The sequence below is a fragment of the Mesoplodon mirus genome, assembly GCF_964341445.2.
Source record: "Mesoplodon mirus genome assembly, chromosome: 6".
NCBI lineage: Eukaryota > Metazoa > Chordata > Mammalia > Artiodactyla > Ziphiidae > Mesoplodon > Mesoplodon mirus.
The window spans coordinates 14,717,770-14,853,645 of NC_138982.1; the positions used below are offsets into that span (position 1 = coordinate 14,717,770).

At 39.9% G+C, this 135,876-nt stretch overlaps 2 protein-coding genes across 6 annotated transcripts; one reads left to right on the forward strand and one right to left on the reverse strand.

The window, feature by feature from the left end:
- Nucleotides 1–19,584: 19,584 nt before the first annotated feature.
- On the forward strand, nt 19,585–59,118 carry HPS3 (HPS3 biogenesis of lysosomal organelles complex 2 subunit 1). 3 transcript variants are annotated; one of them, XR_014294320.1, is made up of 17 exons: nt 19,585–19,932; nt 29,826–30,317; nt 30,884–31,055; nt 31,159–31,244; nt 31,663–31,855; nt 36,551–36,632; nt 39,201–39,355; nt 40,810–40,918; nt 43,486–43,667; nt 44,706–44,886; nt 45,816–46,049; nt 47,041–47,226; nt 47,569–47,757; nt 48,810–48,917; nt 52,733–52,939; nt 53,537–53,631; nt 57,281–57,406. XR_014294320.1 is itself a non-coding variant. In XM_082624202.1 (17 exons), exons 1-17 carry the CDS (start codon nt 19,716–19,718, stop codon nt 57,441–57,443), a joined length of 3,078 nt encoding a protein of 1,025 aa, XP_082480328.1. In that variant the 5' UTR covers nt 19,585–19,715; the 3' UTR covers nt 57,444–59,118. The 3 variants fall into 3 exon arrangements, 2 of the variants coding, with proteins under 2 accessions (XP_082480328.1, XP_082480327.1); XM_082624202.1 differs by having other exon boundaries at nt 53,541–53,631; nt 57,250–59,118; XM_082624201.1 differs by having other exon boundaries at nt 53,541–53,631; nt 57,281–59,118.
- On the reverse strand, nt 47,621–113,946 carry CP (ceruloplasmin). Of its 3 annotated transcripts, XM_082624198.1 has the most exons (20): nt 113,721–113,946; nt 104,992–105,239; nt 102,979–103,191; nt 102,443–102,616; nt 100,582–100,836; nt 99,120–99,291; nt 95,050–95,189; nt 93,750–93,887; nt 92,500–92,714; nt 76,569–76,719; nt 74,428–74,640; nt 73,391–73,598; nt 71,756–71,895; nt 70,309–70,437; nt 67,693–67,799; nt 66,011–66,227; nt 65,451–65,590; nt 63,734–63,896; nt 51,620–51,724; nt 47,621–47,754 (listed from the first exon to the last, which is right to left on the reverse strand). In XM_082624198.1, exons 1-19 carry the CDS (start codon nt 113,864–113,866, stop codon nt 51,621–51,623), a joined length of 3,273 nt encoding a protein of 1,090 aa, XP_082480324.1. In that variant the 5' UTR covers nt 113,867–113,946; the 3' UTR covers nt 47,621–47,754; nt 51,620. The 3 variants fall into 3 exon arrangements, with proteins under 3 accessions (XP_082480324.1, XP_082480326.1, XP_082480325.1); XM_082624199.1 differs by lacking the exons at nt 47,621–47,754; nt 51,620–51,724 and adding an exon at nt 58,371–59,138 and having other exon boundaries at nt 113,721–113,944; XM_082624200.1 differs by lacking the exons at nt 73,391–73,598; nt 74,428–74,640 and having other exon boundaries at nt 71,756–71,875.
- Nucleotides 113,947–135,876: the final 21,930 nt, after the last annotated feature.

Here is a 135,876-nt window from a genome sequence, read left to right on the forward strand (position 1 = left end):
CCCGTGTCCCCTACATTGGCAGGTGGATTCTTAACCACTGCACCACCAGGGAAGCCCTATTTTAGTTATTTTACTTTCTTCTGGAAGTATTATGAGGCAAATGGCAGTATAGCTCAATTTTGAATGTGCCAGATCTAAATAAGTTCTTGAAAAATATGCCAGAAAATGCTCTAATTGAAAATGTTTTGTGTGTAAAGTTAATAAAGAAGTTATGCTCGTCAGACTGAAAGATAAATTTCAAATCCGGCAATACCTATCAGGTAAACCTGACCCTTTCAAGACTTGAAACCTATGAATAATGACTATCCCATGGTTAAAGAATGTGGATTGAATGAAGTAAAAATTTGTTATTTAAAGTCAACATTTTTGTCCATATTGTCACTATTTTACATCTCAGATCTAGCAGCTGAACTTAAACTTGAATACTTTCATTTAATTGTTCTTTATTATTTTTAGTTTTAAAAAAGAAGTGCAGTTTGTACTAGTTTGATTAAAATGTCACAACACTTACGAATTCAGATGAGAAAATGTTTTCTGAAAAATAAACATTTGTAACTGGAAAAAAGAGAATGGGAACTGTACAGTGGCTTCTGTGTTGGACTGATGTGTAAGGAGAGTGTCACAAAGAGGATAGTGAGGAAGATAAGGGCCAGATTACATAGAAATTTATGGTCTGTGGTAGAGTTTGTATTTTATGTTCAATGCAATAGAAATCCATTAAATGCTTTAAGCAGGAGAATGACAATCTAGATTAAGCTTTAAAAAATTCACTCTGTCAGCTCTGTGAGAATGGATTATAGGGAACAAGAACAGAAATGGAGAAACTGGTTAGTTGATAATTAGAAAATGATTGTGTCCAGGTAAGACATGATGATAGCTTGGAACGGGGAGGTGATGAAGCTAAGACGACCAAAAGGGTTTACTGATGGATTTGGATATGGGAGCTGAGGGAGGGGAAGGAATAAAAAATTCCTCCAGCCAGCCACCCAACTACTAGTCATAAGCATGCTTTCTCATCCTCTACCCCCCTTTATGCAAATTAAACATGTCATTCCCGTTTGATGCTGTGAGCATGCAATCAAAAGAACGGCATGAGGACTTCCCTGGCAGTCCAGTGGTTAAGACTCCATGCTTCCACTGCAGGGGGCACATGTTCAATCCCTGGTCGGGGAACTAAGATTCCACATGCCTTGCAGCATGGCCAAAAAAATAAAAGATAATAAAATTAAATTTAAAAATTTAAAAAACACAAAAGAATGGCATGTATGGCTTTTTATAATGTCTCCTACTTCCCACTCCTGTCACTTCCCAACCCACCCTGCCTATAATGGCCTTCACATACATAACCATAAGGCCATTCTCACACCCAACAAAATTAATAATCAATCCTTGATGTCATCTAATAACTAGTTCATAGTCCAATTTTCACAATTGTCTCAAAAAATGTTCTTTAATAGTTTGTTAACAAAAATAGAATTTTGAAGCCCTTGGCAAAGAAAATAACTTAAGAGTCTGAATTTCCAAAAGTCTGGCTTCAATACAAAAACTTCCAAGTTTTATTAGTTATGTCATAACTAATAGATTTCTAGAAGAATATATGATGTTGTAAGAACTTGCTATTTTATCAATTCATTCACCCAAAAGGAGATAGAGACAACGTTCAATGGAAGAGGAGAATTTTGGGGAATGACATAGGAGAGTTCAGAGAAAATCTCTAAGTGAATCTTAGGGAAAGGGCCTGGAATGCCTGGGCCAAGTGCCACAGAATGAGGGATGGTAGCCTAGCAAAGTTCCTGGAGATCCTATGAGAAAAGGAAACTGTGACTCATTTTCCAGAGAGTAGCCTCAAGATTCTGCAGATCTTTTTTTTTTTTTAACATCTTTATTGGAGTGTAATTGCTTTACAGTGGTGTGTTAGTTTCTGCTTTATTACAAAGTGAATCAGTTATACATATACATATGTTCCCATATCTCTTCCCTCTTGCATCTCCCTCACTCCCACCCTCCCTATCCCACCCCTCTAGGTGGTCACAAACCACCGAGCTGATATCCCTGTGCTATGTGGCTGCTTCCCACTAGCTATCTGTTTTACATTTGGTAGTGTATATATGTCCATGCCGCTCTCTCAGTTTGTCACAGCTTACCCTTCCCCCTCCCCATATCCTCAAGTCCATGCTCTAGTAGGTCTGTGTCTTTATTCCCGTCTTACCCCTAGGTACTTCATGACCTTTTTTTTCTTAGATTCCATATATATGTGTTAGCATACGGTATTTGTTACAAATAGAACTACCATACGACCCAGCAATCCCACTACTGGGCATATACCATGAGGAAACCATAATTCAAAAAGAGTCATGCAGCACAATGTTCATTGCAGCTCTATTTACAATAACCAGGACATGGAAGCAACCTAAGTGTCCATCGACAGATGAATGGATAAAGAAGATGTGGGCACATGTATACAATGGAATATTACTCAGCCATAAAAAGAAACGAAATTGAGTTATTTGTAGTGAGGTGGATGGACCTAGAGTCTGTCATACAGAGTGAAGTAAGTCAGAAAGAGAAGATTCTGCAGATCTTAGAGAAAGCCTCAGAGATCAGAAGTGTGCCAGGGCAGAGAAGGAATAAAGGCTAATGAGATTGTTCTGTTAAGGGGCCCAAAGGCCGTCCTGTAAATCCTACTGGAGTCTCTGGTGGGTCTCCAGGATCACGGTTCTAGCAAGCAGAAGCAGAAGGCTGGTGCCTAAAGATGAGGTGGGATGAGTTATACCAGCAGTGGGTGGCCACAGAAGATGAATGAAGTCCAAACATAAGCCCCCTAGAGGGTTAGAGAAAGGAGACTGAATTTGAAACCTGAATTTAATTGACTTTAAGTCCTAAAATGACTTAACTACCTGGAAGTGACTAAATTAAGTTACCTCCCTTTAGGCAAACTGAAGGTTTAAGACAAATTAAGTTCAATAAAAAATTATCGTTTTGTCCTTGCAAACAGTAATTAATACATGCTATACATCCATATACACACACATCTCAATGAATTTACATCTAGATATTTATAGCAGATACCTCTAGCTGGTTGATAAGGGGATTTACATTTTCTTCTTTTTGCTTATATGAATGTAAAATATTCTCTGTATTTAACATGTATTGCTTTTTTGCTGTAAGAAAATAATAAAAGATACAAACTAAATGTCGTAAAGAAATTATAGTTTTTCAACTTTCTGTCTTAATTCATTTTAGACTTATAGAAAGGTTGCAAAATTAGTACAAAAAGTTACCTCATATTTCTTACCCCATTAATTTTAGCATACATAATCACAGTACAATGATCAAAATCAGGAAATTAACATTGGTACAATAATATTTCTGAACCATTTTTGTAAATAAGACAAGGCAGAGGAAATGATAGAAAATAAAATCTTTTGTGACTTCGTTATTTACAACTGAATGTTCTTACACTTAATCAGGACTGCTACAGATTTGGGGGCAGATTCACGGGTAGAACAACAGCTGATGGGATAGAGGAAGTAATGTAAAATGAATGCCAAGTAAATTATTAATCAAAGAATGGAATGAATATCTAGTGCCTGCCTTGAAGTAAGCATTCAATGAATGCTCTTATTATTATTACTATTACTGTTGTAATAGAGTTATTATCTAATGAGTCTTCCAGCACTTAACAAGGAATACAGTTGATTGTGGCTGATTTCCCAGTGCTCATCAGCAAGTTGTTCCTAAATACCAGAATAACACTGTTTCCAGAAGCCAGTCATTTTCCCAGGTGCAAGTCCTTGAAACAGACTGAAATGTTTCATCAAGAACCAGAAGACCCTCTGATTCCCAACTCCCACTCTGAGAAATCTGTGGTGTTCCAGATAACAGAGGCCTTTCCCAGGAGATAATTGTTTCCTCCTCCTTTAGGGCCTTGGCTCACTTTGTGCTCCTACGTGGCTGAAGACCAGAGTTGCCGAAGAATTAGCCCTGCCTGGGATCTGTTCCCTCTTTTGCCTCGTGCCCAGGATCTTTGTCTCAGCTTCAGGAAAGCACCACTCTGGTCTGTTAAAAAGAAAAACGTAGTCCAAAAATGGTGTCACTCATGCTAAAAGTCCATGATACCAAACCTAGTTTTCATACCTGATCTAATTGCAGTTTCAACCTCTCCCAGAAATGTCATCTTAATCCACCCATCTGGAATTTTCTGGTCAAGCACCAGTAAAATAATCTGTTACTTGGGCCCTCTTAATCCCCCAGAGGAAGAAGAGGCAATCTGCATGATAAAACCCTTGCTGTTCCCTACCCTACCCTACCCACCCTACCCCACCCCACCCCAAAAAAGATGTCCTGGCCTAAAAATAATCTTTTCTTTTCCTACTAGCTCCCTTGCCACCTCACCCTTCTTCCACCCCGCACATTAAACACCATGCAAACAAAAAAATAAAAGTCCACATCAGACTAAAAATCTTACTGTAATACAACTGCATAACTAGGATATTGTTATCCTAGTAGGATTACATAATATATAAATAGCTACCTATTTACGAATATCCCCATTCATAGAGGAAGGGAAGCATTACACATATTACTGTTTTAGATTTCTATCCTTGAGGTGGTTAGAAGTCCCAAAACAAACAAACAAAATTACACATTTTTCTTCATCATCACTGAGGATTCATTATCCCCAAAGGGCTATAATCTAAATCCTCATTTCCTGATTCCCAGACTAGCGTAATGTTTTCCCCCAGATTATACAATTTAATCTAATAATTGAAAATATACACAAAGAGATTAAAAGCACACAAAAATTAAGTTTTTTAAAAATGCCAAAAAAGGGCTTCCCTGGTGGCGCAGGGGTTGAGAGTCCGCCTGCCGATGCAGGGGACACGGGTTCGTGCCCCGGTCTGGGAAGATCCCACATGCTGTGGAGCTGCTGGGCCCGTGGGCCATGACCGCTGAGCCTGTGCATCCGGAGCCTGTGCTCCGCAACGGGAGAGACCACAACAGTGAGAGGCCCACATACCGCAAAAAAAAAAAAAAAAGAGAGAGAAAAAAAGGAATTAATAAGTGGCATCACACTACAGACTAAACTTAGTAAAGACACATAATTGTTTTTCTTAAACTACAGGTATTTGAGAAAGTACTTGTGAAATTAACAGTTTATAAAAATAAGGTAAACATTTCAGGTGGGAGTAGAGACTGTTCTTAGGCTGAATCATACATGAGGTAAATTTTCAAGCCGTTTCACTTTGCTTTTTTCCTCATGCTGGCTTCAAAGTTATCCCTGGGGCACAAAATTATTCTCAGTTAAGAACCACTGCCACCTACACATGGCTTTAAATTCTACCTGTATGCTGATCACTCCCAAATGTGTATCTCTAACCCCAGCTTCTTTATGAGCTCCAGACTCATATGTAACAGACATCTTAAATTGACAAAGCTGGACTTACCAACAGGACTCTATTTTTTTTTTTTTTTTTTGCCGCAACAGGCGGCTTGTGGGATCTCAGCTCCCCAACCAGGGATTGAACCCAGGCCTTCAGCAGTGAGAGCACAGAGCCCTAACCACTAGTCCGCCAGGGAATTCCCTATAACAGGACTATTAATTCCACCTCTCCCCCTCCTCAACGTGCTTATTCTTCTAGTTTCCCCCATTTCAGTAAACAGCATGTAAAAGAACTTGTAGTCATCCTTGAATCTTCTCTTGCTCTCACACCACACATTTTATCCCTCCTATGAGATCTCCAAAATATAACACAAACGTACCTAATTCTCTATTATCACCCTGTCCAAACCACTGTTTTCTCACCTGAACTGCAATATTGCAATGGTCTGAATGAACTCCTTCCTACCTTCTGTCTTCCTCACCTAACCCTGCTCTTAGTTCCATTCTTCATTCAGCAGCCAGAGAGATCTTTTTATATTGTAAACGATATCATATCATCGCCCTGCTAAAAATGGTCCAATAAATTATCTTTGCCTTAAAATGAAATCCAAATTCTTCCACAGTACATTAGTATCTAGCCCTGCCTCTCTCTTTTTTATCTCATTTCATTCCACATTCCCCTGGGCTCCCGATGTTCTAGGAATACCGGCCCTCTTTCTGTTTTTATGGCATAGGTACCTCCAAGCTTGTTCAGGCCTCCAAGATTGTTCAGGCCTCCAGGCTTCTGAAATTCCTATTCCCTTTGTGTGGACCCCCAGACCTTTCCATGCTGGGCTCTTCCTCACGTTTCAGGTCTCAGCTCCAAAGCCACCTCCTCAGAAAGGCCTTCCTTGACTAAATGAGTACTTGACTAAAATACTCATTGCTCACTCACCCTCTCTCCCAGGGGTTAGCAAACTTGTTCTGTAAAAGGCTAGCGAATAACTATGTTCAGCTTTGTCTACACAACTCTGCTGCAGTAACAGAAAAGCAACCATGGACAGTACTGAAATGAATGGGAGTGGCTGTGTCCCAATAAAACTTTATTTACAAAACAGACAGCAGGCCATAGTTTGCTTGCCCTTACTCTATCACATTATCCTGCTATATCATCTTCATAGAACTTACAACTAACTGGAATTACCCTGTTTGTTTTCTTGATTACTTCCTGTCTCCGTACCCTAGATAAGCTCCACCAAAAAAAGGACCTTATGTTGTTCACGGTTTATATCCTGCAGTACCTAGAGGACAGTCTAGGTGCTCAGTAATTTTGTTGATTGAATCCATGAAGTAAATTAACTTTCCCTGCACTTGATATAATTAATGAAATCACTTAAAAACCAGATTCGATTCTACATAAAAGATGCTTTCTCGGGCTTCCCTGGTGGTGCAGTGGCTGAGAGTCCGCCTGCCGATGTGGGGGACACGGGTTTGAGCCCTGGTCCGGGAGGATCCCACATGCCGCGGAGCGGCTGGGCCCATGAGCCATGGCCGCTGAGCCTGCGCGTCCGGAGCCTGTGCTCCGCAACGGGAGAGGCCCGCGTACCGCAAAAAAAAAAAAAAAAAAAAAAAAAAAAAAGATGCTTTCTCTTATAGATGCTTACATTAATACAATTGAAAGAAGATAATTGGTAACCCCAAAAAACTTCTCACAAACTTATCCAAAACTTTTCCTTAGATATCTCAGATAATTTATCCAAATCACTCCTGCTTCCAATCAGATCTTTTTCTCTACATTTATACAAAATACACCTATATTTTTACTTTTAAAGAAAATAGTCATACAAAGTTATATGTCTAGAGGACAGCAAGGGAGGTCTCCTTCACCAGAGAACCCGAGATAAATCACATCTCCTTCTCATCCCATAACCGATTAGTCTCCCAATTCATATCCTTCTTTCCTTGTCCTCCTTCCGCCATTCCTTAGGCTTTGGCACTTAGAATTTGTACATTTCTTGCATAGACCAACTACAGTCAGCTTTCTGCTCATTCTGTAGTTTTTACGGAGGTGCTACTGATGCTTTTAAGTTTCTTGGGGGCATTTTTAGTCCTCCTCAAAGTGTTCCTCAAAGCGGTCCATGTAACATGGAAATTTTGAATAGAAGATCCCTGCGTAATTAGCGGTTAGTGTTCAGACTTAAAAGTTTCACATTATCTTTTGGGTAGAAGAAGTTGTGAGGTGGTTTTTGGAATTTAGATCTAAAATTCACTCCACTTGTCTTCCAAATGAAAATGTATACAACTCTTAAGATAGGCATTGAATGTTACTGTATTTTTATCTCCTGAAGCTGGAGGTAGGAAAACCTGAGAATACATGCTATAAGAAATAAGGGCTACACTTAGCCTATTCAAAAAATATTAAGTCAGAGGCCTAATGGACGGCTAAAGTATGATTCTTCTAGGATTTGTCAAAATTAGAGAGGTCTCTTCTCTGCAGGTGAGAACATATCTTAATTTCCCCCTCAGGCCTCTCTATTTTATTGCATTAGCTAAGACAGCACTGAATACCGTTTGTATTCAGTTTTTCATTTAGTAATTTGAAAAATATTTATTGGTCACCTCCTATGTGACAGAGCCTTCTACTAGACACTGGAGGTGTTAAGTAGCTGACAATCTAGTTTATGTGTGGAGGTCATTGTACTGTCACACTGATTCAATTCCCATCTGCTTGTCACAGGAAAATAGACTGGGCTGCCCCATTGATCAGTCACTGGGAAGAACAGTTTAGAAGAATAAACTTCCTGGGGCCATAAGGGCCTCCCAAGTGTTAGCTATCTGGAAGGTTCTGCTGAATAACAAGCCCCTCTCCCTCCACTGCCCAATGCAGCCTCTATCTGTCTTTTCCCTGACACCGCGGATACTTGTAAGGAAGCAGCTTGGACCCCTGGGTAGGTCTGAGAAACAAACAGTAAGAAAGGCCGCCTCTATTTGGGAAGATTTCTCCAGGTGTGGAAATCCCTCAGGAACTTAAAAACCTCATACAATCCCCAGACAAAAACCATCCCTCTACCACCATCTCCTCCAAGCCAATAGGCTAAGATTTGCCCTACTATAGGTCCCCTTCAGTTACGTCACATCTGGGAACCAGTCCAGAGGGAGATGGAGACTTAGGGCTTCTTCTGAAATGGAAGTCCCCCGCTCTCTGCTCTACTTGAGGTCTCCTCTGTACTCTTCTCTACTTCTGATGGGAATAAAACCATTAGCCTAGTCTTCACTTCTCTGTCCCTGTGGGTAAACTGGATCCCTTCTATCTTCCTCCCGCCAAGGACCTGTGTTACAAGCCCTGTGGAGCCTCTCCTCAGCTTGGCCAATAAGAATCTGCCTAACAGGGACGGCCCTTCCTTACCTGCCCTGGCTCAGCCGGGCACTGTCTGTGGCCCCAGACTGCCTCTGGGAGAGCATGAGAAGAAAACAACTTTTTGGTTTCCCTGTCATTTCCCAGTTTGTCCCCCACCTCCACCCCAAATATGTATGCTGACAGTTCTGTGGTTAGATGGAAGCTGTGTTTGTTAACTTCTTCACCATAACCTCCATCTGGTTAAATCAACACAAATAAATCCTGATCTCCCGCATCCCCACCTCACCGCCATACTTGCATTTCCAAATTCTGAAAGATGTGTTATCTCAACCCTTCTTTCCACGTCTCCTTAAGCTGTCACACTGGGCTCCTCTCTTCTAAGGAGGCATCTCTTATCTCCAGGTGCCATCATCCATGGACAGACACACTAGAAATCCTTTCGTATTTAAGAGTCATGTTTAAAGTGTCACATCCTCCTTACAGAGTCACTCCCTAAGCAGTTGCCTTTTGGAAGCTAAGCCAAGAGAGGTTAAATGACTTGCTCAAGAGCACACGGTGAGGGACTTCCCTGGTGGTCCAGTGGTTAAGAATCCACCTTCCAATGCAGGGAACGTGGGTTCAATCCCTGTTTGGGGAACTAAGATCCCACATGCCTCAGGGCAACTAAGCCTGTGCGCCGCACCTACTGAGTCTGTGCGCTCTGGAGCCTGCGTGCCGCAACTGCTGAGCCTGCGTGCTCTGGAGCCTGCACAACTAGAGAGAAGCCCGTGCACTGCAGCAGAAGATCCCACGGGCCGCAACAAAGATCCTGAGTGCCGCAACTGAGACCCGATGCAGCCAAATAAATTTTTTTAAAAAAAGAGAGAGAGAGAGAAGCACGTGAGGCTAAAGCCAAGTTTCTTAAAAAACAGAAAAAACAAAAAACAGCACATGGTGAAAAGGAACAGACCCTGCTGTGTGTAAGGGGAGGGGTGAGGAGCTTAGATCCCAGAAAGGGACATAAGTTTGATGTTTTGTGTCCTCCCTGTTTAACACAACATGTGCATTTGTGTAAATGTTATGTCTGTTTATCAGGAAAATTGTGAGTCCACATGCACATGTTGTACAAGTGGCTAGGAATCTCCTTTAAGTTTACGTTTACAATGAGATTACTTATAAATAAGGACATCTTTGTATAAGAATGTTCGGGTACACGTGTGTGAACTTCCCTATCATGAAACTGGCACCTTGCTACCCCACGACGGCCCAAAGGAATCCATCATCCCCCATACATCAATAACCATTCTTTTTCTAGCACATCTCCTACATATATCTCATTGCCATAATATCATTTATCTATCTCCACTGCTCCTACTCTAGCCCAGACCATTATCATTTCTTCCCACGAATTCCTGACTCCAACTTCAACCCCTCCAACTGGCTTCACAGTGGTGCCCAGTTTTTCTAATATCCGATTCAGAGCAGGTAAGGTTTCTGCCTATAGCTCTAATGTCTCCACGCTGCCCTGGGGATAACAGTCACGTTGCTCAATTCCGCTTTAGGTGGTCCTTCTCCCCCGCGCCCCTCCCCTTACCTTCATCTCTCTCCCTACAAAGTGGTGACGTTCTGTTGATCACTTCCGCTTTGTTCTTTGGCCCTGTGGACGATTCCTCCACCAGGGACCTTGGCCCTGGCTGTAACGGAGCAGGACCCTATGCGGCTTTCCCGGGACAGGCCTTCCCCGTTCTCCTCCGCTGTGGCTCCTCTCTGAAAGGCCTAGATAATAGTATTTGATGCCCATTTCCCGAGTGGTTTTGCAGACATGAAACCCCACCACCGCCACCGAACGGAACAACTACTGGATGACCAAGAGCACAGATCCCCAGGCCTCCTGGAGCCTAAGGACTGATGACGTTAAGCCCTGTGACACCACCCTGCTGCCTCACCATCAGCCAATCAGAGAACTGCGCACAAGCTGATCACGTGCCCTGCGACCACCCACCCCTCTCCTGGCCTTTTTATTTATTTATTTTTTTTGCGGTACGCGGGCCTCTCACTGTTGTGGCCTCTCCCGTTGTGGAGCACAGGCTCCCAACGCGCAGGCTCCGCGGCATGTGGGATCTTCCCGGAGCGGGGCACAAATCCGTGTCCCCTGCATCGGCAAGCGGACTCTCAAGCACTGCGCCACCAGGGAAGCCCCCGTCTCCTGGCCTTTAAAATGCTTTGCCGAAACCCTTCGGGGAGGCTTTTCAGGGCCTGAGCCACCTGTCCTCCTTGCCTGGCCTTGCAATAAACCTTTCTCTGCTCCACACTACGACGTTTCAATTTGTTTGGCCTCACTGTGCGTGGGGCACACGAACTTGCGTTAACATGGCCACATGCCTTGCCGAGTTCTTGCCTATCGGGCCTTCAGGTTTCAGGTAGAACCTCAGTCGCTCACGGAAACCTTCCCCACCCACATGCTTCCGCCCAACGCAGCAATTAAAACGCGTGCTCTTTGAGTTACACGGTTTCGTCAGTTTGCCTGTTAGCTCTTTCCAGATTGTGAGCTTTGGAAGGACTAAATCCTATCCTGTAGGGAAGTCAGATACGGCCTCCATTAAGAGGCAGAGGGAGGAGCAAGAGCTGCGCATGCCCACCGGCTTGCCTTCAGGCTGCACCAATCCAAGCCTCAGGGGATGACCTCACCGCCTACCGCCAGCGAGATCAAGCACCAGGCTCCAAAGTGCAGTGACTCGCAGGAGTTGGGCCCTAAAACTACTATTCCCAGAATCCTCTGGGAGTGCATCTTCTTCATCCGGAGCTATATTTCCCAGACTTCCCCGCAGGGTTTTGCTCAGAGTTGAAAGTTCGTTAGGTCATGGTGTATTAGAAGGTCCGGGAAGCGGAGATGGGAGAGGGAGTACCAGAGGTGGGGATTGCCACAGCTGCGCCTGAAGCTGCCTAGTGCCTGGCGGAGGCATGGGTAGAAGACCTGGGGGTTTTCTCCAACTCACGCTGGCCTGCAAGGTTTTATTGGTTCCCAAGGGTCCCAGTGCCCTGGGTATCATGCCCTGGTGGCCACTGGGCATCTGTTGCAGAAGGAGAGGTAGAAGCAGTGGCGCTGCTGGCTGTTCTCAGTCTCCAAGGAAGCTACCTGAATGGGGCCCCAGATTCCCCTTCTCCCTTGCTCTTGCTCTTCAGTCACAAATTCCACTCCATTTCTGTTTCAGGGACTCAACTCTGCCAATGTGGGTGCAAGGATCCACCCTACCCCCAAGCTCCAGTCCCTAAATCTTCAACCTCTACTGATATACTAGCTTCTTCCTTCAGACGCTACGACCCCATACTTTGCCCTTGTACTTACCTCAGCATCACTCCATATGACCTCATAGTGAGAATGTCACACCTCTAGGGTCTCATTAGAGCTGGGGTTCTAATGAGAGATTAGATTAGCCAGGCGTTTTCAGAAGCCTGCCTGGAGAGGACAGTTCTGTACTTGGGCCTCAGTTTCCCCACCTGATATGAAGCCTCTTGGATTCAAGACAGAATGGGGTGTGTTGAGATGGATGGTCTAGGCAATACCTTATGTTGAGGCTTATTCTCTCCATTGGTAAAATGGTTACCCTTAACTAGAAGGCCCAGTCAGTCAGACTTCCCTTGCCAACAACCTTTGTCTCCTACCCCACAGGAGAAATCAAAACTGTAGGGCATAGAGGAGAGAGAGCATCACTCCTCTCCAGGCACTTCTGGCTCAGATCAGTTATGTGACTGTGTTTGGCATTTGCAGGAATCAAGGTCATGCTTAGGAGCTAGAAATAGAACTTGGAAACTATTGATGCACCCTGGTGGTGCTCATACTGGGAAGTTGTGAAGATGAGATGGCTCTGAGGGAGGATGCCCTTGAGAGGAAGGGGAAGTTGGTGGACCAGTCAAGTTTCATTTCCACAGCTATCAATGATTCTTGTGTGATCTTGGTCAACTTACTCTCTATTTCCCTTTCTGGATAATATGTGTATGTGGCAGAGGGGCATGGAGTAGTGGAGAGTGGTCATTGACACCTTTTTCCTGTGTTAACAGCATTCCCACAGGGACAAAATTAGATTTTTATTTCAGGTTCTCATCACACCACCAGAGGGCACTATTGACTATTTGTCTGCAAAGCAGTTACGCAGTTCACAATTTGAAGACAGCCCTGGTACTTTCAATAGTTTAATACACATTACTTAGAAAAATGAAACAATGTCCCAGGTAAAGGCTTTGATTTATACAGCACCCTAAACACAAAAGGAAAAGGAGTCTGTTAGGACAGTGGTTCCCAAACTCTGTTGCAGACGGAATCTTTAAAAGATACTGATGCCTGTGAAAAGATGCTCAACATCACTAATTGGAGAAAGGCAAATCAAAACTACAGTGAGGTCCACTTAATACCGGTCAGAATGGCCATCAACAAAAAGTCTACAAATCATAAATGCTGGAGAGGGTGTGGAGAAAAGGAAACCCTCCTACACTGTTGGTAGGAATGTAAACTGGTGCAGCCACTATGGAGAACAGTATGAAGATTCCTTAAAAATCTAAAAATAGATGTACCATATGATCCAGCAATCCCACACCTGGGCATATATCTGGAAAAGACAAAAACTCTAATTCAAAAGATACAGGCACCCCAATCTTCATAGCAGCACTATTTACAATAGCCAAGACATGGAAGCAAGCTAAATGTCCATCAACAGATGCATGGATAAAGAAAATGTGGTATATATATATATATATATATATATATATATATATATATATATACACACACACACACACACACACAATATAATGAAATATTACCCAGCCATAAAAAGAAATGAAATAATGCCATCTGCAGCAACATGGATGGACCTGGAGATTATCACACTAAGTGAAGTAAATCAGACAGTGAGAGACAAATATCATCTGATATCACTTATATGTAGAATCTAAAATATGATACAAATTAACTTATTTACAAAAGAGAAAGACTCACAGATATAGAAAACAAATTTATGGTTACCAAAGGAGAAAAGGGGGAGGGATAAGTTTGGAATTTGGAATTAACAGAGACTCACTACTATATATAAAATAAACAACAAGGATGTATTGTAGCACAGGGTTAATCAATGAATTGGGCATGGTGTGATTTTGAGAGAAACCCTCCATTTCTGTAGAAGTCATCAAACTGACCTAAGCACTAAAAGTAGTAAGATTTACTTGAGCAAGAGTTTAAGATTTTTGTGTCGCTTTATTGTCCAAGTGCCAGCCTCTGAATGCCCTAGCTTTGCACATTCTGGGGTCTAAGTGCTAGACCATCAGAGGAGATGAAGGGTGCCCAGTGAGTCCCTGGCAGTCTTCCAAGATCTCCACAGCTGGAACCCACTTCTGCTTGAGGCCTCTAAAATTCCTATTAATAACAAGGGTTCTATCAAGATAATATGTCTCTAGTTTCAGTTGTGATTATTGCTCGTGCTTTCAGCAAACCCATAAAGAAGAAAAGCGGGTGTGTATGGACTCCAGGCTGGCATCTGCTGAGATGTTTGTCTTCTCTGTTGATTGTCCATAGTCAGTCTTCTGCCTGTGACTGCAAGGCTTTTTTCACGTTGTTCCCTTCCTTACTTCCTTCCCCTCCAGTCTAGAACTGTGGGAACCCAAAGGGGCTGAGTATGGCCCTCCCCACCTCCCCACTATCCTTGGCTGCCCTGGCGTACACAGGGAGGCACGAGGCTGCTCAGACCCCATTGTCTGTCTATCCTCACCTCCATACTGCTTCTGCAGGGCATTTGGCATCTCTGCCTGCCAGGTCTTTATTTTGCTTTTGTTGTTGTTTTCTGGTCCTCACCTCTTGGATTCCTTAGAGTTTTTTAATTTCATCCTCCCCTGGGCCCCTCTTGTGTGATGGTGGGGAGGCTGAGTTTGGGCAGAGCCAGGACCCCTTCTCAGGGACACATACCTGCTTTTAACTCCTTTGCTTCCCTCAAACTCTCCCCCTCTCACCTCAATTTAGCACACTTTGAACAGTCAATGGTTTGGGAGGCAACTGGCCCCACCTGATGGCATAATTTCCCAAATCTTTTTGTCCTATAAATCCATCTAAACTTTTAAAACTTAAAAGACATGAATTAGATTCTCTGGTTCTGCTCTGTCATCCTTTCCCTGAGGGCCATGAGTATATAATTTCCTGGTTCCTACTGCCTAAATTGGGGGAAAGGGTCTTGGTCACAGAAATATTGTAGAAATAGCAGTTAAGATACCAACATATAAAAGAATAAAGGAATGTGTGAGCCACCTGCCATGTGCTGAGCACAGTGCTAAATGCTTTACATGAATTATCTCATTTAATCCTCTCAACAAATCTTTATGGTAGAAAATGAGGAAACTGAGGCAGTGAGAAATTAAATAACTATGAGACCACAAGGGTCCCATTCAACTGGGTCCAAGCTCATTCATTCACCAAATACTTATCAAGCACCTACTGTAGGTCAGGCAATATTCTAGGTGTTGGGAATATAGTTGTGAAGAAGACAAAGTCTCTACTCCCAATTTGCTTCTTTTCTAGTGGAGGAGAAAGATAAAAAGCAAACATGTATGTATAATACATACTATATATATGTATAATATGATGCTAGATAGTGATAAAAGGTAAATAAGAATGAGAAAAGTAAGATAGGGTGAGGTGATAATACCAGAAATCTGGGGTGGAGGGTATGTTACATGGACTGTCAGGGAAGTGATATTAGGAAGGACTTAAAAAGAAGCAAGGCAGTAAGTCATGGGAAGACCTGGGAAAGAGTTCTAGGCACAGTGAACAGTAAGTGCTAAGATCCTGAGGTGAGAATGAGCAGGGGATGTTCAGGGAACAGAGAGAGGGCGTCTGTGTGCAGGGGGCAGTGAAAGACAGTGGTAGGAAATGGGGTTGAAGAGAGATAATGGGGTTGGACCGATAATGTAGGGTCTTTCAGGCTGAGCTAAGAAATTTTAGTTTTAATCTGAATATCATGGGAAACCATTAAAATGCTTTGAGTATGAAGGTGATACTCTCTCTTTTTTTAAATTGAAGTACACTTGATGTACTATAAGTTACAGGTTTACAGTATAGTGATTCACAATTTTTAAAAGTTATACTCCATTTATAGTTATTATAAAATATTGGCTATATTCCCCCTGCTGTGCAGTATATCCTTGTAGTTTATTTTATACCTAGTAGTTTGTATCTCTTAATACCCTACCCCTATATTGCCCCATCATTCTTATTTTAAATGTTTGAAGAAATATTTATGAAGTACCTACTATGTAACTGAGGTTCATACAATGATCTTTACTTTGCCTCTAAGTAGCAGTATGATTTGGGGTAAGTCTCTTAGCCATTATATGTCTCGTGGTCTTTAAAAGAATTCCACATATTCAAAATATACAATCTGATAAGTTAGGACATATGTACACACCCATAAACCCACTACCAAAATCAAGATAATGAGCATATCCATCATTTCCAAAAGTTTACTTGTGCACCTTTGTAATCTCTCCCTCACATCCCTGCACCCCACTCAGACCCAGGCAACCACTGCTGTCTGTTACTATAGATTAGCTTGTGATTTCTGGAATTTCATATAAATAATCATTTATATAAATAATAGTAAGTGCTATTTTTGTCTGGCTTCTTTCACTCAGCATAATTATTTTGAGATCTATCCATGTTGCTGTATTTATCAAGAGTTCATTCCTTTTCATTGCTGAGTAGTATTTTCATTGTCTGGATAAAACAAAATTTGTTTATCCATTTACCTGTTCATGGATATTTGTTTTTTTTCCCAGTTTTTGACTGTTACACATAAGGCTGCTATGAAAATGTGTATGCAAGTCCTTTAAAGGGTACACACCTTCAGTTCTCTTGGGTAATCATCTAGGAGTAGAATGGTTGGATCATATGGTAGGTTATGTTTAACTTTTGTGTGTGTGTGTGTTATGCGGGCCTCTCACTGTTGCGGCCTCTCCCGTTGCGGAGCACAGGCTCCAGACGCGCAGGCTCAGCAGCCATGGCTCACGGGCCTAGCCGTTCCGCGGCATGTGGGATCTTCCCGGACCGGGGCACGAACCGGTGTCCCCTGCATCGGCAGGTGGACTCTCAACCACTGCGCCACCAGGGAAGCCCTATGTTTAACTTTTTAAGAGACTGCCAAACTGTTTCAAAAGTTGTTGTGCCATTTGACATTCACATTGTTGCTCCATATCTTCACCAAAACTTGTTATGATGGGTCTTTTAAATTTTAGTCATTATAATAAATGGTCTCCATTGGTGGTTTTGACTTGCATTTTTCTAATGACTAATGACGTTGAACACATACTGGAATTCTAATACCCAGTGTGATGGTGTCAAAAGGTGGAGCCTTGGGAGGTGATTAGGTCATGAGGGTGGAGCCCTCATGAATGAGATTAGTGTGTTTTTGTTTGTTTGTTTGTTTTGTTTTGTTTTTTGCCACAGGCTTGTGGGATTTTAGTTCCCCAACCAGGGATTGAACGCAGGCCCTTGGCAATGAGAGTGCAGAGTCCTAACCACTGGACCACTAGAGAATTCCTGAGATTAGTGCTTTTATAAAAGAGATCCCACAGACTCCCTTGCCCTTTCCAGCAAGTGAGTACAGAGCAAGAAGTAAGCAGTCTGCAAACCTGAAGAGGACCCTCACCCAGCTATTCTATGCACCTTGATCTCAGACTTTCCAGCCTCCAGACTGTGAGAAATTTCTGTTGTTATAAGCTGCCCAATTGGTGGTATTTTCTTATTGCAGCCCAAGTGGATTATACAGTGGTCATCTGCAAGGTAAGGAGAGAGACCTTAGGAGAAACCAGAACTGTAGACACCTTGATCTTGGACTTCAAGCCTCTAGAACTGCGAAAAAAATTTTTTGTTTTTTCAGCCATCTATTCTGTGGTATTCTGTTATGACTGCCCTAGCAGACTAACGTAGCCTCCCGTAAGGAAATGATGACATGCCCACTGCTGCCCCTGCATTTGTAACAGGAATAGACAGCTCCTGTTTACAGCTATGGACAAACACGGAAACCAGGCACATTCCCCACCTTCCCTTGGCTGGCATGTCTAGTCCCTAAGAATCTTAGATGAGCCAGGTGCAGGTGTAAGGGAGAAGTGGCTATCTCTAGAAGGGATTGGAGTTCAAGGCTTTGAGCAAATCTCACTTCTTCCTCCAAAATAGACATGTTTAATGTAGGTGAAATTACAATAAAATTTTAGTCTTGAAATTTTAATTTAGTACTGAAATTGTCATTTTCAGGCTTGAAGCAGAAAATTAATCAAAAGAGGGTCATAAGGCAGGTGTTTGTGGAGACGGGGGTATTCATGAGTGTTGTATCTGAAAGAATGAGTTGTGGGCTGTGTTAGGCTGGTTGTTTTCTACAGGAGCCTTCTGTGAGTTTTTGGCCCCAGCTGGGGCTGACAAGAGCAACCTCCTTGTCCCCTTCTTGGCTTCACTGACTTTGGTGAACTGTTGTCTCCCAGAGTCCCTATCGGTTGGGTGAAGGAGAGGATATTACTGAGGGCAACTTTATTCATCTAGAGCAGCGGTCCCTAACTTTTTTGGCACCAGGGACCGGTTCTGTGGAAGACAATTTTTCCACGGACCAGGTTAGGGGGAAATGGTTCAGGCGGTAATGGGAGCGATGGGGGGCGGCAGATGAAGCTTCGCTGGCTTGCCCGCCTCTCACCTCCTGCTGTGCGGCCCGGTTCCTAACAGGTCAGGGACCGGTACCGGTCTGCAGCCTGGGGGTTGGGGACCCCTGATCTAGAGGGTTTAGGAAATGGAGGTAGAGTTTAATTGACTTCAATCCAATTGCACCTAACCTGCAAATTCTTAGAAGAGCTCATGAGGGTGACGAAAGGAAATTTTGCTTCTTCTTTTCAGTTCTCTCCCTGCATGCCAAAAGTAAGACAGCATCCCTCAATCCATACTGTACTTACATTTTTTTCTGGATGAATTGGAAAGAGTAGCTCCAATACCTGCTTCATCTAAATCTGTTTTGTTTTTTTTTAATTGGAATTTGCAACCAGGAGCTCCACATTGAGATGTCAGGACTAGGTACAGAATACAGATTAGAGGATAGTTTTAGGAGCACTGGAGTGAGAACCAGTGGATTTCACCCCTAGTGCATCTATCCTCTGGGGCTCGGACTAATCTTCTCAAATATTTGGAGTTCATTAGATGACATCCACAATTCTTCAGCAATTTTTTTTTTTTTTTTTTTTTTTGCCAAGCATGTTCAAGGCGCTGCTTTCCAACTAAACAATTCTGAAATTTTCAGTACTTTTGAGCAACTCTTCAGTGTGTTTAGCCGGGAGTTGAGCTGTGTGCACTCACTTCAGTTTTTTTTCTTTTTAATATTTATTTATGTACGGTGCATTGGGTCTTAGTTGTGGCATGCATGCGGGATCTAGTTCCCGACCAGGGGTGGAACCCGGGCCCCCTGCATTAGGAGCACGGAGTCTTACCCTCTGGATCACCGGGGAAGTCCCTCCACTTCGGTTTTTGCAGCCCTGTTCTCCAGAAGCTCACAGGCTGAAGCAAGTATAAAATGGTACAAGAAACTGATGATCAAGCCTTTAAATGTACTCAAGGGTCTAAACATCTCCCCTGGCCCAAATCAGTAACGTGAAAAGACGAAGGGAAGGACACAGTAACCCCTGTGCCCACCAACTCCTGGGCGCGGAGGCGTAGTCAGCCCTGAGTGGCCTGGTCCAAGGCCAAAGTACTAAGGGCCCGTAGGGCGCGGGGGCGGCCGGGCGGGGCGGGCGCGACCTTTCCTCCGGCTCCACCCTCGCCCGGTAGCGGCCTCTTTAAGAATCCGAGCCGCTAGCGGGCCTGCTGGCACTCACGTGACTCCGCTCAGCTCAATCGCTCGCGGAAGTGGTCCAGCTTCCGCCTCCCGCGAGGGGGTCTCCGGGTGCCCCCGCGGGGCGGGCTGGCCGGAGCGGGCACCGTCGGGCGGCCCGCAGCAGGTTGCTGTGATGGTGCAATTGTACAACCTGCACCCGTTCGGGTCGCAGCAGGTGGTGCCCTGCAAGTTGGAGCCTGAGCGCTTCTGCGGCGGGGGACGCGATGCGCTGTTCGTGGCGGCCGGTTGCAAGGTGGAGGCGTTCGCAGTCGCCGGCCAGGGGCAGTGCCAGCCAAGGTGTGCCTTTTCCACGCTGGGCAGGGTGCTGCGCCTGGCCTACAGTGAGGCCGGTGAGTAGCGGTGGGGTCGGGGGGCTCCTGGGCCCCGGATTGGGGCCTCCTTCCTAGAGGACCGAGCGACGCTTATAGCTCTGGATGGGGAAGTACTTCGTGCTTGCCGGACGGTCTTGCCAGGTCTGGCGGCTGATGGAAGGTGTGCGCTGTGCGGTTGTCCTGGCAACCACAGGTTAGAGCCTGCCTTTGGTGGGCGGGGGACGCTGATTGTTCCTGCTTCTCTGGCGTCCTCGCCGGGAAGTCCCTTGGTTGGGTGGCTGGATTCCACTCAACCCAGACACTTCACACCAAATAAACTTCTTTTAGTATAGAAAACAAGTACACACAAAAGTAGGGAGAATAGTATCCTGAACCCCAGTTACTCCCATCTTCAACAGTTATGCCAACTCATGGCCAGTCCTTTATCTACTTCTTGTCGATTTTTGAAAGCTCACATTAAATGCTGATTTTTAAATCTGTATAAATAGAACTCAGGTCTTAGACCCCTTTTTCCCCAAACAGGGTAACAGCATCCACTACTCTTTTTCCACCAGAAACGTGAAGCAGTGCCAAGGGGTTACTGTGTGGGTGTATCCCTATTTTAGAAAAATCCAACATTTAAAAATAGGTACTTCAGATTACAGAAAAATTCACCATAGGATTCTTTTAACTGCCTGATAACACACTTAAAATTTGAATCCTGCTTTTCAAGAGGGGTAAAGGTGTAAATTGCAGTATTTAGGGTGGAAAAGACTTTGGCTGAGGTACTTTACTAATAAAGTGGAGAGCATGAACCTGGAGGACTGGAGATCTCTGCCTAATCGCTACTCTGTCCGCAACTGATTAGGTGTGAGTTTATAGAAACTTCTGGGTCTCAGTTTCTGTTTAAAAAAAAAAAAAAGAAGTAATTTGAATGCTAGATCAGTGATTTCCAGACATTGGAATTTTGTGGATCAGCAAAGAATTGTGGGGCTACCATACACAGTATCTGACTGTTCATTTTGTCAAGATATATATTAAAAAAAATGAAAAGCCCTACTGTTTACCGTCATCGCTATTTATACTGATAATAGGAGAAACACTTACCTCCAAACATTGGATGTCTTTCTTTATGGGCAACTTACTATACTGTTATTATTTTTTCTTTTTGATTAGTGAAGGCATCAATAGGGGCCTGCAGGCCCACAGACCAGTTTGAAAACCACTTATTAGATCTGTAAGTTCTCTTTCAGCAGAAGATTCTGATTTTGATATTTTTATGATATTATTCTCCTAATCATTTCACAATATTAGTAGTTTTCCCCATCCCACCTCCTTTTTAGACCTAGGAGTTCTCACCTTCAAGAGCTCTGCTGAGTGGCAAACTCACCAGTTTCAACATTAGTATGTGTGTGTCTGCTGGTGAGGGAGAGACAGACAGACACTGTTTACATGATTTGTACCATTTGTCTTCCAAATGGACATTTAATCTAGAATTGGATGTGGCAGGCATTATGTAAACCTCTAGCTTTCTTGCCTGTCAGTAGTGGTGATTCTGGGGAATCCTTTGATGCCACAACTTGTGTATAAGAATCACCTGGGGGAGCTTTAAAAAACCCAATTCCTGAACCACAACCTTAGAGAAACAGTGTGTTTCCTGGGGTGTGGCCCAGCATTGGGTGAGTCTGGTGTTTAGTCAGGATTGAGAATCACTGACCTAGAGCCTTACTGGCTGCTGTAGGCAGTGAGTAGTATGGTACTGAAGCCTTGAAAAACAAAGATATTTTTGTAATTCAGTTGGCTGTCTTAAGAAACTTCAGGAGTCCTGTGGTATGGCATTAGCATGAGTCAGATAGCTCAAGGGTAACTTTCAGCTTGAACTTAATGCCTGGGTATAGCTTCTATCAATCCACAGGTAGTGGACAGCTAGCTATGCTGATATCCAGGTAACTCGTCTTACACTTTTCAGCTTTTTCTTTTTCGTCTCTGTCCTTCCACTCATAGTAACATGGACATGGGGATTCTTGCTCTAAGCCCAGGGTCTCCTCCACCCGCTACCCTGTCAAAAACAAAGTGAATCTTAGATCAGGGATTTATATTTACTGTAAATGCTTTGCAGGTCTCTTATCCAAACGGAAAACATTTTCAAATTTTTTTTCCATTTCTAATTAGCAGGATGCCAGTCTCCTTTCATAAAGTTTGGGGGTATTAGAATGTAGGTCGAAATTTTGAAGGATGGGCCCTAAATATCATCATCAGTAATGGAAATTTAATATAGATTTTGTGTGCGAAGGGAGGAAGAGGAGATGCGAGAACTCGCTTTCGAGGGAGAAAGACCTGGTGGCCAGGGTTGAGTGCTGTGTGGGGAGCTCTGGTGCTGGACACTTGCTTATGGGGTGTCTGGAGGTGGTGAGGCAGAGGGGACAAGACCTTGTGGCCCTCAATGCCTGTCCTTTAGCACAAGTACATTAAAGAGCCCTAGAATGTCTATTATCTCCCCCCCAAGCCCTACTCTCCCTCAACTTTTTTAAAATCATAAAACATATTTTCATACGTTGTATGTTATTTCTGCCTTCTGATATCCATTTTGTCATAGGAGTGCAGCCTTTTCCTTAATCTGGTATTAGTGGTAACCAGGTTTATGATCTTGCTGCATAAAAGGAAAAGTTTACTTATTTTTTTAAAAAATCAATGACTCTCAGCTTAAGGATAAATATAAGAATGATTTTTTAATTTACTTAATGAAGACAGCCTGTTGTAAAATAAGTAAAATAAAGCCCTGGGTACATAATACCTTAAAAAGTTTAATTCCTTTCTCTTATAAAGGGCTATAACCTCCACAGAATCCTCTAGACTTATATCTCCTTTGGAACATTTTGAGAGACAGCGTGAAATGAACATTGGCTTTTGAGTTAACCAGATTGAGGTTTAACCCCAGTGCCGTCTGTTTGTTGGCTGTGTTGCCTTAGGCAGGTTACTCGGCTTATCTGAGTCTCAGATTCCTCATCTATAAAATGGAGAAGGGGATAATGTCTTGAAGAGTTGTGAGGATTAACTGAGAGAACTCTAAAGCTCTGTTCAAAAGGCTTACCAGGTAGACACAACAAGTTCTAGTTCACCATTTGTAAGACAAGTTATTAATTTGAAAACATATTAATATAAGACAGCATAGGCACTATCTATAGTTTTCGAATTATATATGAAACAGTTGGTTCCCTCTGTGCCCACTTTCTGGAGAGTTTTTGTCATAAATGGGTGCTGAATTTTGTCTAAAGCTTTTTCTGCATCTATTGAGATGATCATATGGTTTTTCTCCTTCAATTTGTTAATATGGTATATCACATTGATTGATTTGTGTATACTGAAGAATCCTTGCATTCCTGGGATAAACCCTACTTGATCATGGTGTATGATCCTTTTAATGTGTTGTTGGATTCTGTTTGCTAGTATTTTGTTGAGGATTTTTGCATCTATGTTCATCAGTGATATTGGCCTGTAGTTTCCTTTCTTTGTGACATCCTTGTCTGGTTTTGGTATCAGGGTGATGGTGGCCTTGTAGAATGAGTTTGGGAGTGTTCCTCCCTCTGCTATATTTTGCAAGAGTTTGAGAAGGATAGGTGTTAGCTCTTCTCTAAATGTTTGATAGAATTTGCCTGTGAAGCCATCTGGTCATGGGCTTTTGTGTGTTGGAAGATTTTTAATCACAGTTTCAATTTCGGTGCTTGTGATTGGTCTGTTTATATTTTCTGTTTCTTCCTGGTTCAGTCTCAGAAGGTTGTACTTTTCCAAGAATTTGTCCATTTCTTCCAGGTTGTCCATTTTATTGGTATATAGTTGCTTGTAGTAATCTCTCATGATCCTTTGTATTTCTGCAGTGTCAGTTGTTACTTCTCCTTTTTCATTTGTAATTTTGTTGATTTGAGTCTTCTCCCTTTTTTTCTTGATGAGTCTGGCTAATGGTTTATCAATTTTGTTTATCTTCCCAAAGAACCAACTTTTAGTTTTATTGATTTTTGCTATTGCTGTCTTCATTTCTTTTTCATGTATTTCTGATCTGATCTTTATGATTTCTTTCCTTCTGCTACCTTCGGGGTTTTTTTGTTCTTCTTTCTCTAATTGCTTTAGGTGTAAGGTTAGGTTGTTGATTTAAGATTTTTCTTGATTCTTGAGGTAGGATTGTGTTACTATAAACTTCCCTCTTAGAACTGCTTTTGCTGCATCCCATTGGTTTTGGGTCATCGTGTTTTCATTGTTATTTGTTTCTCGGTATTTTTTGATTTCCTCTTTGATTTCTTCAGTGATTTCTTGGTTATTTAGTAGCGTATTGTTCAGCCTCCACGTATTTGTATTTTTTACAGATTTTTTTCCTGTAATTGATATCTAGTCTCTTAGCGTTGTGGTCGGAAAAGATACTTGATACGATTTCAATTTTCTTAAATTTACCAAGGCTTCATTTGTGACCCACAATATGGTCTGTACTGGAGAATTTTCCATGAACCCTTGAGAAGAAAGTGTATTCTGTTGTTTTTGGATGGATATTCTATAAATATCAGTTAAGTCCATCTTCTTTAATGTATCACTTAAAGCTTGTGTTTCCTTATTTATTTTCATTTTGGATGATCTGTCCATTGGTGAAAGTGGGGTGTTAAAGTCCCATACTATTATTGTGTTACTGTTGATTTCCCCTCTTATGGCTGTTAACATTTGCCTTATGTATTGAGGTGCTTCTATTGTGTGTGCATAAATATTTACCATTGTTATATCTTCTTCTTGGATTGATCCCTTGATCATTATATAGTGTCCTTCTTTGTCTCTTATAATTTATTACAAGACTTTATTTTAAAGTCTATTTTGTCTAATAAGAGAATTGCTACTCCAGCTTTCTTTTGATTTCCATTTGCATGGAATATCATTTTCCATCCCCTCACTTTCAGTCTGTATGTGTCCCTAGGTCTGAAGTGGGTCTCTTGCAGACAGCATATATATGGGTCTTGTTTTTGTATCCATTCAGCCAGTCTGTGTCTTTTGGTTGGAGCATTTAATCCATTTGCATTTAAGGTAGTTATTGATATGTTTGTTCCTATTACCACTTTCTTAATTATTTTGGGTTTGTTTTTGTAGGTCTTTTCCTTGTCTTGTGTTTCTTACCTAGAGAAGTTCCTTTAGCATTTGTTGTAAAGCTGGTTTGGTGGTGCTGAATTCTCTTAGCTTTTGCTTGTCTGTAAAGGTTTTAATTTCCCAGTGGAATCTGAATGAGATCCTTGCTGCATAGAGTAATCTTGGTTTTAGGTTTTTCCCTTTCAGCACTTTAAGTACGTCCTGCCACTCCCTTCTGGCTTGCAGAGTTTCTGCTGAAAGATCAGCTGTTAACCTTATGGGGATTCCCTTGTATGTTATTTGTTGTTTTTCCCTTGCTGCTTTTAATATTTTTTCTTTGTATTTAATTTTTGATAGTTTGATTAATATGTGTCTCGGCGTGTTTCTCTTTGGGTTTATTCTGTATGGGACTCTCTGTGCTTCCTGGACTTGGGTGGCTATTTCCTTTCCCATGTTAGGGAAGTTTTCAACTATAAGCTCTTCAAATATTTTCTCAGTTGCTTTCTTTTTCTCTTCCTCTTCTGGGACCCCTGTAATTGAATGTTGCTGTGTTTAATGTTGTCCTAGAGGTCTCTGAGACTGTCCTCAATTCTTTTCATTATTTTTTCTTTATTCTGCTCCTTGGCAGTTATTTCTAACATTTTATCGTCCAGCTCACTTATACATTCTTCTGCCTCAGTTATTCTGCTATTGATTCCTTTTAGAGTATTTTTAATTTCAGTTATTGTGTTGTTCATCACTGTTTATTTGCTCTTTAGTTCTTCTAGATCCTTGTTAAATGTTTCTTCTGTTTTCTCCATTCTGCTTTTGAGATTTTGGATCATCTTTACTATCACTACTGTGAATTGTTTTTCAGGTAGGTTGCCTATTTCATCTTCATTTATTTGGTCTTATAGGTTTTTACCTTGCTCTTTCGTCTGTAACATATTTTTTTGTCATTTCATTTTTTTTTTTTTGATGGGTGGGGCTGTATTCCTGTTTTACTGGTTGTTTGGCCTGAAGCGTCCAGCACTAGAGTTTGCAGGGAGTTGGACAGAGCTGGGTCTTGGTGCTGAGATTAGGACCTCTGGGAGGCCTCACTCTGACTGATATTCCCTGGGGTCTGAGGTTTTCTGTTAGCCCAGTGTTTCGGACTCGGAGCTCCCACCACAGGAGCTTGGGCCCAACCTCAGGTCTGGGAACCAAATCCCACAAGCTTTGTGTTGTGGCAAAAAAAAAAAAAAAAAAAAAAAGAAAAGAAAAGAAAAAAAGGAGCAGTACAATATCAAAGAATAAAAACAAAATAAAATTAGGAAGATAAAAACTAGATTAGGAAAAATAAAAATATAATTGAAACAACTGCAACAAGGTAAAATAAAACTGCAACAGAAAAAAGAAAAAAAGGTGTGGGGGGGGAACAAGCCAAAAGGAGAGAGCAATAACAAAGTATAAAGAATAAAATAAAATGAGAAAAATAAAAGATTTATTAGGAAAAATAAAAATATAAATGAATCAACGCTAATGAATCAGCAAGGTAAAACAGAACTCCAATGTAAAAGAGGAAAGAAGAAAAAAGAAGCCTTGGCTATGGGGGCAGAGTTTAGGCAGGAGTGGAACTTAGGCAAAGGTGGGGCTTAGGGTGGGGTGGGACCTAGGCTGGTGGGGGGGTGACGTTTTAGCATGGGGCGGTGCCTAGGCTCAGGACCCAGTCACTGGTGGTTCCTCCTGTCCCCTTAGGTGTCCATGATCCCCCACCGGTGCCTGGTAGGTGCCTTGGTCATGCAGAGATGCAAATTCCTCGTCCTCCTAGTCGGCCATCTTGACTCCCTCCCCCTCACTTTTATTCTTAACGCGCTTAGTTTTGCTTTCAATGTTATGTGCCTTAGTTCTGAGTTAGATCTGCAGATGTGTACAAATAGTTCATATTTATGTATTGCACATAATCATGCTGTTCAGCATTGGTGCTGTACTGTATTATGTAAGTAATAAAAGCCATGTACAGAGGGTAGGAATGGGGAGTTATTGTTTAATGGATTCAGAGTTTTGGGGAAGATGAAAAAGTTTTGGAGATGGTGGTAATGGCTGTATAACAGTGTGAATGTACTTAATGTTGTTGAACTGTACACTTAAACATGGTGAAAATGGTAAGTTTTATGTATACTTTACCACAATAAAAATTTTTGTTTAATGTATTTACTGAGGGAATTCAAGGAAGATGGAGGCTACAAGGCATCTGTTGCCCCCAACTCCATCAGACTGCTTCTCTGGAACAGAGTGAGCAAATGTATGGGGCCTGCAGGGTATATGTAGGCATTCCACCAAGATCTCCGGGGAGAGAACAGGTGCAGCCTCCACCTCTGTGGCATCAAAGGAACCAGCACAGGAGAAGGTTTGCTTCTGTTGAAAGCTGGTTCATTCTGGAGGAGGAGGGGCTTGGCCAGCCCCCTTGGTGTCTGCAGAAAGGGGCTGCCCCTGCTTGCTTGCTGCGTCTGTATATGAGAAGTTCGTGTACTAACGGCAGCATTTCAGTTTCAATTCATTGGAATAGGGCTTGTTTACCTCATAACGTTTAGCATATAGTAAGTTCTCTGTTTAGAGTAACACTGACTTATCCCCTCTGACCCACAAAGTTCTAAAGATTAAAAATTTACATGAGGACTTCCCTGGTGGCACAGGGTTAAGAATCCGCCCTCCAATGCAGGGGACACGGGTTCGATCCCTGCTCCAGGAAGATCCCACATGCTGTGGAGCAACCAAGCCCATGTGCCACAGCTACTGAGCCTGTGCTCTAGAGCCCGTGAGCCACAACTACTGAGCCTGCGTGCCGCAACTACTGAAGCTTGCACGCCTAGAGCCTGTGCTCTGCAACAAGAGAAGCTACTGCAGTGAGAAGCCTGTGCACTGCAATGAAGAGTAGCCCCCGCTCGCTGCAACTAGAGAAAGCCCTCACGCAGCAACGAAGACCCAATGCAGCCAAAAAAAAATTTTTTTAATTAAATTAAAAAACCACTAAAATAGAATATGTAAGTGTGCATTTATATAATTGGAGGACATAAGAGACTGTTTAAGCAAGTTAGGAAACACAGAAGCCAAGAAGGAAAAGATACATAGCTGGTTACATACTGTAAAAGATGCCATACAAAGTCAAACCATAACAAAGTCAAAAGTCAAACTATAGACTACCAGAAATGATTTGCTATTCATGGCCAATGAAGGATTAATTATCACTTTTACCCAGAGAGCTACTCTTCCTCGATAAGAAAAATCAACCTAATAAAATAGTAGATAACTTGCAGAAGGGAAATTATACATGGCTAAATAAACATAGGATAAGATGGCCAGCTTTATAAGTGGTCTGGAAAATATAAATTAGAATAACCATTAGAGTCCATGTTTCCCCCATCACATGGAGTCAGTTCTAGTGAAGATGTGGGGAAATAGGCCTGCTTAAACAGCGCTGGTGACAACATGAATCTCTATTACATAATTGTGATTGTAATCTGGCAATATGTGTTAAAATTTAAAATGTACCTGCCCTTTGACCTGATAGTCTTACTTTTGAACATCTGTGCCGTTGAAACTTACCCCCTCCCCCACTAAATAAATATATAGGTATAGGCCTATTTATTACAGTATAAAGTATAGTAGCAAAAAAAACCTGGAAATACTTGAATGTAGTATCTCAGTAGGGGAATTGTTGAATAATTTATGGCACATGTACATACAGGATATTTTGCAGATATTGAAAAGGATGTTAGATATCCATGTATCTAACCTGGAGGGAAAGATATTTGGTAATCTTCTGGTAATACATTGGTAATTTTTTAAAGTTGAAGATTGTTAAATATATTTAGTGTGATTCCATTTTGGTAAAAACAAAAACAAAAATGACAAACTACCACTCTATGATCTAGGTTTATATGAAAGAAAGGTTTAGAAGGACATGGGTTTAGGCTGTGTGTGTTAACATTGTCTCCTCATGGATCGGACTGCCGGGGAGAGATCATTATGCTTTTCATTTTGCACCTCTTTATCACTTTGACTTCTCACAACAAAGAGTAATTCCAAAATTACTTTGTAATTTAAAGAAGTCTAAGAAAATCAACAATTTAGGGAAAATTAACTTGGATTGAAATTTTATTTAATGTGTGTGGCTTTATCCTATTTCTCAGAGTTGACATGAAGATATGACTTTTTTTTTTTTTTTTTTTTTTTTTTTTTTTTTGCGGTGCACGGGCCTCTCACTACTGTGGCCTCTCCCGTTGCGGAGCGCAGGCTCCGGACGCGCAGGCTCAGCGGCCATGGCTCACGGACCCAGCCGCTCCATGGCATGTGTGATCTTCCTGGACCGGGGCACGAACCCATGTCCTCTACATCGGCAGGTGGACTCTCAACCACTGCGCCACCAGGGAAGCCCCAAGATACGACTTTTTTGGGAAGGGGAAGGGTTGTAGTATAATTTCTGCTAACCTCTTCAGAGTTCCTGAATTTATACCTAATTTTAACATCACACTAATACCAAACTCTTTATGTCAGGAGAACTTTGTTAGAGCTGTAGATTCAGAGGTACAATAACACTTAGAGCTATCATAGGAATAAATCGTAGAATTTCTCTGTAAGCTTCATGAATAATTAATGGATTATCTTAAGACATTAAAATGGGGGGAAATTGTATTGCAGAATCTAAATGTCTATTAGTTAAAAATACACCTAAGATCCTGTTACTTAGAGTTTCATTCTAGTCAGTCTTTAATTCAAACATTCACATTAGATTCAGTTATAGTTCCTTTTCATGGTGCAAGGTAAGTGGTGGTTTCTAATTACAAATTCTAAGTATAATCTCATTTCTTTCTCAGGAGACTATTTGGTAGCAATTGAAGAGAAAAACAAAGCTACGTTTCTACGTGCTTATGTGAACTGGAGAAGTAAAAGGACTGAAAACTCCCGAGTGTGTATCCGAATGGTCGGACATGACGTGGAGCCACCCTTCAGTGAAACCTTCAGAGACCAGATGTCTATTGTGGAAATGCCGCTTTCTGAGGCCCCCCTGTGCATTTCCTGTTGCCCTGTGAAAGGAGACCTTCTTGTTGGCTGCACAAATAAGTTAGTTTTATTTAGTTTGAAGTATCAGATCATTAATGAAGAATTCTCAATATTGGACTTTGAACGTTCTTTAATTATCCATATAGATAATATCACCCCTGTTGAAATTTCTTTTTGTATTGGATATGTCGCTGTCATGTCAGATTTAGAAGTTTTAATCCTAAAACTGGAGTCAGACCCCAAAAATGGAGAGAGTGTTAACCACCATCCACGTAAGACCAACAATCCAGTGAAACTGTCAGAAGGTAAATAATGAATTTAGCTTACTTTCTTGTTTTGGGTGCAGAGAAAACCCTTATTTCTGGCAATCTCTGAAAGTATGTAGTATTACAAGCCACTAGTATGTATATTACAAGCCACATTATTTATGATGTAGTTGTTCCTAATACGTGGGATTTGGATTTATGATCTGGCTGCCCATATCTTATCCTGTAGCACATAAATATATTTCAACATATATTTGTCATGAGAAATAATGAAACAGCTGCTGCTGGATGAGAAGTTTCTGGTCCCAGTCCTCATATTTACTAGCTGAATGACCTTGGGTTAGGAATACCATCTCTGAGTTTCAATTTCCTCGTGTGTAAAATGGGGATGATGATAATATCCCATTGTACTTTATCAGTTGTGAGGGATAAATGAGCAAGTGCTGAGACTTTTCAAAATCATAGTGCTTTATAAATACGTGAGATGTGTGTGCATAAATTATTACTGTGTCTGTTTAATTGGTGGGAGGATATTGTGAAATCTAATTTGCATTGGAGGGGTCCTTGGACTTATTAAATAATTTTCTTCCATTTTATTTTTTAAGACATCAGTAATGAAACTTTGCAGCTTGAGTCAGATGATTTTGTTATCTGCCAAAAGCCCATGGAACTTCTTGGTGAAAAAAGCAAACAGTCTGGAATATCTGTTACACTGGAGTCAACAGGATTAGCTGATGAAAAAATAAAATATTTCCACGTTCAGCACCTGCTCTATAGGTATTAGAAAGCTTTTTATTCACCAGCATTTAATATATATTTACCTACTTAAAGTACATGGAAATTAGATCTCTCCCCCCTCTCTCTCTCTTTAAACTCACAGGCGTTTTGCTCCTGATATCTCATCCTGTGTCTTGTCGGATGACATCAAGTTGCATTCACTTCAGCTGCTACCCATTTACCAAACAGGTAGGTATGACAGTGCTGCAGTGCAATGAGGTGAAAAGGCCCTCTGATGGGAGGGCAGCCTGGTGTGAGAAATAGATTAGGTTCTTCTACTGAGGCTCCCTGTGGCCTTGGGCAGATTCCTTAGCAAATAACAGTGCGTGCTAGAAAGGGAAGCCGCTCCGCGGCATGTGGGATCTTCCCGGACTGGGGCACGAACCCGTGTCCCCTGCGTTGGCAGACAGACCCTCAGCCACTGCGCCACCACGGAAGCCCTCCTTTTTCTTTTTTTACTGGCATTCTTATATAAAGAGCAACCTCCCCTAAGCAACTCTTTGGTTCTCCATTTATAGACTTTTTTGCATAGAAAAGTCAAAATATTGGTTCCCTTTATTTACTGGTTTCATGGTTGGTTTGTTTTTTGTTTGTTTTTTTCATGCAGGGTCTCTTACTTCTGAGAGAAAAAATTCATCTCAGGAAAAAGAGTTGCTGAGCCTCTTTTGTTTTTTCTCATTACCTCATGTGGGCTATCTGTACATGGTTGTCAAATCTGTTGAATTAATGTCAGTCTACCAGTATCCTGAGAAGTCTCAGCAGGCAGTGCTTACACCACAATTTTTGCATGTCATCACAAGGTATGTTCCAGTCACTTGCTGGCTTTTGAGTCTCTTATTTCTCTGTAAATTCTTGAGGTGCTTTCTGAATCCTTGAATGAGAATTATGTGCACCAGTGTATAGCACAGTAAATTAATTATATACATCTGGAGGTTTTTTTGTTCTTTTTTTAATGGCCCATACCTGCCTTTTCAATGTCAGAGATGTAGATTCCGGTTTTGCCTTTGTTTTATTTTCTTAGACTGGATGGGGATCTTTCTAAGGAAGTATAAAGTTCTTCATGAGGGAAGATTTTCATAGGGAATTCTAATGAAAAGTCAGTGGGGCCAGTCAGGGCATCTCTTTAGACTTTGTTTTAGATTTCCTAATTTTTTTTCACTGCTGTCCTATCTTTTCCGTATGAGTTGAGTTAATTGATAACGGTGTAGGACTGTCAAGAGGCCAGAAAGACTACCTGATTCTACCCTCTGAGTAGTGTAGATGGGGAAAGAATCCAGAGGTTGGGGGTGGTCAAGGTCATGTGGCTAACTGTGGTGGATGTCTTCTGAGTTGCCTCACCCTAGTAATCTGGCATGTAAACTGGCTTCCTGAGCAGGGTTTTAATGTCATTTCCTTTTATCTCAGCAGTAAGTGATGCTTATGGTTTTATTTCCTGTTTTTTCAGTTTAGATTATAGTCAAGGCACTGCATTAAGCCCTCTGGCCAACCACCTGTGAATAAGGCACACCATCTGCTTTCTGAAGCAACAACATAAGAGAGGGCCAGACACAAGGGACACAAACACTAGGAGATTAATGAAAAATGTCTTAAGACTTCGTGAAAAGAGCGTAGGCTGTGGGAGGAGGGAAATTACTTCTAGCTGAGTCACACAGGTAAGGTTTTTGTGTTTGAAGTGAAGCCCGAAAGCTAGTTAGAATTTGACAGGTAGAGATTGGAAGAGAAAGACATTCTAGATAGAGGGAAAGGTATAAACAAAGCTATGTCCAGGTTTGCAGGAGTGTCCAATAATTAATTGCATAGGACAGTGATTTTTTTTTTCAACTGAGTGGTAATATCAGAATCTCCAGCAGGTGCTGGAGTGTATTTCACACAGCACAGGACCCACCTGGAGATTCTGACACCCACTCCTAGCGGGGGTACTCCCCTGTCTTCTCACTCCCTGGTGTAGGGAGAAATGCTATTGTGTGTTCCTTAAACGAACAGTGTGGAGGTAGCTAGTCTTTTTAATTTCCAAAGTGTTGTATAGTTATGTCCTTTAAATGTAAAGGAGCTGAAGCATAGAGAAATGGGGAAAACAGTGCTGGAGAGAGAGCTCAGGGCTTTGGAAATTAAGGAATTTTTTGAGATTTTGACCAAAGAAAGGGATGTGAATAGAGCATTGCTTTAGGAAAATGAGTGGTGGCCACTGCGGAGGATGGTTTGAACATAGATAATGAGCTATTGGGATGGCTCAGTAAGGATAATGAGGGGTCGCATTTGGGCAGGGCAGTAGCAGTGAGAAGAGAAGGAAGCATGGATGGGAGAGAATTACAAGACTTGATGTCTAGTGGGATACTGGGAATGGAGAAGACATGAGAAAACCCACCAGTTTTGAGCCTGCTTTTATGAAAGAATAGAGGCTGCTATGGCATGGGGTGAAAGAAAAGTTTGGTTTAGACATTGGTGTTTGAGGTGCTTAGGGAATACCAAGAGGAAATGTTGATAGGTTTTTGGACACATAGGACTGAAGATTAGGGAAAAGAGGAAAGGTCAGATATTTTTATTACCAACAAAAAAGAGCTCATTATCAAAGTAGTGATCATGACCCCAAGAATGTGTAGACAGAGAAAAGTAGTTGGAGAACTAAACTGGTGAAAGTCATGTTTAGAAAGCGAGGGGAAAAAGAGAAGGGTCTGTATAAAGATGCCGAAGAATCCAGAAAACTATAGCTTCTCAGAAACCAAGGAAAAATTAGAGGGAGAAAGAAGGAAGAAAATATTTATTTCTACCCCCAAATATTTATACAACAGACTATCTTTTATCCATCTGATTGCATAAATGTACAGGACACTGAGAATTTACTGAGTGGACCGTCTAAATGCCCCTCCACCCAAAGTATAAGTCATGAACTAGTTTGAAATGTAGAGTCCCGAAAACATAGTATAGTGAGGGCTTGAAGAGACTTAAAATCTGTGGGTTTTGCCTGCTTCCAGGTGGGAAATTATTGAAGCTTTTCTTAATATTAGCACCAAAAGATACTCTGACATCATTAACCTGACTATGGAAGCATTAGACATTAGAATAGCTGTTGTTATATGTAAATTCAGATTCTTAATAAAGATTCCCCACCCCTATATTTAAAATCCTATATTGTTGAACTAATTTTTTTTTTTTTTTTGCGGTACGCGGGCCTCTCACTGTTGTGGCCTCTCCCGTTGCGGAGCACAGGCTCCAGACATGCAGGCTCAGCAGCCATGGCTTACGGGCCCAGCCGCTCTTGGGCCCAGCCACTCACAGGCCCAGCAGCTTGGCGGCATGTGGGATCTTCCCAGACCAGGGCACGAACCCGTGTCCCCTGCATCGGCAGGCGGACTCTCAACCACTGCGCCACCCGGGAAGCCCTGTTGAACTAATTTTTACATATTTTTTATTTTACCCAATAGAAACGTATTTTAGAAATATCTTGATCCATAAGTTTATCTTGAAAAGTTTCTTGAATAGTGATGTGTTTATATACCCTAAAAAAAAAAGCAATAAAATATTTTTTTAAAGCCTCTAAGAACAATATAAAATCATGTAATAAAATGTCATCCTTGTAGACATACATGATTCGGAAGGCCTCCCATAGTCTGCCCTCTCAGAGTCAACCTTGTCAACACTTGGTCTATATTCATCCAACTTTTTTTTTTTAAAAAAAAGAATACATACACAACTATGGTTTGTTTTCTACAGAAGTGGATCGTATGATGTCCACTTTTCAGCAACTTGCTGCTTCGCTTAGCAGCGTATCCTGGACGTCTTTTCAGGCCAGCACACACTTCAGTTCACTTTGTTCTTCTCTTATACTGCTGCTTAGTATTCCAGTGATAGCTAGTAGCTGGATTAATGTTGCTGGAGGTGAGTCGGAGGATGCAGGCTTTTTATCTCTAGAACGTAAAGGTCATCTTTGTGGTCATAGCTACTCTGACCTGTCATTCTGGCCCTGCTGCAGGCACTTCTTTTGGTTCCCAGTATCTCAAGGTCCCTTCTGTTCAGTTTCCTTCGTGAGGGCACCCTCTACCCCAGATTTCTAAGCGGTGGTGCTACCATCCCAGCTATTGTCATGACTCCAGAGATCACATCCTAGAGCTCTCTGGTCATGGACACAGTTGACAGTGGGCTGAGACCAAAGTGGAAGCCCCAGCAAACAGATGGAGAGTCCTGACTGATGCCTCTACATCGTGCCAAGTCTCACAGCTGTGAAAATGTCAGAATGATTCTCTTGTTAAAGAAGTATTTCTTCTATTTTAAGGTTATTGTTAGATTTGCTTTAGTCCTTCATTTTTTTATTTCAATAGAGTTCATTTTTACTTCTCTCACTTTCTGATTTTTTAAAAAATTTTATTTATTTATTTGGCTACATTGGGTCTTTGTTGCTGCGCACGGGATTTCTCTAGTTGTGGCGAGCAGGGGCTACTCTTCGTTGTGGTGCGTGGGCTTCTCATTGCCATGGCTTCTCTTGCTGCGGAGCACAGGCTCTAGGCACACGGGCTTCCGTAGTTGTGGCTCGTGGGCTCAGTAGTCGTGGTGCACGGGCTTAGTTGCATGTGGGATCTTCCCGGACCAGGGCTCGAGCCCGTGTCCCCTGCATTGGCAGGCGGATTCTTAACCACTGCGCCACCTGGGAAGCCCTCTGATTTGTTTTTAAAAATCATTCCTGGGAACCCACGACAAGGTGGGTTTTGTAGCAGTTTCTAAGTTAACCATTGATGGTTTTCAATGTCACTGTTGGAGGGTTGACTTGTAAGTCTCCAAGCACTTACTGTGGGGTCTCCGAGTTGCTTTGCTGTGCAGATATAGCCTGGGGTTGTGGAAAGAGCTAGAGGAGTGTAAAGAGTGAGGAGACCTGGGGTCTAATTTAACTCCATTCTCCAGAGAGGACTTGGACCAATCATGTACCTTGCAGGCCCTAATCTTTAAAAACAAGCTGCTGGACTAGGTAATTCTGAAGTTTCCTTCAGACAGTCTCTGATTTTCTCTTCTACCATTGGATTGGGTTTGCATAATCTAAGTGTGTGCCCAGCATAATCCAGGCTCCATTTCATCCTGAGATAATAATCAGTAAACTTGGGTTCTAACCTTGGCTTTCACGGTCACCTCTCTGTACTTTGGGCAGATCCCAGGGGCATCATTTTGTCTATAAGATGAGGGTATTGACCCAGATCCATGGTTCTTAACTAGGAGTGTACGTTACACGAGGAGCTTCGTAGAAATATACGTGTCTAGATTCAGCCCCTAGAGATTATGATTTGGGTAGGAGTGAGGTGGGGACCAGTCATGTATTTAAAAAAAACACTCCATAGGGTTTCTGAGGTACTCTCCTTGTTAAGAAGCAGCCTAACTTGTCAGCATTTGACAGATACTTGGGTCTACCCCCACCCCTGCCATTGCTCTGTGCTCCTGTGAAATCCTCCCAACGGTGGGCACACTGGTTCCTGGCCTCCACTTTGTTCAGTGGCATCTCTCCTCTTCCTCAGTAACAACCTGCAGTGTTACACAGTGCGGTGCAGTGCGGCGGCCGCTCGGGAGGAGGACCCGTATGTGGACACCACCCTGAAGGTTAGAGCTGGCTTATGGTGCAACCTAAAGATCACAGTATGAGTTGCTTGCAAATTTGCTCTTTGTGTCTAAGCTTGGCAAACATGAAAGTTTTGTTTTTTCAATTAGAATGTTGGAATGTAAAATGATAAGCATTTTGTGATTCGTGGTTCAGCTGGTAATTTTTAAGATTACTTTGAAAACATTTTACTCAGAATTTAGATATAATACCTAGTTTTAAAAATTTGGTAAAGAATATATATATAGTGTAACTTCAGAGAGAGCACTTCACAGCTATGGTATACTACAATTTTATTCATTTAATAGAAGTATTGGTGGCAATTATATAGAGCTGTTAACAAAACAGTACAGAAATCAGTACATTCAGGAGCACAAAAGTGAATACAGCGCATTCAGATGATTTATTTATACTGTTATCAGATATGCCTTTAATTCTTGAATCGTTTTACAAAGCCTTCAACAACTATCCTGTAGCTCTGTAGTTTTGATCTAGTGTAAATGGATATTCTAGATCAATAACCTCGTTTTTAGTGAGTAGTAATATGCTTAGTCTCTGAAAAGCTCTTGACCGCCAAATAAACAGAGGCAGTTTTATGATGAAATCCTCTGTTTTCTGACCTTGAATTTCTGTTCTCAGAAATACACTGATCATTTGCATCATATTCCTCGTGTGCAGTTTTACCTCCGGAGCATAAGCTATTTGAATGGGTGTTTGTTGTGCATATCCATGCTGTAGGGAACCCCCAAGTTATGATGGCCTCTATTTCACAGGTTAACGTCCATCTGGCACCTGGAACGCCTTTTTCTGGAAAAATGAGTGTTCAGTGATGATGGTGTGTAGTACTTAATGTGTCCGAGGCACTCTTCCATTGTCATTGTCACCCAAATTGTGATATGCACTGGCGTTTTCTGGAAATTGTGTCTGAGTTCTTTTTTGCTCTGGGCGGCCTATCACTTTCTGCTGCTGACCAGGCTTACTGCCTACCTTCAGCCTCTTGGGAAATAAGAATCATAGCTTTCCCATGCCTTCCTGTCTGTGTTTAAGATATACACATAGCCTTTTCAGGAGACTTTTTTTTTTTTTTTTTTTTTGCGGTACGCGGGCCTCTCACTGCTGTGGCCTCTCCCGTTGCGGAGCACAGGCTCCGGACGCGCAGGCTCAGCGGCCATGGCTCACGGGCCCAGCCGCTCCGCGGTATATGTGGGATCTTCCCGGACCGGGGCACGAACCCGTGTCCCCTGTATCGGCAGACGGACTCTCAACCACTGCGCCACCAGGGAAGCCCCTTGTTTTTTGTTTTAAACCTCAGAGAGACATAGGCTTGTGTAGGTAGTGATGGTGGAGTGAGGGGTACATAACAGATTGAGGTAGGATCCATCTGCATTTGGAAATAAATCTCAGTTCTAGGCCTTCTCAGAGTCTCATAAAAGCAGAGGGAAGGAACACAGAAGAAAGGAAGGTAGAAAAGAGGAGAGATGGGCCACTGGTGGGGAACGCTGCCCCTGAGGCCAGTCCTCCTGAAGTTGGCAGAGGGAAGGACGGTGACGATCACACCTCCCGGCTCCCCCTGCCCTGCAACTCCACCGTTCTGAAACCCTAGATGCCCCTGAATGAGCATCATTCTGCTGCCTTGCTGACTCAGGCTTTGGGAGCTGCGGTGTCTGAGAAAGGTTTCACAACTTCAGAGTCGGGACCAAAGTACACGCTATCTTCATTTCCCTTTCCTCTGAGATTCTGGCTCAGCATCACCAAGGCCAACTTAACTATTCTTAGGAATGTAAAAAATAGATGGAGGTTTTCCCCCACGTGCTTTGTACAGAAGGGACAATGAAGATGACCTCAGAATCAAAACAGCATTAATGGAGGAGAGGGGGAGGCCTGGCAGCAGCATTTTGTGAGTCGCAGAAAGAGCTCTTCCATTATCTTTCGTATCCATTCTACTTGACTGAATGGTCCCTTATAAGGACAGGAGGCTGGCTCTTGGTCCAGAATTTCCTACAGTTTGCCTGACACACCCCAGCCTGTTGGCTGTTCCAGGCAGTGTTCACGTCTACAGAGCTAACAGAGGCCATCGGAACATGAGAGTGTTTCTTTCGTACACACGCAACCACTAAGAAACCATTTTATGTACTCTACCTGAAGTACAATGTCCTTTTATGGTGTCTCATTTTGTCTAAAGAGGCCACTTGAATGTACCCTGAGCCAGCCCACTGTTAGTGGGGAATTTCCTGGGTGGCAGGTAATCAGCCCAGGGCTGGGCTCCTGGAGGGTCTCTGTAAGGCAGAGAGTTCCCACAGCTTTGAGGGGCCTCAGGTGTACCCACTCTCTGCATTCCTTAAATCAAAGTCAACAGATACTAAGTAGCTCTTTGGCAGACACATGGATGAGATAGTTGGTTAAATAGTTTAGATAGGATAACCTCTTACTCTGATAAGAATAGGAATTTGAATTATTTGGGGGGAGAGTGAGGGGGAAGGAGACATTGTATCAAATAGATAGATTTTTGAAGATTAAAATTCATGCACTTTATTCCTTAGCTAAATTTCCGATTTTTTTTTCCTTATTAGGCTTGCCCACCTGTCAGTATGGATGTCTGTGCTTTAAGAATACAGCTTTTCATAGGCTTGAAAGCCATCTGTCACTTTAAAAACCACGTTATACTTCTGACCAAGGCAGACCCTGAAACAATTCCAGAGAGAAGAGAGTCACCCAAGAGGCTTCTGTAAGCATCCCCTCACCCCCAGACATTCCTGCGAAAGTTTCTGGAATGAATTGTTACTGTTATATTTTGCATACATCTTTGTTGATATTTTTTTAAATGAAAGCTTTGCATGATCAGATAGCTTTTCTAGGTGTTCTTTTTCCAGAGTAAGAAAAGAAGTTTCTGATGATCTCTATAATATCCTTTATAATTGACCTTGAACTTTTAGAAGAAGATGAAGTATAAAATTAGTATAAAATTTACTGAACTGAAAAAGTTCAGTAAATATCTGTGGTGTTTTAGATAAGAAGTTAAGGGGCATGCCTTTTTGTGTAATTAACAAGTAAGAGAGAGCCTCTTATGCTGATCCGAATGACAAGGCTCTTTATTATTTTTCTCCTTTGGCCTTTAAGTGGCTACATTTTTATCCAAAGATTATTTTCTGGTATTTCAATGAAAAAGAAACTAACAATGCATTTCTTACCTTAAAGCACATTCATGATGTATAGATTATGTGTTAATCTACCTTAGAGTAAAAGTGCATTATTCTAATCTCAGGTTGACACTTCGGTTTTCTGCTTTCACATTGTTTGGAATAGAATGCTTAATTCCAGAGTAGTTAATGCTTCTATTCGATGTTTTCTATACTGTGAACTTAGTGGTAGGGAATGCAATCTAATCTGAACATTCCTCTATGGAAAATTAAGTTGGAAAGAAATCTGTTTGCAGGGGAGGAACACAGATTGTATTTCAAGTCAAACATTGTTTTCCATTTTTAACATAAGTTTAAGCTTTTTGAATTATTTGTGCCTGTGCTTTGTTCCACCAGCAGGAATAACCAGGTTCCCTTGGTTAACTACTCACTTAGAGTGTGCACAAAGTGGTCTGAGACTGACTGATCCTAAAAGCTTTCTGGCGAGAGGAAACATAGCTTGTAATCTCACACTTTTGACATCTTAAAAGTATCATATATTTTTAAATGATTTTTTTAAATTCTAATTTATTTGAAAATTCATTTGGTCTAGGGTCTGCATTTTTAAAAGATTGCATACTACAGAAAATGCATCATATAGTGAAAGCAAGAGATAAGATAGTGCTTCCAGCAGATGTTCAGTTCTGTCTTTTACATTTTCCCCGCAGCCCTGGCCTCATGAAGGCCATATCCAAGGCTTTCTTCCTTTTGAGGGGTCTTGCCTGTTCTGTGAACTTATTGCCTATTTAACAATACTTGTGGAATGAATTGGAAGGGCTTGGTTTATCAGTCATGAGAGTGCAGTATGTTAAATGCTGTTAGGCCTACATAGCATTGTGCACTAATGTTCTCTAAAAATCGACTGTGTCGTTAATCAACAAAGAAAATACTAAATGAAAATGATATCATAGTTACAATATTTTAGGTATCTAATATTTACCATTTAAAATTCCTGTTTATTAATAATATGTCTTATAATTCTTGTCCTTTGTTTTGCTTTTAGTTCTAGAAAAGGTACCAGTGTTAATCTCAAAACACCTCCTGTAGCTGAGGCTGGGTGGAATTTGTATATTGTGAATACGATCTCACCAGTGCAACTGTACAAAGAAATGGTATTCCTTTCAGACTTCTAATTCTTATTTGTAGAAATTTTTAGAGTCTAATTGATGACTAGAAATTGATTCTAATTATCGTACATTCAGAATGCCACAGCCAACCAGCTTCCAGGCTCTGTCTGACAGTGCAGTGTATATCTTCACCTTCTTGTTTTCACAGCTCCTGATATTTGAGGAGCCAGGAGAAATTCCCTTCACTAAAATAAGATTCCCTTGTTCATACCCATTCTCCTATGAGAATTGATTAGCCAGTCTAAACATAAGTAGCCTTTGACCTTTATTTTGAACCCTAGCAAAGAGAACCATGAAATGGAGCCGAAAGAAATCTTAGATCATATGTCCCTGTCTCACGCTTCTTTGAAATATTAGCAGATAGTCCCAGGGCACTGCAGCGCTTGTGGCGTTGTCCCATAGGCATCCTTATTCCTCTTCTAAGAGTGACAACTGCCTACTCATCCCTGACAATCGTTATAAACTCTTTATTTTGAAATAATTTCAAACCTACAGAAAAGTTGCAAGAATAAGAATAGTACAAATAAAACCTGTGTATTCCCCATGCAGATTTGCCCATAGCCAACATTATACTCCCTTTGTTTCTCCCTCTCTTTTCTTCTTTTTTGCACTCTTGTACTTTCTAAATGCACAAGCACGCATGTATATTTTCTCCTGATCCATTGGAAGGTATGTTGCATACGTCATAGCCTAAGGCCCCTAAATATTTCAGTGCATGTTTCCTAAGAATTGAGATACTTGCTTATATAACCACAGGACACACATATGCTTCAGAAAATTTAACAATGACACAATACTTTAGTCTACGGTTCACATTCCAGTTTTGTCAATTGACTCAATAATGGCCTAGTCCCCCAGCACCTCCTGCCCCAGGTCCAGGATCCATCAAGTAATGTATTTAACTGTCATGTCTCTTTAGCCTCCTTTAATCCAGAATATGTTCACAGCCTTTCTTTGTTGTATTAAAAAAATTTTTGTTTGTTTGTTTTTTGTTGAAGTATAGTTGACGTACAATATTATAAGTTACAGGTATAAACATAGTGATTCACAGTTTTTAAAGGTTATAATCCATCTGTAGTTATTATAAAATATTGGCTATATTCCCTGTGTTGTGCAATATATCCTTGTAGCTTATTTATTTTATACGTAGTAGTTCGTACCTCTTAATCTCCCTCTCTTATCTTCACTGGTAACCACTAGTTTGTTCTCTGTATCTGTGAGTCTGTGTCTTTTTTGTTTTATTCACTAGCTTATTGTATTTTTAGATTCCACTCTTTGTTTTATAACAGTTTTGAAAAATATTTCTCCCCCTGCCACCTTTTAAAAATTTATCTTTTCATTTCATTTCATTTCTCATTTCATATCATTTCTCATGATTAGATTCAGGTTGTATATTCTTCTTCTTGGCCAGAACATTGTGTAGGTGACATATCTTTCTCAGAGTATCACACTGGGAGGTGCAGAATATTCATTTTCCCTTCACTAGTAATGTTAATTTTGGTCATCAGGTGAAGGTTTTGCCTGATTTGGCCCTGGCATTTTAATGCTGATGATTTTATCAGCCTTGTTCTGTGTTTTCAGTCTTGCTTAATTGAAAGTCTTAGACTCATCTAGGTGATTTGCCTACTGGAGTCTAACAATACCGATTGACTCAGATTAGCCAGTGATAATTTTTAAAAAATTATTTTTATTTTTAGCTGCATTGGGTCTTCGTTGCTGTGCGCAGGCTTTCTTTAGTTGTGGTGAGCAGGGGCTATTCTTTGTTGTGGTGCGCAGACTTCTCATTGCAATGGCTTCTCTTGTCGCAGAGCACGAGCTCTAGGCGCTTGGGCTTCTGTAGTTGCAGCACGTGGGCTCAGTAGTTGCAGCACACGGGCCCTAGAGTGCGCGGGCTTCAGTAGTTGTGGCTCGCAGGCTGTAGAGCACAGGCTCAGTAGCTGTAGCCCACGGGCTTAGTTGCTCCAAGGCACTTGGGATCTTCCTGGACCAGGGATCGAACCCATGTCCTCTGCCTTGGCAGGCAGATTCTTAACCACTGCACCACCAGGGAAGTCCTACCTAGTGATAATTTTTGTAAGCCCGCTGTGAGTTACAGAAATAGATGTAGCAGAACCTAAATTCACAGATTGAAACTAAGATAAAGGAAGCATACTCAATCTGAATTTGAGAAAGATTTAAATCATAGAACTTAAAAATAAAGTTAAGGTTTTCAGATATGTTCATTAGCCTTATCAAATTGTGATCAAATTATTGCTAAGTTAACAGTATTATTAGTATTACAGTATTAATTGTACCTTCTCTAATGATTAGCACTGTTTAACAAGAGAATATTTACAATCATGTGTGTGTTAAACTGGCTCATAGATCATGGGGGAAAAGAAAACCACTTTAGCTAGGCCTTATCAGAATGATAAATAACCACTTTTAATTTTCAGGATTTAATGTGTTCAGATATTGATTTTAGTAACCAACTGGATAGATATTCTTAAGAACTGGGAAACTTTGGGGAGATGTCTAAAGCAACATTAGCTGCTTGCCTTTTTTTGTGTTAGGTAGACTACAGTAACACCTACAAGACTGCAAAAACGCAGGGCTGCATCCACCTTCTCAGCGAGGCTCACCTGTTAGTGAGAGCTGCCCTGATGGATGCCAGTCAGCTGGAACCTGGAGAAAAAGCAGAGCTTTTAGAAGCATTTAAAGAAAGCTGTGGGCACCTTGGAGACTGCTACAGCAGGTTGGTGATGCTACTTGGAAACTTGTCAGAGAAGCCATCCTGAGCTTCAGATGTGCTTACTAACTTTTCCACCTCTGGCAGTTACCTGACAAACGGGAGGACGCATGAGGGGAGATGGTTTAGTTATTCATTTATGCCACAGCATTTGTTTAGCACATCCTGTGGGTCAGGTACTGGGCTAAGCTTAGAGAGATGAGCACGACCTGTTGCCTGCCTTCAAGGACTTACAGTTTATTGGATGAGCAGTTCATGAGTCTCCCATCAGTTAATTTAGGAATTTGAAGTTTCTTTTCAGACCTTTGGGCGGGGGTGGGGCACGACCGGTGAACATCCCTGAGACAACCGTATTACTGTTAGCTTTCAGGGAGAGATACTAGTTGGACACTCTGTGATTTTAATCTTAGTAGTCAGTGCTTTTATGATGTCAGAAAAGGACACTAGGATCAATAGTGATTTCTCTTTTTGAGAATGATTTTTTTTATGTTAATAGATTTAATGGTAACCATTACTCAATATTTCAGCTTTTTGAGGAAACTTTAAAAAAACTTTTTAATGGAGTCATACATGTAGAAGAGTACACAAGTAATAAGTGTACAAGTCACAGCAATTTTCACAAAATGAACAAATCCTGTAGCCATTGTCCAGATGAGAATGATCTTTATAATTTTTTTCATATATAATTGTTTCCAAGGCTTACTTGACCCATGGGAGTCATTATAAATTAATAAAAGACTTTTCCTACTTATAAACACCATTATTTTAGAGCCACGTTATGAATATTAAAATTCACTTAATGAATTGTTTTTGTTTTTCTTATGAGCAAGCAAAAAGAAGCTACATTAATTAGAATGACTTTGCAGAACAAAACTCAAGAGTTTGTTCCAACTCCTAATGGCTGTAGAAAAGTATTTTGAGATTTATATCTTCTGGAAATCATGATCTGTTTTATTATTAAATGTTAGACGTCCAAACTTAAACATGACAAATCTGAAGGTTTTTTTTTTGTTTTTTTTTTTTTTTTTACTTCCTTCCCCTTAGGCTTGACACCCAGTATTCCCACCTTGCCTTGCCATACTATAAGATGTCTGGTTTGTCTATGGCTGAAGTTTTGGCCCGAGTGGACTGGGCAGTAGAGGATGGATCGCAGAAATACGAGAGGGGATTAATCTTTTACATTAATCATTCACTTTATGAAAACCTGGATGAAGAATTAAGTGAAGTGAATACAGTTTTCTATTTAGTTATATCTAATATTTTTAATTTTTCATTTTAGCAATTTATTTTATGTAATTCTGTTGAGAAATCAAGTTCCAAGTATTTTTCATTGGTATTATAGTCTTTTTTTTCTAAAAAAGGTAACTAGATTGTGCCCTTTTCTTCATTAATAATACTCAGAATTACAGCTTGGAAAAGAACTTATAATCATCTTCTCATACTTTCTCATTACATAGACCAGGGGGTGTGGTCCACTGTGGATGAGTGACCTGCCCAATGTGACAGTGGCATGTCTTTAGAAGAATGACATAGAACCTGGGCTTTGCCTGCCTTCTTCTCATCTGCAGCCCTTTTCACAACCCTAGTTGCCCCACTCTCTGGGTGTCCAAAGTTTCCCTTATGAAATCCTGGCCCAGCAACCTTCAGACATTATTAAGGATCATTTTTAGCTCCTCATGTATTTTTAAAGAGTTGAATGCCAGTATGCAAAGTTGGGTATTGTGATACCAAGTGTTTTAAGGTTTTAAGAGAAATGAAATTTTCTCTTATAAATATTAAGTATATTTTGTACATTAAATATAAGTAAATTTTGTATTAAGCAGTAATTTTCTATAATGGACCTTTGAGTATAATTTAATCCAATATTTGTTTTCTTCTTCTGAACTCTTGTTAAAATTAGAAATTCTGGCCACAACTTGGTATACACTTTCCCTGCTTTTTCTTCATTATAACTCAGCAAAGAGATCACTTTAGGTCATCTCAGCTCTCCCATGCTATCACCATCAACTCTCTTTTTAAATCGAAGCATAGTACTGTAATTTTATCTTAATTGGAATGTTTGTATCTTGGCTTTTTATCCTTTTTTTTTTTGGCTGATTTTGTTGCTTTCTGTTGGCTGACTGACCTTTTATTTCTTGTTTACTCTCACCAAAGGAATTGGCAGCAAAAGTGGTTCAGATGTTTCATGTTGCTGAGCCGAAGCAACTGCCCCATATTCTCTGTAGTCCTTCTATGAAGAATATTGATCCTTTAACTGCCATAAGCTATTTAAGGAAGCTGGATACTTCTGGATTTTCATCAGTCTTAGTGACATTGACCAAGGCAGCAATGGCTTTGAAAATGAGAGATCTTGACATGCACAGAAATGAAATGAAAAGCCATTCAGAGGTACGGTGCCCTGCCTGGTATTAACAGCAATCTAAAATAGGACTCAGTGGTCCTGAGGTGTTTAATTTTCTTCTGACTTCTGTGTAGCTCATTTTTTTTCTTATTTGTAAAGGAAAATAGACTTAATATTAAAAAGGAAGTGGCCCAAAGTGGGAGTGCTTGGGCTTTGGATTTGGCAAATGAAAAAGAAAAATGAAAGATAAATGGCAGCAATGGGTATCCCAAGACTTTTCAACTTAGTGTCAGGTATGTTCAGAACACAGTGCTTGGCAGTGAAGAGTATACAGGCTCTGCCCTGAGCTGACAGTCTGACCTGGCATGAGGGGGTGGTGTGGTTTGTCCCTGAAAACAGAACAGTGATGTATATTCAAGTACAGCAAGTAGGTTATTAACCTTGAGTCTTAGGAGTCCAGTAGTTGCAGAAATAGCCTGCATTTGGGAAGATCACAAATGACTATGTGGGAGATTAGGCATTTGAATGGTGTATCAAAGAAAAGGTAGCTTCCCATTGGAAGAGAGGCCATTTAGGGACATAAGCCAAAAAAGTTAATCACTAGAAAAAGAAATTAAGAAGTGACATTAATTGAGCACTTATTATGTCTCAGGTCTAACCAAAAAGAGCAGGAGTGCTTTATTGCTGTACAAATGGCACATTTTATTATGATGAGGAGAGCAAGTCAACACTGAGATGTCCTCTACTTTGAAGAGTAGAATTCTAGAAAGATGAATTTTCTTTTCATAATTTTGAAAAATCCTATATAGACCTAAATTTAAAACTGTCTACAAAATAGGACATCTTGATGCTTAATTAAGTAATAATAACTTCTACAAAGACAGTTACCAATGATGTCCTTAGAACTTGTCTTTGTAAAGAAAATTAAGATTACAATAAATTATTAATGGCTTATCATTGATTCTTGAATTCACTAGCGTGTACTTCCAAGATGAATGCAATGTTTATTCTGTTCCTAAATTTTTTTTTAATCTGAAGATGAAGTTGGTATGTGGCTTCATTCTGGAACCTCGACTATTGACTCAACAGAGGAAAGGACAGATTGTTCCAACTGAATTTGCAGTTCACTTGAAGGAGACTCAGCCTGGATTGCTTGTGGCTTCAGTCCTTGGCTTACAGAAGAACAACAAAATTGGAATTGAAGAAGCAGATTCCTTCTTTAAGGTTTGTCACTTTGAAAATGCAATTGTTCTGGATGGCCTGATGAAGTTGGTGGGGGGATGGGGAGCAGAATAAGAGAAGTGAGTTTTCATTTGTTTATTGAAAAATGAGACTTACACATAACCACTTATAAAAGTACAGATTTAAAAAAATGTATTTAGAAAAATTCTGTTCATGCAACCTGGAGTCTGTTAAAATGTCTAAATTCGCTTTTGCCACGGCGCTAATGCTAGAGATAAATTATTGAATACATGGCCCACATGATGGAGTGCTGTTCAGACCAGCTGTAACTTGATCAGTGCTATATTTATCTGAGTTATGGGGGCTTGTTTCACTGTTCTCAAGGTGCTTTGTGGTAAAGATGAAGATACGATTCCTCAGCTCTTAGTAGACTTTTGGGAAGCTCAGCTGGTAGCATGTCTCCCAGATGTGGTACTTCAGGAACTCTTTTTCAAGCTCACATCACAGTACATCTGGAGATTATCTAAGAGGCAGCCACCTGACACCACACCATTGAGAACATCAGAGGATCTGGTAAGAAAATGGAATAGTACAGTGAATTAAACTTTATGTACATTACACATTATGATAATGACCCTTCTTATTTTTTTTGTTTGTTTGTTTTGGGGTTTTTTTGTGTTTTATGTTTTTGTTAAATTTTTATTTCTTTTTATTTTAGTTTTTGTTGACCCTTCTTATTTTTAACGGCATAAAATCAGTCATAATTCATATTACCGGATATCTTTTTAAAGCAAGAGTTAAAAATACATTTAAAACTTGTCTGTGAGTGAAGTTGCCCACATTTTAAACACTTTTGTATCCTAAAGAGCGCCTTCTACTGCTCCTGTATTACTCACCTACAGTGGTACTTCAGTAGCCAAAGTGTGGGAGAAAGGGCTTTTCCCCATATCCATCTGTGCTCCCTTAGGCGACAGTCATGAAGTGGAACATGAGAGAAGAGACATCTGCAGACCTCCCTGCTGGGAGAGGAACTGCAGAAGGCTTGTGGGAGAGAGACTTCCTTACCAGACTTCCATTTCCTGTCAGCTGCACAGACAAGAGCTGTTTCGCAGTCTGCAGCAGCCCTAACAACTCTACTCTTATCCTTCCTGTTCCCCCTGACCCCCGGCAGCCCCTTTGTCCCTCACAGTGACAGAGTGGCTAATGTGGGTTTGCTTGAATAAGGGAGTCTTTACGGGAATTGTCTTGAGAACTTATGGAAGAGATTTTGCCTCCCAAGGAAAGTAGTAGAAATAAAAATTATTTTCAGTATTACTGTTAACTTTTTTTGAGTGTAATTAGCTTAAAGGAAGTATTGCCCTTTTTGTGAGAAAGTGCCTCTTTGCAGTTTTTTGAAAGTTAAAATATTAGGAAATATTTAGTAAGGATTTATTCAGTGAGAAGCAGCAAAACTAAAACTTTTTCCAGGGGAATACATTCTAAGACTTTCTTCCCATTACCAGGAAAATGTATACCTAATTTTGGGACATGGCAGAATATTAGGGATTGCTTATGTTTGTGGGATGGATGAAGAAAGTCTTGTTTTGTTGTATTTTTGTTTATGATAAATTTCTTTTACATTTTAGATAAACACCTGTAGTCATTATGGCTTAATCAGTCCGTGGGTTAATGTCTTATTATCATCTGAATCCTTGGCTGATAAAAATTATATGGAAGACCTTTCAAAATTACAGGTAAATAAAAATGCCTCCTTTTCTTATGAATATGCATATTACCATATAGTATAGCACTTAAATTTGGTAAGACCCTGGGTGTCCAGTTAATTTAGAGTGTATAATTCTGGGGACAGAATCTATAGGTAGGCATACTCAGGAGCTCTGGAGGGAATTCCTGCCTCTGCCTGAAACTGCTGACGGGAAGTCTGGTTTTGTTGCCAGTCGGTGAGTGAGCTTCCAAGTCCTGTGACTCTTGCCTCATTCCCAGGATGTGCTTGAAAACACGTTGTGAAATGAAAGTATGGCAAATGTTTCACAGTGTTTTCATTGACGAGATTCACTTTTATTTTAGCGTTCACTCACACAGTTTAGGCCTCTAGCCCACACCAAGCACTACTATCTGTCTTATAGGAAATAGGTCAAAGTAGCTAGCTTATCTGGCTCCTGAAAGGATTTTTTTAAAAGTAAGAAATATGATCAAGAGAATGTAGACCATCCTGCTAGAATTCTGAACGTGAGTGTTTCTGACCGAGAATGAGAAATAAAGTCCACATTTGACTTAGTGGGTTGGGCTGGGCTCAATGTGGATGTGATTTTGTTTAATGTAATCCGTGGCCCAAGGACTGAGTATAATCCTCACATCTGTTGTGTTTGGTCTTCCCAGTGTAGCTGCCAACACATGAAAATTGAGATTTCACATTCAGAATCTTGAGTTTCAAGTTTCTCTTTGAGAAACTCAGCAGAACTTTCATTCAGCAGTAACCCTGGGCCCTCACTGCCTGAGACCTGACGGTTGGAGCCACCTACTGGCTCCCCTCCTTGGGCAGTGCTCGTGCTGGCCTGTCTGCCACAGTTCCACCTCCATGTCTCCCTGGTCCAGATGCTGAGTGTCTGGCATCCCTTTTCCTTATACTCAGCCGCCTTCGTGCGTTTTCATCATCTGGTTTGGCCTTGTTAAGCTTTTGAGTCTGCAACCCCTGATTTACTCTGGGAACTTAGTGGAAGTGTGGTTATTGCTTATAGAAACCAAAATGTCAAATTGGGGATGGGGTGTCAGGATGCAAAGCTCAAGAGACCATATTGCTTAGTCTTAGCCTCTAGACAGCCTGTGATGTCACCAGGAATGGAGTTACTTACATTCAATCGTGTACTGTAAATGTGATTGATGTACAGCATTGGACGAGGCGGGCAAGACCTTGCCCTCCTATAATGTATGTACTAATTACATATTTAAAATGCTAATTGTAATAAGTGCTATAAAATATCCCCTGATAAATCTTCAAAGCATATTTATAATCTCTGCTTGAAAAAGTATAATTCAGTGATCTTTAGAATCCATTTTAAGGTATTTAGAAAGGGCATCTTAGGACTTCCCTGGTGTCACAGTAGTTAAGAATCTGCCTGCCAATGCAGGGGACATGGGTTCGATCCCTGTTCCGGGAACATCCCACATGCCGCGGAGCAACTAAGCCCGTGCGCCACACCTACTGAAGCCCACGTGCCTAGAGCCCGTGCTCCGCAACAAGAGAAGCCACTGCAATGAGAAGCCCAGGCACCGCAACGAAGAGTAGCCCCCGCTCGCCGCAACTAGAGAAGCCCGCGTGCAGCAACGAAGACCCAAGGCAGCCAAAAATAAATAATAATAAAATAAATAAATTTATAAAAAATAAAAATAAATAAATAGGGTATCTTCTTTCTGGGAATCCTTGCCATTAAAGGATAGAAAGTTTAGTCAGTCTAGACTTTTCTAAATCCTTTTCCTAATTATAACTCTTTCTAAATTATCTGGGGTCAATTCGTCTTAGTCGTTAAGAAAAAACTAACCATCAAGAAACAAAAAGATCTCTCCTGCTCTTACCTAGGGGAATGGGGGGTCGGTTCAGAATCACTTGGAGAGCTTTTTCAAAATTGTTTGACTCCCCTCTACCCACCAGCTCACCACCACCACACAGATTTAAGATAAATCTTTGTCTCTTGTTCTTAATCACTGTAATAGTATATTTGTGCAAGAATTAAAAACAATCTATAAATCATCTATGTGTCAAAAAGCCACTGTTCAGAACGACACAGTAACTAATAAATGCCGTGCCTTTTACCAGAATTGTCCTGGTCTCCTCCCCCCGCCTCCTTGCCATCCACCCCTCTTAGAGCCACAGGTGTGACTGTGTAGAGAATTCTGTGGGTTCCAGCCCAGCAGAGTCAGCTGAGCATGAGGGATCTAGATCAGAAAAGGGAATAAATAGTGCCTGTGTTGGGGGTGGAGAGTCCATTTCCAATATTGGAAAAAAAAAAAAAGGAACACACTGCTAAGAAGCAGACAACACTAAGAGTATTTTAAAGAGTAGTAGTAACCTGTGGACCGTTTTTTATCCAGTGATATATGTGTTGTCTGGTGTTTCTTATTTTGAGGGGTTTTGTTTGTTTTGGTCGCCCTGTGTGGCTTTGGGATCTTAGTCCCCCGACCACAGATTGAACCCGCGCCCTCAGCAGTGAAAGTGCGGAGTCCTAACCACTGGACCGCCAAGGAATTCCCTGGTGTTTCTTATTTTTAAACTTCTTGATGATATGGATATAACTACTTAAAAGTTCATGGGTAACCCATTTTGTACCACTTTGACTCATTTCACTTTAACCACCTTATTTCATATTTGCTATCTTATTGGCAGGAAAATTTTCAGATGAAGGTGAATATTAAACTTGCAGGAAGGAGAGGGACCAACCTTATTTTCCTAGCCATTCCTTGGTAGATATTTGGAATAAAATCACGATGCTGACTGTAAATGGATAGTTCATGTTCCATGTCCTCCTGTGAGTCTGAGAAGATGCTGTAGTAAAAAGGATACAAGAAGAAGAAAATCAGGATATGAGCATTTCATTTTTATCCAGAAGAAAGGGAAAGCAAAGATTATTTTGGTGGCAGAATCAAAAGTAGTATTTATAGTTTAAATGTTTAAAAGTAAAATATTGTCAAGTTCTGACTACTGAAATAATAGCTGCTCTGTGTCATTCAGGTTGTAGCAAATGGTATTGATACAAATTATTAAGTTCTTAATGATTGCTGTAGTTTTCTTAAATGTTAACTTTTATTTTTGGTTCTTTGTGTAGTGCATGCTTATTATAGAAACCCTGGAAAATACAGGGAAGTGTGAAAAAGAAAAAAAAAGTTGGCTTTGTCCTCCCATTCCAGTGAACTGGTCTCTGTTTCAAATTTCGATGCTCTTCCAAAGGCATTTCTAGATGTGCATGTACCTATGTAGATTTTATAAAACTGATCATGCTCTGAATATAATTTTGTATTGAGATTTTTTACTAATTTTATCATGAGCATTTTGTCCTTTGGCCTTTGAAAACAATTTTGATAGCTATAAAATATTCCATCATTTGAATATATCATAATTTATTTACCCATCCCTTCTTATTTAATGTTTAGATTTCTTCTAGTTTTTCAGTATTATAAATATTCTTGAGGTGAACATCCTTGGACATAAATCTTGACCACCATGTTGATTCTATCCTAAGGATAGAATCTTAAAGCATTCTCATTAGTTTAAACTTACAGTCTATTCAGAGCAAACACAATCATGTTATTTTAAAAAATCATAGCTTTGTATTAAATAGATTTTTTTTTCTTTAAACTAGAGGTGGTTTCAAGATTATTTAATACTTTGGTCTAATTAGACTTACTAAGTAAATATATGCGTGTGCTCTAAAATTACATTCTTTTTTTTTTTTTTGGCAAGTGAGATTTATTCTTTTTAAAAACTGTATTCTGTATGTTGTGCTTTAGTTTTTTGGGTGCCTCATTCCATAACATTTCACTTTTCTGTTCATAGTCTCTCATATGTGGTCCTTCATTTGACATAGCTTCCATTATTCCATTCTTGGAGCCACTGTCAGAAGACACTGTTGCGGGCCTCAGTGTCCATGTTCTGTGTCGTACGCGTTTGGAAGAGTATGAACGGTGCATAGACAGGCTGTTAGAGAGATGCCCGGAGGCAGTCATCCCATACGCTAATCATGAACTGAAAGAAGAGAATCGGGTATGCTTTTCAGATTACGGTTTTAGGCTTTATCAGTGATAATCAAATGTTAATCTTGTCGCCTTATCTGCAATATGGGGACAAATTATGCCAGTCCAACTTCACAGGGCTGTGTGGGTTAAAAGATCATATATGTTACATGTTTTGAGTACCATTAGAGGCTGTTAAAATTTATGGTGCTTGTATGTTATCTTCACTAAAGGTCTCTTGTTTGGCGATGAAGTAGGCTATTACCTGAAGATTTGGAAAACATAATAAATGATGGGAAAATTCTTTGTGGACTATCTGGTCTTTAGAAATTAGAAGAGTTTCTGACTTTAGAACTTTCTTCCTACCTAAGAGATGAAAACAAGACATGTCTATGTTTCTTCTTGAAAATAGCGGTGTACATATGTACAGTGTATATATTATTAGATTTTCAAGTTACAGATCTGACTTTTATGTTCTAGCTTAAGCAGAAGACTGTTCTAACAAAGTCTGTTCCTTAACCAAGATGATGTATTTTTGCCCTGGGCTTCCCTGCACAATCTTTTTCTTCTTGTTGGAAATCTGAATGTAAAATGCATCAAACTTAAAAAGTATTCATTTTTCCCTAAGATAGACTTTGTGGTGGAAAAAACTGCTGCCTGAACTTTGTCAGAGAATAAAATGTGGTGGAGAGAAATATCAACTTTACTTATCATCACTAAAAGGTAAAATAATCTTTTTTGCTTGATTATAAATTGAATTGAGGGTCCTCATTTCCATAACTGGCTGAAGGCTTGCTGTCTCATTTTTCATGTGATTCTCAAGTGTGGGGAAGAGGGTCTTCGCAGAATCAACTGGAGAGCTTATTTTTAACATTCATGTGTTCTCGCCACCACATTTGATATTCATTTATCTCTTTTAGCTCTAGAGCTGATGCTTTTAAGTTAATCTTTCCAAACACTTAAGAAATTATCACAGTCAGAGAAACTCACAGCCTCAGTATTTTAAAAATTGGAATAGCCATTAAAGTCCATTTTATATTAATGGTCCGGGTGCTTAATTTACTTCATGTAGGAAATTAAAATTATTATCATTATTAATCGTAATTATAAGCAAGTACTGAGGAATGATAAATTTCTCAAAGATTTAGAAGTGTAGTGTGTCTAAATTATGCAGTATTTTACAGCGTAGGTAGTTATTGTTTGAATTTTTATAATTCATAGTCATTTATAAATCTTGATAGCTATATGGTTATCAGTTTCGCTACTCTTGTGTGTTAATATCACCAGTTAACGGTTGGCCTGATGACAAAGGTATGGCTATATTGATACCAGTGTGCATAAAATATTAGAAGTTGACAGTGTTGGAATTGTATTTTCCAGCTGAGGGAATTGACTTTCAAAGTGTTAGGCAAAGCCAAGTGGCCATTGGATGGTGTTTTTCTGGAAATCCCCATTAAGTAAAGTTGTCTGTTTGTGATTGGGAAGACAGGGAGGGGCCTTTATACTATTTGTCCTACCCACCTGTGTGATTTTTTTTTTTTTTTTTTGCTGTACGCAGGCCTCTCACTGCTGTGGCCTCTCCCGTTGTGGAGCGCAGGCTCCGGACGCGCAGGCTCAGCGGCCATGGCTCACGGGCCCAGCCGCTCCGCGGCATGTGGGATCTTCCCGGACCGGGTCACGAACCCGTGTCCCCTGCATCAGCAGGCGGACTCTGAACCACTGCACCACCAGGGAAACCCTCTGTGTGATTTTTTGGTTGTCAGAAGGTGGAAGTGTCAGGTGTTCGATTGCCCAGCCCCATCTGCATCAAATTTATCACATAAATTTGAACTGATGATTCTTGTTGGTCGATCACTTCCGGTGCAGATAGCCCACATCTTCGCGCCCCGGTGACATCATTATCTTAGTCAAACGACTCCTTCATCCTTTTCTGATCCACACCCACCAACTCATAACTACCCCATAATCTTTCCTCCATTTTTCTATGTCTTTAATATGTGTGTATTCACACACATGTGCATGTATAGTATGTGTGTGGCTTATGGGACTATATGCTGTGTGTGATGTACCTTTATTGTAATACCTCCAGAGCTGTTACAGTGTTTTATTCATTTTTCATGTTGCACTTTCCTTGCCAGCAATGTGCTTCTCCATACGGAGTACTCTATAGCTATTTATGGATTTGAAGGGAAGACACCTGAATAACCTCAGGTCCGTTTTCATGGGGAGTCTCTCTGTTGGCAGCTGTGGTATACCAAGAAGGGACCAGGATTGGAATTAGGAGAATTGGAACTGAGTTCCAAGTCTGCTACTTACTGAGTATCCTGAAGCAAGCCAATTTTTTTTAATTGCCTGGGACTAATGGGAGGTTCAGGACTGACTGTAGAGTAAGATGTTAGGCAAAAATTGCAAAATGGGGGCCTCCCTGGTGGCGCAGTGGTTGAGAGTCCGCCTGCCGATGCAGGGGATACGGGTTCGTGCCCCGGTCTGGGAGGATCCCATATGCCGCGGAGCGGCTGGGCCCGTGAGCCATGGCCGCTGGGCCTGCGCATCCGGAGCCTGTGCTCCACAACGGGGGAGGCCACAACAGTGAGAGGCCCGCATACCGCAAAAAAAAAAAAAAAAATTGCAAAATGGTGAGGTTGCAGATGGAGGTCAGGGACTTACATAATATGCTTAGGAGCTTGCATTTCTTACTGTCTAATGCAGCACTCCTCAGCCTTGTCACTGCTGACATCTTGGACCAGATAATTTGTGTGTAGGTGTCCCCTGTGCATTTTAGGATGTTACCAGCATCCCTGGCCTCTACTTACTAAATACCAGTAGCACTTGCCCAGTTAAAACAGAATGTCTCCAGCCATCACCAAGTGTCCCCTGGGGGACAAAACTGTACTAGTTGAGAACTGTTGCACTAATGCAGAGCCATTGAAACTGGGGTTAGTGGTTGACTTCTTTGTTTCAAGGCAGTACTACTTATGACCGTTTTTGTGACAGTGAGCTGTGCTTATTAATAAAAATTCTAGTACTATAGTAAATTACAAAGTTTAAAAAGTCATTTTAAACTTCACCAGCCAGAAATAACTATTTTCAACATTTGACACGTATTTTCTAGACACACTGGAAGATTTAAAGTACTCTATGGATTTAAGGTATTGACTTTGTTCTTGGAGTTGTAACCTGTATTAGCCTTTCACTAGTTGGAGGAAGAGGAGAATAGAGCAGTGGCAAGATTTTTGTTGGCTCTATACCTACTTTACACTGGCCCCCACCTCAGTTTTTTGTATCTAGGATACTACTTACAGGTTCCACATTTAGGCAAAATAAACTAGTTTGATAGGAAAACCTTGGTAATTCATGGGTTTTACAAATTAGTTAGCAGTTATTGTTTATTAAAGTTCTATTTTGTGTCAGATGTGCATCACTGTATTTTAAATTAATTCACAAAGGACTCTGGAAGCTAGCAGATGGTACCACTACATTATAAATGAGGAAACCAAGACCCAGGAGGTTGACTTTCTTAAAGTCACCCAGAGCATAAGTAGAAGAGTGTGATCCCTGCCCGAGTCTGTATGATTCCAGAGCTAGGGAGCTTTCTCATACGTCATACTATTCATTAACTTCTTAGCAACAAGAGCATGTCATTCCTTTGTGTAAGGGATGGTTTAGGTTGCCGGATATTGGACAGATGACTTTGGATGGATGCACACACACCTGAGCCGGAGATTTTATATTTCGGTTACTCTGCAAATAGAATAAGTGGTGGGCATGCAAGAATCACACACGGAATGGACTGAAGAAGGTTTGGGAACATTGTTCTTAAATGTCACCCCCTTCTCCTCCCAGCAGAGGGCAGCATGCACGCATCGAGAAACAACAGAATCATAAAATTACATAGTTACCTTTACAAAAATGTTTACTAAATTCCTTAATATTTAAAATATTCATTAGAACACATTATTTTGCAGTTTGAGAAAAAAAGTAAATGGTCTTGAAAACAGATTTGTGCTTATTAATAACATAAAAATCTTATAATTGAGAGGAACTGATTTAGGAAAATGTCATCCAACAATTAACAGTATTTCCTGTCCTAGCAAACAGTCTTTATAAATCAGCTGCAATATAGTCCTAACATTAAAAACAGTGTTCAATTGACTGTATTTTCCTACAAATGATTCTAGAAAGAATAAATAAGAAGTTGTTAGAACCATAAAGCAGTCTGTGGATTTAAAAGACTGTTTTTTGGGGGGTTTTTTCCTCTCTCGTAGTTATAACATTTTGTCACCTGAATTAGCTTCTAACTGGTTGAGTGATAAGAGAATAGTATGAAAGACAGAATTTCAGTTCTAACTCAGATATTCTTTCCTACAAACAGAAACACTGTCAGTTGTTGCTGTGGAACTACAACTAAGGGATTTCTTAAATGTCCTCCCAGAAGATGGCACTGCAGCATTTTTCTTGCCGTATCTTCTTTACTGCAGTCGAAAGAAATCATTGACTTGAAGGTATCATTTGAAATATACCACAATGGCATATGAGACTGAATTTTTCAAAACTGAATGCCAGATAAAAATATATATATAAAGGATTCTATATTGAATATGTACATATATTGCAAATGCCTTCAGGCTGCTTACCTCAGTGGTATTATTAGTTTCATAATTTATGACCTGAGTCCATTTAATTGTCCAGAATGTAAAAAAGCTACAAGATATAGGATTTTCCTCAAAGAAGGCATATATTTTTAAAGGTAGAGACTGACTTCTATTCCAAGGAACATCAATTTACTGTTGTTGGAGACATGACAATCTTTTTCATCCCCGGAACACAAACAATTTGTAAGTATGCTCGAAAGAATGTCATTCCAAGTGGTCCACAATTTAACCTTCTTGATTTTTCCAGATTTTTCTACTGGGTCACTTTTAAAAACAGTTATTTTCTTTGAGAAAGATGTTAATGTTTTCCCACAGTAAAAGATTTCAAACTTTATTTTCTTGTTACTTTTAAAATTCATGCTAAGTTTCTCTCTGAATCAAATGAAATAGAAGTTTACAAAGCTGACTTTCTTCTTGTCTGGCTATTAACATGATTTGTTGAGTGCATGTTTTTCAGCCAAAGCCTTCTTTCCATTTTTTGTTGATGTGTACTCTTGCTCTTTGAGCCAGAGTGTATGTGAAAATAAAGAAATGTAAAGAACTGTGTCTTTTTTTTAGCCTCTTATTAAATAATTTTGAGTCCCAGTTCAGTTCATTGATAGTGTGCTTTGACTTTTGTTAAGGCTGGGCAAAAATGTTACTCACCTGATGTTTGCACAACGATATTTTGAAAACTTTTCTCCTGATGGCAACATTCGTCTTTGCCAGGATTTAATTTATAGATTGTTTCTCAACTCTGCCTTTCTCCAGTTCCATATTAACTTCTTTTGATCATCATTTCGAGGGTTCACAAAACTCAGATTGGCAACATTTTATTTTATTTTAAAAATTTGTTGTATTTTATTTAAACATTTTTAAATTTAAAATTAACAAAAAAAATTTACCAGCTTTATTTAGGTATAATTGACATCTTCAAAGGGTACCCTGTTGATTTTCTATTGCTGCTGTAACAAATTATCACAGGCTTAGTGGCTTAAAACAACACAAAATTAATTATCTTACAGTTCTGTAGATTAGAAGTTCAATATTGACCTCACCGTTTTGAAATTTTATTATTAATATTTTATTTTATCTTGTTTAATTTTTTATTTTACTTCCTCTACACCTGTGCCCCTATTCCACTGGTCCATTAGGACTGTTGTCAGCAGTATGTTAGAGGGATTGATGGGAAGCCAAAGTTTGGAAACATTTCATTGAATCTTATTTGTTTATTTTTTTATTTATTATTGAAATCATTGAATCTTAATAGTGATCCTTTGAGGACTGTCCAGGACAACATCTGCTCATAGATTTTTTTTTTAATACAGTTTTGTAAAGCCCTAATGGTGGTGATATGTGTATTAGAGTCAGTCATGTGTCGTAATACAGTCTATTGATCTTTTCATATGAAAGAGTGTAACACAGTTATCCTCATAAATGCACAAAAGTATATGTTTTCAGTCTTTTTTTTTAATGCTTATAGCCATTCCAAGTAAGCCTTCTATTCAACACTTTCACATACATTGTTATGAATCATTGTTTTTTCTTTTTTTTTTTTTCACTTATCACCAATTTATTTCTTTCATCCAGACTTGGTCTCTATAGAAAAAGAAATTTTAAGACCATTATTAAAAATAGTATGTATCATATGGTTAAAAAAATTGGCACATGGTGCTTTAAATATATTCTAGTTTTTTAAAAGTTATTTTCTTTATTCTTGATTCATTTATATTTTTCTGCTCTTTATATATTTAAAACACATCTCTCACTCTAGTACTGCTTTATTTAAAGACAAATTAACTTTCCTCCCTGCAAGATCTTTATTTATTAACAAGGGAAAATTTGTCATTTTATAGTGGAGAAACCTGGCAGACACCACCATAAGTCCAAATGCTCAAAATGAACACAACCAGTAAGGGAACAAATCAACATCTTGTGTCTCTTGACATGTATGCTGAGAAAACCACAATATCCCTTCTGTGAGAATCTTGCCAAAAAATGCATAATCCGAATCTGATCATAAGAAAATGTTAGACAAACCCAAACTGAAGTCACATTCTACAAAGTGACTGCCCTGTATTCTTTAAACATGTCAAAGTTAGGAAAGACAAAGACCAAGGAACTGCTCCAGACTAAGGAGACAAGAAGACATGTCAGCTGAACTCAGTACATGAGTTGGATTTTCTTTTTCTCTGAAGAACATGATTAGAATAATTGGTGAAATATGGAAGGGGTCTGTAGTACTGAATTGTTTTTAATTTCCTGATTTTGATAGGTATACTTTGTTTAGGTATAAGAATATTCTTGTTTTTAGGAAATAGGAGTATATGTATTTACAATATCTGTAATCTATGTGTGTATAAAGAGATACGGAGATAGAAGAAAGGATGAGAAAGTACATGATGCTGTGCAAAATGTTAACATTTGGGGAATCTGGGTAAAGGGTATACAGGAATTCTTTTGATACTGCTCTAGCAACTTTTCTATAAGTCTGACGTGTCCAAAAAAGTTTTTAAAATTCCTTTTTATTGAGTTAATATGTAGTTAGATATTTACCAAGCAGGGTATTGGATTGGATTTGTGTACCTACTAAAAGTACAGAGTATACACTCCCTGCCTATAAGGAACTTAAAGCTAAGTAAGCTTTTCCCCTCAGACAGCTCCAAGAGGTTATCTGACTGTCATGGAAGTGTCAGTCTAAAAAAAGTACCTTTTATATTTGTCAGAGGAGGTCTTTATTATGCTTCCTCTGGTAGAAATAACATGTTACATTAAGCATGACAGGATATCCGCAATTCTTTTCTAGTGATTTTTTTCTTTGTGGAGAAAATTGTCTCCCTGTGCAAAATGTTGAAAGATTTCACTATAACTTAATTTCTCCCTTGTCTCTGTCATGGTAGGCTGAAATTCTTCTAAGATTTAGAATTAAGGTAAACTTGGTCAAAGCTTTATCAAACTTTCATTTAAAGATAATTCAGACTGATAAATGTGGCTCCCCATTTTTCTGTGAACAGTTCAAACTATCTTTTTTGTTCATTACTGCTTCTTTCAGTTCCATGCAATACCTTTTCTCTTTGTAAAAGTCAAATTTCTCTTTAATATTTTTCTCCAACATGTGTTTTGACTTCACATTGCTATTTGTTCTACAGTTTTTAGTAGGGCTTTTAAAACAGTCTCCCCTTTCTTAACCAAGGAAAGAGTCATTTCCCTTATCTCCTCCCAGGCTTATCCTACAGGAGGAATTTTCTCATGGTCTTTGTGTGTAGGCTTAGCCTGTAGCAGCATCCTCTACATGTCAGGCATTTGCACACATGAATTTCCAGAATGCCTGCCTTGGTATTCCTTCACTTTTGATTATCAATCTGAGCAGGACCATCCTTTTGTGTGGTTTACATGTGTGCTAATGTTCTTTAAGCTCTACTTAAGGTTTTCTTTGTCATGTTTGACTTTTCACCTTGTTCAGCAGTTACTGGCATTATTAGACCCAGTGGTTTATATGTTTGTCTGAGTCTTTGGTGTTCTGGTGCTTTCAGTACCACACTTTGTAATAAAAAGTTTTAGTGGAAATAGTTTTTCATGTTACGAGGTCTTTGTGTAAGACCCAGGAACAGAAATTAAAACTTTTCATTTGCACTGACAAGTAATCTTTCAGTGATTTTTAGGTTTTGAAATATATTTACTTCTGTATTTTCTTCCATTTATATGTTCCCTTTTATGCCAGTGTGAGGAGGAAACACGAGTTGTTTTCTCTACATCATTTCCCCTCATTGGATTTGCCATTGCCAATTCCAAAAGTTCTGAACTCAGAAGACTCAGGAAACACCAAAGCCTGCGACCAAAAAGCAGGAATTTTACTTTTTTTTTTAACCTCAGTTTTTTTTGTTTTGTTTTGTTTTTGCTGTACGCGGGCCTCTCACTGCTGTGGCCCCTCCCGTTACGGAGCACAGGCTCCAGACGCACAGGCTCCGCGGTCATGGCTCGCGGGCCCAGCCGCTCCGCGGCATGTGGGATCTTCTGGGATCGGGGCACGAACCCGTGTCCCCTGCATCGGCAGGCAGACTCTCAACCACTGCACCACCAGGGAAGCCCTAACCTCAGTTTTTAAAATTGAAGTATAGTTAATTTACAATGTTGTGTTAGTTTCAGGTGTACAGCAAAGTGATTCAAATATATATGTATTCTTTTTCAGATTCTTTTCCATTATAGGTTATTACAGGATACAGAGTATAGTGCCCTCTGCTATACAGTAGCTCCTTGTTTACATATTTTATGTATAGTAGTGTGTATATGTTAATCCCAAACTACTAATTTATCTCCTGCCCCTGTCCCCCCCCACCAGTATTTCCTTTGGTAACCATAAGTTTGTTTTCTATGTCTGTGAGTCTATTTCTGTTTTGTAAGTAGGTTCATTTGTATAATTTTTTAATATTCCACATATAAGTGATATCATACGATATTTGTCTTTGTCTAACTTACTTCACTTAACCTGATAATCTGTAGTCCATCCATGTTGCTGCAAATGGCATTATTTTGTTTTTTTTTATGGCTGAGTAATATTCCATTGTGTTTATGTATGTATGTGTGTGTGTGTGTGTGTATATATACACACACACACACACCATATCTTCTTTATCCATTCATTTGTCGATGGACATTTAGGTTGCTTCTGTGTCTTGACTATTGTATTGATAAATAGTGCTATTTTGAACATTGGGGTGCATGTATCTTTTCAAGTTAGAGTTTTCTCCGGATATATACCCAGGGGTGGGATTGTAGGATTATAATGGTAACTGTATTTTTAGTTTTTTAAGGAACCTCCATACTGCACCAATTTACATTCCCATCAACAATGTAGGACAGTTCCTTTTTATCCACACCATCTCCAGCATTTTTTATTTGTAGACTTTTTAACGATAGCCATTCTGACTGGTGTGAGGAGATACCTCATTATAGTTTTGATTTGCATGACTCTAATTATTAGTGATACTGAGCATCTTTTCATATGTCCATTGGCCATCTGTATGTCTTTGGAGAAATGTCTATTTAGGTCTTTTGCCCATTTTTTGATTTTTTTTTATATGAAGCTGTATGAGCTGTTTGTATATTTTAGAAATTAATCCCTTGTTGGTAGCAGGAATTTTACTCTTTATATAACTCATTTCTTTAGTTTTTAGTGTTTATCAATAAAAGGGCTACTTGTTTTCCTGTGTTTTTATTATGTGTGTCTATATGCATGTGCCTGCATAGGAGGGAGTGTTCTTGCTGGGGTGGGCGGAGCAGCAAGATTTTAGAATCTAAAAATAGATTCTGTTTTTTTTTTTTCCTGGATCTTTGCTATGGTCTAAATGTTTGTGCGCCCCCAAAATTCATATGTTGAAAGCCTAATGCCCAAGGTGATAGTGTTAGGTGGTGGGGCCTTTGGGGAGTGATTGGGCCATGAGGGTGGAGCCCTGGTGAATGGGATTAGTCCCCTTATAAAAGAGGCCCCTGGAGAACTAGCTTGTCCCTTCTGCCATGTGAAGGTATAATAAGTCTGCAACCTGGAAAAGGACCCTAACCCAACCATGTTGGCACCCTGACCTCAGGTTAACAGCCTCCAGAACTAGGAAAATAAATTTCTGTTACTTATAAGCTACCCAGTATGGTATTTTGTTACAGCAGCCCGAATGGCCTAAGACAATCACTGACAAAACAATAATCAGTAATTCCTCCCCTCCCCCAGAAGCACAGAAAGACACTGTTCTGCCTGATTGACTATTTGAAATTATATTAGTTATATGGGGTTTTTTTTGTGGGGGGGATGCTTTTTCCCGTACCAGGTACTTCCTAGAAAAAAAGTTAATGTTTTCTATTAAGAAGGAAATTAAATTTTAAATGTCTTTTGTTACATCACAACCACTCTCTTACACCTGTCAGTTTTAGGAATATTAATTACACTGCATCACATTGGTGTCAATTTGTATCAGTTTAGGGACTACTGCTGCTGTTACCAGTACCAGCTATCAGAAGATAAGCAGTATCCCACACCACTTAGCAGTAAAAAAAATTCCCATTTGGAGGTAGAGAAGGAAGAAATCAGGGCAGCAAATTCAAAACAACTTCATTTGGGGGGAAGTATTGATATATAGGCAAAGTAGTACATCTTAATTATATTTGTGATATATACCTTCTAGAATTACTAAGTGGATATTCACCTTCATTTGGTAGAACAGTGTAAGTAGTTTCCATTCCAGCATGAATGTGGTCAGTCACATGGCAGTGGAGTAACCAGATTCCAGGTGTTTTTGGAGACATTTCTAAGGTTTGGTATGTCCCAGGGAAAATGTCAAAGACATCAGAACTATAAACGCCCCTGTGCTTAATTAGAAAAATATAATGTTTATTATATGTGAGAGTTCATTCAAATAATCTTTCATTAGCCAGCTCAGGGATATTAGAAAACAGATAAATCTGTTAAAAAAAGAAAGAGAGAGACCCTGCACATTGCTATGTCTAATACAAACAATGAGGTAGTGGTCTTTGCTAAACCCTTCGCACTGCGGGCTATTAAATGGGTGTGAAGGAAAGATGTGATGAAAGTGAATTCATCAGTCAGGAACATCTGACTCTGGTTTGCCTTGCTTTTTTTTTTTTTTTTTTTTGCGGTACGCGGGCCTCTCACTGCTGTGGCCTCTCCCGTTGTGGATCACAGGCTCCAGACGCGCAGGCTCAGCGGCCATGGCTCACGGGCCCAGCCGCTCCGCGGCATGTGGGATCCTCCCGGACCGGGGCACGAACCCGCGTCCCCTGCATCGGCAGGCGAACTCTCAACCACTGCGCCACCAGGGAAGCCCTGGTTTGCCTTTTTATCAGAGCACTTAAGTTACACAAAGGAATTTAGCTGTGGCCTCATTTCAGTCTTAAATCTCACTCTTGCCGAACCTACCCTAGATGAGCTTGTCTGTTAAACTTTAAGGCTGGTAGGTAATGAAGGGAGCAGGAAAGGAGGCCAATGGAGAAGCCCAAACCAGGGGCAGTTCAGGTAGAGTCTTGACTAGACAGAGTATTTGGGCGGTATTTTGGCAGGGATGGAATTGAAAGCCTGCTAATAAGTCAACCAAAAAGCGATAATAAAATGGTTCTGCAGTGTGCTTTGTGGTTGCTTCTGAATTTTCTATGTTAACGTGAAGGTAAGACAAAAGCATTTCCAAAAGGGTTATTGATTCCTGCTGAAATCAGCACTGGGTGAGAAGTCAAAGTAGGATTGAGATCTAGGGACCAATCAGTTGCTTGACACCAAACTGCCAATCTTGTTCACTTCAGGCCATTTAAGATCCAGAACTTAGAAGAGGCAAAGGTTGTAAAAAGTCTTGTCTCTACTCTCTAATCCATCATTATGTGAACATTCCTACCCTCTCTGCTGACAATTCTATTCAAAGGCCTTGCCCGGGAAAATGTGAGCAGAACTCCAAGAAAATCCAGTAAAAACGAAATCTAAGGGAGAGCCCAAGGTGTAAAAAGTTTCATAATGGCGATTGAAATTGCTGTGTGCCACACTCTGAAAATAATTTAGTTGTCTCTCTCTTTTTTTTTTATTGGAGTATAATTGCTTTACAATGTTGTGTTAGTTTCTGCTCTACAACGAAGTGAATCAGCTATATGTATACCTGTATCCCCTCCCTCTTGGACCTCCCTCCCATCCCCCACCCCCATCCCACCCATCTAGGTCATCACAGAGCACCAAGCTGAGCTCCCTGTGCTATATATATTTGACATAAATGCAATACCATGTGTAAAATAGATAGCTAGTGGGAATTTAGTTGTCTCTTGAAACCTTAAACTTTTCATAAGTCTCTCTGAGGAAATATTTTCTTCATTTGCTTTAAAACATTTTCAGATAGAGCAGGAATAATGACCATGGTTGGCCCTTACCTGGTATTGGAAGCTGTGGCCATGGAAATGTACCGAGTGCAAGTCTATTTCATTGCCCATTCCCATCAGATACCAGTTGACTTCATCTCCCACATGCATTGTGAGGCCTTGTAAGTTCCCAAACATTCTTCCATTAATAGCTGGGGAAGACACATGAGTTTTTATTACCTTCCAGGATATTTTAAACCGACAGCTATTTCACAGAAAATAGGTTTATTAGGTTAACATATGGGATCTTTTTGAGAGAACAGAACTTATTTCACTACAGATAGGGGAAATGGGTACTTTAAGGTCAATAATATCACACTGCTTTTATAGTCACTTAGCACCAAAAGCCTTATTCCTAATTTTGCATTTAAAAGGGAATGAGACTTTGGAACTGGGAGAGAAGTTAATGGATGATTTCGAATATAGTCCCCTTTTTGCTTTGAACAGAATTCTGCCTCACATGCAAAGTGTGGCAGAAGTGGTTTATTATAAAATGAAACGAATAGTTTCCAAAGTAATTTTATTTGAAAGAAGAAAAGGGAAAAAATAGGTTTTAGAATAATGTATCATACCATGCATTTTATTGCTTTCTATGAATTCATCATTGGCTTTGTCTACTTTCTCAGGGTGATCAGAGTATGTTTTGATGTTGTCATCTAAGTACCAAGATTCATTCTCATCAAAAACAAGAAACAGAAGGGAAAATTCCAGTTTCTTTATGGGATTGGATACTTGCAAGTAATGTTTCCGACAAACAATCAGTGGGCCAATTAATCCACTATAGAGATCCTGAAAACAAGCAAAAACTTAGTCATCCTTTTGATATAGGTCAGGATTTCAGAGAACTGGGACTTTATCCCCCATGACCTCAGGAACTTTGGAGAGACTGATTTAGGTAGTAGACTTCGCCCCACGTGGTTCTGTCAAGTCAGTAACTTTCCACTTGGAGTAGTTAAATTGGAACAATGCCGAATTTGTGTGGGTGATGCTCAAGTAACAGAAATGTGTTGCAGAGGCCAAATATTGGCTCAGCTAATGAGCAGCAGTTGAAAAGAACCCCAAGTGAACAGTGCTGGTTTGCTTATGGAATCATAAGCCAGGCACTATGCCAGTCACTAAAAATCCAGAGATGAATCAAACAAAGACCCTACCTCCTACTAGGGAAAGTAGATGAATAGAAGAAATGAACCACTTGCTGCGATGGAGGTACAAAAAGTGCCAATGAACACAGGGAACACCACAGTGGACTTAAATCTACAAGAACTTTGGTTTGGCTGGGCATCAGTAATGGCAGATTAGATCTTGAATGGCCTTTGAGCTGTATTATGTTCTGGAATTTTAGATTTTGTCCTGTGGGTCATAAGTAGTCATTGAAAAATTGAACATGGAATGGCAGTATATGCATTTTAGACCAGTGATCCTGGTGGTAGAGTGAAGGAAGGTTTGGATGGGGAAGAGACTGGAGACTAGGAGGCCACTGCAGTAGTTGAGGCAAATTACTAGCACCTGATCTGTGGAGATAGAAGGAATGGACTGAGGTCTGTATAGGTGGGTGAATTGCCTGGGTGAGCCAGGGGTAAGAATTAGATACCCTATATCCAGGGTTCTAGCTTGAACAAATGACTAGGTTTGGTACTTGTGCTATTTATCACAACTGGGAATATAGGAGGACGTGGAGGGAGATCTCAGTTTCCACTGCAGACTTGCTGAGTTTCTGTGCCTGTGGGACATGCTGGTAGAAGTGTTCAATAGGCAGGTATACAGACAGGTCTGAAACTCAGGAGAGAGATTTGGACTAGAGGTTTAATTCTACAGAAGAGTCTTGGTACATGTTCTGATTTACAGTTGTTGAGTGCTTTTTTGGCTTTGAAATATTTAATCAAACAGCTGTAGCTGTGCTGTGATTTACTGCTGAGATCAGCATTTTTATTATGTGATAATAGAGCTCTGAAATCATGTACCTCAGTTCTTTAGTATGTATTTTCATATCAAAAGGGAAATAGAATACCATACTAATATTTAATCCTGTGGTACCCATAATCAGCAGTTACAGAGTTGATACATTTATAACTGTATCCTTCAACAAACCAAAAAGAAAACAAAAAAACAAAAAACCCAAAGTGAATTTCAGAGCAGCTTACTTTCCTATAATTTTAACATAGAATTGGACCACAGGAAAACTCTAACCTCATCTTCCTTCAACTGTGTGTCTATTTTGGGAATTTGCACAAAACACAAATGATTTAAAGTTTACCTTAACCCGATCCACAGTTGAATAGTAAGCCCATGGAATACAAGGAGAATCATCTATTCCAGCTCCAGATCTTTCTGGGATTTTCCATATGTAAGTGCGAGTTTCACCTAAATTAATCAAGTGTTAATGTATCTGGTTATATTTGGTATGTATTTGATATATGTATGTCAAATTGTTATCAAAGCCTTGATAACCAAAGACCCAGAAACAGGAAATATCAAAGTAATTAGTTTTTAAAAGCAGCAGTACTCAAAGTTGTTTTCAAGAATTTAGTTTTACTAGAAGGAAACATAATAACCTGCATTATTTCAGAGATGATGAAAGTCAGGAGCACACAAGATATTTGCTCTAAGTTATAAAGTTAATAAATAGCAAAAGTACAATTTAGATCACAGGCATCCCAATGCTCAGACCTGTGACCATCCATTACTATTTGTTGCTTCTCAGAAAACAGGCAGAAGTTTCATTGTCTTCAATGATGAAAGGAATATTAAAAAGGAAAATTGTTACACCGCCTGCCTTGTTTCCTTTTTCACCATTATCCTCAGTGATTTCACAGTTCCTGGCAAGGAACCATTAGGCCGCTTGATCTCATGGGTCACTGACCTGTCGGTGACCTCTCTTGTCCGCCCCATTCTGTCATACCATACACTGTTCTGTCACAACTCTGTCACATACAGGACACGACCACACCCTGGACCTTCACACTTTCAAGTAGCTCCACCCTCCTATCTTTCTAAGGTCTTTACCTTCTTCCATTTGCCCTGGGCTTCTCTCCAGCCTGATCTTTGCTGCCAGTCACCTCACGGCATCCTGTACAACTACTCAGAAGACCTTGACTTTCAGCCGTGGCCACTCACTGCCTATTTATGCAGACCTCACCATTATATATTCCTGCTGTCAGAGTTTAATTAGCTAGAATTTGACAGACCTTTACGAGGGAATCAAGCAGGACTTGAGGGATGGTCTCGGGATATGGTAGACTTTTTCCTTTTTCCTCAAGTCCTCCATCTTACCCGCCCCTGTGTCCTCACCCTTTTTGTAAACAGAATGTTTCACTGAAAATTCAAAGAGTAGATTCATCACCTGAACATTTCGTCTCTTCATCTAAACTCCTTTTGTCTCTTCTCCATTCCCCGCCCCAACCTGCTCTGCCATCAGTGTTTGATGCCCAAGCCCTGGGCTTGTCCTTGACTCCTTCCCTAACAACCAACCCTTCAGCAGGTCCTTTTAGCACCACCTTTAAAATGGAACCAGAATACAATTCACCACTTCAGCTGCTTCCACCCTGGTCCAAGTCTTACTATTTTTTTACCCAGATTATTGCGATAGTCCCCTAACTGATCCTTGATTTCTGGCCTTGTCCCCTACCGTCACTTTTTCACACACCAAGCCCCGGGCCGCGGGTGGGTACCTGTCCGTGGCCTGTTAGGAACCGGGCTGCACAGCGAGCGAGTGAAGCTTCATCTGCCGCTCCCCAGCGCTCCCCACTGCTCACATTACCCCCTGAACCGTCCCCCTCCACCGCCCCACCGTCCGTGGAAAAATTGTCTTCCACGAAACCGGTCCCCGGTGCCAAAAAGGCTGGGGACTGCCGCTTTAAAAAGTGTGCATCGGATCATCACTTTCCAGCTCAAACCCTCCCGTGGGATTTCAGAATGAAATGTAAGGTCGTAACCATGGCCTCTGATGTCCCCCTCCCTCCTACTGCATCCGGCTCCCTGACCTGCTTAGATTTCATCTCCTCACATTCTGCCCCTGTTTGCTCTGCTCTGGCCTTTGGCCCTTCCTCAGACACACCAAGTCCACTTCCATCTCAGGACCTAGAATGCTCTCCCTCTACAACTCCCTGAGGCTCATTACTACTCATCATTCAGGTGTCTTCACCAGTGGCACCTCCTCAAAGAAGCCCTCCTGACCAACCCCCTACCTAAAATAACACCCTTTTACTTACTTTCTCTCATCTGCCTTAATCTTTTTCATAGCACTTTCTACAATTTGATATTATATCTATATTTATTTACTGTTTATCTTGGAAGAATGTGAGGGTCGTGAAGGCAGGGCCTTTTATTTCTATTCCCCTATACTGGCAAGACCAACTCTCTAGAGTAATTTATTTTTTCTCACTTGATATATTTTGAGAACTGCTAAATTACTGAGAAATGGTCCTTTCCTAGAAGCCAACTTTCTTAAAGAGACATTTACTGAGTTCCTAGTCCATGCCAGATATTGGGCTAGATTCGAGGGATGTGAAATTCCAAGTGGCAGCATCTGCCCTTAGGACCCTGTCTTTGGATACAGGCATGGAAACTTTCAGCCACATGATAGATGCTGTCTGGGATGTGTCCTAGCTGAACCTGGGGAGATCATCTCTGCTGACTCAACCTTGAGTATGTGTAGGTGTTCAGTACCATCAGATTTTGTTCTTTACAGTTCTGTGGATTTTTTTTTTTTTTTGGTATGTGCATGTAGGCATATATCACACAGCCACATCTCTGTGTGTGCCTTCAACCACCTGCTTCTTCACTCTCTCTAGACGCACTCATGTGGATAACAGGTGTTTGTGGAAAGGCTGTAACGTCTATTAAAATGTACCCCTCCCCACACTGTGAATACCTGGTGCGGTTGGAGTCACTGTAGAACTCTCCGTTTTCACCCCATGGGCGTGTATTGAGTAGGACCTTGTGGCCATGTTTTTAAAGATAATAGTAACTTTGTCTCCAACATCTGCATGAAGCTGTGGACCTGGCAAGAGTGAAAAGGAAGACTGGCTTATACACCTATCAGATTGGAAGCTCTAACTCAGTAATAAAAGCAAAGATCAGGTAACTTTTTTATCGTTAAGGATGTTGTCTTTGTCGTGTCCCTCCTGCCACCTCGCTTCATGCTCTAGTACTCTTGGATTGATACCCGGTCCCAGAGGATTCAGGATAAAAACACTAGTTATGGCTGTCTCTAAAGATGGAGACTATGGGTGCATCTCTCATCAAGAGTCCTAGGGGAGGTTTTGGCCTGAAAGTTCTAGACCTTCCTGTGAATTAAGGACAGTACCGCCTTTGAAAGGATGGGTGGGGCTACCCCACCCATTCCTACCGTCTAGCCAATTTTAGCTTGTCTCCTGCCTGAGAAAATTTCTGTGACCCAAAAACAATGCCACTTTCCCTTGGGTGTCTTACTCACTCCAGGGACGGAGGATAAGAAAGCCCCAGGGAATTCTGTTAGTGTAGGAACACAGTGGGCTTGGGAGTGGCTTCCCCTTCCCTTGATGATTTTAGAGAAAATTCCCAAGACCAGTGTTGGTGGAGTTCTTAGACATTCTGTCTTAAAGTGATTCCTGAAAAATTGAAGTCAACTTTTCCCCAGCCTTGTGCACCACAACACGTTTCCCTTTTCCTTATTCCCTTTTTTATATGTATACTTCTTCTTAAAGTTGATCATTTACATCTTAATTTTAAAAGTAAATAGCTATGATTTTTTGGGGGGTGGGGAGTAGTAGAATAACAGGGAGAACTTGGTTAAGAATTTCAGTAGAAAGAAATTTCTAGCAATTTCATCAAAAATAAAGGCATCAATTTGATAAATACAAATATATATAATTTCATTAGTACATGGGATATTTACATTGTTTCTGATAGAAAGAAGTAATATTTTTTATGCCGTATTTTTAGAAAATATAGGCTTCTCATTTTTTTTTTTTTTTTTTTTTTTTTGCGGTACGTGGGCCTCTCACTGTTGTGGCCTCTCCCATTGTGGAGTACAGGCTCCGGACGTGCAGGCTCAGCGGCCATGGCTCACGGGCCCAGCCGCTCCGCGGCATGTGGGATCTTCCTGGACCGGGGCATGAACCCGTGTCCCCTGCATCAGCAGGCGGACTCTCAACTACTGCGCCACCAGGGAAGCCCTAGGCTTCTCATTTTATTAAATAGATTTTGTTTTTCATTTTTATTTGAATAATGTTAATAAATGAACCAAGAAAATGAAGCCCATAGACGTGGACTGACTCTCACCGCATGGATTACCACATCACCAACCCACAACCGATGAACTGGAGCTAGGGCAGTACCTAGAATTCCCAGGTGTTCTTCTTCAGGTTTTCTCTCCTCAGGAACTTCGAATGTGCTGTCAGTGAATCGCTGATACACAACTTTCTTGTACTTTGAGCCTATGTAAAATTCTTCCTTATCTAAAAATGCATTTGGAAGACTTAAAACACATACACACACATGCACACACACACACACACACACGACTAAGGTTAGTATTTGTCTTAAGGAAAGTGGAAGTTGAGTTTTAAATTTTGAATTAAAATATTTATTTATTTAACTATGCTAGTTTTTAATATCGTCCCATATGAGCAAGAAAGAATAAGACTTTAACGGTAGACAGGTGTGGTAGAAAGTGTACCTAGCTAGGAGTGGAGTCATCGGAGTCCTGGCCCTGACTCTTGTCACTAGCTAAAATGATGTCTAGCTAGTCATTGCCTGTCAGAGCCTTAGTTTCTTCATCCCTAAAATGAGGTATTCAAGGGGATTCCCTGGCAGTCCAGTGGTTAGGACTCTGCACTTTCACTGTGAGGGCCCAGGTTCAATCCCTGGTTGGGGAACTAAGATCCTGCAAACCACGCAGCGTGGCAAAAAAAAAAAAGGAGGTATTCGATGAGGTCGTCTCTAAGTTTTCTATATGGCTCTAAAATGTTATGAGTCCAGATTTCATCAATGAAGTGTTCTCTGCTTACTGCAGTGTTTCTGGTCTATAGGAACAGAAATGGCCTTTTTATCCAGCCATTCCCTGATCTAAAGCTTTCATTGACTCCTAATGGCTCTGCATACTTTTAACAGTTCTATCCCAATCATTAAAATAAACTTATACTCCCTTACACCACAAATCACACTCACCATGGCCATCAAACTGACCAGCTAACCACCTGCCTTGCTGTAGGTTACCAGTCATGTTGTACACTCCAGATCTGAACACAAGCCCACCCTGATCTCTCAAATCATATCACCAAAGGGTTAGTGCATAATGGCAGATGGTAGAGGGGATAGTGCTTGGCAAAGTATAAAAGAGCTACACCTGGAAGTGTCAAGTGATGCTACTCTAAATGTATTGTTTCTGAAGCTCCAATAACCATCCTTTAGTTATATTTGTTCACTGACCTCACTTTTACATTTCCACAGCGTACATGTTATTGGTGGGTTTTGAAGCATATTATCCTGTAAGTTCTTAGAGAGCAGAGACCATATGTGCTCTAGTGCCCTCAAGAATTTAAAATATTCTTCCATATATAATAAATAGTTTTAAGAACGTGAAATAACTGATTACTAGACTCATAATGAAATATCTGGACTAAAGATAAGCAACAAATAGTTGGTAAAGAAAATTATTTTAGCTCTGAATGTAGGCATTAATTTTGGTTTTAGTTTGAAAATCTGACAAGGGCACATGAGTATGAGATGAGAGTCTAATAGAAAAGAAAGTAAGATGAGTAACTGCCAAGAATCAAATGAGATCAATGAAAATTTTCCTGTGAGAAAATTGAGAGAAGCAGAAATGGATGAGGAGGGTCCCTAGGAAGCATTTTGTTGTTGTTTTTGTTATTGTTTAAAGCAACTATTCGTTGGTTTTTAATTTAGCATAATTCTTACTTCTCTGAAAGAGAAAGCTAAAAAAAATTGGGAATCAGAATCTGGAGAATTACTTTAGTTCTTGTAAATGATGCAGCTCCTTTTCCCATTTCCTACTTGGGGAATAATCCCATTCCACCTCCACCGCTGCGATGTAGTAGGTCCTTTCTCCCAGGTAGAGGGATGAATTCTCAGATGGCTGACTGCACTGGTTCACAGTGTATTTTTGTTTCATGCCACCTGTGTAGTGATCAGTTGTGAGGCACTCAACATCAAAAGTCCCTGGAATGGTAAATAAAAAGGGAGTTCACCTCCTCCGAGTATTTCTACCCACCTTTCCCTATCAGTCATCAGCCCCTTCCCCTTCCCTATTTTTCTTCATAGTACTTATAACCACTTGATATACACATTAATATACTTGCTTCTTGTCTGTCTCCCTGCATTAGAATTTCATCTCCATGAAAGCAGATACTTGATATATCTCTTTTGCTCACTGTTGTATTTACATTTGCCTAATAAAGGAAAGGTGACACTGAACATGTCCTGCGTTTTAGTGGCATCTAATGAACCAAATAAAGCCTGAGGCAAGTTAGCATATTTTCATGTTTTGGTTAAAATTCTTTTTTGTTTTAGTTTGTTTTACTCATTCAGAGACAGTTCTGTCAGTGTCTCTGAATTTGCATGGCTAGAGTTCTAATATAGCCTATTCAATTGTAGACAACTAATAAGCCAACACTACATCTAGGGTACAGAGACATGACAAAAGGTTTAGATGCAAAGCCTTTGTGGGAGTCATTCCTTTCTAGTCTGATTTGCCAGCTATCTTTAAAGGCCCATAATTGAAAAGGAGACCATCTTGAGGATTTGACTAGGTTGAAATGGGAGAAACCTCAGTACACTATTGTCACTCCCTTCCCTCCCCCCATCAAACAGGAAATGGACCTTTCTGGCACATACTTAGCTGACAGTAGCCCAGACATATCTTCCAAGGGAAGGAAGAGTAGTTGGGAGGCTAGGGGAAGGGATGAGCTTATCATCCAACACTGAATTTTAAACTGAAACCACACAAATTGATCCAAGAGAAACTTGTCTTGACTTTAAAGCAATATACCTTCAGTGTCAGGCTGCATGAAGAGCCTCAGACTTGTATGAGGGAAGAGGTTTGCTGTGTCTCTCCTTTCTCCTCTTGACAGATAAGTGTTTCCTGAAAAGTATATCCCGTGTACATCAACCTCATTTCCAGCACTGAATAAATACCACACAACTGAATCTCCTTGGCACATATTGAGACCAGGCTGATTCCCGTACATGAATCCATTCATGGCTGTAAAGGTTGGGAAATGATATTTTGAAAGTGGTTTAATCTTACATCCTACTTCATGACAACGTCCCAGACTTTCCAGAGCCAACTGGGTTTATTTAATTTGTAAAAGACCCATTCAGGCCTGCCCACCCCTTTATGTGTCAGGAGTGTCTCTGCAACTCCTTGCTGTACCCAGCACTTCCAGGCAGGCCTTGGCTGAAAGGCGTAGAGCTGAATGCAGGGTTCTTGAAGTTCTGGGCCCTGGGAATCTCACTGTTCTTCCCAGCGAGTCACTTCTCAGTTCTCTCAAGGGCCATATTTGTGAGCACCAAAATGGGTGGATAGTAACAGCTCTTCCAGGGCACTGTAGGCTGGGAATGTGTTTGTTGCTCTAGATGGAAAATTCTCTGATTCATCTTGAATAACAGGGAAGAGTATATGCAGGAAGTTTCCTCTCACGACTATTTTTTTTTTATATAACTCTTTACCATCCAGTTTGATAGATCCTTTTATTTATTTATTTGTTTGTTTGTTTATTTATTTATTTATTTATTTTGGGTTGCGTTGGGTCTTCGTTGCTGCGCATGGGCTTTCTCTAGTTGCAACGAGTGGGGGCTACTCTTTGTGGCGGTGTGTGGGCTTCTCATTGCAGTGGCTTCTCTTGTTGTGGAGCATGGGCTGTAGGCGCGCAGGCTTCAGTAGTTGTGGCACGTGGGCTCAGTAGTTGTGGCTCACGGGCTCTAGAGCAAAGGCTCAGTAGTTGTGGCACACGGGCTTAGCTGCTCTGTGGCATGTGGGATCCTCCCGGACCAGGCCTCAAACCCGTGTCCCCTGCATTGGCAGTTGGATTCTTAACCACTGCACCACCAGGGAAGTCCCTCACCGCTATTTTTAATACATAATATTCTTGACTCCTCCAAAATGCAAAAATGCAAAATCAAAAGAAGTATTTTAAAGATTGTGGGTGGTGCGACTATTATCAATCCAATTTTAAAAACAACATCAGTTTGTAATACTTTACTTTTTTTCCTTCTAGTTACAGTGATTTTCATATGTTGTCCATTAGTGGCGTGGACATTATGATCAATCAGCTCGCTATATCTAAACTCTAACTGTATTTTATTTTTTTTAATTTTATTTTTAACAGCTTTACTGAAATACAATTCACATACCATATAAGTCAACCATTTGTTTATTTTTGGCAACACCCTCGGCATGCGAGATCTTAGTTCCCCTGCTAGGGATTGAACCCATGCCCTCTGCAGTGAAAGCACGGAGTGTTAACCACTGGACCGCCAGGGAAGTCCCTCTAACTGTATTTTAGAATTACACTAGGAGTTAATCTGATGATGTTTCAATTAAATAAAGGTCTCTGGAGGTTGTCCTGAGGATTTAAAAAATAGTTTTAATAGTTTGTTAGAACTCCTAGGGGATTCTTACATGTAGTCAAGGATGAGAATCATTGAAGTTCTTGACAGCAGAGATCATAAAAGGAGCCTGTCATTATTAAGCCATAGATGAGAAAAGCAGCTAATCCAGTAGCTCTCAAATTTAAGCATATATCAGAACAACCTGGAGGATTTGTTAAACAGATTTCTAGCCCCACACCCAAAGTTTCTGATTCAGTAGGTCAGGGATGGAGCCCAAGAATTTGCATTCCTAACAAGTACCTGGGTGATGCTGAGGTGGCTGACCCAGGGACCACATTTTAAGGACCATGTATCTAATTGGCATATATTGTATGTTTTATTATTTTGAATTAAGTGAAACAAAGATTCAATTGACTTATATGTTAAATAATCAACAGTATTACCCTTAGAGCACTATGGTATTTAATCATTTATTGAAAATTAATCAATGGGCAAAGCTGTTAATATTTTGGTTTAATTTAAAGCATTACAAATGCAGCACTGAAATAACTTGATATTGGTGGAAGATACAGTACTTACAGTGCATCTTATTAGATTCCTGAAAGTCTTCATTTTCCTTATCCACCTGATCAGGGGCTGTTGTAAACATTTTAATATTATCATCCAGGAGTAAACTCTCATTCTCATCAAACACTGTAGGAAACAAATAGAACTCCTTGTCTACATCCTTCTGTAAATCAAAGCAAGAACAATGAGGTGAATACAGAATAAGTAAAGCAAAAAGACTTCCATATATGCAATACTATTTATGCACAAACATGCTAAAGGAAGGACAAGAACGGAAGTTTCCATTCCTGTTTGAAAATGGAGCTCACAATATACCGTTGACCACCAGAGTTTTGACTGGTATCTGTGTAGTAGATTTTTGGCTCAACATGATAATCTAAGCCTCTCTCTGCACTTAAAAGTTATGACTCTCCTCTCCCTACCTTTCTGCCAGCTCTGCCAATTTAACTTGAACCCACCCCCAAATTGTTAAAATGGGGCAGGGGTTTTGTGCTTGTGCTAGAAATTAGGGAAGGTGCTATTCACAGTCATGAAAGCTCAAAGAATTCCTGCAGAGCAGAGCACGTAGAAGCAGATACATCTTAAGTGAAGAAATAGCCTGCAAGTGAGTTGGAACAAGAATTCACACACAGATTGGTTCAAGATGGCAGAGTAGAAGGATATGCTCTCACTCCCTCTTGCAAGAGCACTGGAATTACAACTAACAGCTGAACAATTATCGACAGGAAGACACTGGAACTCACCAAAAAAGATACCCCACATCCAAAGATAAAGGAGAAGCCACAGTGAGACGGTAGGAGGGGCGTGATCACCATAAAATCAAATCCCATAACTGGTGGGTGGGTGACTCACAAACTGGAGAACAATTATGCCACAGAAGTCCACCCACTGGAGTGAAGGTTCTGAGCCCCACGTCAGGCTTCCAAACCTGGGGGTCTGGCAAAGGGAGGAGGAATGCCTAAAATCAGGCTTTGAATGCTAGCGGGATTTGATTACAGGACTTCGACAGAACTGGGGGAAACAAAGACTCCACTCTTGGAGGGCACACACAAAGTAGTGTGTGCATCAGGACCCAGAAGAAGGAGCAGTGGACCCCATAGGAGACTGAACCAGACCTACCTGCTAGTGTTGGAGGGTCTCCTGCAGAGGCAGGGGGTGGCTGGGTCTCACCGTGAGGACAAGAACACTGCCAGCAAAAGTTCTGGGAAGTACTCCTTGGCATGAGCCCTCCCAGAGTCTGCCATTAACTCCGCCAAAGAGTAGGCTCCAGTGTTGGGTTGCCTCAGGCCTAACAACCAACAGGGAGGGAACCCAGCCCCACCCATTAGCAGACAAGCAGATTAAAGTTTTACTGAGCTCTGCCCACCAGAGCAACAGCCAGCTCTACCCACCACCAGTCCCTCCCATCAGGAAACTTACTCAAGCCTCTTAGATAGCCTCATCCACCAGAGGGCAGACAGCAGAAGCAAGAAGAACTATAACCCTACAGCCTGTGGAACAAAAACCACACTCACAGAAAGATAGACAAGATGAAAAGGCGGAGGGCTATGTACCAGATAAAGAAACAAGAAAAAACAGCTAAATGAAGTGGAGATAAGCAACCTTCCAGAAAAAGAATTCAGAACAATGATAGTGAAGATGATCCAGCACCTCAGAAAAAGAATGGAGGCAAATATCGAGAAGGTGCAAGAAATGTTTAACTAAGACCTAGAAGAATTAAAGAAAAAACAAACAGATGAACAATACAATAACTGAAATGAAACTACACTGGAAGTAATCAATAGAAGAATAACTGAGGCAGAAGAATGGATAAATGACCTGGAAGACAGAATGGTGGAATTCACTGCTGCTGAACAGAATAAAGAAAAAAGAAAAGAAATGAAGAAACCTAAGAGACCTCTGGGACAACATTAAATGCAACAACATTCGCATTATAGGGGTCCCAGAAGGAGAAGAGAGAGAGAAAGGGCCCGAGAAAATATTTGAAGAGAGTATAGTCAAAAACTTCCCTAACATGGGAAAGGAAATAGCCATCCAAATCCAGGAAGCACAGAGAGTCTATACAAGATAAACCCAAGGAGAAACATGCTGACACACATAGTAATCAAATTGGAAAAAATTAAAGACAAAGAAAAATTATTGAAAGCAGCAATGGAAAAATGACAAATAGCATACAAGGGAACTCCCATCAGGTTAACAGCTGATTTCTCAGCAGAAACTCTACAAGCCAGAAGGGAGTGGCATGATATACTTAAAGTGAGGAAAGGGAAGAACCTACAACCAAGATTACTCTACCCGGCAAGGATCTCATTCAGATTCGATGGAGAAATCAAAAGCTTTACAGACAAGCAAAAGCTAAGAGAATTCAGCACCACCAAACCAGCTCTACAACAAATGCTAAAGGAACTTCTCTAAGTGGGAAACACAAGAGAAGAAAAGGACCTACAAAAACAACCCAAAACAATTAAGAAAATGGTAATAGGAACATACATATCATAATGACCTTACACATGAATGGATTAAATGCTCCTACCAAAAGACACAGGCTCACTGAATGGATACAAAAACAAGACCCATATATATGCTGTCTACAAGAGACTCACTTCAGACCTAGGGACACATATAGACTAAAAGTGAGGGGATGGAAAAAGACATTCCATGCAAATGGAAATCAAAAGAAAGTTGGAGTAGCAATTGTCATATCAGACAAAATAGACTTTAAAATAAAGAATGTTACAAGAGACAAGGAAGGACACTACATAATGATCAAGGGATCAATCCAAGAAGAAGATATAACAATTATAAATATATATGCACCCAACATAGGAGCACCTCAATACATAGGCAACTGCTAACAGTTCTAAAAGAGGAAATCGACAGTAACACAATAATAGTGGGGGACTTTAACACCTCACTTACACCAATGACACATCATCCAGACAGAAAATTAATAAGGAAACACAAGCTTTAAATGACACAATAGACCAGATAGATTTTTTTTTTCTTTACGTGGGCCTCTCACTGTTGTGGCCTCTTCCGTTGCAGAGCACAGGTTCTGGATGTGCAGGCTCAGCGGCCATGGCTCACGGGCCTAGCCACTCCGTGGCATGTGGGATCTTCCCAGACCGGGGCACAAACCCGTGTCCCCTGCATTGGCAAGCAGACTTGCAACCACTGCACCACCAGGGAAGCCCGACCAGATAGATTTAATTGATATTTATAGGACATCCATCCCAAAACAGCAGATTACACTTTCTTCTCAAGTGCACATGGAACATTCTCCAGGATAGATCACATCTTGGGTCACAAATCAAAACTCAGTAACTTTAAGAAAACTGAAATCATATCAAGCATCTTTTCTGACCACAACACTATGAGATTAGAAATCAATTACAGGGGAAAAAAACATAAAAAACACAAACACATGGAGGCTAAACAATATGTTACTAAATAACCAAGAGATCACTGAAGATATCAAAGAGGAAATCAAAAAAATACCTAGAGACAAAGGACAATGAAAACACGAAGACCCAAAACCTATGGGATGCAGCAAAAGAAGTTCTAAGAGGGAAGTTTATAGCAATACAAGCCTACCTCAAGAAACAAGAAAAATCTCAAATAAACGATCTAACCTACACCTAAAGGAACTAGAGAAGGAAGAACAAACAAAACCCAAAGTTAGCAGAAGGAAAGAAATTAGAAAGATCAGAGCAGAAATAAATGAAATAGAAATAAATAAAACAATAGCAAAGATCAATAAAACTAAAAGCTGGTTCTTTGAAAAGATAAACTCAATTGATAAACCATTAGCCAGACTCATCAAGGCAAAAAGGGAGAAGACTCAATAGAATTAGAAATGAAAAAGGAGAAGTAACAGCTGACATTGCAGAAATACAAAGGATCATGAGATATTACTACAAGCAGCTATATGCCAATAAAATGGAAAACCTGGAAGAAATGGAAAAATTCTTAGAAAAGCACAACCTTCCTAGACTGAATCAGGAAGAAATAGAAAATATAAACAGACCAATCACACGTGCTGAAATTGAGACTGCGATTAAAAATCTTCCATCAAACAAAAGCCCAGGACCAGATGGCTTCACAGGCGAATTCTATCAAACATTTAGAGAAGAGCTAACACCTATCCCTCTCAAACTCTTCCAAAATATAGCAGAGGGAGGAACACTCCCAAACTCATTCTATGAGGCCACCATCACCCTGATACCAAAACCAGACAAAGATGTCACAAAGAAAAAAAACTACAGGCCAATATCACTGATGAACATAGATGCAAAACTCCTCAACAAAATACTAGCAAACAGAATCCAACAACACATTAAAAGGATCATACACCATGATCAAGTGGGATTTATCCCAGGGATGAAAGGATTCTTCAATATACGAAAATCAATCAGTGTGATACACCATATTAACAAATTGAAGAATAAAAACCATATGATCATCTCAATAGATGCAGAAAAATCGTTTGGCAAAATTCAACACCCATTTATGATAAAAACTCTCCAGAAAGTAGGCATAGAGGGAACCTATCTCAACATAATAAAGGCCATATATGACAAACCCACAGCAAACATTGTTCTCAATGGTGAAAAACTGAAAGCATTTCCTCTAAGATCAGGAACAAGACAAGGATGTCCACTCTAACCATTATTATTCAACATAGTTTTGGAAGTCCTAGCCGTGGCAATCAGAGAAGAAAAAGAAATAAAAGGAATACAAATTGGAAAAGAAGAAGTAAAACTGTCACTGTTTGCAGATGATATGATACTATACATAGAGAATCCTAAAACTACTAGAGCTAATCAATGAATTTGGTAAAGTTGCAGGATGCAAAATTAATGCAAAGATGTCTCTTGCATTCCTATACACTAATAATGAAAAATCTGAAAGAGAAATTAAGGAAACACTCCCATTTACCATTGCAACAAAAAGAATAAAATACCTAGGAATAAACCTACCTAGGGAGACAAAAGACCTGTATGCAGAAAACTATAAGACACTGCTGAATAAAATTAAAGATGATACAAACAGATGGAGAGATATACCATGTTCTTGGACTGAAAGAATCAATATTGTGAAAATGACTATAGTACCTAAAGCAATCTACAGATTCAGTGCAATCCCTATCAAATTACCAATGGCATTTTTTACAGAACTAGAACAAAAAATCTTAAAATTTGTATGGAGACACAAAAGACCCCAAATAGCCAAAGCAGTCTTGAAGGAAAAAAACCGAGCTGGAGGAATCAGACTCCCTGACTTCAGACTATACTACAGTAATCTACAGTATTATAGTAGATATACAATAGCCAGTAAAGCTACAGTAATCAAGACAATATTGTACTGGCACAAAAACAGAAATATAGATCAATGGAACAGGATAGAAAGCCCAGATATAAACCCACACACCTATGGTCAACTAATCTATGACAAAGGAGGATATACAATGGAGAAAAGGATATACAGTGGAGAAAAGACAGTCTCTTCAATAAGTCGTGCTGGGAAAACTGGACAGCTACATGTAGAAGAATGAAATTAGAACACTACCTAACACCATACACAGAAATAAACTCAAAATGGATTAGAGACCTAAATGTAAGACCGGACACTGTAAAACTCTTAGAGGAAAACATAGGAAAAACACTCTTTGACATAAATCACAGCAAGATCTTTTTTGATCCACCTCCTAGAGTAATGGAAATAAAAACAAAAATAAACAAATGGGACCTAATGAAACTTGAAAGCTTTTGCAAAGCAAAGGAAACTACAAACAAGATGAAAAGACAGCCCTCAGAATGGGAGAAAATATTTGCAAATGAATCAACAGACAAAGGATTAACCTCCCAAATATATAAACATCTCATGCAGTTCAATATTAAAAAAATAAACAGGGGCTTCCCTGGTGGCATGGAGGTTGGGAGTCCACCTGCCGATGCAGGGGACGTGGGTTCGTGCCCTGGTCTGGGAGGATCCTGCATGCCACGGAGCAGCTGGACCCGTGAGCCATGGCCACTGTGCCTGTGCTCCATGGCGGGAGAGGCCACAGCGGTGAGAGGCCCGCGTACCACAAAAATAAATAAATAAATAAATAAAAATAAACAACCCAATCAAAAAATGGGCAGAAGACCTAAATAGACATTTCTCCAAAGAAGACATACAGAGGAACAAGAAGCACATGAAAAGCTGCTCAATATCACTAATTATTATAGAAATGCAAATCAAAACTACAGTGAGGTATTACCTCACACCAGTTAGAATGAGCATCATCAGAAAATCTGCAAACAACAGATCCTGCAGAGGGTGTGGAGAAAAGGGAACCCTCTTGCACTGTTGGTGGGAATGTAAATTGATACAGCCACTATGGAGAACTGTATGGATGTTCCTTAAAAAACTAAAAATAGAATTACCATATGACCCAGCAATCCTACTACTGGGCATATAACCAGAGAAAACCATAATTCAAAAAGACACATGCACCCCAATGTTCATTGCAGCACTATTTACAATAGCCAGGTCATGGAAGCAACCTAAATGCCCATCGACAGACGAGTGGATAAAGAACATGTGGTACATATATACAATGGAATATTACTCAGCCGTAAAAAGGAATGAAATTGGGTCATTTGTAGAGACGTGGATAAATCTAGAGACTGTCATACAGAGTGAAGTAAGTCAGAAAGAGAAAAACAAATATCATATATTATTGCATATATGTGGAACCTAGAAAAATGGTACAAATGAACCAGTTTGCAGGACAGAAATTGAGACACAGATGTAGAGCACAAACGTACGCACACCAAGGGGGGAAAGCCACAGGGGGTTTGGGGTGGTGGTGTGATGAATTGGGAGATTGGGATTGACATATATACACTAATATGTTTTAAATGGATAAGTAATAAGAACCCTCTGTATAAAAAGATAAAATAAAATTCAGAAATTCCAAAAAAAGAAAAAGAATTCACACAATCTCCAGCCATCTGGACATTCTCACTTCCCCTTCCCCTATCCTTGGTGATAAATAAGGAAACAGAAATGCTATCTGGTCTATGGAATGATTCAGTAGTTGACAAGAAGGCAACTGGTCTAAAGAATCAAAGCATATGAATCCCTGAGGAAAACTTATTCTCTTAAAGAAGAGAAAATTTGAGAGATTATTGCATATCTTTTTCCTGAGATCATTTTTTTGGATGAAAAACATGCTTATGAAATTTTAAAAATCCAACTAACCTGAAGGTTAGATCCTGCAGATAACTGAATCAATGATGTGGATGGTCTTAAGAAAGCTCCCATAAGTCAGAAGAAAAGATTCAAAGATGAAAAATATATACCTAGTAATGATTTTAGAGAGAAGTTATAAAAGAGTGAGACATAATAATAATAAATAATGGTGGAAATATTCACCACTATAAAGGGAAAATACTAGAGTATTCAGATTCAAAAACTTCACTGAAAACAAGACAAAATTATTAATATAGACCTATACCTAAAAATGTACTGGTAAAATTTTTGGATTTCAGAGAGAAAATTTTCTACAATAATCCATTTTAAAAGTTACCATGAACATTGGACTCCGCTAGTACAATAAATGTCAGCAGAAGTTAGAGTAGCAATTACATTTTTGGGGGAAAAGATTATGATTGAAAAATTCTATACAGGCAAAGCACAACAAAGTGACATTTTCAGATGTGTCAGGATTCCAGCAGGGAACTTCTATAATCACTTACATACTGACCTTCAGAGAAAACTTCAGTGAAAAGTTTACAGGTCACATTTCCTAATTATAATGCAACAAAACTGAAAATTACTCATAAAAGGACAAAAAATTTAAAAAAATAAAGATAATATTTTGTCCAAATAACTCAGATCAAAGAAGAAACAAAATTGAATGTCTAAGAATTTAGTAAGTAATGTCCATGAGAACACTACAAGTCATAATGTATGGAATATAATTAAACATATAAACTGAGAGTCTGAAATGTTTATTTTAAGCAAAGCCAAATAAAAATATTGTAAATATCTGAAAATTTTAGAAAAATAAAAAGAAGAAAAGAGTTAATAAAAGCAAAAGAAATTTATAAAAATGTAAAGGTATTAAAATTCTTCCCAATTTATTTAATGCAGATAGTACAACTATGATATATCACTAAAAAAGCAGACAATCTAAATTAATATCACTTATAGCTTAGATGAGAAGTTCTAAATAAAACACTATCAAATTCAACACAGAAATAAATTTTAAAAAACACATGCTCAAAGTAATATTTTTTCCCCAGAAGTGCAAGGATGGTTCAATAGGAAATTCTTTATGTACTTGGTCACACTTATTGATCAAAGGAGAAAAGATAGGTAACAATTCAAGGAAATCTAAAAATAAATTTTTATAAAATTTGACATTCTGGCAGTAGCTGATCCTTTTGTGTTTCCCTCAGATTTTTGCAAGGCTGCCTCTTTAAAATTTAGATCTCACCTCAAATAATACTTCCACATTATCTAAACTATAATTTCTATTCACTATCACATTACCCTATTTCGTTTTTTTAAAACACATATCACTTTCTGAGGTTATTTTTATTTTTTCTGTTTGCTTATCTCCTCTCCTTTCCATGCCATCACTCCCTTTGCCCCTTCCTTTCTGCTACACCACACACTAGAATATAAACTCTGTTAGAGGAGGTCTTATTTACCAATGAATTCTGTGCCTAGCACAGTACTTTTTTTTATTTTTGGCTTTTTTTTTTTTTTTTTGAGCAGCTCAAGTGATTTTAAACCCATGAAGAGCCCATGCACCACAACAAAAGATCCCACATGCTGCAACAAAGATCCCACGTGCCACAACTAAGACCCAATGCAGCCAAATAAATAAATAGATAAAAATTTTTAAATGGTTGTAAAAAACTAAGAAAAAAAAGGTAGAAAACCATTTTTTTCAGTAACATATTAAAAAATTTTAAATGATGGCATTACCATTTATAATAGACAAATAAAAATAAAATATCTAGGCATACACTTTAAAAAATCCAAAACCTATATAAGGGGAACTATAAAATACTCCTGAAAAACACAATAGTAGACTTGAACAAGTGGAAAGACATATGTTCTTGTGCAGGGTTACTCAACTTCACAATAATGGCTGTTTTTCCTAATTTAATTTGTATATTTGAGACAATCCCAATAAAACACTCTCAGGATTTTTTTTTTCTGGAGCCAGGTAAGTTTTTACAAGGTTCATTAAAAAGAATAAGTAAGCAAAAATGGCCATTAAAATGATGAAAAAAGTGCCTTGAGGTATGGCTACAAGTCATTTAAACACATTATAGAGGCTCTGTAATTATAACAGTATGGTATTGGTGCATGAATAGATAGAGAACAATGGAATAGAATAGAAAATCAAGAAATGGACTCAATTGTGTATGAAAATTTAGTATCTGATAAAGGGGAGCATTTAAATCAATGGGCTAAAGTGTGACTTTTAAAAAAACATTATCTATTTATTTAGGCTGCATCAGGTCTTAGTTGTGTCAAGCAGGACCTTCACTGCCACATGCAGGACCTTCATTGTGACCAGCGGGCTCTTAGTTGCAGTGTGTGGGATCTTTAGTTGTGGCATGTATGTGGGATCTAGTTCCCTGACCAGGGATCGAACCCAGGCCCCTGCATTGGGAGTGTGGGGTCTTAGCCACTAGACCACAAGGGAAGTCCCCTAAAGTGTGACTTTTTAATAAATGGTGTTGAGATAACTGGATAGCCATTTAGAAAAAGATAAATTTGATCTATTCCTTAACTGTACACCAGCATAAATTCTAAATGGAACAGAGACTTAAAGATGAAAAATGTAACCTTACAAGTACTTGAAGGCAGAATGGGTGAATTCCTTTATAACCTGAGAGTTGTGAAAACTTTCTTAACCATGGCTTGGAATCCATTAACAATAAAGGAAAAGATGGTAGAAGTAAAATTTTCACATGGTAAGCAACAACATCCATAAACAAAGTATAAAGGCAAATGATAAACTAAGATAAAAAATATTTACAACTAATATCTCAAAGACTTTCTATAGCTAATATATAGAAAGCTTCTAAATCAGTGAAGAAAAATAACCTTATAGGAAAATGGGATAAAGTTATGAACAATTCATGGAAAAGAAGTGAATATAGTTCTTAACGATCTGAAAAAATGTTCAACGACTAATAATAAGAGAAACACAAATTAAAATTACAGAGGTACTGTTTATGTCCTATCAGACTGGTAAAAATCCCCAAATCTGACAATACACTTATGAACTGTGGAAAACAGATAATCTAATCTCATACCTGGTGGGAGTATAAAATGGTACAATTCCCATGGAAGGGAATTTGGCAATATCTAGCAAAAGAGTACATGTGTTTATCCTTTGCCCCACCAGAACCAAATTTATCCCAAAGACATGTTGTCAAAATACAAAGAGACATATGAACAAGGCTACCTGTTACAATGTATTTGTAAGAGCAAAGACTGGAAAGAGTGCAAACGCCTGCCAAATAGTGGACCGATTGTATAAACTGAGGCATGTCTACACCAGGGAGTAATATCCACTGTAAAAAAGAATGAGGAATATTTCCATATATTACAGTATAAAGACTTACAGATTATACTGTTAAGTGAAAAAAGAAAGTTAGAATATGAATACATACACACACACATTTGTTTTTAAATAAAGTAAATAAAATAAAAGAATTCTTTTATTCTTTAAATAAAAGAATAAGAGTTAGAGAAGAAATCAATGACATTGAAAACAGTAAATCAATAGAAAAAAATCAGTGAAACTAAAACTGATTATTTGAAAAGATCAATAAAATCAATCAGTCTTTAGTCAGGCTAACTAAGAAAAAAAGAAAGAGAACACGAATTACTAATATCAGAAATGAAATATGGGATATCACTACAGATCCTATGAACATTAAAAGAATAATAAAGGAATACTATGAACAAATCTATGCTCATAAATTTGATAACCTACATGAAATGGATCAATTCCTTGAAAGACATAATTTGCTAAAACAAACAAGAAGAAATAGACACTCTGAATAGGCCTGTATCTACTAAAGAAATTGAACCAATAGCTAGTAACCTTCCAGAACAGCCCAGAAGTGTTCACTGGTGAATTCTACCAAACATTTAAGGAAGAAATTATACTAACTCTCTTTAAATCCATCAGAGGACAAAAACAGAGAGAATACTTCTTATCTCATTCTAGCAGGCCAACATTACTCTAATACGAAGACCAGAAAAAAACATTACAAAAAAACTAGAGATGAATAACTCTAATAAATATAGATGTAAAATACCTTAAAAAAATTAGCAAATAGAATCCGAAAATGTATAAAAAGAACTATACCATGACCAAGTGGGATTTATCACAGATATTCAAGCCTGGCTTAACATTCAAAGATCAGTTAATGTGATCCATCACATCAATAGGCTAAAGAAGGAAAGTCATGTGGTCATATCAATAGATACAGAAAAAGCATTTGACAAAATCCAACACCCATTCATGATCAAAACAAACAAACAAACAAACCTCTTAGTAAAATAAAATGGGGGAACTCCTCAACTTGATAAAGAATATCTACCAAAAAACTACTGCTAAGATAATACTTAATGGTGAGAAACTAGAAGCTTTCCCACTAAAATCAGGTACAAAACAAGGATGTCCCCTCTCATCACTCCTTTTCAATATCATACTGGAAGTTTTAGCTAGTGCAATATGACAAGAAAAGGAAATAAAACGTATACAGATTGGGAAGAAAGAAAGTAACTGTCTTTGTTCACAGATCGCATGATCATCTATGCAGAAAATCCAAAAGGACTGACAAGGTAACTCCTGTAACTAATAAGCAATTATAGCAAGGTTACAGGATGCAAGGTTAATATACAAAAGTCAATCAATCTCATATATACTAGCAATGAAAAGTGGAATTTGAAATTAAAAACAATACCATTTACATTAGCATCCTCCTAATGAAATACTTAGTTATAAATCTAAAAGAATATGTACAAGATCTTATATGAGGAAAACTAAAAACTCTGGTGAATGAAATTAAAGAACTAAATAAATGTTCATGGATAGGAAGACTCAATACTGCCAAGTTTCAGTTCTTCCTAACTTGATCTATAGATTCAATGCAGTCTGAATCAAAATCCCAGCAAATTATTTGTGGATGTCTACAAACTGATTCTAAAGTTTACCTGGAGAGGCAAAAGCCCCAAAATAGCCAACACAATATTGAAGAAAAATGAAGTTGGAGAACTGACACTCCCCAACTTCAAACCTTACTATAACACTCCAGTAATCAAGACAGTGTGGTATTGGTGAAAGATCAATAGATCAATAGAAAGAATAGAGAGCTAAGAAACAGCCACATAAATTTAGTCAACTGATCTCTGACAAAGGAGCTAAGATAGTCTTTTCAATCAATGGTGCTATAACAGATGGATATCCACATGCAAAAAAATGAATCTAGACATAGACCTTACACTCTTCACAAAAATTAACTCAAAACGGCTCATAGACCTAAATGTAAAGTGCAAAACTGTAAAACTCCTAGAAGATAACATAGGAGAAAGTCTAGATGACTTTGGATATGGCAATAGCTTTTTAGACACAACACCAAGGGCACAATCTATGAAAGAAAGAATTGATAAACTGGATTTTATTAAAATTAAATTTTATGCTCTGAAGAAAATATTGTCAATAAAATGAGAAGACAAGCCACAGCCTGGGAGAAAAATATTCACAAAGGATACACCTGATAAAAGACTTTATCAAAACATAAAAAGAACCCTTAAAACTCAACATTAAGAAAACAACCCAATTAACAAATGAACGAAAGACCTTAACAGACAAATGTACAGATGGCAAACAAGCATTTGAAAAGGTGCTCTATGTCACATGTCATTAAAATACCAATGAGATACCACTACACACTTATTAGAATGGCCAAAATCTGGAACATGACAACACCAAATTCTGGCAAGAATGTGGAGCAATGGGAACTCTAACCTTCATTTCTGGTGGGAATGCAAAATTGTACAGCCACTTTGGAAGAGAGTTTGGCAGGTTTGTTTTTGTTTTTTAAACTAAACATACTCTTACCATATAATCCAGCAATTGGGTTCCTTGGTATTTCCCCAAAGGAAACGAAAACTTACGTCTACACAAAAACCTTCATATGGATGTTTATTCATAAAGCAGCTTTATTCGTAATTGCCAGACAATGGAATATTATTCGTCGTTAAAAAGAAATAAGCTACTGAGCCATGAAAAGACTTGGAGGAAACATAAATGCATATTATTAAGTGAAAGAAGCCAATCTGAAAAGGCTATACATTGTATGATTCCAACTATATGACAATCTGGAAAAGGCAAAACTCTGGAGAGAGTGAAAAGACCGGGTTTGCTAGGAGTTGGGGGTTGGAAGGATGGGATAAATAGATGGAGCACAGAGGACTTTTAGGGCAGTGAAAATACTCTGTATGATACTGTAATGATGGATACATGGATCTACTCTGTTGAGGATGTTGATATTGGGGGAGGGCATGTGTGGGGGAATAAGAGGTATACTGGAAATCTCTGAACTTTACCCTCAATTTTGCTGTAAACATTAAAGTGCTCTAAAAAATAAAGTTAATAAAAATAATAGTGAAAAATAAATAAAAGAATAAAGTTTAAAAAAGTTATCTATAGTGAGGGGATAGGTGACAGGGAAGAAAGGATAGACGCTAGACTTCTTTGAAGCTGCTTCTTTTTGTAGATACAATGTTGGAGTCAGGCAAATGTTTTATGTAATTATAAAATAATGTTACAGTTTAAAAAGCAATCCCTAAAAAATAAATACACTAAAATAAATAAATAAATAAACCTGTGTATCCAGTGGGTGGCAAAACTCCACAGGGAGGAACTATTCCAAGTGACTTTAAATCTGTAATTTGACTGAACATCCTTAGTGGGATCCACTCTAAAGAAACAAAGGGCTGCAAAACTGTTTTCAATAATTATATTGTTGGCTATAATGTTGTAATTGTAATCCTGAGACTGTTGTGTCTATATCGTGGGATGAAATGAGTGCATATTTATGCTGGTATTATCGAGAACTCAGCTTTTTCAGTGCAGTTGAAGGGAAATACAGATATAAGATCAATGAGGTTAAGTAAACAAGCAAACAAAATCCATAGACCTGAATTCGAATAGTAAGTATCAGTATGAACCCATGATGAATTTTATTAAAAAAACATTTTTTTCAATTCTGCTCACTGAAAAGGCTTAGGAACAATGATTAATACAATAGCACTGAGCACCCCTAATGCCCTGACTGTAGTTTTAAAAATAATTTCTTACTGAAAAGAACCAGGACTTTTTGGGAGAAATGACTGATTTCAGGTCTGGCTCAGAAAATGTACAATATGAACCTGAAATAGCTTTTTATACTAGAAGTCAAAGAAGCTTCAAAGACTACTAAGTTCATGTAAAAATGAAGTCAACCTGAGCAAGTCTCCCAGTGGCAAAAAATAGGACATTTTGAGCATCAGTAAGTATAATAGTAATGAATTGAAGCATACTAAATATGCTTAAATCCATGAGTTTACAATAGTACTTAAATTTAAACTATTAAAAACCTTTGAAGTATGTTAGGAGAGAACTAGTAATTCTAAAACTTGTAAATAAAGGGAAAGAATCAAGCATTTGTCATTCCTTTCTTGTATAACACGTACCTCAGGGCAACCAAATAGTCCATTAAGAGAGGTTTCTGTTTATACAAGTATAGTAGCTAATAAACACAGAAGGAATGATGGAATCAAAATATTACTATTGTTCAACACCTGATTCATTTATGAATCTAGGAAATGTTTATCAGTAGCTGACAACATCCCCAACTGAGAGACAAGTATACATTATATACTCCTTGATCGAGGTACCCAGTACCACACATGAAGTAGTATTGCAAAAAATAAAAAAATCTAACCTGAATCTGATCAGGCTTGTAGATCTAGCCACTGATTTATAGGAAATAGAGTAAAAGAGAAAGAAACATGTTAAATGACACCACAGGAATGCAATCAGTAAAATCTAGACATGAGAACTTCTACAGGATAAAAGACTTTTGCAACAGAAAAACGCAAGGAAATATCTTGAGAAACATATCAACTGATTGTAATGTGTGTAATTATTTGAGTGCCTATCCACACAACAAACTTGAAACAATTAAAGGACAAATGTTCAATTAAAATGTGAACATTGATTGGAAATTTGATGATATTAAGGAATTATGATGATGCTTTAAGATGTGATAACTGTATTGAATGCATTTTTAAAAGAATCTTCTCTTTTAAAGATTTATATTAAAATATTTATTTTAGAGCTAAAAACAATTGTGGGATTAGGGATTTCTATTTCTAGATCAAAGGGTCATTTTCCCATTTCATTTTTTTTCTACTTTATTTTATATTGGAGTGTAGCCAATTAACAATGTTGTGATAGTTTCAGGTGCACAGCAAAGGAACTCAGCCATACATATGCATGTATCCATTCTCCCCTGAACTCCCCTCCCATCCAGGCTGCCACATAAAAAATATTTTAAGCAATATTTCCTTAGTGAATGTTGAGTGACTTATTATCATTAATAGGTGATTTTTTGAAATGTGTGTGTTGAAGTCTATTGGTATCATAATAGACTTTGGATTCCAAGGAAAATCTTGTTTCCAACTCATCCTGGAACAATCACGTTAGCCAGAGAATCTCTGCACAATATAGATATAAGCCTAAGAAAAAATTATAATAAACATTAGGCGTGGAACCCTCACTGCCTCAAACCCCAGGATTTTCCTTATAATAATGATAATTCAAAGGGACTGGAATATCATTTTCATTTTCCCTCATTGGACTTACCAGTCTCCCATTTGCAAGTAAACTTCCTTTCCTGCATATTTTCATTGGCCCGATAAGCCCAGTAAATATATCTTTGGTGGGATCCACAGCAGAATAATACATCTTAGCTAGACAGACAGGATCTTTGTAAGTGGGTCCTACTTCTTTGGGGACAGTCCATTCATAGGTGAATGTTCCTTTGGGTACCACATGGGAGGCTGAAGGAGGAGTCGCATCTGTAAGAAAGGTCACACTGGAGAGGTTAAGTATGCTTTCTAATGTCATCATTTGAGCCATGGAGTAGACTGCATTTAGTCTAGGATAACCCACTTCTGTGCTCCTTTTATGAATTAGAGTGGAATCCTACCAGTGTCAGGTCACAAATGGGAATAATTTTCTCCAGGAAGTCTCCTCTAAACCTCTGTCTGAGATTGGTGCCTGCTATAGTCTGAATGTTTATGTTTCCCCAAAATTCACATATTGGAATCCTAATGTGCAATATGATGGTGTTCGAAGTGGTGTTTAGGAGGTAATCTGGTCATGAGAGTGGAGCCCTTCTGAGTGGGATTAGTGCCCAGACAAAAGAGATCCCACAGAGTTCCCTAGCCCCTTCCTCCACGTGAGGATACAAGAAGTCTGAGACCCAGAATAGGGTCTTCATTTGTCAGCCTTGACATACAAAAATACCTAAATACTTTCATGTAATGGAATATTTTGTATCACTGAAATTATAGTTATAAAATGTTTATAGTGCTAAGAAAGCAAACTCTGGGTATAAAATTATAGTGATAAGTATATTTATATTCTATGATCTCAAACACATGTAATTATTATTTACACAGATCAAAGAATGGAGGACATACAAAAATATAATAGTGGTTGTCTATAGAACTATGGATAATATTTTTGGCTACACCTTTTTATATTTTTTAAATATTCTAAAATGTACATCTAATCTTATAATTGCAAGAATATTTTTCAAATTTAACAATCACCCAAATAGAACTCTGGAAATGTATAATTGATGCAATCCAAATAAGTTACTAGCAGCATTGTCAATAATCATCCAATTAAGGTAGGACAAAATTCCACAAACATATTGGAAATGGTAGGAAGAGATTTACTTGCTTCCTGGCATGATTCTGAGAACGGTATATGAGAAGTTTCCTCAGAAGTTCCAGCCTTTGGTTTTTGCAGGACAATTTTCCCGGGGGTGACCAGCACAGTAGGTTATTAAACATTATTGTTTGGTTACAGAGTGTTGTACTCACTTCTGCTTGGGCTGTAGTACGTGCCCTCATTGCTTTTATCGACGCTCACCCCAATCGGTTCAATACTGAGGGGATATGTTCCTTTGTTATGGAAGGTGACTCTGATGGTGTCTCCCACCTCTGCCGAAATGACAGGACCTAGGGACAAAGAGAGAATTATTATCCTCCCTGATATATAGCACACAGAATGCATAAGACAGTTGTTTTCTTTGCCTTGTCCTCTGGCAAGAACCACTGGAAGCAACATGCTTATTGTTGCAAATGGAAACCTTGGTTTTTAAAAAGTCCATTATCTATTTGACATGAGGAGGCCAGGAAAAGATGAGAGGGGCTTTCTTAGTTAACTTCAGGTAATGAAATTTGTTACCATTTTTATCCAAGTTAGTTCACAAGCTTCATACTCTATAAAATACTATTCAGAGTATCTACACTCTCCTCACCCTATTTTTCTGTGGACCAGATGTGTGTTATTTGTCTAAAGAGTCAGGAGAATGCCATAAACCTTGACCACCCAAAGGGGGTAAGTTAAATTGTCTTGGCTGTGAAACGTAACACCACTGTTGTGGATTTCCCATCACGAAAATCAATATTATTACTAAATATAGAACAAAAACACAGAAATATAGTACAAAAATATTTTATGTAATATATAAAATGATACTTATTGAAAGCTTCTTATGTGCTCTTCTGAATGTTTACGTGAATTAACTCATTTAATCCTTACAACAGATTTATGAAGTAGGGACTGTTGTTATTACTGTTCCCATTTTACAGAAAGGAAACAGGCACAGAAAGCTGAGTACTTTCCAAGGTAACACAGCTAATAGGTGAAGAGTGAGGACAGTCTGAAGCCACTCACTTGCTATTCTGCCCAAGTGCCTGAGCAAGAACAGGTCTCTGGGCTCTGCCTGGGGGCAGCCTGCAGGAGGCTCTAAAACAATCCCAACCTGTCTCATTAGTAGCTGAATTTTATTTCTAAGGGAATGTACATTTGGCTAAAAGCGGAAACTAATAGCTTTACCGTCTATTTAAACAAAGTCACACAAACCCCTTACCTCTTTGAAGAAAGAAAAAAATTAATCATTTGAAGTCAGCCTGGCTTTTAATGATGAAGATTTACTATGGGTAATTTACATTTGGAAAAGTAATTCGCTGCTGCATTTTATTGATGATTCCTCTTCCACGTCCATAGTTTATACGTAGAAATCATGCCACAGGTTCTGTAGCTTCTGTTCTTTCTGAGGTTGATGGTAGCTCAGGGGAAGAGTACATTAGTCATATGTATTCTGCACAGACTCACCCAGGATGCCAAGATGTTCCTCTTCAGGGCCTCTCTCCTTTCGATTTGTAAAGGAGGCATCTGTGTACTCACGATAAACCAGCTTTTTATATGAGCCTCCAATTCTTGTAGAACCATGTTCAAAAAATACCTCTGAATCACTGCCAAAAGAAAAAAGGTTTAATTCTGGAGTTGAAAGCAGAGCAGAGCCAGGTTGTCACATAGGATAGTAACTGAAGAGAAAAATTCTGACCTGTGCTTAGAAATTACCCATTATTTACCAAATACTCCTCAGAGGGGCAGTTAGTACTAGGCACCTTATAGAAGGATGTTAAGGGGTGGAGACTCACGGCATAGAGATTTTATTTTTTCAAGCGAAGTGAAAAAAATTTCAGGAGGGTCCATGTCACCCAACCCCTGACAGTTAATAAATTGTCCTGCAATAGAATCTTTTTTTTTTTTTTTTGGTACGCGGGCCTCTCACTGTTGTGGCCTCTCCCGTTGCGGAGCACAGGCTCAGCGGCCATGGCTCACGGGCCCAGCCGCTCCGCGGCACGTGGGATCTTCCCGGACCGGGGCACGAACCCGTGTCGCCTGCATCGGCAGGCGGACTCTCAACCACTGCGCCACCAGGGAAGCCCCTCATTACCTCCTTCTTGAATTCGGTGTCTATTAGACTGAAGGGGTCTGTTTCATTGTTCCTTCAGGGGAATTCTCTCGGTCTTTTAACTGGGAGTGGTTCCCTTGCTTCTTCGTTTGCTTATATTTCTCTTACTCTGTGAGTTTAGGAGAAACAGTTAGCTACCGTAGTCTTGGAAGGTTATTTATATGCGGGAGCATCCCTGCGTAGCTTGTGCGGTTTTACTATTTTCTGGCGTGAGGGCCACTTTCAGTTGGGATGCTTCTACCTCTTTCCTCAGCACGTGCTGGCCCTTCTGCCCTGCATAGAGGGCGTGCAGATGTGGTGACCGGCGCGCCCTCCCGGGCCCTGGGATGGCGGAGGCAGCGATTGGCTCCCGGTTCTCTCAGCGGTGGAGGCCCAGCCCGCCCCGACCCCTGGAGCTCGTGTAGGCAGCGTCCTGTTGCCTGAGAGCGCATGCGCGGGGAAAAGACACCCCTTTGGCAGTCCTGCCCCTCCCCTCGCGCAGCCCCCAACAATGGCACCCTGCCTTCAGGCTGTCTTCGCGCAGCCAACCCCAGTCCTCTCCCCAGGTCTAACCTCCAAAGCCTGAGCTTCAGCCGCCAGCCCCCACCCACACGGGTGGACGAGTGTCTCAGGCTGGGGAGCTCAGGGTGGAGGTACCAACCATCCCTGCAGGTTTCTCTCCATTTTACCTTCCGCAAACTGGTTGCTGCGCTCTCCTCCGAGGCTCCGAAGCTCCCCCTCTGTCCTGGCTGATCTCCCCGCCAGTCAGGGGACTTGCCAGGTTGTAGGAACCTTTCTTCTTCCACAGCTGCCTCCCAGGGGCACAGGTCCTGTCCCAAGTCCTTTCTCTCTGTCTCTTTTTTTCTTTTTTCTTTTGTCCTGCCCAGGTACGTGGAGATTTTCTTGCCCTTTCAGAAGTCTGAGGTCTTCTGCCGGCGTTCAGTAGATGTTCTATGAGAATCGTTCCACATGTAGATGTATTTTTGATGTATTTCTGGGAGGAGGTGAGCTCCACGTCCTACTCCTCTGCCATCGGCTCCCCATTCTCCCCATTTTATAAATGAAAAAATGAAATCTCAGAAAGGCATTTGACTTGCCAAAGCCACCCCATTCGACAAATGTATGGAACATCTGCTCTTTACCAGGAACCCTGTTATATGCTGATGACATACCCATAAGCAAGCTGGACCCATCCCTGTCCACATGGACGTTACATCTGTCCCAGAAGACAGACTACAAATCAATCAATATAGTAACATGTAATAAGCACAGAGCGTTATGAAACGTTTCTCCTGGGGTTGGGGAAAGTGATCGGGAGAGGCCCCAAAGGCTTTCCAGAGGACGAGTTTCTTTAAAATGATCTAGAGGAGAAGTGGAGTTAAAATGATGGAATATGTATGCGGAGAGAAGGGGGCGGGTATTTGCAAGGAGGAAACAGCCTGTGGGAAGGCTCAGAGAAGACAGCAAGTATGGCATCTCTTATAAACTAGGGCAGGAGCATAGCAGGCAGGGTAGGGAGACGGGTCAGCAGCCTGCTTTTAAAATCTCAATGAGAGGTAGTGATGACTTCAGAGGTATTAGCAAAGAGGTTGGAGAGAAGCAAACAACTTTACGAGGTATTTAGGATATAATGAGGCAGCATTTGATGAGGAGAGAAGGAGGGATTAGTGAAGGAGGGAGGGAGTCAAGGGTGGTGCTCAGGCTCTGGGCTTGAGCGATGGATGGATGGCAATACCATTCATGCAGAGAGGGAAACTCAGATTTGTGGGGAAGACAATGGATTCAGACTTGGACATACTGATTTGGAGGGGCCTCATCCAAGTGGAGTGTCCTCTAAGCAGTTCAAAACGCAAAATCTGCAATTTATAAGAGCCTTCCAGGCTGGAGATACAGCTTTGGGAGTCATTGCAACTGAATGTCAGTGTGGCGGGGACTTAAATCTCTGCTTCAGTAGTCACAGGCTTGGGTAGAGTCAGGCCCAGCTATTGACCTGTTGTTTGCCGTTGAGTGAATCACTTAACCTTTCCAAGTAGATGCGTGGCAAACAAAGCTTCTCTAAAGAGGTGATGTTTGGGCAGAGACTTGGAGCAGGGGTGTGGCATAATCTCATTGACATTTTTGAAAGATTGCTTTGGCTGTTTTATGAGGAATGTACAGTAGGAAAGGAAGACTGAGGCAGGAAGAACAGCTGGGGGGCCGTGGAAGTCATCAGACATGTACCAAAGGTAGCTTATATGCATCAAAGGACACTATCAAGAGAATGAAAAGAAAACCTACAGAATAAGGGGAAATACTTGTAAAGCAGATATATCTGATAAGGGATTAATATCCAGAATATAAAAAGAACTCTTATAACTTAACAACAAAAAACCCCAAATAACCCAATTAAGAAATGGGCAAAGGACTTGAACAGACATTTCTCCAAATTGCCAATGAGAACATGAAAAGATGCTCAGAATCACTAAGCATCAGGGAAATGCAAATCAGAACCACAATTAGATACCTCTTTGCACCTGTTAAGATGGCTATTTTTTTTTTAAATGGAAAATAAATGTTGACAATTAGAAGAGAAATTAGAACCCTTGTACATTGCTGGTGGGAATGTAAAATAGTGAAGCTGCTGTGGAAAACCATATGGTGGTTCCTCAAAAAATTAAAAATAGAATTATCATATGATCAAGCAATTCTACTCCTAGATGTATACCCAAAAGAACTGAAAGCAGAGACCTAAACATATACGTGTACTCCAGTGTTCATAGTGGCATTATCCACAACAGCCGAAAGGTAGAAGCAACCCAGATGTCCATCAACAGATAGATGGATAAATAAAACATGGTATATGAATACAGTGGAATATTATTCAGCCTTAAAGAGGAATGAAATTCTGATACCTGCTACAACATGGATGAACCTTGAAAACATTATACTAAATAAAATAAGCCAAACAAAAAAGGACAAATATTACATGATTCCACTTGCATAAGGTGCCTAGAATAGGCAAATTCATAGAGACAGAAAGTAGAATAGAAGTTATCAGGGGATGGGGAGTTTTTGTTTAGTGGACACAGCATTTCTGCTTGGAATGATGAAAAAATTCTCGGAATGGACAGTGCTGATGATTATACAACCTTGTGAATGTACTTAATGCTGCTGGATTTTACAATGCTATGTTTTCAGAAATGAAAAGCAAATGAACTGATCTAATTGTATTCAATGTTTTCTGAGAGTTTTGTTGAGCATTTGAAAACTTTTAAATCTATTCTTTTTCATGCACTCAAAAGTCCTATTTCTCAAACTTGGACTCACTACCAAACCCTAATAAATATTTAGCAGTCTAGTTACTCAATTTCAGGTACCAATTAAAATTTTAATCACTGAATCAGCCTTTTATGATTTTTTCGGGGGGGAGGCATATTTTGAAATAATATCTTTTTTTCTCAACTACCTTCCAGGTGCTGTTAAGTTTTCTTTGGTGAAGGTGTCTATGCCGGAGGGTGCATAGTTCCAGATGATTTCCTCAGCAGCAATGTAGTAGTGTCTAACATGTTTGCCACGGATATCGTTCTCAGATGAAGGCTTCTTACAGTCTTGTACCCAGAAAAAGGCCTGCAAACCAGCTGAAAACCACACAGAAGGAGACACTGGTTAATGAAGCCAATGTTTGTCTCTCCTATTGCCTTGTAAATGCTGCTGGTGAAGTGACAGATGGAAACTGAAGAAATAGATAGCTAGGAACAATACTATAAACTAGAGTAACCAGTTGTATATAAATCACTCATGGAAACTTCAAGCAGTGAAAAAAACTTCTCTATATGGCACAGAGAAGTGATACTACTAGAGTTTTTAAAAATGTGGAACCAGTTTCTGTGGGGTTTTGCTTGGGAAGTCTTTTGATGAGAAAGAAAACAAAAGGACACATTAATAGATAAGTGATGTGGGGAGAAATGAACTTTCACCATTTAATTTCACTTTTTTGGGGGGGCCATGCCACGTGGCTTGTGGAATCTTAGTTCCTGGACCAGGAATTGAATCTGCGCCCTTGGCAATGAAAATGCAGAGTCCTAACCACCAGACCGCCAGGGAATTCCCTCGCTGTTTTATTTTATCAGTGAGTCAGCATTGAAATAAATAATGCTTTAATGAGAAAAAATAGATAAGTGATGAAGAGATGCTCTGCCATATTTTAGGGGATATGGTGGGGTGGAGGGGGAGGAATAGAATGAGCATGTATTATTATTGTTCTCTTAGATAAAATGGTTATGCCCCTGCTGTGCTGTGCCTTCTGCTGCCATGATCACATTTGATGAATAAGATCATGTTTGAAAGTCAAAGTAACATACTCAAAGACCCAGATTAAACCTAATTTCTTCAGAAGACCAATATTGCAAACTAATATTTTTCAAGAACTGGGGATATTTTATTACCTTATATTAAAGAGATGGAGGAGAGATCTAGCATGTTAAACTAAGGAATAGCTGGACTCAAAGGACAAAGTTGGTTATATTTAATAGAACAAGTCAAAAAAACCACAACAAGCTACTTTTCAGCACAATATACAAATCTTCTGGTGTTTAAAATATTGTGTATTTTACAAATCTGGAAAGCTGTATGCAGTATTATACTTTTAGGGTCGGACTACACATCAGGGCCAATTTTTTCTTCCAAAAATTAACATATTTTGAATTTTTAATTACTTTATAAATGCTCCAGTCTTTCAGTCTTTTTAAAAAATTACATTATGATGCATACTGTCAGAGGAATAAAATTAAGTTACCAGTTCAAAGCTCAGATCATTCCAAAGTTATTTAGCTTTAGATTCTGATTTCCAATAATCAGCCCATTAATAGTGTAACTGAGACATGACTCTTTTCTCAACTGACAGCTAATTTCAGGTAAAGATGCCTTACCTTTCAGATGGTTTAGATTCTGACAGCTAAGCATCCATTCTCCAGGGTTCTGGGCCACCATAAAAGCATCAAAGAGGGTAGCAGGAAAGAGATTGATTGTATCAACACGGTAGTTCTTATTAGTCAATGCTTGCCCGTGGAAGAAAGCTGCATGCACATCAACTTCATTACCCATACCAAAGAGATACCATTTTACTCTGTCCTCAGCACACATGGAGAGTCCTGGGAGACTTCCAAAAGCATATCCATTCACAGCTGTAAGTCAAGAGCAGAGATTGTGACTAACAGACATTGGTGACTGGGATATTGATGGTTACCTCTAAATAAAATCAGTTTGGGATTGAAAATACCTGTCACACATGCTGCTATTCTTCCCTCCTGTACCCACGTCAGACATTGTTAATCAATCACAGTACTCTTTCATTTTGGACCTGAATTCAGCCTCAAGATTTTTGTCAACACAATATTAGCACATGAACACAACACTGAAGATGAAGTCTATTTGCTCTCTTTGTTATAGACTCTACACCTTGGTATGTTCATGTGTATATTTTTAAATACAAATGTGTACATATATAATACATATATATATATAAATGTGCACACATATAGTAAATAGAAAAAACACTGAAGTTTATATAGGAATCAATCATGTATCATGTTGTTGGTGGTGGTATGGATGATGTCAGTGTTTTTTGTTATTGTTTATCAGAACTTTTCCAATTTTCTACAGTGAATGTGAATTGCTTTTGTAATAAGAACACAAGGGAAGCTTTTTTTTTTTTTTTTTTAAAGAATGAAAGACAAAATTGGAAGAAATGTGAAGGAGGAAAGAAGAAATGCAGGGAAAGGACAGTAGGAACAAGTGACCAGAGCCACAAAGACCTAAGAGGTCAAAAGCAGGATAGCCTGATTCTTCAAAGAAACTAAGGGCCACTGCTCAAACTGAGAGGTCCTAGAGTTAAGGTAGAAATCAGTTTTGGGAAGTATTGCGAGGTAACCAGATGCAACAGGGATACCACACCAGACTTAGCCAGACCAGACGTTTGAGTCTCTAACTCCTATTTTGGTTAGCACATAACAGAGGCTGGATTAAAATATGGAAAGAGGATCTTTCAGCCAGAAATAAGCAAAAGTTGGAAATAAAAACCCGTACTTTGTTAATTAGTTAATTTTTCTTCTTTGATAGTACAGTTATTTTTGTGTCCTCAGTTTCTGAGTAAGGGTTATTTTTAAGAAGCTAAACACAAACTAACAAAAATCTATACTTATTGGTTTAGTTCGTATTAAGGGATTTGATTTTTTATGCAAATTCTGAGTGATGGGCTATCTTACTAACCCCATTATTTTGTGTCTGAGAATCAAGGAGAAGCCCAGGCAGTAAAGAAAACATTTTTAGAAGACATAAAGTGAACTAAAATATAAGAAAAAATGATGCAAGGTTGGGGTGGGTGGGTGGTGAAGAACAATATATATGTAAAAGAAATACCTTTCAGAACTAGTGGTTTGAACTATTTTCTTAATTATAGTGCAATACTTTACAATATAATTTAACAATTTTAGGCTGCCTCAAATAATTTTTAAAATGAGTTGGGAGAATAAAAAATAAACAAATATAACATGCATATACATTTAACCATAATTGATAATGGTTTAGAAACAATTTGATGTATCCAGCTTTACCTGGCTCAGAGTTTTGATTGGACCTGTTTAGCTGAATATCAAGTTGCACATCCAATATGCTTTGTTACCAAGGGCATAGATTAGAAACACGCTACTTATTCATGTGAGGGAATAAGAGTAGCAGAATTAATGGACCGAGAAAAATAAGATAAAGTTAACAGATCTTATGTAATCTTACAATACATTCTGTTACTCTCCTGGAAGTCTTCATTGTCTTTGTCAACCATCTCTGGTTCAGAACAGTAGGTCTTAATGTTGTCTTCTAGGTACCAGCTGAGATTTTCATCCACAACAGAAAACATCACCACAAATTCTTTGTCAATATTTTTTTCTTCTTCTTTATCCAGAGAATCTGAAGTGAAAATTACTATATCAGTAGAACTTAATTTTTAGCATGAATTTTAGCATGTGATTTATAGTTTAAAAATTTTTTGTATTTATTTTCCTAATAAACCAGAAATCTAAACCAGTCACTTCGGTTTTATAGACTTGGAAACATTTAGGGAATTTACGTTCAGTAACCTGAATGTTGTTCCATGTACCCATTTTTCTCCTTACCCTTCCCTGCTCTTCCTTTCCTTTTTTTCTAGACTTACTGCCTCTCTACCTTACCTACTCAATCATAACACATAAGACTTAAAGTATATTTAAAAAACAAACCTCCCTCTCTACTGTCTTTAGTCATTTATTGTGAATAATAATGAGAAAATGTACCTTTTTTACAGTGTATTAAAGGTCCAATGAGTCCTGTGGCGATATCTCTTGGAGCATCAATGTGGGAATGGTAAATCCTGGTCACACAGTTGCTGTCTTCCTCACCAGGACCTTGTTCTGGATTGGCATGCAATATGTACATACACTGTTCACCTGGCTGCACTTTGTCGTCTGCTTTTTGAAAACCTGTGGTGTTATCAGGGTAGATGGCCCCTAGGAAACGACATGCAATGAAATTACAAATTGAATGTGTTTGAGCTTAAATGAGAAAATAGATGGTCTATTAATTCATTCAGCAAACATTTATTCAACATCTAGTATGTATCCCCTTGGGAACGCAGTGGTGTTCTATCTGAGCACAGAAGAATAAAAGGCAAATGGCTACAGGGTCTGGAAGTTTCACAGAAAATGTTATCATTTTTTATACTTGACTGAGTCTTCAAGGAGCAGTAATAGATATGTCAACAGCATAATGACTGTTGGTTTGCAATTTAAAGTACCACTTTTGTCCTGGGGTTATGGTTTGGAAGTAAGAGCAAAATGGCTACTTTCTCCTATCACTTGAAGCTTCTTGTATGATATCAGATTTTTGCCTTTGAAGTTACCATGGGATTGTTTAATTTTGTAAATTTCCAAGCATATGCAAAAGTTGAGAGAATAATATAATGAACTTCCATGTGCCCAACAGCCCAGCTTTAACAGTGATCAACTCAAGGCCAATCTTGTTTCATCTATACCCTCACCCACTCTTAACAGTGAATTAGTCATCATCAGTGAATTATTCTAAAGCAAACCCCTGACATCATATCATCATTTCATTCATAAATAATTGAGTATGTATCTCTAAAAGAACTCTTTTTTCTTCTAACATATCCACAATACAATGACCATACCTTAAAAATGATTGAAACCAAAATATACCATGAAACTGTAAAAAATAAATAAGATGGCAGTCAGCTTTTATGCTATGAATGTAATTGTTTGGTTTAGAAAAACAAATTTAAAAATATAGAAGATCAAAACATTCACCCTGTAAAGCAATACCTCTTTTAAATAGAAAACCAATAATTAATTAAAACTAATTTTATCCTAATTTCCAAACTTGATCCTTATCATTTCAATGAACATGGCCTCAGCATTTTTGCCTAGGATAATAGCTGACATTTATTGAGCTATTATTGTGTACTCTCATTGTCCCTATTTTATAGATGAGAAAACTGTAGCACAGAGAATTTAAGTTAACTTGTCCAAGGTCATTCAGTCAATAAAAGGCAACACTGCACTCAAACACTGGTCTATTAATTTTGAAGCTCTTGTTCTTAATCACAACAAAACACCATCTCCCTTCATCATCATCACCATCATCATCATGTACTAAGAATGAGATCACAAGCACCAAATCTAATATTTGTTCTTCCTGTACCATCTTTAAGGATTCCAAGTACTACATTCAAATGACCTTTTGGTTAACTGTGTCTCAGATGTGACTCTGGGACCATTCAGGCACCTGCACTACTTGGCTACTGTATGAGACTACTCATGCTGCCTTAGCTGGGACAGAGTTTATCCAAAGTTAGGATGGAAGGTGACAGTGGCTACAGTATGTTCACATGTAGGAACTTCAGAGATAAGACAATCCCCATCTTGGGTCCTGTTTCTTCCTTCTGGCTTTTTGTCTTTTCCAGGCTTTAATGCACACTGCCCATTTCTCTTATTTTGACCATTTGTCTGGAAAGGCTTTGGGCTCTGGGAAGGAGGTCCCAGCTCTCACTGACTCTCACTACATGAGTCCACACAGAAATTCTATCACATTCACACTTCACACAAAACAAGTACAACCCAGAGAAACACAGCATTATTGGGATGAACCAAAATACTTATTCATAAAATAGTTTAGAGCTAAACAACATAGTACAGGTCTTATCCAGGAGGAAAGTCCATAATCTCAGAAATTAAAAAGTGTTCCTACTGAAAAGGAAGAGGAAATTCCAGCTACGTATGAGCTGAACTTACCCTCATGTTCCTTATAGTAAGTCATTCCATGTGCATGAAAAGTATAAGGCCTAGAGGCAAAGTTTTTTAGATGTACATAAACTGTATCTCCAGTTTCAGCTTTGATAATAGGGCCTAAAAACCCCAGCCAGACAGGTTTCTCTATAATCGTCCTGAAGGTTTCATTTGTGTACTGAAGATACAGGGCCTTCTTGTAGACTTTTCCAATTCTATTGGGGCCATTTTGAAGATAGATATTGGAATGTTCCCTGCAAAGGCAAAGAAGACAACTCTATTAGAAGCCATCACTTCTGGGGATAACATTATAATGAAAGAGAAAGGAATGACCATATCATATTAAATGTTTGCCAGTTGTTGTAGGGATGCCTCCAAAAAATGAAGAGGAGAGCTGGCACTTAGCCCTGTTATTTTAATTATGTGAGGTGTCACACATCAGCTATATGGCAGACCACCATGTGTGGATGCGCCATAAAAATGTAATGCAGCTTACCAGAGTATTTCCTGTAAGATTTTCATGGTAAAACACAGAGGCATTGTGGAATAGAATACAAAATTAAAGTGAAATATTAAAATAAAGTAGTTAATGAAGGCATTTCTCACTTACGGCATACCTCTTTCAGCCACTGGAACAAATCTGAGTTTATAAGCATTCAATCTGGATATGTGAGGTGTGAAAGTGAGTGCATATTTTTTTCCTAAAGTAAAACTAATAATGCTAAAGTAATTCCATCTTTTTAATTTCTTTTAGCAAAACTAAATCAAAGTTGGAATTGATTCATCAATGTGTGTGGGTCTTAAAATTATCTTTGCATTTGAATTACCCCTGTGGTTTTTTAATCCCTTGCTAGCAAAAATACTTGAACGTTGAATGTTTATATTCTGGTTAGTGGCTGATTAATAGTTGCTTAAAACTTTCCTAAAAATATCAGCAAATTGAATAGTAGCCAGGAAAAAAAAAGAAAAGAAAAGAAAGCAAGTTTGATATTCAAACTTTTGAACTGATTCTTAAGTTACTGTGCTTAATGCAAGCCCAGAGAGTTCAGTGGGATCTATCTGTGGGCAATGCCATCTAGCCATTCAGGGGAACCCACTTAAGACCTGGGCTTTGGCAAACCCTTCCACAACCGAGGTCTCCTCCACTAGAATAAAAACTGCTAACCCCAGCTGATGGTCTGGGGTTTGTGTTTGTTCGTGTGTGTGTGCGCACGCCTGTGTTTTGCCTACTTTGATCTCGGTGACCTTTGACACCTTACCATTTTCCATTGAACCCATATGAGGCCACATAACCTGACTGAGGAGAAATAAACTTTGTCGTGTTTCCTCAGCGGGAAGCTCATCAGAAAGAGTGAGGGGTACTTTTCCATTCTCTCTTCAAGATGAGGGCAGGGCTTGTCTGGGAGCTCTGGACTTTCTCTGTTGCAAGGTCCAAGTTGAAAGGTCTGTTTTTTTAAAAATCTAGGGCTCTGGCCTAATGTTTCTTAAGTTTTCATGTGCACAGGAATCTACTGAGGACCTTGATAAAATACAGGTTCCTAGGCCCCAGCCCCACTGATTCTGCTTCTGTGCTGCTGGTGTGAGGGTCAGGCATCTGCATTTGCTAACAAATACCCCTGTGTGTTCTGATGCCGTTCTTCGTTCATGGGCAACCTGAGTAGGGGAGGCTGCAAGGGGAAGGGGAAGAAAGTGGCCCAGTCCCATAGGCAGTGGGATTCCTGGACGACATGAGACGGAAAGGTGGCAGGTTCTGTTTCCAGGCCATACCCTGGTTGTGGTCAAACGTCTGCTGGCATGGCAGCATGGAGGCACCAGATTGAGCCTGAGTGCTGGGACCAGTGAGCAGGGCCACTTGGCAGTGGTCCTGGTGGCTGCGTCTGGGCATTGGGAACAGGCTTTGGAGATAGTAAAGCTCCCGTGTTCTGAATTGACCAGGGCGTTTCAACAATGAGCATCTCATAGTTGTTACACTAGGGACCCCAATTTTTTAAATCCTGGATTGTTTAAACCCCAGGATTCTCAACTTGTTCACTGAAAGATGAATGAGATGGGGGTCCCTTCCCCTATCATGGTGGGAGAAGGGCCAAGCTGGAAGTTAGAAAAATAAAGAAGTGACATCTTTTGTACCCGGGATGGCAAATCCATGCTTAGGCCTTTATTTCTCATATTTGTTTTCATTTTCTAATTGTTTGTTGCAGTTCCCATTTTGTTAGACCCAAACAGAAAAAAAAAAAAAAATTAAGAAAGGCTCTGAGAGACTTCGAGGACATCAAAATACATGGGAAAACATTCTTCCCTGGAAACTGCAGCATTAGTATGGACAGGAGTATTCTTAATAAATAGATGTTTTACCAACAGCAAAATTCTGAGGCAGTGAAGGCCACTGAGATTAAAGGCAGATTCATCCAGTCCACACTGCTGAGAGGAGGTCAGGAAGAGGGCAGTTCAGTCAGGCACGCAGCGGCAGCTGCAAAGCTTACAGTGCAAGGACGGAATTACTCTTGGGTCACTCCAGAGGACCCTGGACAACTCTGTGTCACACAGGTCCGTCTGTGCCTCGGGGTACATTTTCTCCAGTGTCTGTACACACTCTTATTGCGAGGGGATTGGCCCCAGTGATATTTAAATAGAGATTCTAATCTGTGTTCTACCATGCTCTGTTGATCCATATCTTAAATAAAGCCAGAGTTTTAAAATAGCCCTCAAATTCTTAAGGCTTCATTTATAGTGTGTATTTATATTTCCTAAATGTGCCTCTAAAGCATTAAGGAATATGTCACATCCCTTTTCAATAAACTGTAGCAGACTTTGTCAAAATGCTTTCATTGGTTTGACAGTCTCCTGTATTAATCATTTCCTGAGATAGGAGGAGCATTGTCTAAGTTTTGGGATTCGTTTTTATGTATACAAAGATTTTGGGGGGAGGGGTGTGAAAATTACTTTAAAAAGTAACTGATCTGAAATCATAATCTATCCAGTATTTTTAACATTTGGAATTCCTTTTATACACATAGCAATATGCACAATGTGTTTCCCATCTTGTCTTTTTTTCGGAAACAAAATTAAATCTTAACCAAATTGGGAAATATTTCACATCATGTGATAGCTTGGAGGAGGCCTGTTTGCTTATACTCTGTCTCCAAAGAAACATCAAACTGTCATTAGGGAATGTCTATTTAACTTTAAGAGCATGGCTTTGGGGACAAAGTATCAGTTACTGGAAGCTTGCAGGAAGTTTGCCAGTCAGATATCCAGTCAAAAAAATCTATTATGGTTGTTCTTTGACCCAAACAAGTAATTCACATTAATCATAGTTCTTTCTGTTGGCAACTGTAACATGTTCTCTTCTATTCTTTACAATAGATATGTCCCCCTCTCAGTAAACACATCCTTCCTTTTTAGCACCCCCAATTCCTATAATCCTATAGCAATTCCTCTAATTTCTGGTAGATTCAGACCCAGAAGTGAGTTTTTAATGGTAGAGGAATTAAAACATTTTAACACTGCCTTAGTAAGATAATAATAATGCTACTCTCTCCCATAAATTCAGAGTGCACTCAAGGGGGCCTTGGTTTATGTTTAGCCATGGTTACTAAAATGTGGGTAATACACGTGAAAAGTTTCTGGATTCTTAGCTTCATTAATTGAGACATAGTATATTAGTTTTCTCTTGCTGTGTAACAAATGATCATAAAGCAGCTTAAAACAGCACCTATTTATTATTTCACAGTTCCTTGGATCAGAAGTCTGGCATGGCATGACTGGGTTCTCTGCTCAGGTTGTCACAGCTGGCATCAAGCTGTTGGTTGGGCTGAGTACTAGTCTGGAGGATCTGTGGAGAAGTCTACTGCCAATCTCACTCAGGTTATTGGCAGAATTCAGTTCATTATGGTTGTAGGACTGAAATTCCTGCTTCCTTGCTAGCTAGCAGATGAGGACCTCTCCCAGTTCTTTAAGACCACCCATACTCCTTCCCAGTGGCTTCTTCCATCTTCAAGTCAGCAACAGTTTGTTGAATCCCCCTCAAACCTCTTTGAATCTCTCTGACTTCCTTTTCTTCTACTAGAGAATTCTCTGCTTTGGACTAGACCCACCCAGATCATGTCCTTAATTTAAAGTCAACTGTATCATTGAATATAACATAAATCGTGGGAGTGATATCTCATCATATTCACGGGTTCTGGAGTTTTAGGGTAGGATATCTTTGCAGATCATTTAAAAAATTCTGCCTACTACACACAGGAATCACAAGGAAAACAGTCAAAAATTAACTGGCAGGCAAAGACTTAACCTGGATATGCATAGCACAAACTCAGGTGAATTATAGGTTCTCAGTGGCCTGGCTTCATTAACACAGCATGAAAATGGTACCTAGGTGTCAGCTCTCTTTTGGATATGTTCTTGGGGAAAATAGCAGCTGTGATAATAAATTGTAGAGCCTGAAATGTATAAAATGGTGTAGTTACTTCATTAGTTCCTGCACACAGGCTGTCCTATATGAAGGGTTTATACCACACCAGATTTTGCTTACTATTTTTTATTTGGCAACCTTGGAATATGAGTCATCATAAGCGACTTTTCCAGATAACTTTAGCTCATAATTATACCTCTTTAAGAATTATTTTAAATGTTAAGACTATTTTTGAAGGGGTAAAATGAATGCCTTCAGTGCAAGTTTTTTCTTTAAAAATGTTTTGTTTGCTTCCTTGTTTTCTTAAACAGGGTATACTGGGGAAAAAATCAACTTCTTTTCTGATAATGATAGTAAACATTAACATTTATTGAATATTTATGGTATCCTGATCACTCAATATTATAATTATAATACTTATTATTATACCATAGGGTGGAATGTTCTTGGTTTGTTCTCTATTTCTTTGGGTAAATTTTCTTTCTTTTTTTTTTTTTTTTTTTGTGGTACACGGGCCTCTCACTGTTGTGGCCTCTCCTGTTGTGGAGCACAGGCTCCGGACACGCAGGCTCAGCGTCCATGGCTCACGGGCCCAGCCGCTCCGCGGCATGTGGGATCTTCCTGGACCGGGGCACGAACCCGTGTCCCCTGCATCGTCAGGCGGACTCTCAACCACTGCACCACCAGGGAAGCCCTCTTTGGGTAAAATTTGAGCTGTCATTTCTTCTGGTCATTGGATCTGCTTATGATGACATCTTCACTATAGTATTTCTGTTTTATTTCTTAAACCTACAATGGGCTGGAAAACTAGGTAACAATGTTTTGTAAGAACTGTATGTTAATTAAGAGTCACCAAGCCTGAGTGAGAGCCTATGAAGTTAGTGTAAAAGGGTTTTGTGATGGCTGTTCTTGTGTTTAAGGATTTTTTTCACTTATTTCTAGCATCCTATAGGTCACCAGGAAAAAAAGTAACCTGAAGATAACAGGAGTATTGCTACTTATTGCTACTATGTAGCCAAAAGTCAATACATATTTAATTAGTGTCTACCAAGGGCCCAGAACAAAGTATTGCATTTGCTAATTGTTTTCATATGTATGTCTTTTATTCTCATTTAAGCACAAATAACTTAGGAGCAGGAACTATATTTTATAGATCTTTACTTATTGATTTGTTGAAATGACAGATAAGGCACGGACCTAAGTAAATGGCGGTGCTGAGCATAAGGAAATTACTTTCTACCTCACCCCATTAGAAATAACTATTACTGATATGACAAAAAAAAAGGAAACTCTATTTTCCTAGGTAAAAGAAATCCATACATTTTCTCTTTTATATCTTCCAGTGTTTTCAGTTCCACTAACCCACATATAACTCCATAAACTGACTTTTCTTATTTCATTGTATCTTCTGATTTATTTCACGGTGTGAATCTGTCCATACTCGGAGCAAGGGAAATGTTTTACAACACAGCCTATAATTTTGTCTAGCTTCCTATGTACTTTTATTCATTCACTTTCATTTACTCATAAATATATTTATTTAGTGTCTCCTATGTTCTAGGTACTAGTGATCACTGGTACATGAAACAGTTGGAGTTTCTGCCATCTCAATACGTACTTTTGTCTTCATTGTTCCAGACCTTCAAGGTCAACATCAGCTTAAACCTAATTCTTTGCCTAACAAATATCTTGCACTCTTTCAACCTGTTTCTCAGCCTATTTATCTCCACTCTTTTTTAGCCTTCACACAACGAGTGTCAGTAATCATGCCTGGTGATATCACATCCGTCTTTGCCATATGTTGAAATCCTAATCTCTAATGTGATTGTATTAGGAGGTGAGGCCTTTGGACGTGCTTAGGTCATGAGGGTGGAGCTCTCATGAACAGGGTAGATGCCTTATAAAAGAGGCTCCAAAGAGATCCTTAGTCCCTTCCACCAAGTGAGGACACAGTAAAAAGGCTATGAACTCGGAAGAGAGATGACCATGCTGGCACCTTGGACTTCCCAACCTCTTGAACTGTGAGAAATTAATTTCTGTTGTTGATAAGCTACAGTCTGGTGTATTTTGTTATAGAAGGCTGAATGGATTAAGCAGCTGGACATTCTGCAAATCTGAGACAAAGAGGAAGCAAAAAGTTGCTACCTAAACTCATCTATACAAAAAGGTTAGCATAGTACTGGCAAAATTGCTAAAGGCCTATTCAATATTTGCTGTTCAGATGTATTAAAAATTTCACAGACAGAGTGAGCATTGTCATCTAGAGTTTGCACAACTCTAGGCTGTTGCTGAAGCAAAAGAAGATGATTAAGCCAATGCTGTATACCCTCTCCAGCACACACAGGACACTAGAGTAGTTAATCTTTTTTTTTTTTTTTTTTTGATTGTGCTGTGCAGCATGTGGGATCTTAGTTCCCCAATCAGGGATCGAACCCACGCCCCCTGCATTGGAAGCAGGAGGGCTTCCAATCTTAACCACTGGACCGCCAGGAAAATCCTTAGAGTATTTAAAAATAAAGGAATTCTCTTCCGTCCCTGCAAAAAAATTCTTAACAAAGCCTTTTTCTCTTCTAAATTTCTAGAATTAGAGAAGACTTTACTAAAACGTGCTTGGGGCAATGTCTTGCACTTAGTTGATGCCCAATAAAACTGATTTTATTTGATTTTTGACCATGAATAATGGCAGAAGGATGGTGGGTGAGGGCGTGGAGTAGGACAGTACTTTTTTTCCCCTAATATGCCTGACATTTTAAAAAATGTGTCATTTCCTTATTAAAAAATGCATAATTTATATTATGTTTAGTTAGGGAAAATGCTGAATGCATACAAAATAATGGTCCTTATGAAGCCATAAAAATATGTCATGTCCCTAAGAAGAGAACAGTAGCTCAAAACCAGGCTTAAAAAAATAATTGTAGGGGCCTCCCTGGTGGCGCGGTGGTTGAGAGTCCGCCTGCCGATGCAGGGGATACGGGTTCGTGCCCCGGTCTGGGAGGATCCCATATGCCGCGGAGCGGCTGAGCCCGTGAGCCATGGCCGCTGGGCCTGCGCGTCCGGAGCCTGTGCTCCGCAACGGGAGAGACCACAACAGTGAGAGGCCCGCATACCGCAAAAAGAAAAAAAAAAATAATAATAATAATAATTGTAAGATATACTAGTTTTATTTACAATTAATTATCTTTAGGTCAGAAACTTTCCTCACTGCATATTACTGAATTAATAACTTAACAATTAGGTATTATTATCAACTTTGAAAAATTTCAAATGTACATAAAATTAATGAGAATATTGTATAACCATCAACAGAGTCAATGTTATGAAATTTGGCATACTTTATGGCCAATTTTTAAAGATACAATCTCAGCAGTTAATGGTCATTGGGTTCATTTGTCACCATTAACATACATTTTTAAGTATCACTATTAAGATACATTTATCATCTTTAAAATATATTTTCACCACTAAAATACATCTCTAAATGTTGTGAATATTGATTTTGAATAACAAATTTCAATTTGGTGTTAAATTTTTAACTAACATTATTAAAAGTGATGACCTCTGTATAGACAAACTTCCATCACAAAAATCTTCAAGGAAAACTATACCCCTGGTTTTTCATGTGGTGGATGTTGCTGGAAATAAGGGACCTTTCAACTGAAACAAGAAAACATTTAAGTTACATAGAGCTTTGTGAGGAGGCATTATAATAACTATCTCACATTTTTTTGCACATGTATTATGTGCCAAGGACTGTACGAAGAGCTCTATGTGCACCCACTCTTTAAACAACCCCCTGAAGTATTCTCATTATCTTCATTTTACAGGGTAGGATGCTGAGTCTGAGAAAGATGAATGTAATTAACAGTCCAGAGTCACCCAGCAAGTATTAGGCAAAGTCATATTAAAATTGTATTTGATTTCTATAAGTGATTCTTTGAAGGATTAAAAAACTTTTATTTTTACCACTAGTAATCAGTAAACGGTATAGGAAAAATAAAATTTTATACAGTTATTCTTTAGATGAAAGAACTTCTGCATAAACAGAAAAAAAGACTGAACCCTGATGGGAGATGTGATAAGAACCAGAGGAGGTAATAAGAAGCCCACACAGTTCCTCAGGACCAAGTGGAAAAGAGTAAGGCAGCCTCTCAAAAAACAAACAAAATCCCAGGAATTAGAGATTTATTAAAGTGTCTATTGTTTCAAGTCCATATTTTGCAGTTTTTGTATATACAAATTAAAGAAATATTTCATCTTATTGGCTTTATTTTTTAATCAATAATTTATAAATTTGGTCTATAATCAAGAAAAAATAGTTACTTACGTGTCAACTGAAATAAGTTTCTTTTCCCCATGGTCAGAGGCATAGTCCCAAGTTGTTTCAATAATTCCAATGTAATAATGTTTATCTTTCGCCCAGGCTGAGGGACTACATAAACTTAGAAAAATACAGAGCAAGGAAATCTTCATTTTTTTTTTCCCTCTTGGAGCCTGAGAAGCAATAGAATGAAATCAGAAGCCGGCAACTTTATAAATAAGCCTTTCTCCCTTTATTTACTTGATGGACAGAATTTTTTGTTGCACAAGACGAAATTATTTCGCTAAAGCAAATAACATTTTCCACCTCAGTTCAGTTCTCGTAAACCCAGGGAAAACTTAGTTGTCCATTGCCAGGATTCTCTGATTGCAAATAAAAAGTCAACAGTTATTGTTGGACGTGCTGGAGTGTGTATAACTCTGTGCTTCTACCACTCATTGTGCAAATTCCAGGAGGGCAAAGACCATGTCTAAATGCTCCTTTTGTTCTTCCAACAGTATGCTACAATACAATGCTCTCTTTCCTTTCAAAAAGCCTAACAATAACTAGTTACAACTTCAAGCTACAAAACATGATATTTAGCATGCTAGATTTAAGTACCCTCAAATAAGAATTTATTTTGAAGGCTTTATTTATTTTGTAAGCTCCGAACACATCATCATAGAAAGTTTATCAGATTATTGTGTGTTGCTGTATGCAAATAACTAGCAGGGAATAACAGGGGTTGATGATTCTGTTTTAATTATCAAAGAAATCAGACATAAATAAACCTGTCTTCAAAGGCAAAAGTTGATTTTAGTAAAGAGAAAGAGCTCTAGTTTATTAACCTGGGGTTTCTCTCTTTGATGTGGACATGAATTTGGGGGTAAAAGACTCTTTATTTTTCTTTTTTTTTTTTTCTTTTTTTTTTTTTTCTTTTTTTTTTTTTGCTGTACGCGGGCCTCTCACTGCTGTGGCCTCTCCCGTTGCGGAGCACAGGCTCCGGACACACAGGCTCCGCGGCCATGGCTCGCGGGCCCAGCCGCTCCGCGGCATGTGGGATCTTCCGGGATCGGGGCACGAACCCGTGTCCCCTGCATCAGCAGGCGGACTCTCAACCACTGCGCCACCAGGGAAGCCCAGACTCTTTATTTTTTAGCTGAAGAAAATCCTGATGATAACAGTGCACATTTTGTGCTGATGTAATCTTTTTCTCTAGAATACCTCAATGCATTATGTAAGTATTTGCCAAAAGGTGTTTATAGAAATGGATTGGTATAGGAGAAGGCACCCCAATGTTTGAATGATTCATTCATTTAATAAGTATTACTGAATGAGCCCTCTGTGTGCCAAACACTGTTCTAAACACTGTGGGGATACAGCAGTGAATAAAACAGACATGAATCCCTACCCTTGTCAACTTACATTCTACTGGGGAGAGACCAACTTTATACAAATGAAGAGTGAAATATTTATTATTAGCAACAAGTGCTACAGAGAAACATAAATCAGAGAAGGAGACTGAATGCTAAGGAAAACAGCAGGATAAAGATCAAAATCTGATGACACCATGTGACCCCAAGCAAGATACATACTTGACCCCAGCCTCAGTTTCCTCATCTTTAAAATCTCAGCCTCAGAGGGCTATTGTCCAAATTAAATGAAATGACCCATGTTAGGTCACATAGTGGAGATTCTCCTTTCACCAGCTAACAATAATCTTAACTAATTATCTTGATACAGAAAATTGAGTCACAATGCCCAGGATGTCCCAAGACCTCCTCCTTCTTGAGGCACCTTAAACAATTGTGCCCTCATGCCCACTGAGAGGACCTGAATGGGGCTAAAATCTTGCCCAGACTCCACTGGCCAAACCCTGTGTCTTGCAAGATACTGTTCCTTTTAAAAATTGGTGCCCAGAAAAGTTCCTTTTCTCCAAATGGTCCACACAGAGAGAACATCTTTTAGTAGTTTATTCTTGTAGAGGGGGCACATTTTTTAGGGGGCACTTTTTAATTGGCATGAAGCCCCTGTACGAGCCAGTGTATGGCTGATGGTGTAAATGATGCCATCTTGGGACTGCACAGTTCCTGTTCTTCCACTGACCCTACCCAGGGCTGTACTATGCGGGAAATCACTTATCTATCATTGAGGGCTTTGTAGTTAATAGATATTGTTTAATGATCTTTAGATCCAGGTGGCCTCTATGCCCTGAAGACCTTCACTGATATATTGCCAGTGCCCATGAGACTAGTTTCCCATTCATAAATCTTGACTTAGAAATGTGCCTCCTGTTTCCAAGCAACTACCCGCATACCCTAGGTTAACTATAAAATTGTCCCAATGGCCCCTGGGTGGTGTGGACAGCAGCTGTGAATGCTTCTGGATCCTTGTCTGCCAATCCTACCCTGTGAGGAATTTACTCTATAATAAATGAATCCATTGATTGTATGGAGCTGCCTGCCTCGGTTTCTGGTGTCAAGATACCTTCTCAGTTCGTGGGCACTTTCCATCTCCTCCATCCTCCAACAATTGGTGAGCCAGCCAGGAGACAGGAAATGACACAGGAGTGGGTAAAGGGGTCATGCTGGGGGAAAGCCCGCTGTGGTGGGGGAAATCCCAGGCTGGCCAACCTCTTCCATGTGGGGTGACCTGGCTAGGTTTGTGGGACACTTTGGGCCACTGTGTGAGTACAGGATGCCTGGAAAATGCCAAAGGGCTTCCTAGATATATTGACTGAAGCAGTAGGAAAGTGAAAGTGGAAAAAAAAAAAGTGAGCAAGCTATCTCAGCTGTTGCATGGCCTTCATTATATGCTCTAAGGATTAGTACAGAAAAGGAATTACAGCTCAGCAGGAAACTAGAGAAGACTGAAGAGATTTTGTTGTTAGACAGGGCTGTCCAGAGGGCATGTTCTGCCACTTCTGACCTCATGTCAAAGAAAATACAACAGGAAGAGCATATTGTAGTGACAGCATGTAAGATAGCTAAAATGCAGGGTGGTAGGCTGCCCCACTCAAAGGTGAGGACTGTTATTTCACAGCAGAACTGGGACTCCAAGAGGTATGATCCTTGGGATAATGACTTGTCAGAAGATGAAGACATAATTATAGAGGAGGAAAAGGAAGCACAAACTCTGATCCAAACTAAAATGTAGGCCACTAGGGAACCAGGAGATAATTGAGAGGATATCCCTACAAGCCCCAAAACAACAGTGCCAGAATATTCCTCCACTGAGTTAATAGAATTAACCGGCAGGTTTAACCAGAAGAGTAGGGAAGGAGTAGCAGCCTGGATGCCCCATTTATGGAATACTGGGGGAGATGGCATCATGTTAAATGGGTCAGAAATGTCTAAAATGGCCTTAGTTATAGTGCAGCCTGGCCTCTAGCAACATTTCTATGTGGCCGAGGGCGCCTGGCCAACGTGAGTGAGATGTGCCGTCCCCACCCCTAGGATGACATCTATAGAAGAGTTACAAGAAGTAGCACGAGAATTAGGAATGAAGCATGCAATCAATGTCCCTAATTTCTGAGGACCTAATAAGGAGTTATTTACAGCAGGTATGAAGGATCGTTTCCAGAAGACTACTCCAGGAGCTTGGTTAGTGACCTTGGTTAGGGACCTTAGTTTCAGTTTTGGCCCCAATTGTTAATCAACCCATTCAGATGATTGTGGCCATGATAGCTGATTTAAGTGAGACTGAAAAGATCTGACACAGGGGAAATAGATCGGTAGATAACACCAAAGAGAAAAAAAAAAAACCCACAAACAGTGAGGAAATTAAAGGGACCCAACTAGAATTTCCCACAGCAATTATGGTAAGAACTTGTATTAACCAGGACCCCTAAAGAGAATAAATATAAACAACCTAATTCGGTCCTTTTAACCTTATAGAAAGCATTACCCAAAGAAAACCAGTTTACTCCCCTGACAGCAAGAGGAAGGGGCACAAGCCCACACTCTACCACTGTGGAAAGATGAAGATCAGGGGTGGATACCCCCAGTTCTAGGGATCAGGGCTAGATACCAGGGTTGCTCCTTGGTATGGTTGCTCCTTGGTATGCTCCTTGGTAAGGGGTGACCAGAGACCCAGTGTTGAACTATTTATTGGTCCTGTACCAATAAAATGACTTCTCTGGATTTAGTAGATACTGGTGCCCAGTGCACCCTGATCTATGGGAATCCATCCAAGTTCCAAGTGGAAATATGACCCATTGATGGATATGGAGGCCACAGGTGAAACATGTGAGCTTGAATGTACAAATTGAAAGATTAACTCCCCGTGTTTTTCTGGTTTATATTTCACCCATACCTGGATATATTTTGGATGTGGATGTCCTACAGGACCTGGACCTCACAACCACCACCAGCAAGTACTGCTTAAGAATATGTGATCAAGGGCTTCCCTGGTGGCTCAGTGGTTGAGAGTCTGCCTGCCGATGCAGGGGACGTGGTTTCGTGCCCCAGTCCCGGAAGATCCCACATGCCGCGGAGTGTCTGGTCCCGTGAGCCATGGCCGCTGACCCTGCGTGTCCAGAGCCTGTGCTCCGCAACGGGAGAGGCCACAGCAGTGAGAGGCCCGCGTACCGCAAAAAAAAAAAAAGAATCTGCGATCAACACCGTAATTGTGGGTCATGCTAAATGGGACCCTGTAAAGTTGCCCATCCCTGGGAGAATGGTGGCAATGAAACAATATCATCTACCAGGGGGACAGGAAGGAATAAAGGCTACCATCATGGGATTAGAGAAAGTAGGGGTTATAAGACCAGCACAAAGCCTGTTCTATAGCCCTATGTTGCTGGTGAAAAAAACCAAACAGCACCTGCCTTATGACAGTAGACTATAGAGAATTAGACAAGGTAACACCCTGTATCTATGCAGCAGTTCCAAACATAGCCCAACCCTTGGATAAAATCTCCTTTTCTCTCAAGACAAACCACTGAGTCTTATATTTATCTAATGCCTTTTTCAGCATACCCTTAGTTAAGGGGTACCAGGACCAGTTAGCCTTCACGTGGGAAGGGAGGCAATGGACTTTTACTGTCTTACCCAAAGGTTATCTGCACAGCCCTGCTATATGTCATGGGATGGTGGCCCAGGACTTGGAGAAATGGGCTCTCCCTCCCTTTTTGATTCTCTGTCATTACCTTGATATCATGTTAACCTGTGAAGACTTGCTCTCTCTTTTCCAAGCCGCTGCATCTCTTCAGGGACTTTCAAAAGCAAGGGAATGGGAGGTAAATGCTGACAAGGTGCAAGGACCAGGACAGTCAATAAAGTTCTTGGGAGTTATGTGGCCTGGTAAGACTAAAGTGATGCCTGAGGCTGTTATTGATAAAACACAGTAAGTCCCCTACATAGGAACCTTCAAGTTGTGAACTTTCAGAGATGTGAACATGCATCTGGTTCCAGCAAGGAGCCAGAACCTGTGCCATCCACGTCTGGCATGAGTGACATTGCAGCTTACCCTCTGTCTCCTATTCCTGAGGACCCTTCAGCTCTACCATCTCCCACCTCCTCTCCCTCCTCCAGTCAGTAACTCTTCTTGCCTGTTCACTCGATGCCAGCCCCTGGATGCCAGCTGTTGTACTGTACTACTGTACTTTTCAAGGTACTATACTGTGAGATTAAAAATGTTTATTTTTGTGTTTGTTTTTAATGTATTATTTGTGTGAAAAGTATTATAAACCTATTACAGTACAGTACTTTATAGCTGACTGTGTTCATTGAGTACCGAGGCTAACTTTATTGGACTTACGAACAAAATTGGACTTACTAACGCACTCTCAGAACGGAACTTGTTTGTATATAGGGGACTTACTGTACAGGCATGTCCCGTGCCCTGCAATGTAAAAGAACGACAAGCCTTTATAGGTCTGCTAGGGTACTGGTGGTCTTTTATTCCCCACCTTGCCCAGTTATTAAGACCCCTATATGCTTCAGTGAAAAAGGGAACAGTCAAGGACTGGAATATCCCACAACAAGAAACTTTTAAAAAGGTCAAGTTGGTTGTCAAACAAGTTCAAGGACTGGGGTTGTTGATGCCAGATGCAAGTTGTGAATTGGATGTAAATATATATCTGGAAGGGTTTGGATGGTGACTGTGGCAGCCACAAAATGGGAAATGTGTTCTGCTAGGATTTTGGTCTCAATTATGAAAAGGGGAGATAAGCGATATGGTCTTACAGAGAAACAATTGTTATCAGTTTACCTAGCCTTACAACAAATTGAGGGGCTAACCACCGACCTATGCATCAGCGTCAGTGCACAGACTTCCCTGTCTGGATGGATTAAGGATAAAAGGGTGGCTTTAGGTTTATGGGAGTTGAAGGTCTCATTTTTCTGGCTGCTACAGGAGCTCCCACCTGGTGTTACTCTAATTCATTGGCATTTAAATTAGTCTCTCCCTCCCAGGTCGCTTGGTATCCTAATCCTATGGGGGACCTTGGGTCTCACTTTCAATCCAGTCTTTTACATTGGAATGGGCCCCACACAGACCCAAATCACCTCTCCCAAAGCATTAGCACAATATTCCTCCTTACTGGGAATTCCCCATAACCTTCCCACTATTAAGTCCAGGTGGTGGGCCAATCATATATGTCATGGTGGGAATGGCTGACATCTATTTTCCTTCTCCAATACATAGATGTAAGTGCTAAACTAGAAATCCAGGCATTAGCACAGTTTCCCAGGTCAGCTTTGACCGACTCCCACCAGAGCATCCCTCTATTAAACGAGGAAATCACTCACCTGAAAAAGTGGTGCTGCAAAACCGATGGCTTTTGATATGTTGAGAGCTGCTCGGGGAGAAAACTTGTGCCTTTTTTTAAAATTTTTATTTTACTTTATTTTATGCAGCAGGTTCTTATTAGTTATCTATTTTATACATATTAGTGTATATATGTCAATCCCAATCTCCCAATTCATCCCACTACACCACCACCACCCCTGGCCCCTCTTTCCCCGCTTGGTGTCCATACGTTTGTTCTCTACATCTGTTCTCTATTTCTGCCTTGCAAACTGGTTTGTCTGTACCATTTCTCTAGATTCCACATACATGTGTTAATATACGATATTTGTTTTTCTCTTTCTGACTTACTTCACTCTGTATGACAGTCTCTAGGTCCATCGACGTCTCTACAAATGACCCAATTTCGTTCTTTTTTATGGCTGAGTAATATTCCATTGTATATATGTACCACATCTTCTTTATCCATTTGTCTGTCAATGGGCATTTAGGTTGTTTCTGTGACCTGGCTATTGTAAATAGTGCTGCAGTGGACATTGGGGTCCATGTGTCTTTTTGAATTATGGTTTTCTCTGCGTATATGCCCAGTAGTGGGATTGCTGGGTCATATGGTAATTCTATGTTTGTTTTTTTTAAGTAACCTCCATATTGTTCTCCATAGTGGCTGTATCAATTTACTTTCCCACCAGCAGTGCAAGAGGGTTCCCTTTTCTCCACGCCCTCTCCAGCATCTGTTGTTTGTAGATTTTCTGGTGATGCCCATTGTAACCAGTGTTAAGTGATACCTCATTGTAGTCTAGATTTGCATTTCTCTAATAATTAATGATGTTGAGCAGCTCTTCATGTGCCTCTTGGCCATCTGTATATCTTCTCTGCAGAAATGTCTATTTAGGTCTTCTGCCCATTTTTGGATTGTGCTGTTTGTTTCTTTAATATTGAGCTGCATGAGCTGCTTGTAAATTTTGGAGATTAATCCTTTGTCAGTTGCTTCATTTGCAAATATTTTCTCCCATTCTGAGTGTTGTCCTTTCATCTTGTTTGTAGTTTCCTTTGCTGTGCAAAAGCTTGTAAGTTTCATTAGGTCCCATTTGTTTATTTTTGTTTTTATTTCCATTACTCTAGGAAGTGGGTCAAAAAAGATCTTGCTGTGATTTATGTCAGAGAGTGTTCTGCCTTTGATTTCCTCTAAGAGTTTTCTAGTGTCCGGTCTTACATTTAGGTCTTTAATCCATTTTTTGTTTATTTTTGTGTATGGTGTTAGGGAGGGTTCTCATTTCATTCTTTTACATGTAGCTGTCCAGTTTTCCCAGCACCACTTATTGAAGAGACTGTCTCTTCTCCATTGTATATCATTGCCTCATAGATTAGATGACCATAGGTGCATGGATTTATCTCTGGGCTTTCTATCCTGTTCCATTGATCTATATTTCTGTTTTTGTGCCAGTGTCATATTGTCTTGATTACTGTAGCTTTGTAGTATAATCTGAAGTCAGGGAATCTGATTCCTCCAGCTCCTTTTTTTTTGCATAAAGACTGCTTTGGCTATTTGGGGTCTTTTGTGTCTCCATACAAATTTTAAGTTTTTTTTTTCTAGTTCTATAAAAAAATGCCATTGGTAATTTGATAGGGATTGCATTGAATCTGTAGATTGCTTTGAGTAGTATAGTTATTTTCACACTGTTGATTCTTCCAATCCAAGAACATGGTATATCTCTCCATCTGTTTGTGTCATCTTTGATTTCTTTCATCAGTGTCATAGTTTTCTGAGTAGAATTCTTTTACCTCCTTAGCTATGTTTATTCCTAGGTATTTTATTCTGTTTGTTGCAATGGTGAATGGGATTGTGTCCTTAATTAACTTTTTGATCCTTCATTGTTAGTGTATAGGAATGCAAGAGATTTCTGTGCATTAATTTTGTATCCTGCAACTTTACCAAATTCATTGATTAGCTCTAGAGATTTTCTGGTGGCATCTTTAGGATTTTCTATGTATAGTATCATGTCATCTGCAAACAGTGACAGTTTTACTTCTTCTTTTCCAATTTGTATTCCTTTTATTTCTTTTTCTTCTCTGATTGCCGTGGCTAGGACTTCCAAACTATGTTGAATAATAGTGGCAAGAGTGGACGTCCTTGTCTTGTTCCTAATCTTAGAGGAAATGCTTTTAGTTTTCACCATTGGGAATGATGTTTGCTGTGGGTTTGTCATATATGGGCTTTATTATGTTGAGGCATGCCCACTTTTTGGAGAGTTTCTATCATAAATGGGGGTTGAATTTTTTAAACGATTTTTCTGCATATATTGAGATGATCATATGGTTTTTCTTCTTCAGTTTGTTAATATGGTGTATCACATTGATTGGTTTGCATGTATTGAAGAATCCTTGCATCCCTGGAATAAACCCCACTTGATCATGGTGTGTGATCCTTTTAATGTGCTGTTGGATTCTGTTTGCTAGTATTTTGTTGAGGACTTTTGCATCTATGTTCATCAGTGATATTGACCTGTAGTTTTCTTTCTTTGTGACATCTTTGTCTGGTTTTGGTGTCAGGGTGATGGTGGCCCCATAGTATGAGTTTGGGAGTGTTCCTTCCTCTGCAATTTTTTGGAAGAGTTTGAGAAGGATGGGTGTTAGCTCTTCTCTAAATGTTTGATAGAATTAATCTGTGAAGGCATCTGGTCCTGAACTTTTGTTTGTTGGAAGATTTTTAATCACATTTTCAATTTCATTACTTGTGATTGGCCTGTTCATATTTTCTATTTCTTCTTGGTTCTGTCTTGGAAGGTTATACCTTCCTAAGAATTTGTCCATTTCTTCCAGGTTGCTCATTTTATTGGCATAAAGTTGCTTATAGTAGTCTCTATGATGCTTTGTATTTCTGCGGTGTCCATTGTAACTTGCCCTTTTTCATTTCTAATTTTATTGATTTGAGTCCTCCCCCTCTTTTTCTTGATAAGTCTGGCTAAAGGTTTATCAATTTTGTTTCTCTTCTCAAAGAACAAGCTTTTAGTTTTATTGATCTGTGCTATTGTTTTCTCTCTTTCTATATCATTTATTTCTGTTCTGATCTTTATGATTTCTTTCCTTCTACTAACTTTGGGTTTTGTTTTTTCTTCTTTCTATAGTTCCTTTAGGTGTAGGTTAGATTGTTTATTTTAGATTTTTCTTGTTTCTTGAGGTAGGCTTGTATAGCTATAAACTTCCCTCTTAGAACTGCTTTTGCTGCATCCAATAGGTTTTTTTTTTTTTTTTTTTTTTTGGTACGTGAGCCTCTCACTCTTGTGGCCTCTCCTGTTGCAGAGCACAGGCTCCAGACGCACAGGTTCAGCGACCATGGCTCACAGGCCTAGCCACTCCGCGGCATGTGGGATCTTCCCGGACCGGGGCAAGAACCTGTGTCCCCTGCATCGGCAGGCGGACTCTCAACCACTGCACCACCAGGGAAGCCCCATCCAGTATGTTTTGGATCATTGTGTTTTCATTGTCATTTGTCTCTATGTATTTTTTTGATTCCCTCTTTGATTTCTTCAGTGGTCTCTTGGTTATTTAGTAACGTATTGTTTAGCCTCCATGTGTTTGTGTTTTTTACATTTTTTTCCCTGTAATTGATTTCTAATCTCATAGCATTGTGCTCAGAAAAGATGCTTGATATGATTTCAATTTTCTTAAATTTACCGAGGCTTGATTTGTGACCCAAGATGTGATCTATCCTGGAGAATGTTCCGTGCACACTTGAGAAGAAAGTGTAATCTGTTGTTTTGGGATGGATGCCCTATAAATATCAATTAAATCTATCTGGTCTATTGTGTCATTAAGGCTTGTGTTTCCTTATTAATTTCCTGTCTGGATGACCTGTCCATTGGTGTAAGTGAGGTGTTAAATTCCCTCACTATTATTGTGTTACTGTCGATTTCCTCTTTTATAGCTGTTAGCATTTGCCTTATGTGCTGAGGTGCTCCTATGTTGGGTGCATATATATTTACAACTATTATATCTTCTTTTTGGATTGATCCCTTGATCATTATGTTGCGTCCTTCCTTGTCTCTTGTAACATTCTTTATTTTAAGGTCTATTTTATCTCATATGAGAATTGCTACTCCAGCTTCCTTTTGATTTCCATTTGCATGGAATATCTTTTTCCATCCCCTCACTTTCAGTCTGTATGTATCCCTAGTTCTGAAGTGGGTCTCTTGTAGACAGCATATATATGGGTCTTGTTTTTGTATCCATTCAGCCAGTCTGTGTCTTTTGTTTGGAGCATTTAATCCATTCACATTTAAGGTAATTATCTATATGTATGTTCGGATTATAATTTTCTTAATTGTTTTGGGTTTGTTTTTCTAGGTCCTTTTCTTATCTTGTGTTTCCCACTTAGACACGTTGCTTTAGCATTTGCTGTAGAACTGGTTTGGTGGTGCTGAGTTCTCTTGGCTTTTGCTTGTCTGTAAAACTTTTGATTTCTCCATTGAATCTGAATGAGATCCTTGTGGGGTAGAGTAGTCTTGGTTGTAGGTTCTTCCCTTTCATCACTTTAAATACATCATGCCACTCCCTTCTGGTTTGTAGAATTTCTGCTGAGAAATCAGTTGTTAACCTTATGGGAGTTCCCTTGTATGTTATTTGTCATTTTTCCCTTGTTGCTTTTAATAATTTTTCTTTGTCTTTAATTTCTTCCAATTTGATTACTATGTGTCTCAGCGTTTTTCTCCTTGGGTTTATCCTGCCTGGGATTCTCTGCATTTCCTGGACTTGAGTGGCTATTTCCTTTCCCATTTTAGTGAAGTTTTTGACTATGATCTCTTCAAATATTTTCTTGGGTCCTTTCTCTCTCTCTCTTCTCTTTCTGGGACCCCTATAATGTGAATGTTGGTGCATTTAATGTTGTCCCAGAGGTCTCTTAGGCTGTCTTCATTTCTTTTTTTTTTTTTTTCTTTATTCTGGTCCACAGCACTGAATTCCACCTTTCTGTCTTCCAGGTCACTTATCTGTTCTTCTGCCTCAGTTATTCTGCTATTGATTCCTTCTAGTGTATTTTTCATTTCAGTTATTTTTCATCTCTGTTTGTTTGTTCTTTAATTCTTCTAGGTGTTTGTTGTTTAATTCTTCTAGGTCTTTGTTAAACATTTCTTGTATCTTCTAGATCTTTGCCTCCATTCTTTTTTTGAGGTCCTGGATCATCTTCACTACCATTATTCTGAGTTCTTTTTCTGGAAGGTGGCCTATCTTCTCTTCATTAATTTTTTTTCTGGGGTTTTATCTTGTTCCTTCATCTGGCACATAGTCTTCTGCCTTTTCATCTTGTCTATCTTTCTGTGAATGTGGTTTTTGTTCCACAGGCTGCAGGATTATAGCTTTTGCTTCTGCTGTCTGCCCTCTGGTGGATGAGGCTATCTGAGGCTTGTGCAAGCTTCCTGATGGAAGAGACTTGTGGTGTGTAGAGCTGGGTGTTGATCTGGTCTGCAGAGCCCAGTAAAACTTTAATCTGCTTGTCTGCTAATGGGTGGGGCTGAGTTCCTTCCCTGTTGGTTGTTTGGCCTGAGGAAACCCAGCACTGAAGACTATAGGCTCTTTGGTGGGGCTAATGGCAGACTCTGGGAGGGCTCCCGCCAAAGAGTTCTTCCCAAAACGTCTGCTGCCAGTGTCCTTGTCCCCTTGGTGAGACACAGCCAACCCCCACCTCTGCAGGAGACCCTCCAACACTTGCAGGTAGGTCTGGTTCCGTCTCCTATGGGGTCACTGCTCCTTCCCCCTGGGTCCTGGTGTGCACACTACTTTGTGTGTGCCCTCCAAGAGTGGAGTCTCTGTTTCCCCCAGTCCTGTCGAAATCCTAGAATCAAATCCCACTAGCTTTCAAAGTCTGATTCTCTGGGAATTCCTCCTCCCATATTGGACCCCCAGGTTGGGAAGCCTGACAGGGGGCTCAGACTCTTCACTCCAATGGGTGGATTTCTGTGTAATTGTTCTCCAGTTTGTGAGTCACCCACCTGAAGACAGTGGTTATGGGATTTGATTTTATGGTGATTACACCCTTCTACCATCTCATTGTGTCTTCTCCTTTGTCTTTGATGTGGGGTATCTTTTTTGGGGGGTTCCAGTGTCTTCCTGACAATGATTGTTCCGCAGTTAATTGTGATTCTGGTGCTCTCGCAAGAGAGAGTGAGTGCACGTCCTTCTCCTCCGCCATCTTGAACCAGTCCTATCCTTTACTGAAAAGAGAATGCAGTCATTTTGGCAACTGTATTTTCTTTAATCAGAGTGAAGCTAAAGCAATGACTTTCAAACTTTGGTGTCTGTCAGAGTTTATCAGGCAGGGGTCTAGGCATCTACATTTTTCTCAAAGCTGTCGGGAGGGACAACTGGCCCCAAGGCTATGCAATGGAAAGTTGTGAGGGCTGCTGTGGCTCTGGACCTCAGTAGACCTCAGACTGGGGCCCCATGTTCTGTGTCAGAAACCTGCACAGCTTAACCTGGGGCTTCTGGAAGGCTACCAAAACTTGTACCTTAATGGGACAGGAATGCTGTACATATATGCCTTCATAGGAATCCAACATAACTGATTTACCGTCCTGTGTGAAAACGGTCAGTAATCAAATGGTTTCCTTTGCTGATGCCTTTACCTCTGACTTACTTCTCTCCTAGGTAAATGGGGAAGCGTCGTTCTTAATGTTCTTTTATGTTTAGTAGGAATCGTTGTTCTTGCTCCTGCTCATCTTGTTGCTATGGGTTTGGAGTGCAAGCCACCCTGGATGTCTGGCCCTAGGGTCTATGGGGAAGAATAACGGATAAGACTGTGGAGCCATTGGGGCTTCCCTGGTGGCGCAGTGTTTGAGAGTCCGCCTGCCGATGCAGGGAACACGGGTTCGTGCCCCGGTCTGGTAGGATCCCACATGCCGCGGAGCGGCTGGGCCCGTGAGCCATGGCCGCTGAGCCTGCGCGTCCGGAGCCTGTGCTCCGCAATGGGAGAGGCCACAGCAGTGAGAGGCCCGCGTACCGCAAAAAAAAAAGATTGTGGAACCATCAAGTTGTTGGAGGTGGAGTGTACGGCTGTTGTCATAATTGGTGCCATCTTGGGCTCATCCAGTTCCTCCTGTCCTTCCACTGACCCTATCCAGGACTGTAGTACATGGGAAATCGCTTCTCTGTCATCAAGGGCTTGGTAGTAAATAGATATTGGTTAATGACCATTAGGTCCAGGTGGCCTCTGTGCTCTGTTCGCCTCCAGTAATGAAGACCTTCACTGACATATTCCTGGCAAACCATGAAACTAGTTACTAATTCATAAATCTTGACTTAGGAATGTACTTCCTTTTTCCAAGCATCTACCCCCATACCGTAGGTTAACTATAAAATTGTCCCAACAGCCCCTCGGCAGTGCAGAGAGCAGCTGCTGCAAATGCTTCTGGATCCTTGTCTACCTAATCCTATTCAGCAAGTGAATTATCCTGTAATAAATGGATCCATTGATTATGTGGAGCTGTCTGCCTCATTTTTGGGTCTCAAGGTAACTTCTGAGTCATGGGGACACTTTTCATTCCCTCTGTCATCCAACAGCTAGCAAGTTTCCAGGCATTTTCTTTTTTGTTTTTTTAAATTTATTTATTTTATTTATTTTTATTTTTGGCTGTGTTGGGTCTTCGTTGCTGCACACAGGCTTTCTCTAGCTGCAGCGAGCGGGGGCCACTCTTCATTGTGGTGCACAGGCTTCTCATCGCGGTGGCTTCTCTTGTTGTGGAACATGGGTTCTAGGCACGCAGGCTTCAGTAGTTGTGGCTCGTGGGCTCTAGAGCACAGGCTCAGTAGTTGTGGCACATGGGCTTAGTGGCTCCCCAGCATGTGGCATCTTCCCGGACCAGGGCTCGAACCCGTGTCCCCTGAATTGGCAGGCGGATTCTTAACCACTGCACCACCAGGAATCCCTCCAAGGGTTTTCTTCTTACTCATTCTACTCCATGTTCAAACTCAGCCCTGTGGGATGGAAGGACAGTGATCAGAGCACAGCAACAATCCCTGAAGTCACATTTTCCAGAAAATTCTATCCCCCCACACAAATGCTCAGATAGTTACTGAGCTGAGGGCTCCAGAATATATACTTATAACACTCATATTTGTGGTGAAATGAAATGGTTAAACAGTAACATCCCTGACCAGTGCAAGTAAACATTTTATGGTGTAATACAGGAAGAGTCATGAAGTCATATTTCTGTCCTGTTTTGAGACAGCTGACCTTCCCATTAAAAGGCATGTAGCTGCTCTGTGGCAGGAAGTGGGGAGAGGGCTGTGAGCCTCAGGACTCTGTCAATAAGAGGGACAGGTCACTGAGGGCTAATAAGCAGCCAGTCGTGGACAGACTTAACACTGCAAACCTCCTCACAGTGATTCCGGAGTTGATACTTAAAAGTGAACTTAGAATAATGTTGCACTTGAGAGTTTCTGCCCTCAGCATAGACTGGGGTGAGACAAGAAGGTGGAGGAGCCACCAGGAGAGGCTCAGCTTACTTAAAGTATTTCGGGAAAGAGAAGAGAGGAATCTAGACCAGACCAAACACCCCTTCCTCTTAGCTGTGTCTATCAGAAGGTTTCCACCTCAGAACCTCAGGGTATAACTTTGTAGCTTGTTATAAATAATTACTATATGCCCAAGTTAACTGTTTAGCAACCCAAGTAAAGTTACATGTCACAAGTTTTTTTGGTTTCTTTGGTTTTCTTTTTTTTTTTTTGGCTGCACCACACAGCTTTTGGGATCTCAGTTCCCTGACCAGGGATTGAACCCGGGCCCTCAGCAATGAAGGTGTGGAGTTCTAACCACTAGACGGCCACATATCACAAGTTTTAATCATTTTCCACAGTTTCTTTTCTTGTCGGCTTAACGATTTCTGGACTGAGTGGGTCGTCTCTGCATTTAGCAATCGAGATTCTAAATGACTGGTCATGAATAAAAACAAGGAAGCAGTCTTCTTTACAGAATATCACTCCAGCTTTACTTCTCTCTGGCAAGATGCAGTCTCTTGTCATCTCCAATACTCCTGCTTATACTCTCTAATTTGTTTCTTGTTGCCCCATGAGAACTGGCTCTAAACCTCTACTCCATGACATCAGAAAGCAACCACCCAGGACAGTGCTTCACTTTGTGACAGCAAGAGACACTGAATATAAAATAGCAGGTCATTCTGTCCGTGACCAGTCAGACCACCACGGAGCTATCTTTTTCACAAGAAGTGGTGTAACTCTGGAATTTCATCAGTGAGTGTGGTCACGTACAGAACTTTGATCATGAGTCCCTGACTTGACCTAGTGCAGTGCGAGTTGGCTGAGTCTCTTCTCCACTATTGATCAGTTCAGGACTGTGCTGGGAGTGATCGCGCAGGTAGGCCTTTGATTGCTCCATGCCCTTTGGCTGCCCGTTAGTGGGTCAAGGTCCTGCTCATCACCTTCTGTCAGGTAAAGGAGTCAAAGACAGAGGAAGAGAGAAAGCCAAAACTCTAATCTAGCAAAAGCCTTGATGGTATTGGTGTCTACAGTGGTATTGAAAGGGGATTTTTTTTTTAATGGCATAAGGATTTCAATTACTCCTTCATTCTTGTTCTCTCGATTCCCTTGAATGATGTAGAAATCAAAGCATATGATTTATTAACAATGAAAAAGAACCACAATACTAGAATTATTTTTGCAAAAGATTAAAGACTAGCATTCACAAGGTTTGATTACAAGAACCTCACTGGGTGACTTTCTTGAAAGGTCTTCCTCCCTTGTCTTTCAGGACTGATTCCCTCTTGCTTCTATTCCATGCCGGGCTAATAATATACTCAGTGCAGAGCTTAGCACTTTGATTTGTGCCCTGGTCTTAATTTATAAAAGGTGACTGAGTGATGACACAAAGAGGCCAGCGCCACTGAAAGAAAAGTTCATTGTGACTCACAGTTAGTTCCCCTAAAAATGAGAGGCAGACGTGTTACACGGCCACACGAAGAGGCACCAAAATTGTTCAGAAGCAGGAACCAGGGGAAAGCATAGGCGGCTACAGCATTCATTGCAGTTTCTATGAGAAAGGCAAGGCAGGGCACAGTAGACGTTTTAGGATTGGCTACTTTGAACAATTCCAGCAGGCTTTAGAGGCATAGGGACTGTATTTGTCTGGTACTTGTCTCAGGTTGATTTAGGGCAAGGGAGGTATTGGCTTGGTGTATGAAATCTAGATAAAGGAGGCTGTTGGCGATATGGACTTGAGATTGGCAGGTTTGTGTATAAAAGTCTGGCTCACCAACAAGTTGTTTATAATCTCTAGGAATTAACTAGCTCTGGGAGTGGCAGTCCCTCCCCAGCTAGTAAGGTCCCCCAAAGATGTCCAAGCACCATCAAATATTGAAAATTAAAAACATAATTAATACATGTTTCATTTCAGGATTAACTATTTATGTGACTCTCTCCTCAGTTAGACTGGGCCTCCTTGGGACAAACAACTATGCCTTGTTTTCTATTGAATCCCAAGCACTTAGCGTAGAGCTTGACACATAGCTTAATAAATATAGAAAGAACAAACGAATGTTAACTATAATAATAGTCACTCATAATTATTAGATGGTTACTGTATGCCAGCACTGTGTAAAAGCCTTATAAATTTTATCTCCTTTAATTCTCACAGCAACCAATTAGATAGATGTATTAGTTTTTTATTGCTGCTGGCACAAATGGCCACAAACTTAGTGGCCTAAAACAACATAAATTTATGATCTTACAGTTCTGTATGCCAGAAATCTGACATGTGTGTCACTGGGCTAAAATCAAGCTGTCAGTGGGGCTGTTTCTTTTAGGAAGTTCTAGGGGAGAAGCTATTTGCCTCCTGTTCCAGTTTCTAGAGGCTGCCCACAATCCTTGATTAATGGCCCCCTCCCATCTTCAAAGCCAACAATGGCAGGCTGAGTCTTCCTTACATTGCATCACTCTGACCTCTTTTGCCTCCTCTGGAAACTCTCCTTATCTCAAGGTTAGTTGATTAGCTAAATTTAATTCCATCTACAACCTTAATTCACCATTGCCATATACAACCTTAATTCACCATTGCCATATAAGATAACATACTCACAGGTTCCAGGGATCAGGATGTGGACATCTTTCTGGGGGCTATTATTTTGCCTACAAGATATCACTATTAAAAAACACACAAAATTCAATTGAGTAAATTTTTTTTTTTTCGGTACTCAGGCCTCTCACTGTTGTGGCCTCTCCCGTTGCAGAGCACAGGCTCCGGACGCGCAGGCTCAGCGGCCATGGCTCAGGGGCGCAGCCGCTCCGCGGCATGTGGGATCTTCCCAGACCGGGGCACGAACGCGTGTCCCTTGCATTGGCAGGAGGACTCTCAACCACTGCGCCACCAGGGAAGCCCCTGAGTAAATTTTGAAGATCTCATTGGCTTTATTCAGTGATTCGTGAATAGGGCAACATCACATCTAGCAAACGCCAAGGAAAGAAGGGAGCGCCAAGGAAAGAAAGGAGCGCCAAGGAGCTGTGCCAGATGAAAGACTTTTATAGGCAAAAGGGAGTGGAACAATGACGTGATACTAGCAAAGAGAGGATTGTCGTAGTAAGGTCCTCTTCCTTTCGGGGATGGCAGGGGTCTATCAGGTAGACAACCTCACTAGTACTGACCAGGTAATTCCAGATTGACTGGTTTAAAGTTCCATTCCTGGGAGAAGCCAAAACTGTAATTTTAAGTATTCAATCCCCGTTTGGTGACATGGGGCTTAGCATATGTGAGTCAGTTTGGGGCCCATTCTCCCTCTCTTTTTTTTAAACAAACACCATGGATATCTTCATTTTACAGATAACAAGACTATGGATGAGAGACATTTTATATCTTGTCCAAAATGCCCCAGCTTGCGAGTGGGTGGCTGGAATTCAGTTACAGGCTTGCCTCCCAGAGATGCACTGTGGCCTGAGGGCATTAGAGCATGGCTCCACACCATGGTAGGCAGGCCCTCCAGGTTTCTCCACCCTTTGGAAGAATGATGTCCAGGCTTTGGTTGGCAGCTGAGGGATTCAGAACCTTCTTTTTGTCAGTTTACATAAAGATGACCAGGTTTAGAGGGCTAATTGATTATTTTTAAAATTTATTTATTTTGTTTATTTATTTTTGGCTGCGTTGGGTCTTTGTTCTGTGGCTTCTCTTGTTGCGGAGCACGGGTTCTAGACGCGTGGGCTTCAGTAATTGTGGCACACAGGCTCAGTAGTTGTAGCACGTGGGCTCAGTAGTTGTGGCTCGCGGGCTCTAGAACATAGGCTCAGTAGTTGTGGCACATGGGCTTAGTTGCTCCGTGGCCGGACCAGGGCTCGAACCCGTGTCCCCTGCATTAGCAGGTGGATTCTTAACTGCTGTGACACCAGGGAAGCCCCGGCTAATTGATTTTAAACAAACTTGGAGAATAAATCAATATAATAATTTATTCATCAAAAAGTGAAGGAAGATGGGCTTATACTATTGGCCTCTTAAAAACTTTGTTTATAGACTTCGAAAATATTTTGGAACAAAGCAGTCTTGGTAAGTATAGAATTTGAGCAGAGCAGAGGAGTGTATTTTCTTTTTCTTTTTCTTTTACTTTTTCTTTTTTTTTGGCCGCGTCACGCGGCTTGGGGGATCTTAGTTCCCTGACCAGTGATCGAACCTGTGCCCACGGCAGTGAAAGTGCCGAGTCTTAACTACTGAACCGCCAGGGAATTCCCAAGTGCATTTTCTTAAAGCATATTCCTTTAGTTTTTTTAATTTTTTAATTTTTTGTACCAACAGTATTTCTGTTTAGGTAATGGGTACTCATCGTTAGAATAGAGCACCTTCCAATAGTCGTGCAGGAGACACATCCCACTGATGCAGCCTTAGTCTTTGACTCTTCCCTGTTAAGAATGCATGCAGATGCCTACCCTTCCACTCAACTCCATTCACAAAGTCACATTTCACATATCCATTAAATCAGGGTTTATTTTAATAGACTATCTTCCTGTCTGTCTCTGAATCCCAAAGTCTAGGATTGTGTTTTTAAATAAATGAATGAGTGGATGAATTAGGCATTATTCTTGGTGAGATTTGGGCACCATCTTTTGCAGTTTCTTAAAGAATACTCTAGTTTTATCAGTAACACTTTTTAAAAACTCTCAGACTTGGATGTTTCTTGGGGTGGATGCGGGTGGTAGTTGCATCTTTTATAGGTTCTGATTAGTTTGAAAATCAAAGAATGAAATAGTATTGTTAATTTTGTCCCATGTTACAATAGCATTATTATTATATTGATTTTTAAAAAGTCTTCTTCTGGAGACACATATTGGAGTATTTTGAGGTGAAAAGATATGATGTCAGGGATATGCTTGATAATACTCCAGGTATTCATGCATTACTTGTGAAATTCAGAGGTGAAAAGTGAAAAGAATGAAAAGTCTGATTTTTGTTTCAATTTTCATGTTGAACCCTTTTGTTTAACCAATTCCTGCTTTCAAATATTCTTACTAATTATCTAAGGCAGAGGCTTGTTAGCCAACCCACAAGATATTTCTAATTCCTTCTCCCTGTTATTTCTACTATAGAGGCTACAAACCTTGTTTCCAGCCTTCCTTGCAATTAGGAGTAGCCAGATAATATTTATGACCAATGAGACATAAGCAGAAGTTGGCTGGGTCTCCTTAGAAGATTTTTTGCTTTCTTGATAAAATGAAAAGATGTGGTTGGTGCTACTCCTTTTTTCTACTTCTCTGCCTTCAACCTGAAGTAATATTTGGAGCCACAGGAACCATCTTGCAACCATGAGGCAACAGTCATGAGGAAAAGGCCAAGGGCATTAGAGACACTGGCCCTCATATCAAGTTGCTGAATCAACCCAGCAGCCACCTATCTCCTAAATTTTTTTAAAAATTTGAGACAAACACCATTGATAATTCCCTTTTAGCTGGGTTTTCTGTTAGCAGAAGGCATCCCAACTCTTAATATTGCTAGATGCAAGGGCAGGACATGAGTCCTTATTTTTGGTTCTGGAAAACTGGAGCTTATACATTCTGAAAACTGAAGTCTTCCAATCCTAAGGCACAGTAGAGTATATGGATTTGCATTTAAATACTGATTCATACACTTACCCATGATATGAGGATTTCATTTTTCAAATATTTGCAAATGTCCTAGTTTAGGGTAAAATCTTGGATGGTGTGTTTTTTTTCTAACCAAGCCAGACTTCTCTTTATACCTGCTCTTTTTGTCCCTCTCGCCCACCCCCATTGCCATTTGTTAAAAGCCTGGTTATACCCCATAGACTCTACTCCAAGGACACAGTCTACAGAAAGAGGAAGAAGCTCAAAGATTAAATTTGCTAAGAAAACTTTTATTTCAAGCTAGTTTTCCTGGCACATTGCCATGAAAGTCTTTAGACAGCCCCTCCTACACTCCTTCATCCCTGAAGTTTTTCTTCTTCAGCAACTTTAGCTAAATGGTTACATACCTTTAAGGAAAAAATATAAGGTTTATATAAGTCTTAAGAACATCCTTAAAATGACTACCAGTGCTTTTGCAAGAAAAAATTTGCTTACCAAATTGATAGCAACATCACTGTCCCTTTGCCATGTGGACAGAAGACCTGAAGACCCAATTTTTTGCTTTAGAGTATTTGTAATCTAGTTTCCCAGAGAAACCATGTTATAAGTGAAGGATTTATTTTTTGGACAGCACATGGAAATCTCTTTTATTAAGGGCAGGAATAAAGACACAGACATAGAGAATGGACTTGAGGACACCAGGGGAGGGGGGGAAGAGGAAGCTGGGTTGAAGCGAGAGAGTGGTACTGACGTATATACACTACCAAAGGTAAAATGGATGGCTAGTGGGAAGCTACTGCATAGCACAGGGAGATCAATTCGATGCTTTGTGATGAGGTAGAGGGGTGGGATAGGGAGGGTGGGAGGGAGGCTCAAGAGGGAGGGGGTATGGAGATATATGTATACGTATAGCTGATTCACTTTGTTGTACAGCAGAAACTAACAAAACATTGTAAAGTAATTGTACTCCAATAAAGATGTGAAAAAAAAATAATATGTTAGGAGTTTGGGGTTAACATATATAAACTACTGTATATAAAACAGATAACTGGGACTTCCCTGGCAGTCCAGTGGTTAAGATTCTCTGCTTCTACTGCAGGTGACACGGGTTTGATTCCTAGTTTGGGAACTAAGATCTTGCAAGCCGTGTGGTGTGGCCAAAAAAATAATAAAATAAAATAAAATAAAATAAAATAAAATAAAATAGCTAACCAACAAGGACCTACTGTATGGCACAGAGAACTATACTAAATATTTTGTAATAACCTATAAGGGAAAAGAATAAAGTATATATATATATATATATATATATATATCTGAATCACTTTGTTGTACACCTGAAACTAACACATTGTAAATCAACTATACTTCA

Bases quoted from the DNA above. Each gene is read 5' to 3' on its own strand.
- HPS3 (XM_082624202.1), top strand. From the start codon at position 19,716: ATGGTGCAATTGTACAACCTGCACCCGTTCGGGTCGCAGCAGGTGGTG. The intron at 19,933-29,825 runs GTGAGTAGCGGT...TTTCTTTCTCAG, and splicing joins CCTGGCCTACAGTGAGGCCG to GAGACTATTTGGTAGCAATT. The intron at 48,918-52,732 runs GTAAATAAAAAT...TTCTGTTCATAG, and splicing joins AAGACCTTTCAAAATTACAG to TCTCTCATATGTGGTCCTTC.
- CP (XM_082624198.1), bottom strand. From the start codon at position 113,866: ATGAAGATTTCCTTGCTCTGTATTTTTCTAAGTTTATGTAGTCCCTCA. The intron at 100,837-102,442 runs GTAAGATTACAT...CTTGACTTACAG, and splicing joins GGAGAGTAACAGAATGTATT to CTGTGAATGGATATGCTTTT. The intron at 65,591-66,010 runs GTATGATACATT...TGTCTTCCCCAG, and splicing joins AGAAAGCAATAAAATGCATG to CTATTAATGGAAGAATGTTT.